This window comes from Panthera onca, chromosome D4 (assembly GCF_046562875.1).
Source record: "Panthera onca isolate mPanOnc1 chromosome D4, mPanOnc1 haplotype 2, whole genome shotgun sequence".
Taxonomy (NCBI): domain Eukaryota; kingdom Metazoa; phylum Chordata; class Mammalia; order Carnivora; family Felidae; genus Panthera; species Panthera onca.
In genome coordinates, this window is record NC_138351.1 from 32923567 (window position 1) to 33067745 (window position 144179).

The 144179-nt window shown below is 40.4% G+C and overlaps 1 protein-coding gene across 1 annotated transcript; it reads right to left on the reverse strand.

The window, feature by feature from the left end:
- Positions 1 to 8940: 8940 nt before the first annotated feature.
- Positions 8941 to 107564, reverse strand: GLDC (glycine decarboxylase). Its single transcript, XM_060609799.3, has 25 exons — positions 107065 to 107564; positions 106443 to 106521; positions 86345 to 86480; positions 75744 to 75908; positions 70394 to 70471; positions 68564 to 68711; positions 68044 to 68240; positions 65882 to 65978; positions 57361 to 57466; positions 56025 to 56164; positions 55344 to 55424; positions 53625 to 53722; positions 53035 to 53119; positions 52831 to 52872; positions 51563 to 51705; positions 36679 to 36754; positions 30778 to 30903; positions 29201 to 29350; positions 27859 to 27971; positions 26459 to 26600; positions 23911 to 24022; positions 16814 to 16909; positions 12135 to 12307; positions 10549 to 10629; positions 8941 to 9398 (listed from the first exon to the last, which is right to left on the reverse strand). The coding sequence occupies exons 1-25, from the start codon at positions 107314 to 107316 to the stop codon at positions 9255 to 9257; spliced, it is 3060 nt and encodes a 1019-aa protein (XP_060465782.2). The 5' UTR covers positions 107317 to 107564; the 3' UTR covers positions 8941 to 9254.
- Positions 107565 to 144179: the final 36615 nt, after the last annotated feature.

The window sequence follows — 144179 nt, forward strand, 5'->3', positions numbered from 1 at the left end:
CAGCCTCCTTCATGTCCACATGGTTTCAGGTCCTGTGGGTTCCCTTTTCATTTCTGCCATCTGGAGGTCTCCTTTTCTTCCTTAATAACCAGTTTTTGTTTTCCTGTTTGTTTTTAATGGGGGGGACAAAAAGCATTTTACCAGCCTTTCCATTTGGAACAGGGATGGCAACAGTTCCCACATCTCTTGAGTCTGTGTCCAAAAAGAAAAGTGCTGTTAGCATTTTTCATACATTATTATTTCACTTCTCATACACACTTTGTGAGGTAAATGGTATCGTCTACATTTTATAGATAAGTTACTGATTTCAAGAGAGTTACCGTAAGTTAGATAGCAGCCTTAAACTCAAGGCTCTGTGTTACTTTCTACTACTTTTTCTGCTTCACTATGTGTTTATTTACTGCAGTATTTACTTTCAATTTATACTATATCCTTTTGCTCTTTGAAAACCAAGTCTGGACACTATTTTAAAGAGAACAAATGTGCAACCTAACTGAATTTCATCTAAAAATTCTGAATGATTATTGTTGCGTGGTGCATATTTCTTTTAGAGCTTCTTTTCATTTTCATAAGAACTGTATGTTAACTAAAATTTAAATTAAACAAAATAAAACATGGTGGCCCCATGGGGGTTCAGTCACTTAAGTGTCTGACTTCGGCTCAGGTCATGATCTCACCGCTTGTGGGTTCCAGCCCTGTGTGGGGCTCTGTGCTGGCAGCTCAGAGCCTGGAACAGCCTGCTTTGAGTTCTGTGTTTCCTTCTCTCTCTGCCCCTACCCCACTTGCACTCTGTCTGTCTCTGTCTCTCTCTCACATACACAAAAATAAACATTAAAAAAAATTTTTTTTTTTCAAAACATGGATATCATTCTTTTAATTTTTTTTTTTTTTTTTTTTTTTAATTTACTTTTGAGACAGAGAGAGACAGAGCATGAGCAGGGGAGGGGCAGAGAGAGAGGGAGATGCACAATCCTAACCCGGCTCCAGGCTCTGAGCTGTCAGCACAGAGCCCAACGAGGAGTTCAAACTCACGGACTGTGAGATCATGACCTGAGCTGAAGTCAGACACTTAAAGACTGAGCCACCCCGGCGCCCCAACATGGATTTCATTCTTAAAGGCAACTAGGAGCACCTGGGCGGCTCAGTTGGAAGCATCCGACTTGGGCTCAGGTTTTGATCTCATCGTTCATGGGTTAAGCCCCACATAGGACTCCATGCTGATGGTGTAGAGCCTGCTTGGGATTCTCTTTCTCCCTCTTTCTATCCCTCACTGCTCATACTTTCTGTCTCTCCAAAATAAATAAGGTTTAAAAAAAAAAAACTAAAGGCAACTAATTTCTGGGAAATAATGAATTATGTACTGAGCCTGTTTAACTGTAGCACCTTTTAGACTCTCCTCCCAGAACTTCCTCATGCTTAGGAGCATTAGACTTCAAATTAACAACAATTTTCTGAATGGCAGATACCATTCCAGGCTAAAGGCGGACTTTTTGACAAAATACAGAAATAGTGCTAATCCTCCACAGTCCATCCGCTCCCTCCCAACATGGCTGGCACCACATACTATACTCATTCCTTTGCTATTTGCAAGTTTATTTAACAGCCTACCCAACTGTCGCCTTCTGTGGAAAGTATTTTCCTCATTGTATTGTGGAATGCATTTGAAGCAACTTCTTTTAACCAATAAAAACATTTAGCTCTATTTTGGGGAACTTTAATATTCCTCTGTAGTTCATGTAGGATAGAATGTCTTGAACATAAGCAAGTTATTTTTTTCTTTCTGTTCTTTATGCCAGACTTTAAAGAAAGGATCTGTTAGCATCTAATTCTTTGGCTGCTCCTACTGCAGTGAGTAGCAGTTTGAGATCAAATTCCCAGTGACAGCACTGTTGGGAAAGTCTGCATATTTTTAGGATGACTGACATCACTCCTGGTGCTGTTGGATGACACCCTGTTTTCTGGAAAGTTATGACTTTGGCTGTTACTTAAAACACTTAAATCTTCACAGTCTCACCAAAGTTTGTGTTTTGTTTTTTCAAATGAACTTCAGAATTGTTATTGTACAAAATCAAAAATGCCACATCCTGAACTCTACAAACACTGGTAAGGTTGAAGTACAGCGCAACAAACAGATCAAAAGCACACAAAAATTTCTCTTGCATTGGTTCTGAAAACCCTAGGCCTCTGTAAGAGGTCCAAATACCCAGAGAATCATACAGATTAATTTAAAAGAGTTTGTAGTTGATTTTTTCAACCCCCCATCAATTTTTTTGACTTTTGAAGAAATTACAGATTTTATCTAACTTAATTTTAGAAGTTAATTTTTAAGATGATGATAATGATTTCTGACTTCATGTAGGTTGAAAATGCAATTATGTCATTTGTATGAATTTGTGCAAACATTTAGTATAGGAGCAGTGATACAGAGAAAAGGTGTAGGTTCCCAGGTTAGCATACAAAAGACTATTAAACCATAATTTAGTAACACTGCTTTTATGGAAAAGCTATCCAACAACCCTTGCCAGTTCCAGGCAGCAGAGACAGGCACTACCCCAAATTTACTACATTTTTCCCAACTTTGGGGGGGGTGATCCGAGGGTACAGATTGTTATCTTCTTTAATATCAAAGGCTCATCTCTATTCCTAGTGAGTTGCATGTATGAAAGGTAGCAGGGAGACATGGGAAAAGCTCCAGATGAAAGTAACAATGTATGCAAAACTGGGTGGTTAAAGCACCACTGGGAGGCACCCCTGAACTGGGAGGAATGGGGGGCATCAAAAGGGAGGAGTGGGTGGGACCCAGTACTCAGTGAAGTAAGCAGTGAGAAGGACTTGCTAATAGGAGAAGGAAGAAAAGGGCAGCAGTACGAGAACATCATACACATTACATGAATCCTGCGTATCAGGGGACTTGTCTGTGTACATAGTTATAGTTGGTAATCAACAAGTGGGTCCTCCAGCATCTGGGTTACTGCAGTGATTCTGGGAAGTGTCCACCAGTCCTATCCTCAGGGTTTTGCTGCACACTGGGCTGTTTTCAACTTTGCAGACACTCTAACCAGGGCATTCACTTCCCTGCCACAGGCCTCAGGTTTAGGTTCCTGTATGGTCCCATTAGCTCAACAGTCTTCCTGCCTAGTTGGTTTCCAAAAAAACTTCCCTTGTTCTTCCTCTTCTGAGGGTCCTCCCTTCTCACACACCTTTCCCTTCTAACCATGGACCCTCTAGCCCTCTACCCCTTTACTGAGAGGCCACCCTAAAATTCGCCCACACGCTGCCCAGACTTTTGCACTCTGTATACTTTTTAACCATGCCTCTTCTCCATTTTCTTCTTGCTCCTTGTCCTCTTCCTAATTTGAGGGAGTCTTCTTGCACCTCCTGACCCTGTGCCTTATTACTTATAACTCTTGACTCCCTTCTCTTCCCACCCTGGACAGCCTTCTCCCATGTCTCCTACCCCACCATTTCCTGACTTTCATCTGTCTGGTCAGTGAGCTGATAATGTTCTTTCTCCTTCCACTTCTTAATCCTTTCCTTCTCCCCATCCCCACTGGAAGCCTCTATCTACCTCCTCCCCCCATTTCCTTCCTGTCTGTAACCTGCATCTTTCTCCCACTTTCAATCCTACTCTCTGCTTTACAGTCCCCATTACAGATCCTTCCCTCTTCCTGACCCAAGGACCTCCACCCACCCCATTCCTTTTCTTTTTTCTCAAAGCCCTTCACCTGAGACAGAGTCCCCTTCTTCTCCTCTGTACCCTATTTTCGTTTTCTGTGATCTTGACTCTAGGCTAAAACCCCTCCTCACCATTCTTAACTCTTAGGAGTCCCACACCTCTTCCCAACCCTGACTTTCATTCCTCATCTTCTTTCTCCCATCCATATTTACCAGGGACTCTTTTTTTTTTTTTTTTTAATGTTTATTCAGTTTTTAAAGAGGTGGGGGTGGGGGGCAGGATCCGAAGTGGTCTCCATGCTGTAGCACAGAGCCCCACACGGGACTCGAACTCATGAACAACAAGATCATGACCTAAGCCAAAGTCAGACATTCAACCAACTGAGCCACCCAGGCCCCTTCCTAGGGATTCTTAAAACCGTTTACATATGAAAATAACCAAATGCTGTGATAGAGATCCTAAGGCCTTCAAGCATGCTTCTCTCTATTCCTGAACACTCCTTCTGCCCTTTCCCCACATCTAGTCATGCCTGGCTTCTTTCTGTTCAGATTTTAGGCTAAACGTCACCTCAGAGAATACCTCCCTGCCCACCCAATGTAAAAGTTTCCCAAATCCCCCCCCCCCCAACCTACCATTTTTGTTTTCTAAATAATATTTAACACTGAAGTCTTGATTGATGTGTTTTCTGTTCATCTAGCATTGGTGCTGCATGAAAGAGGTTGTCATTTAGAATGGTGTCTAATACAAAAGAGCTCAGTCAAAATTTGCAGAATAAGTCAGTGATTTCTGGGTGCCACTATGCTAAGTGATCACTTTGTGTTATTTCATTTAATCCTTACAATAGGCCTGATTTAGGTAAGTACTTTATTATTGCTATTTGACCTTAACTGAAGTGCAGAAAGGATAAGTGAATTTGCCTAATGTCTCAAAACAGTTGGCATATCTAGGAATTTACCCTACATCTTATCAAGTCACAGCCCATGTTCCTCGTATATTCTCTGGGAGCCATTTATAGGAAAGGGGCACTTAGGAATGTAGAGAAAAAGAAAGGATATGGATCTGAATGCAAGGTGGGTGCAGTTGGGGTTGGGGCTCCACTCCTAGAGCAGGGAGTGCAGGGATGTGCAGTACAGGACACAAGACCCTAAGTGAAGATGAAAATAAGAGCTAACACTTACAAGTACTTACTTGGTGTCAGGCAATGTTTCAATATATTGAAACCTCACCCAAGAGTGATAGATAATGTTTTCTACGTAAGGAGACTGGGCTGAGAGATGCCAGTTATCTTTTCCAGAGTCATACAGTCATACAGGAGAGCTGGGATATGATTCCAGGCCATATGACTCCAGAGCAAGTACTCTAATTGCCAGCAAGAAATTCAACAGATTTACAAGAGTAGTGTACTCTGTTGGGCACTAACTCCTGCTTCCTGGACTTTGTTTTCTTCATGGAATGACCTCAGGTAATGTTACACTTCTCCCTCCTGGCCTACTCCTCACTACTCTCCATGGAGAAGGTGATGGATGACATTCATTCATGCATGTCACTGCACTACCACTGGGGAAACCACCCTTTTTATCTTTTGTTCCCCTGTGATCCTCATGAGGCAACAATTCTGCACTGGTGCATCTGCTCTACAGACTCAAACTTCTTCCTTGAGTGGATGTCCCAGGCTTAGATTGGTGAAGCATGAGAGGGGCAGAAATGGAGAGGAAGCCCTCCTAATCTCAAGTAAAACACTATTTTTTCCAATCAGCTTTATTAGCAATAAAACTGACATTTTGATCTAAAAAAAATTTCCTTCATGCACTGCTGGTAGGAGGAAGCCTACCAGATCAGAAAGCATGGCCAAAGTGCTGATTGCTTCCACTCCTGGACAGCCTTCTCCAACCATAGGATTCTCAGTGAAAGCAAGGCAAAGAGGGATTTTTCTCAAAATGATAAGATTTGCATAAAAAATACAAAGCTAAGTCCAACCTCTCACCCACCTTCAGCCTCCCAAAACCCATCCTTTAAAGGCTGAAATGTGAACAAAGGAAGCTGAGAAGTAATACCTGAAACTCATTAGAAATGCAGATTCTCGGGGCTCCTGGGTGGCTCAGTGGGTTAAGCGGCCGACTTCAGCTCAGGTCATGATCTCGCGGTCCATGAGTTCGAGCCCCGCATCGGGCTCTGTGCTGACAGCTCAGAGCCTGGAGCCTGTTTCGGATTCTGTGTCTCCCTCTCTCTCTCTCTGACCCTCCCCTGTTCATGCTCTGTCTCTGTCTCAAAAATAAATAAACGTTAAGAAAAAAAAAAATTTTAAAAAGAAATGCAAATTCTCTGGCCCTGCCTAACACCTGTATCAAACTCTGAGGCCAGGGCCCAACAACCCCTCCTAGTGATCTATACACACAGTTTGAAAACCACTGCCCTAGCACACATCCCTGACCTTGGCCAATTAAGGACCCAAAACATTCTGTCCCATAGCCTTGTAAACCTCTAAAAGCACTAACATCTCAGCTTCCAAACTACTTGTCTCAGATGGCTTCTTGCACCCACAAGTAGTGCCTACGTCCTTTATTTGGATGATAGGCACCAGTTTGGTCATTGAAAAATTTGGCCCTGTATTTATCTAAAGATTTCATAGGGTTTCCAGACTGGGCCAGGGCCCTTGCTCTTTATCATACACAGCTTCAAGGCCACAGACTAAGGGCTGGGAGAAGGCAGAGGGAGTACCCCATTTATATGAAGTATGTGCATGTCTGCCTCAGATCCTGTCTTCAAAACTGCTCAAAAGGCACATTTTGCACATTAACTGTGTACTTAATGCTACTGAATTGAATAAATTTTATGTATACCATAGAAAAAAAGAGGCAGACATCCTATATATACAAAGCCTGTCCAAAGGCCTTGTCTTTAAGGCCTGGCATTTTGTACTTTACCATCTCCTAACAGCAGGCATTGGAAATACTGGTTTCCATGACAGTGTATCTCTTTAAGATAAAGGATCATTCCTTTCATCAGTTCATATTTCTTTCTGTTGAACATATACTATGTGGAAGACCCTGGGTCAGCAATGGAAATTCAATGATGAATGAGATATGGTCCCTGTTCTCAGGGAACTTAGTCTGGTGAGGCAGAAGAAAACCAAGTAAACAGAATAATTACTAATTGTGCTAAGGCTAAAGGAAAACAAGCTAGGTGCAGATACAAAATAGCACAGGGGCACCTGAGTGGCTCAGTCGGTTAAGCAACAGACTTGATTGCATCTCAGGTCTTAATCTCCTGGTTCATGAGTTCGAGCCCTGCGTCCAGCTCAGTATGGAGCCTGCTTGGGATTCTCTTTCCCTCTCTTTCTGCCCTACCCACCACTCACGTTCTCTTCCTCCCTCAGAAAAAAAAAAAAATTTTTTTTTTCAGAAAAAATACCAATAGCACATTTCACAGACATGAGTGGAAGACCTTCTTGAGGAGACGCTAAAACAAAATCCAGTAAAGCAAAGTTAGTAGGGAAGAGTGCTCCAGGTGGGTACCACCTGGGCAAAGACCCAGAGGTGGGAAAGATGGGCACAAGCATCAGGTAAACATGAGTGACTTAATAGTGAAGGACAATTTCAACTTTTTTTTTAGTTTGATTTATTTCCTTAGCACGGGCAGAGGAGGGGCAGAGCCAGAGGGAGAGAATCCTAAGCAGGCTCCAAGATCCCTAGCTGGCTTCATGCTGAGCCTGATGCAGGGCTCTCAGAGCAGTGAGATCATGACCCGGGTTGGGTGCTTAACCGACTGAGCCACCCAGGCACCTCAGAGCAGTTTCAACTTTTAATCACCTGTATTTGCTTCTGATATACTTTACAGTCTGATGAAGAGCTGCTGTTCACCTGTATGATTTGTTTTTATGTGCTTGTCTTTTCTTCAAAGAAGCTACTCCATAACCTGATGGATAGGCTGTGTTGAGACCCTGGTTTCCAACTCAGGAAGGGCAAAATCTCCAGGTATAAAGTGACCATGGTGGTGTGGTAGCCTGTTTTAACCAGCTGCCACTGGAGTCGTGCAGTCTGGGTTCAAATTCTGGCTTATCCCTCTCATTAACTATATGACTTTGGGCATCTCTCCATACCCACCCACTCACCCCACCCCCACCCCCCCACCCCACCCCCACCCCCGTGTGTAAAAGCGGACTGTTTTGAGGTTCCAATGAGATAATACATCTTAAAGACTTAGAATAGTACCTGACTCCAGAGAAGAACTCAGTATTAACCATTTAATTATAATGTAAAAAAGAAACAATGGATCCCATCACTTCTCTATTGCTTAGTTAGGCTAAAATAAATTGTTCTATAAACGTTTTAAGTGTGAGAATAAGTGGACCACCTCAGAGCATTGAAAAGAGCACTAAGACCTTTCTACAGATGACTATCATAATAGTTTGAATAATAGTTGTGTGATCAAGCTGCCATGCAAAGAACCAAGTGGTCAGGAATTGAACAGTGCTCACTAATAGGGAAGAACATCTGAAGCATTTGCTATTTCTAGGGAAAAGTTATTTTGTGCCAAGCATGCTAGTTGCCTATCTGAAACCCACTTGCCCCCTTTTATTTAGCTAATAAACTGATTTTCTTTGGGGCACTAACATACCCAGGGAAAAGACCTCCCCATACTCCTTTGCAGGTAGAAGTAGCAATATGAACCATTTCTGGCCAGTTAAATGCAAGCAAAAATTACTGGGTGAAATCTGCCTCTTGTTTTTGGTTTTTCTCCCCTTTTCCTATCAAAATGGGTATGTGATGTCAATATGCAGCAGCCATCTTCAAGACCATGAGGATGAAGACTACCTACAAAGGAAGGCTGAACAAAAGACTGAAGGGACACTACACCTGGACTTACTCTGTCTGGACTTATTGTTAAATGAGAAAAGTTGCTAGACAAAACTGCTAATGTAAAAAAAAAAAAAAAAAATGGCTATTGGGTTGGATCTTCTTGCCATTCAAATCCCTCTGAACTTAGTATAAATGGGAATAACATTGAAAAATGGACCAAGAAGACATTCTTCAAATTGAAATGCTTTTATTAGAATACTAATAATGGAAGATAGAAGAAAACCATACACATGGAAAAAGGAAAATACTCAAATGCTATTACAGATTAGGCAAATTAGAGAAAATTTCTTCAGTGTATGCAAAATGTAAACATTTGCCCTGGGATTCCTCACAGATGGCACAGTCCACAGAGACTTATTTGGAATAAGAATCTATCAAGTAGTCTACAGTATAGCCTCTAAAATGTTTCCAACATTAAACTTAAAGCTCCTAGCACACCCAAAATTTTCTATGCAAAAAACTAAATGGCTCCCAATCAAAGCAACTTGAACTATCAACTGCTACATGTGAAAGCAGGCACTGAAGCAAACCAGTCTTTCAACACTGAGCTTCCATACACTACTATGCTAATTGTATTTACATTTACCTTGACAGAGATTACAAAAATATACAGTGTATAACCCCATGGTGAGTCCAGTGTGGAAAATTATAGAGTTCTTGTTCATCAAATGCTTCAGAGAAAGACATCAAGTCAGTCACATGAACTTAGGGAAATAGGACTAAGAAGAGGCCCTTTTCTCCTCAGAAAATGGGGACTCATAAACTTCCATGGGTGGACAGGTACAAACCAGGTGCTGATCTCCATAGATGTCATCAATCCGGGCAATGGTTGGCCAGAATTTGCTCTCTGGTTTCACAAAGGGCTGCAAGGGACAAAAGATGGAAATGTTCTGGGTATTCTGAAACATTTCTCTTGCAGAAAGAGATTGCAATGATATCCCTACAGGCTAAGATGCCACTAAACCACAAATGCTCAAAAGCATAAGAAGGTAAAACCCACACTCCTATTTTTACTGCATCATTAGTTACAGTAGCCAAAATATGGAAGCAATCCAAGTGTCCATCAGTAGATGAAAGAAGATATGTATGTATGTGCGTGTGTGTGTGTATACACACATGTGTGCACATAGATACTCACATAGGAATATTGCCCAGCTATGAAAAAGAGTGAGATCTTGCCATTTACAACAACATAGATGGACCTAGAGGATATTGTGCTAAGTAGAAAGACAAATGCCATATGATTTCACTTACGTGTGGTATCAGAAAACAAAACAAAAGCAGAAACAGACCCATAAATACAGAAAACTGATGGTTGCCAGAGGGGGACAGGCAGAATGGGCAAAATGGGTGAAGAGGAGTGGGGGGGAACAGGCTTCCAGATATGGAATGAGTAAGTCAAGGGTATAAAAGGTACAGCATAGGGAATATAGTCAATACTATTGTAATAGCATTTTTCCAGTGACAGATGGTGGCTATGCTTGTGGTGAGCATAGCATAATGTATAGACTTTTCAGATCACTATGTGGTACACCTGAAACTAATACTACATTGTGTGCCAACTATACACCAGTCCAACAAAAAAGCTAAGTCACCCCTTCATTACTGTCCCCCCAAATCCAACTTTTGACCCTTGTCCCCACACTGCCAGAGAGACTGCAGAGCACCTTTCCGTGTAAGAATCAGAAAGGAAGAAAAATTGCATTTGGGGATATCTCCCTTTGGATGATAGTAGAAAATACCTTAACTCATTTGACAGCGACTCCTATTTGGTCTTTCTCCACTGTACTCCCTGTGGATTCTCAGGCCTGTGGCTGACACTCTAACCTCAGAGCTCTGAAAGCCAATTCCTGTGCTCTGCGTCACTTGTCATGACCCATTTAAGAAAGTGTCCCACATATGGTAACTGTAATGACACTGCAAAGGTAGGAGTCCCATCAGATAGGTGATGGCCCCTCATACGCACGTGGACGCTGTACCAGCTGGCACACTCGGCTTCAGAGGACAACTTACAAGTGGGAATGCCGCCACCTCTCTGGAATATGGCCGATCCCAGTGGGAGGATGTGACGCAGGTCAGGGAATGTGGAGACATCTGAGACACACAGATGGGAAAGGGATCAGAGCAGAACACTGCCTTCTGCTGTGCTTTGCTTCAACCAGTGAGCTGACAGAAGCCCAGGTATGGGGCTGCTGGTTGGTTTTATTTCAATTTGAGGGGGAAAAAAATTGATGGGAAATTTATTCTGAAATATTTCAAATGTCAGAAAGTCATGGTAATATATTAAGCACATCTACCACCCAATATAAGCCAACATTTTATCATATTTGCTTAACCCTTTAAAATAAACATCGGGGGCACCTGTGTGGCTCATTCACACAGGGGACACAAAAGTGTCCAACTCTTGATTTCGGCTCAGATCTCACAGTTCATGAGATTGAGCTCTGTGCTGACGGCACGGAACCTGCTTGGAATTCTCTCTGCCTCTCCCCCACTTGCATGTGTATGCATGCCCTCTCAAATATTTTTTTTTTAAATAAATAAAATAAACATTGAAGAGACAATTGAAACTGCCTTTATAACTCCTCCAGCTCATCTCTTACCCTATTCCCAGTGATAACCACTGTCCTGAATTTTGTATTCACCATGCTCATTGTGATTTTATACTATTACGGCATATATGTATAAACAGCATATTAGCATAGTTGGGCACATTTTAAAATCTTATCATTTTACGAGTATTATTCTCCACTTGCTTTTATAGCTCTGTATTATGTCCTTTAAATGTCTATTGCCATTTTTAAAATTAGCCTAAATCCTTATAATCTCTTTTCAGTATCCACAGAAAAGAGAAATAACAATGAGCAAGATGCCTTCTCCTGCCAGCCATTGGCCCCTGTGGTGCACCTTCAGGTGCGCACTTTTGGAACTTGCCTGAGCTTCCCCAGGCATCTCAGACTTGTTCTCTGGCTCAAGGCCATAGTAGCACAGCCACAGCCTTCACAATATTCCCAATTCATGATCTCCCCCTGGTCCCCCAACCCAGATTAATGTCTGGAGCTAACAAAAGACTTACAGCTCAGAAGCAAATATACAATAAACATGTTTCAGATTTTCTCCAAAATAGGCCACAAGCATTAAAAAACATTCAGGCCAAGTACCAATCAGTTGTTCTAAGCAATAATTGCTCTAGTAGAAGAACTTGTCTTTATCCAGAGTTTGTGAGGTAAATAATCTCACTAGAGTGCATTAAATAGAGACACAAGAATAAAACTACCCCAACTAGATAAGAGCTCTTCAGCCCCTGCTCCCTCCCTTGGTAACCAGTTGGACGCATGTGGGAGGTATACCTCTCACAGTGACAAAACAATTACACAAACAAAACATATCTCAAAACATCCACATTATACTTAACTGCTACTGTGTTGTTCAAGATTCAAACCTGCAAGTAATGAATTTATCATCCTTTCAGAAGAATGGTCTTATTCTAGGCAAGAATAAATATCTTCTGGTGGGAGTTCAGGAGTTGCTGGTACACTGTACATACGCACTCTTATACTCTATGGAACATTTTGGATCAAGTACCAATGCCTACGCACCTTCAGTGGATTGACCCTGGGGTCAATGCGGCCCTCCTCAATGTCAGCAATCTCCTGCCGAATGCTGATCATGGCATCACAGAATCTATCCAGCTCTTTCTTGTCTTCTGACTCAGTGGGCTCAACCATGAGAGTTCCTGCCACCGGCCAGGACATGGTAGGGGCATGAAATCCTGCAAAGGAGATAGGGGAACTTGTGTCACTAACTTTGACCTCCCTGATTTGTAATTTTTTAAAATGTCTATTATTGAGAGAGAGACACAGGGTGCGAGCAGGGAAGGGGCAGCGGAAGAGGGAGATACAGAATCTGAAGCAGGTTCGAGGCTCCAAGCTGTCAGCACAGAGCCCAATGCAGGGCTTGAACTCACAGACCATGAGATCATGACCTGAGCCAAAGTCAGACGTTTAACCTACTGAGCAACCCAGGCACCCCTGACCTCCCGGATTTGGAAGAAATTATATATATATATATATATATATATATATATATATTCATCTCAGCAAGAAGAACTTAGGAAATAAACTAACACCCAAGAAGAAACAATCAGTTAAGCAAGTTTTAGAGAGTATCCATAATAAATATGCAACCATACAAATGTATGTAAATTTTTATTTGTTAAATTGGGTAAGCAATAAAAAAATAAAAGGGCAAGTTACATAATGACATCCCATTTTTATGAAAATGATAGTGTTTACATATTTTTTAATATTTTACTTTTTTATTTAATGTTTATTTTTGAGATATAAAGCATGAGCAGGGGAGGGGGAGGGGACAGAGGATCCAAAGCAGGTTCCACACTGATAGTCCTAACACTAGTGAGCTCGATTCAGGGCTCAAACTCACAAACCATGAAATCATAACCTGAGCTGAATTCAGACGCTTAACCAACTCAGCCACCCAGGCACCGAAAGTGTTTATATTTTGAGGGAAGACACCTTGAAAAATAAGTACTAAAATATTAACAGGGCTTATTGCTAATATGAAGTTGAGATTCTTTGATTTTTTATTAGAATCATCCTATAATGCTTATTTATTACTTACAATAAGAGAAATTAAAATATTATAGCCTATCAAAAGTTAAAGTGATAGCAACCATAAAGAAGCCTACTAACCCCATTTTACAGATGAGGAAACTGAGGTTTGGCAGTACATGGAAACCCTTTGCCTTTATTCAGAACATAGGCTGAAGGTGTTTCTGTTTACAAAAGTTTTCATATGTAAGATGAATCACCAAGACATACTCAAGAGAGATTTCCTGGACAAAAGCCAAAAACCTTTTCCCATTTCTGGCTCTTTTTCTGTGAAACTGTAAAAGATGAAGACATTTAAATGGTTCCCCAATTCTGATTTGCATAATTACATGGAGTGCTTTAGGGTCATGCCTGCATGCTTTAAGGGATTATCTCCTCAACATGTTACAAACATTTTCAAATGGTAAGTTGAAAGGACTATAAAGTGAACACCCCTATATCTTTCACCTACATTCAACAATGATGTTCTCTTTGCTTAATCACATCTGTTCATTCATTCATCCATCTTATTTTTGATGCAATTCTAAGAATGCTTCAGTCATCAGTATACTTCTCCCTTAAATACTTCAGGATGCATATCATTAACTAGAATTCAGGATCTGTTTACATGTATTTGTGATAAAATTTACATACAGTAAAATGCACAAATCTTAAGTTTATCACTAAGTTTTGACAAATACATAGAATAGTGTCACTCAAATCAGAAAGGGATTTTAAAAGCTAATCTCTACCTACCAACCTCAATTTCATGGGTGAGCAAATTCAGCCCAACATACACTGTTGTAGTGGTTCTCATAACCAGAACCATCAGAGTTATCTTGGGAACACAGATTCTTTGGTCCTGACCCTGATTCAGGAAGCCCAAGGTAAGTCTCAAAAACATGAGTCTTAAAACTCTCCCAGGTGACTCATTACTCGCTAAGTCTGGATGCCTCTGCCCAAAGGCATTATGCCCCACATTTGGCTGTTTAAAGATACTGATTACTAGGCCCCTCCCCTGGAGATTTTAATTAAGTACATGTGATTAAGACCCAGAATCTGTTATTCTCGATTGCTGTTTTTTTGCTTAGCCATTCATTCATTCATCCATTCATTCTCTCACTTATTAGACACATACGTTTTGAGGTACTAAGTGCTAGCCACCTGTACAATTCTAGGCTTAGGGCAAGTGTGGCATTCACTCTATCAAACATCAAAATAACCTCCTAGCCAGTGCTCTCCCTCCCTGCAAATGCTGCTACTGCAGTCAGATATGTGATACAACACATCCCAGAAGTGAAGGTATATCCTGCCTGAATCTGCCATCAGCCAGGAGGCCTAGTTAGGTTACAGGAGCAACCAAGAGATTTTGGAGAGGTGATTGCTAATTTCATTAATGAAAACTTTCTCTGGCTTTCCCATTTATAATCAGTATAACTCTCCATAATAAGATCATGCATTCAAGAGAGGAATGAATCACACATGTGGGATTCCCAATATGATGCAGTAGTAAAACTATTAAATTACTGAAGCTTTCACTTTCCTTACTAAAAGAAGTTATTCCAGTTATTAAAATTCAGATAGGACTCCACATCCATTGAAAGGCAAACTTCTCACCATCTCTGCCTTTCTAAGAATTGAGGGGTCATTGATATTATTAATGTCACTAAAAATAGGTATTTCAATAAGGTCTGTGCTTAGTGAACATCCACTAATTCATTAAAGGCCTGTCTTTCAAGTCTTCCAAGAAAATACAGTCTTTATGGAACTAGCATGTGCCTATTCCTTCATCTATGGAAGCAGCTATAGAAGCTGTAGAAGCTGAAACAGCTATAAAGCTCAAATGCCATTCATCTCTAACACTTCAGCAGTTTACCTGCTGAACTTCCCTTCATCATCACACCAACTCACCTCTTCATGGACTCCTTTCTTTACCAGAAATGAGATAGGAATAAGAATTTAATAGAAACATAGGCAATACAACTCAACACCAAAAATCCCCAAATCCAATTAAAAATGAGCCGAAGACATGAAGAGACATTTCTCCAAAGAAGACATGCAAATGGCCAACAGACACATGAAAGGATGCTTAACATAACTCAGAGAAATACAAATCAAAACTACAAGAGGGGTGCCTGGGTGGCTCAGTTGTTTAAGTGTCCAGACTCTTGGTTTCAGCTCAGGTCATGATCCCACAGGTTCATGGAATTGATCCCCACTTCAGGCTCTGCACTGACAGCACAGAACTTGCTTGAGATTCTCTCCCTCTCTCTCTCTTTCCCTCTGCAGCTAATGCTCATGCACACACTCTCTCTCTCTCTCAAAATAGATATACTTAAAAAACAAAACAAAACTGCACAATATTAACAAACACCTGTCAGAATGACATAAATCAATGGCACAAGAAACAAGTGTTCGAGAGGATGTGGATAAAAAGGAATCCTCTTGCACTGATGGTAGCTGATGGTGGTAATGCAAAATAGGGCAGTCACTCTGATAACAGTATGGAGGTTCTTCAAAAAGTTAAAAATAGAGGGGCGCCTGGGTGGCTCAGTCGGTTAAGCGTCCGACTTCAGCTCAGGTCATGATCTCACGGTCCGTGAGTTCGAGCCCCGTGTCGAGCTCTGTGCTGACAGCTCAGAGCCTGGAGCCTGTTTCGGATTCTGTGTCTCCCTCTCTCTCTGACCCTCCCCCATTCATTCTCTCTGTCTCAAAAATAAACATTAAAAAATTTTTTTTTAAAAAAAAGTTAAAAATAGAACTACTCTATCCCTATGATCCAGCAATTGCACTACTAGGTATTTACCCAAAGAATACAAAAATACTGACGCAAAGAGATACATGCACCCCGATGTTTATAGCAGCAATATCAACAATGGCCAAATTATGGCAAGAGCCCAAAGGTCTACCAACTGATAAATGGATGAAGAAGATGGCATATATATTATATACACATATACATGCACAGTGGAATATCAGCCATAAAAATAGTGAAATCTTGCCATTTGCAATAACATGGATGAAACTAAAGAGTATAATGCTAAGCAAAATAAATTAGAGAAAGACAAATACCATATGATTTCACTCATAGGTGGAACTTGAGAAATGAACACAAATGAACAAAGGGGGGAAAAAAGAGAAAGGCAAAGAAACAGACTCTTAACTAGAGAGAACAAAGTAATGGATACCAGAAGGGAGATGGGTGGGGGGGATGAGTGAAATGGGTCATGGGGATTAAAGAGTACATTTATCATGATGGACATTGAGTATGTATGTAAGTGTTGAATCACTATATTGTACACCTGAAACAAATATAAATTAAAATTTAAAACTTAAAATGAAAAAAAAAGAAAGAAACTAGGGAACAAAAACCATTTTCTTTGGGATTTTAAATTCTTTTAACTATAAAGACTTTTCTTGAATGCCAGTGGATTCAAGATGCTGATTTAATATCTTTTGAAGGGTAGTACCAATGCAGTCATAGGGCATGTTTTTTCTCTATCACTTTGAAGTTTACCCAGAATCCTGTGCTCACCATTTATCCTACGGATCAGTTTATTGTGGTGCCTGCATGTTTGTTTTGTGCCTTGAGGAAGTCGCCCATAGCTAGCATGAATGTCAAAAACCTTAGATGCCCTATGAGGGTTTTTTCCCAGAGGATCACTCACCATAATCCTGAAGCCTCTTGGCCACATCCACAGCCTCAATATTTGCAGACTTTTTGAAAGGTCTTGTGTCCAAAATAAATTCATGAGCCACATAACCTGTGGGAAATTGTTTCAGTTCAAGATTACCATCAGCTTGTTTTGCCCAAGCAAATGTACAAATCAGCTTTGTAATGCGTATCAACAAGGCCCAAGATGCCATGGTAACTTGGAAGTTTATAGGTGGCAACAAAGACCTCATTTACTTTTATTAATAACTATAATTATAGGGGCACCAGGGTGGCTTAGTCTGTTCAGCGTCCAACCTCAGCTCAGGTCATGATCTCACCATTTGTGAGTTTGAGCCCCACATTGGGCACTGTGCTGCCTACTTGGGATTCTGTCTCCCTTTCTCTGCCCCTCCCCTGCACACACACACTCTCTCTCTCAACCTCTCTCTCAAAATAAATAAACTTAAAAAATTATTTAAAAAATAATTATAAAATATAAAAGTGATTATAAAAATAAAATTTTAACATGTCAAGCCAATGTGTTCAGTCCTTAGTGCACAACACACACAAGGCAAGAGGCTGATGGGAGGTGGAACTTTGGTGCCAGTGCATTGCTGGAACATTTGACTGAGATTCCTGGGGATGAGATTCTTTCAACTCTGATGATATAAAATCTATTTGCAATAGTTAAACATGTCATCACACAGGCCTGACCCTTTTATACAAAATATCTCTAGAGCCAAAGGTCCATTGATACCATTCTCCATAACTCTGCCCCAGCATCAAATAACTGTTTCATCTGTGTGAATGTAATTATATACGGAACATGTATCTCTAAGGCACATACATAATTGTATGAGATTCTTCAGAGGGGCTTTTGAGGGTTTGGTTTCAGGCTTCAGGCTGATTATTAGAAATCGGGGCTGTCAAACAGCACACCACAGGTGGCAAGAAGATGAAACCAAAGTCTGTGGGAGTCAGTTCACTTTGCTCTAGTTTGTAAGCTGGTTTCCTCTCTAGGCCCAGGTCACAATCTCCCCAGCACAACCTGTTTGACCCATCAGCAGGAATAAACCATCAATGAAGTCAGCATTTTCATTAATATAGAACAACAGTTCTGGGGGCTTCCCAAATTCTGTGGCCCCAAATCTGATGAATTTCCTTCTAGGAAAGTATCTGTAGATGAGACAATAATGTATTACTTCCTAACCTACTTTCCTCTCAGCAAACAAGGAATCTACTTACAGATACATGGAGCAGATAATTCCTCAAGCCTGAGAAGAGTTGCTCCAGTCACTAAACAGCTTCTGAAATCATCCATAACTGCTCTGCTTCTTATGTAATGAATAAATAAGAAAGGACTGATTTTGTGAGAAAATACAGTATGAGAGCCTCAAGCTTTAAATATACTGTCACTGAATATTATAAAATATTCTAACAATGATGGAAATTAAATTTGTGAGGAGTGTGATTCAAAAGTGGGAAGTTATATTCATAGCTAGGTAAAGTCAGGGGCAAAAAGTGCTTAAAAGGAATGCCCAGTTGGAATGTTCAGGGGTAAGGGTGGGGTGGGGGTGGGGAGGCAGTGGAGATCATTTAAGTGCAGGAATCCTAAATACCCAATTATCCCCACCCCATTTTGGGAGCCCAGCCTCAACCTTTGACCTTTCTTCTCTGAGCCTCTGGCACCCACCCGGCGCTGTGACAGTGACACAAGAAAGAAGGCTAATGAAGTTCACTGCTCTAAAGGGCACTCGGTGGGCAGGAGACGAAGAGGGGAGGGACACATCATGGAGGAAAAGGAAAGTCACTCTTGCTGGCAGGCAGAGGGCTGTCTTCCAAGAAGTTCAGTAACAGCTGAAAGGCCCCATCACGCGGAGCCCAGCCCAGCACTAACACAAAGACTACATCTGCAGTGTCCCCACCACAACCAGGCGGTTTGGGAAGAGCTCCATTTCTGAAATGAGGTTCAGATGTTATTTTCTAAGTCCATATTCTAATGTGTTCAAATGGAAACGGTAGAATTTTAGCATATCTCTCTGAGCTCTGAAAGGGATGAAATTGAAACCTGGTGGCTGTTGGAGGCTAAATCCCAAGATGTTCATCTGTGTTTGTAGTTTTTAAGGAGAAGAGGTACACAAACCTTCTGTGGTATGTGGTAAGGGCAATCTGAAGTAGAAATTGTATACACTGATCAGCACAAGGTTTAATTTTCACTGAGTAGGTATTTCTCCTGGGCCTAACCATGGCTATAGCTGAGAGTCTGAAAAGATACCAAGTCAAAGGAACAGGGAGAAGAGGGAGGGGGTGACAGAAAAACAAAATAAAAGTGGCGTGGCTCTAAATTTGGAACACCTTTCCTCCAACTCCTATCCTCAGAATGACTACCTATAGATATGTGGAACTCACTAGCTAATTACTCTTTAAGGCTTAGGTGAGCAATCAATGCTTAGTCAATCTTTTCAGTTGCAATCCAGAGACCATAACTAATAGAATCAAAACTGAATGTTTCCATGGGAATGAGGTCGGGTAGGCAGAGCCTCTGGCCTCAGGAGGGTCACTTCCTTGCCTGGGACATGAAAGACCATTCCATGAAGTCCATGTCTGCCCGTAAAGGCCACTGGGAAACCAACTCATAACAGAAATTTCCAGGCAGCATTAGGTTTGTCTGAGGTCATAAGGGGATAGGCACTGAAAAAATTAAAACATAAATGAAACATTGGGATAGTAACAAAGTTGCCGCCTCCACTAAAAGGAACTCCATTTTCATCAGTGAGTTTAGCCTCCCACATGAGTAGACAGCTGTGAATTTTTTAAATTCCTCCTTTAAAAATGTACTATCTTGGGGCGCCTGTGTGGCTCAGTCGTTTAAGCATCGGACTTTGGCTCAGGCCATGATCTCACAGTCTGTGAGTTCAAGCCCCACGTCAGGGTCTGTGCTAACAGCTCAGAGCCTGGAGGCTGCTTCGGGTTTTGTGTCTCCTCTCTCTCTGTCCCTCCCATGCTCATGCTCTTGTCTCTCAATAATAAATAAACATTAAAAAATGTTTTAAAAATAAACAAATAAATAAATAAATAAGTAAAAATATACTATCTTACCTGAGGTAATTCCTTTCTTTCCTCATCCTAAATACTACTGCTTTTCCCTTCCCAATTCTTGCCTGTCACTCCCTTGCTTCACAAAACCCTAAACCTCAACAGTTCAGCTGGGGTTTTCAAATCTCTCAAAGAAATGGTTCATAAAGGGAAGACTGGAGTTCATTAAAATTATTGCCTCATATTCATCTGTAATTACAATGTCTTATATAGAGCTAGTAAATATGATTAAGATGAATAATAGTCTTCTAATATTGCCATTAGACATTTTGGAATACAATGTGCTTATTAAGAACATTTCTATTTTGGGCCCTCAGGAGGTACAATGATAATTCTTCTTTAGGTCCAAGAATAAATGTGTTTACCAGACCAAATGTGAGACAATTTTTGATTTCATGAACTTTTGGATTAGGTGACAAGGTCTGTAATTACCAATACATCTCTGTGTGGGATGAGAAATACAATTCATTATTTGATTCTGGGATAAAATGTCAAAACAAACGGAAACTGGATATATCATTTTGTGCTGCAAATCCCCTAGGACTGAGACAGTCGCTGTTTTTAAAGCAGTCACTCAAACACTAAGCACGTGGTTAGGCACCTGAGAAACACTTGCTTTGTCCACTTTCCTCTCTCCTGGATTGCCACCAGTCCCCATGTAGTCCAGATCACATGGACTCTTTAAAAATGAAAGTTTGCATTTACACAAGTCTGTGAACATACTAAAAATCAGTGAGTTGTACATTTAAAGTGGGTGATTTGTGTGATATGTGAATTGTCTCAATGAAATTATCAAATTAAGTTAATCACAAGGAAGTTTCAACTACATTTAAAAAATAATAAACATGGGGCCCCTGGTGGCTCAGTCATTTAAGTGTCTGACTTCAGCTCAGGTCATGATCTCACAGTTCATGAGTCCAAGCCCCACATTGGGCTCTGTGCTGACAGCTCAGAGCCTGGAGCTGCTTCAGATTCTGTGTCTCCCTCTCTCTCTCTCTATGTCCCTCCTCCCCCCCTCAAAAATAAACATTAAAAATTTTTTCTTTAAAAAATAATAAACAAGGGGGGGGGAACCTATAAACCTTGTCAATTAAAACAAAAATACCGTTTTCCAGCCACCGGATTGGGAAAGATATTTTGGTTTCGGTTTGTGGGTTTTTTTCCAGCCTGGTACTTGGTGTTCACTGGTCCCCAGCATGATGGTCACTTCATATGCTATGAGAGTGAAATAAATTGGCACCTGTGGGGATAACCAGGTCACATGTACCAAGAGCTTAAATGCATTCACACTCTGAGATAATAATTTCTCTTCTGCAGCTCTAAGAAAATAATCAGAGATGTTTTTTTAAAAATCTAAGTAAAAGATATCCATTGCAGCATGTTACAGATGCAAATGACTAAGGGGAAAACATGACAGAATTCGTGGAATCCTGGTATATCCAAACAAATGAATCAATGTAGCCTCTTTCAAAGAACACTTAACAACATGGGGAAATGATCACAATATAAGATAAAATTAAAAAACAGGACACAAACTGTAATACTGTCTCAATGGTCTAAAAGTAAGATGAGAAGGAATACAGTGAAATATTAATAGTGGTTATGTCTGCTTACCAAAACCATGAATCATTTACATTTTCTTCCTCAGATTTTTAATTTTCCAAATTTTCCATGTTGAGCATATACATATTACTTATATAATCAGACAAAACAAATACTTAAACTTATCCTGAAGGCCAATACATAACAGAATGCATTTCACAGAGCAGGAGCTATATTTGAATTAATTAGTAGCTCTTGTAGGTTAATACCCACTTCAGAAGCATTTTATTGTGTTGCTTAGAGACATATTGCCCACAACTTTTTTTTTCCTAATCTCTAGGGAGCATTCTGGTTATTTAGAGCTTCTGGCTATTTAGTTCTTTCCTGTTTTCAAACTATAGAACCACGTCTTTGGATACATATTTTTAAGGCAAGACCAGCCTTTAAATTAAAGATGACAGATGTAGATGTATACTGTGCCTGAGCTGGAGAAATCAAGAGCCAAAGCGAGGTCTCATCCTGTGGCCCAGGTCTGGGCATGCTGCTGTCTGCTCCAAGCTCCAAGTCCCCATCTGTCCCTGATCTCCAATTCTGTGCTCACAGCCAATGTGCTGTGTGTCTTAGGGCCATCTCCTCCTATTACCTCCAGTATAACTTTGTTCCCCCATCTACTATTTCCTCTATTGTAGCTTCACTCTTCCCTCTTCAAAGCCATTTCTCTGGCAGTTTTAAATCCTCTACTGATTTCAAAACAAAACTGCATCTTACTGAAATAGCTTCCACATGTACCCCTGCTTTACCACCAAACTCCCCCAAACCATGACTGCTTCTCCTTTGTCCTCCCCACCCTCAATCCATTCTCAACTCATTGCGGTTTGGCATCTGCCTTACCATTTTTGTTCCAATTCTTTCAAAGGTGACCAAAGGGTTGCTAATTGTTACAGGCAAATATTCTGTTAAGACTCCTATCAGAACACCATTCTGTCTCTCCCTGTTGTGCAATACATTTGTACTGGGGCAGGCATGATGCCAGGGATTGGTGCTCGAGAATGGAAGCAGGCACAGTCTTTACCCTGAAGGAGTTCAAGGTCTGATGGACAGAGCCAGACAATAAACTGAGTGGGAGAAATCCTCAGTAGCAGAGAGAGCCAAGAGGAGGGAGAAGTTCTCTCCACCAGGAAAAAGAGGCTTCAGGGAGGAGGTGTGAGGCCAGAACAGAGGCAGGCAGGACAAGCAGGGGCTTCTCTAGGGAGAGGCATTGTGACAAATGCTGCAGGGTCCTACAGCTGCCTCAAGCAGGGAGTCTTTTCTCACTGGGGTCCCCTATGCTCATCTTGCCTTTTTTTTTTTTTTTTTAATTTATTTTGAGAGAGAGAGAGAGAGAGAGACTGCAGAAGGGGCAGAGAGAGAGGGAGAGAGAGAATCTCCAGCAGGATCCACACTGTCAGCATGGAGGCTGACACAGGGCTCAAACTCAGGAACTGTGAGATCATGACCTGAGCTGACATCAACAGTTGGCCGCTTAACCAATTGAGCCATCCAGGTGCCACATCCCTCTTAAGGTAGCCATCTGCTTGCAGGGCTTTGCTCTGGTTTCTCAAAACTCTTTCCTTGAGTTCCACCATTTCCAAGAGTCTGCTCTTAGATTCTGTGCCTAAGCCAAATTTCTGCAAAGCTATCTGGCTCCATCCTCTCCTATCACTTCCAGGATGACTTGGTTCCCCCACTATTATTCTCTCTGCTGTTCCTCTATTATAAGCATAAAAGGCTTACATAGAATTTCACTTCACATTTAATTAATCAGTAACTAAGCCCTATTGATCCTACTTCTAATAGGATCTTCTTCCCTTGCCATTTTTGAAATGAGTTTAACCTTCTCTTAGTCCTGTCACTCCGCTACTCAAAAAACCTTTCATGGCTGTCATCAAAGGTAAAGTCAAGAGACTTCCAAGACTTCAAGTTGGCCTCTCCAACTTCACCTTCATCTGCTCTCCTTCCTCCTATTCCATTCAACAACCCCCCAACAAGCTTCTCACCACGTACACAATTCTTTCTTGCTCCAGTATTTCTGTTTACTGGGGTCTGATACTCTCCTTTCCAGGCTCATCTCAAGTGTCTCCTCCCAGAAGGCTCTCCCAACTATTCTGCACTTCCTCTGCCCAGTCTGAATTACTCCACTCTTCTGGAGCCATTCCCATAGCACTTTGTGAGGTTAAGAGTGCATGGTATTTATATATACATCTCCCCATGCTGTGGGCTCCTTGTTGACCTGGGCTGTGTAGGCTACTGCATCACACAGCCTTGCAAATAGTGATACTCCTAACCTGTTCACTCAATTGAAGTTATTTCCAATAACTATGATTTATATATGCAAAGAAACGAAAATTTCCTACCCACCGCAGAAAACATTTACTAGGTCAAACCTGGTAAAGAAAAAAACCAAGGTGATAGTAGACTGTGGTTGATACTTGCCTCTTGCACCCCGGAAAAGGACCCTATAGTGTTTTTCTAATCGCTTGGCCATGTAGTTGGCATTTAATATAGCAATTTCTGTGGCCTGTTTAAGGCCTTTGCCTCCCATCATCTGCAACAGAGAGAAAGAGTCATCAGCCATGGAACAGGTTAAACCCAAGGGGCACTAATGAAAGACACACCCAAGTAAATCCCACCCTCAAAGGGAGTCAGCCCAGTGTCAATCCCAACAAAGATGTCTTCCAGTCTTCTCTGATGCTGAAATGATTTTTGGTTTTCTCCTTTGAACATAACTTTATATTTCTTATAAAAATAACAAAGTAATAACAAAGTAACAACACGGAACAAAGTAACAGAGGCAAAATTGATTGCTGACTATTAGGTTACCTAAAGAGGAAAAAGAAACTTAGACTACACGCATTTGGGAATGTTTTTGTTTGTTTATGCATTTGAGATTATCTTGATAATTGCCAGGAATCTAATGGGATATTGACCAAAATCCTCACTGAATCAATTTGGTATATGGTTTGTCTTCCAATTGACCATAGTCAGAGTTATTTATACATTTAACAACTGCCAGGCTTGATCTTACCCTGTTCTGGTGGTTCCTAGGTCCCTGTGATTATACCAGGTGAACATCATCACCAGCAAAGAGCTTAAAATCAAGACTGCATCAATTTTTATTGCCTACATTCTTCCCAGAATACCTCATATATGATGGGGATTAATATGTATTAAATACATAACTAATTAATATAAAGCAAATGAGAACGCATCAAATAAAAAATAGAGACACCAAAGTCCAAAGGAAGGAAAGGACACATCTTGCCTGGCTGGAAAAGAAGGGTTCCCAGAGTAAGAGTTAGTACTTAAGTGGAAATCTACTAATGGGTAGAATTTGGTGAAGCAAAAAGAATGGGGAAGACACTCCAGCTGAGAAGAATGGCCAAAACCAAGGTGTAGAGGTAAAGGCACATGGTTGCAGTCTGGAGGTTACTATAGAGGTTGGTGGGTTGTGACAACTTCTTGCAAGCCTGGAACCTTTGCCACAAAGAATTTGGATTTGGTTCAGCCAGCCATGTCTCTCCACTCATGCACCAGAATCACTTGGAAGCTTGATGGCCAAAGCCCTACCCAGTCATATGCTGAATTTGATTTTCTCTGGGATTGGGCCTAAGAATGTGTGTTTTGGGATAAATCCCCTAAGAATTCTGTGTAGGCTAGTAAGACCGAGAAGTAGAGGCAAAAGGAAACCATAAGATAATTCTGACTCTTCGGTAGAATCTTGCAGTCCTATAGGGAGTGTCCACAATGGGCTGCAGCAGGGAAAGAAGGTAGTTCTAATGCCCAGGTGGCAAGTAACAACAGCATGAAATAAAGAGAGGGGTCAAAGTCAGAGGGGTATTTTTAAATTTACTTTATTTACTTCATTGTTATCTGAGGTTCTGTCTGGTACTCCTGGCATATGGCCAAACCAGCCTGGGGGCATTTACTTTTTAAATGTGGGAAATCATCTCCAACCCAAACACATCCATAATAACCCAGGTTTACATGATCTAGGGACCAAAAGGAACCTGGGAATAAGATTCTGTTTGCAAAGAAGCAGAACTTTTTTATGATTGTTTTTGTTGTTACTGCCTGTAAAATAACTCAAGTATCATTTTTAAAAGCAGGTTTTAGTCTCCAGGGTACAGAATTGTTGTTTCTGCTTCCCAGAAAGTTTTCATTAAGAATCATAAATGCCACACTGTTAAAGAGTAACAGCCAGCCCCAGAGAGTCATCCAACATGATTTGCACAGCTGAGTTTTAGAGTCTTGTTTCACCCTCCTTTAAGGAGGGAAGACAGTTTGGGAAGGCTGTTCTAATTAGCCACTGAACAAGTGTTCCTGTCCAATGTACAGTCTTAGCCCAGGAGGTAGGCAGGCCAGTTTGAACAAGAGCTGTATAAATAAACTCTGGCCCTAGTGTTTTTTTTTGGAGAAACACAAAGGAAGGAAAGCTGTTCTCTAACAAAGTTTAATTACCCCAGAGAATTACAGTTCCACAGACTCTAAAGGGCAAAGAGCTTAGGGAAACCACCAGATAAGCAAATTTCTGCTACTTTTTCATCTTACCCTCCAGACTCATAAGAAATCTAAGCCAAAATGAGATTTCTAAAATTTATCCTAGGATTTCAACCTTCTGTAATAATTAGTATGTGCACTGTTTTTTACTTGCAAGGGGCTATACAAATCCTACAGGAAATCAAATGATGTAACCAGAATATCCATATGACTCATGGAACTTTGTCTGGAAAACATATCTGGCATGTCAGTTTCTCTGATGGTAAACTCACTATGAGAGCTCCAAGGAAGTAGCATAATGAAGAGATGAAATAAATTTTAGCTGATCTTTTTAAGAAGGTTTCTTCCACCCAAGTCAGCAATGTTCACTGAACTCCATCTCAGATCACGGACTTCATTTTTAAGTCAAGAAGAAAGTCTATAGACTTAGTTTCCCACCCACATATCACATCCCCCACCGGCCTAACACAGTCACAGGCCTCACCTTAATGTAAGCCCATGAAATGGGCAGGATGGAACTGGAGCCCCATGGGGCTGCGCTGACAGTACCCACAGGCTGGTTATCCTCACATGGCTTTACTGAAATGATCGGATGATTGGGCAGAAAAGGAGCAAGATGCTTCTTCCTGTATTTTTTCAAGCACAGATTCAGAAGATATCAAAAAGATCCAGACCAACCAAACACACAAGTGCTGGGCCCTCTTGGGAAGCTCTATTCCTAGTAGAGAAACTCAGAGCAGAAGGGATCTGACGCCTGCTAAGAGACAGATGTTCAGGAAGTGTTCCATTCTTCTTCCTCCTCACCAGCCATCAGTGTCCCAGCAGCTCACCGGAGAACTGTGGCAGAGGATTTGGCAGATTTCATGTAGGCAGCCATGAAACAGCTTGTGGATTCATGGACTCGCCAGGATGTGGAGACCTCCCTGCCCCACACTCTTTCCCAAGGCATCTAAGGGATAGAGGGTGCTTCTGAGGAGCCCCAGGGCCTACACATCAGAGGCCAGCCTATGAATGCTACTCAGCCACCTCCCGCATATCTAAGGCACTGAAGTGCCCCCACTTACTATAAATAATAATAATAATAGTAATAATAAAAGCAAGAGGGCCAGACTCCCAGCAATCTGAAGACTGGGACCTTTGGTCCATGTTTAGAAAACTTAAGAAACTCAGGAAATGGCTGATCAGCATCATCTTCACAAGATGATTCAATTTCAGTGTAAAAAGTTATCAACAGCTGCAAGATACTCCTTTAGTGCTATTATGATCTTATCCAATTATTCCAGTAACAAGGTTTGTTTCCTGCTTATCTCAGATGTAATCAGAGTTCAGGCTGCAAAGGGTTCAACACCTTATATCCAATTCACTGCTTCCTTTCCCTTCCTTTCTCCCTCTCTCCTTCCCTCTCTTTTCTTCCTTTCTTTCTTTCTTTCTTTTTTTCTTTCCTGAGAACACTTAAGTTCTACTCTCTTACAAATTTCAATTATACAATATAGTGTTACCAACTAAATCACCCGGTCAAACATCTATGGCTGAAAGTTTGTACCCTTTACCAACCTCTCCCTACCCATCCCCTGCTCCCCAGCCCCAGGCAAGCACTTTTCTACTATAAGTTCCTTTGGTTGTTGATAATTCACTTTCAATGTAACCAACAGCTGATTTCTTTTTTTAAAAGACAGAAAAAAAAAAAAAAAAAAAAAAAGAGAAAACATCTTGGAAGTCTAAGTTATCACCCCTCTCACTGCTTCTCTCCAGCCCCTAAAGGAGGACTAGATATGACAGTGTCTATGACACTTGAAGACCTCGATGAGAAGAACAGCAAACTTGGGGCCATTCTTTCATTCTCAGTCTCCAAAACCATCCTGAAATGAGCAGCCCGGAACTCACACGCCAATGGGCCCCATGCCAGGGCCACCTCCTCCGTGGGGAATGCAGAAGGTCTTGTGAAGATTTAGGTGTGAGACATCAGACCCAAAATCTCCAGGACGACAGATTCCCACCTACCACAAAGGGAAAAGAGCCAAAAGCAAAAGTCAAGAGCTTGCAAGGATATTCTGGAAAGGCAGCCATGCTATTTGCTGCAGCTTCTCCTCTCAGAGGAAAGGCAGGCAGAACTGTTCACAGAAATGTTCTTAGTACCGGAAGAGTTCCACATTCAAAACCTGACATCCCATAAGCAGCCTGGCTTATGGTTTCTGTGGAAACAGCAATTGACCATTTAGCCTAATTTAGATTTCAAAATACAGATTTGAGGAGAGGAAACACCATGAGCAAAAGGGAAGTACCTCCTTGCTGCAGAAACAGATGACATTCAGACCAGCAATGCTACTTCCCCCGCATGGTTGGCTTTGAGTATCATGCATTTTGGGTACCCCAGTGAAAGAGACTGGAAGGCTACCTGATAGGATAATGAACCAAGGGGAAGAAAGGAAGGAAGTTTTCCTGAGACCACCCTAATACCAGTCACAACAGGCCTTCCTGCCACTTAGGCATTAGGGCTAATTTTGAACATAAATTAAGTGCCAAACATAAAGAGTGCATTCCTGAACTCTTAGCAATAGATAATCTGTCAACTACACTTACAAAGGGAATCAGAAAGAAGCAAAGAAAAGCAGAAAGACTTTGAAATGGTAAAGCAAAACAAAACAACAACAAACAACAAACAAACAACAAACAACCCACAATCACAAAATAATGACAAAGAAGTTAAGAAAACTCTGAAAAATAACACCTTCTGCTCCAATGAACCCCTACAGCATTTGCAGAGAGGTGCACATTACACCCCACCCCCAACAAACACAGTTAGGATTGGCCCTTCAGGGACAGAACCATTCAGCTATTTTACACTGATGAAATTGAAGCCAGATTAAGGACTTGTCCATTGCCATGGGAGATCAATATCCACCAGTGGCTAGAACATGGGTGTGAATTTCCATAGGGAGTCAGGAGACCTTCATAGCTGTAGCACCCGAGAGAGATCAAACGCTCTGACATTCAGTTTATTCCATGCTTCCTGTCAACCTTTTTATCTCCCCCAACCTCCCCTATTGCCCCCTTCAAATCTGATCTCAGTGAAATTGTGTTACTTTCCTTGAAGTTGGCAATACAGAAAGTCAACCTCATTTCTGAATTCAGTATCATGTTTTAAGACAATTGTCAAGAAATCAGAGGAAAATAATATTTTTCTGTCTTAACCACTTTCTCAGGGAGTCCCTCTTCTGTTGCTCACCTGTGCATTCATATTTGCCCCATCTAGATAGACCTGTCCTCCATGTTGGTGGATCAGGTCACACACATCACCAATGTTTTCTTCAAACACCCCATTGGTGGATGGGTATGTAATCATGATTGCTGCCAGGTTCTCCTTGTGTTTATCCACCTATGGGATAGAAAAGGGCAGAGGGAGACAGAAGAGGAACTGTTTATTTGTTGCCCAAACCATTGCTTTTACCTTACAGGATTAGGAAAGGTGATTTTTTTGGTCTTTTCATTTCTAGAATTGTCTCAAACTATGATGACAATAAAATCCATTACTCCTTTCCTAAGTCATTCCAAAGAAACAACAAAATCCCTTCAAACTAAGTCTCCATGATCAAGACCAAAAAACTGTTTGGAAGTTGGGTATTTTGGGCTCAACTCTCCTAGGTTTTCCTTTGGTTTTAGTCATCTCAATAATTACTTCAGATCTTTTTCGTTATGGACATGTCTATTCTCACAGTTAATCTCTCTCTGCTCATCTTGCCATATCCACCCTTATTCCCTTTCCTTCTCATTCTGTTGAAATTAGAATTCCCACAAGGAGTGTTCTGCTCTGATTTAAAAAAAAAAAAAATCTCCCTCATGTTTCCTTTTCACAGAAAGCAAACATATAAAAGGCATATTCCTGGGGTTTTTTTTTTGGCCAGTGACTCAGAGCAAGCTCGTATGGAAATTAAAAAAAAAAAATTTAAAGGTCATATCCTATATTGGGGAAACTTAGTAATTACAAGCACTGCCCCAGAATATCTGCGGGTAAAAACTTTGTGGGGTGCTGAATAGGTGGGGATGGTTGGGAGAGACTAACAGTGCTATTTTCAGCTTCCTTTGAAGGCAGTTACATGAAGTTCTCTGTCTCCATGCCTAATAACCTTGACAAAATCACATTGCTATTCAACTGATTTCATTCCCTCTTAAGATGCAGCCTCCAGTCCACCAGTGGAAAGCAGATACAGTTGCTAGGCAACCTCTTCCTGGAGGTTGGGAGGTTGGGAGTGGGGGGTTGGTGTTGCAGAAAGGAGTGGAATGCCGCCCCAAATTCAGCAGGTAATGGCTGGGACAGTCACACACATTTATAAAATCTACATGTATGTTTTAATTCCCAACACAAAGATTGAGAACAACTGTGACTGCCTGTTTGGTTATTAATAGGGGAAGAAGGGGGAAGGTGGGCAGAAGGAGACAGGCAGGCCCTACAAGGAGTAGCCTTACTATGACCATGAATAATTCATTCAGTTTCTTACATATGCACGAATTAAGAGAATAGGATTTCAGTTTAAAGGACCTTGTCCCTGATTGGTGAAGGAAGAGGTAAAGTAGACTATGTTCGGTTTTATTCTGGACCAAAAATGTGACTGTTGCTTTTTATTTTTCTTACAGAGACAGGTTTTCTGATTTTATGCCATTTTCCCCAGACCCATTCAGGAGAAACTGCAGTCTTTTAATTAGAATGCAAAGAAAGACAATGTTGCTACAAACTATCCAGTCCCTTCTTCCCACCACCTCGTCTCAACCCAGACCTCTTCCATCTGTTTAGCGGAAGACTAGTACCATGGCCTTGAGGTGAGCTGTGTCGATATTCCCATATTTATCCACCTCCACAGGCTGAATCTTCATGCCTGCCATGTGGGCACTTGCAGGATTGGTCCCATGTGCTGATTTTGGAATGAGGCAAACCTTAGGAATGGAATGAAAGGAAGGAAGCAGAAAAAATCATCACCAGGCTATTCATGAGAGAAAAGTCCTACAACATGCTTGGAGCACAGATTAAATAGGTGCCACATGCTTTATTTAAACTGACCATAACATCTGAAATCTGCTATAATTTCATTATTACTATATTGTAAAACAATGTCCAAAAGGGCAGGTTCCGTTTGAATCCACAAATATCGCTCTTTAAATATTCCTGTAGGGACACCTGGGTGGCTGAGTCAGTTAAGCATCTTACTTCGGCTCAGGTCATGATCTCACAGTTTGTAGGCTGAAGCCCCACTTCAGGCTCTGTGCTGATAGCTCAGAGCCTGAAGCCTGCTTCAGATTGTGTTCCCCTCTCTCTCTGCCTCTCCACCATTTGCACTCTGTCTCTCAAAAATGAATAAACGTTGAATAAACAATTTTTAAAGATTCCTATAATATTAATCAGTATTGTCCTCCCTTATCTCAGCACACCAAAACACAGGTCAGTGCTTATTCTGACCTTGTCTCAGTTATATGTAGAAAGTATCTTATAAGAACATGAGATTAGAAGTTAAACTCTAGGACCCAACTGCCCACATCACAGCTTCAGTTCTCTGCTTCACTTTGCTGAGATCCAGGAGAGATGATAACAGTAGACATAATTCCAAGGTCTTCCTATGCTGACACACCAATTATGGCACCATTTACTGGATGCTTATTCTGTGCAATGAATTATTAGTTGCCATGAGAATCATACAGCAAGCATGAAAACCAATCAATACCTGTCCTGGGCACATTGACAATGCTGGTAAATGTATAAACAGGTGCCATAGAAACTCAGAATAAGGGGGGTATTGTTTCAAGTGGAAGAGGTCAAGGGAGGGTGATTCAAGAGCTAGAGCCTAAGCTAACATTTAGAGATAAGTTGAATTCTTACAGAAGGCGGAGGGTGGGTACAATTTTAGAATTCCCAGATTTAAATCATTTTCATTTCCTCCTACAAATCATGTGAACACAAGTGAACACACGTGCTCTGATAGATCTGATGATGCTGCACTGCAGGAAACTGCATCACAAGAGGTTTTACCAAAAGAAAGCAATAAGGAGAAATAATGATCACCCTGAAAATAATCCTCCTTTTTTTTTTTTTTTTTAAGTCCCAGAACTAATATTGCAACCCCTTGAAGAGAAATGGATGGGCATTACAGAAATGGCCTTATGGAGAGAAAACTTTGCTCTGCAGGTATTTCCTCAAAAACAGCAAAGGTGTCTACTTCAGAAAAGCACAGGAGCACACAAAGACAACTGTTTGCCAGAGGCAAAGTGTTACTCTTCTGTTGACAGAAGGTTTGTGCCTCTTTTGAACAGTTATTTGTCTCATGCTGGTTATACAGTGTTGTATTCAAATCCTTTTTCTTATTGAGTTTAATTTCTCAGAACCAAAGCTGGAGACACTTGTCCTTTCCCATAAGGTATTTTTATTTTACCAAAGGATCTTTGGATAAAAGGATCCCTTCTGGGCAGAACATTGATCACAAAGGAAAAGGCAAACATTAAAAGTGAATACGGTCAACCATACTTAAGCATAAAAGAAAGTTTTAAATTTTTTAAATGTTTACTTATTGTTGAGAGAGACAAAGTGCAAGCAGGGAAGAGCAGAAATAGAAGGAAACACAGAATCTGAAACAGGCTCCAGGCTCTGAGCTAGCTGTCAGCACAGAGCCTGATGTGGGGCTTGAATCCACAGACCACAAGATCATGACCTGAGCTGAAGTTGGACACTTAACCGACTGAGCCACCAGGCACCCCTCAAATAAAAAAATAAAAAAATAAAAAAATTAATGAATATAAAACATTGGCTAAAGGCCTAAATTAAGAATTCATACCAGGGAAGTTCTGCTGAAATAAATATATTCAAGGTAAAAACCATCCTATGGTACGCTGAGTACCCCTTCAAATGCCCATGTTCTAATTCTCAGAATCAATGGATGTATCCTTATGGCAAAAGGGACTTTGAAAATGCGATTAACTTCAGGCTCATGAGATGAGAAATTAAGGATTTTGAAATCTGTCTGGATTATCAGTGGACCCTAAACACATTCCCCAGTACTCTCAGCAGAGGGAGGCAGGTGGAGGTTTGACAACAAAGTAAGTAGAAAATATGATGAATGGGGGTGCCTGGGTGGCCAGTCAGTTAAGCATCAGACTTTAGCTCAGGTCATGATCTCGTGGTTCATGGATTTGAGCCCCACATCAGGCTTTCTGCTGGATCCTCTGTCTCCACCCTGCCTGCCCCTTCCCAACTTGAATGCACGTGCACACACACTCTCTTTCTCTCTCTCTCTCTCTCAAAAATAAACATTTAAAAAATAATTTTAAAAACGACAGGAAATTTGAAGGACGAACAAGAGGATGGAGTGATGGCAAGAAGGGGTCCCAAGCTAAGGAATGCAGGAGGCATCCAGAGAGGCAAAGAAACATTTTCTCTCATGGATCCTCCCAAAGGAGCCTGCCTTACCAATACCTTGACTTTAGCCAAGGGAAACCAATCTCAGACTTCTGGACTCCATAACCGAGAAGATAAATTTTTGTTTTTTCAAGCCATTAAGTTTGTAAGAATTTGTTACAGCAGCCACAGAAAACTAATACATATCCTGATATAAGGAGCAGCAGAAAAAGTCTCAGCGGTTTTGTCAGTGACTCATTTATATGTTGCTATTATACAGTTCTGTTTTTCTATGTAAAATTAGGAAACTTTAGTATTTTTTTTCTGTAATTTTATTTAATGTTGGTTTTGCCTCACTTTAAAATTGTGCGGTCACAAGGGAATGGATGTGATGCTTTAGTTTATATAAAACAAATCCTCTTTGGAGCATTTATGCCCATTTAGATGGATGCTGTTTTTCTAACTCCCCAATGTACCTGGCATAAACCCAACCCATAACTCATTCTCCAACACTTGCTGAATGAGTGAAGGATTAAGAAGGAGTGCTCATTTGTGAGGGAAAATCAAATTCTTACCACTAAGAAAATCTAAAAACCAAATGCCACTACTTTGTCTCAGGCAGTTAGGAAGAGAAAAATACTCCCATATACATTTTGGGGGATGTTTTTTGGTATTTTCTGTGGGGTCAATGTTTTCTGTTGTATAAAAACCACATCTCTGCTCGCAAATCTAAGTTAATATTGGACTAACAAATTGAGTTGTTAATTACAAAGGGTTTAAGACAATCCCTGGTGTTTGTTAAACAAATTTATAGTCCCCCAAATTAAACTGGTAAATCAAGAACTTGGTTGTTGCATTTTAGGAACCTCTGAAATTTAACCCAAGAGCAAATGTGAAAAATAATTGCCAAAAAACAGCTTGAAATAAGAGAACCATCAGGGACTCGGGTGGTTCTGTAGCATACAATTTCCCCACACTCCTTTTCAAAAAAGAAGGATGTATTTTACTGGATTCCATTAGGGTCTATTGTGCAGGAACAGCTGTCTGAGACTCTTCTGATATGGAAAAATCCTCCCTGATTATTTGAGTAATAAGTCATTTTCTTCTCTAACTGAAAATGTCAGCTTTAATTAAAATCTTTAATCTAGAAAGGATGCCAACATTTCCAAACTTAAGAGTTCTGTATTTCTACAAGCTCAGGGACTGGGTGGCCTTCCCTGTCTCTCCCACCCTCGGCCCTTCCCCAGCTTCAGTGGCTAGCTCCCTGCAGTCCTTCAGAATGAAAAAAATGACACTGTGGTTATAGCAGTGTGGACAATGGTCAGAGAAGAAACATCACATGCAGGGGGACAGACAGAGAAGAGAGGACTGGAAAACACAAAGAGAATGAAAAGGAACCATAAAGGATCTGTCAGTCACAGAAGAACTCTGCCCAGGCCCAATCAAAAGTTCTTTCATCCTTTCTGCTTGACCTTTCTGGTTTGGTCCCCCACTCCTGGACATTCACAGATACTTCCTGATGTCAGAGTGGAGACCTGGAAACAATAAGGGGTGGGGAGCATCACAGATTTGATGGAACCTGGATTTTAGCATGACCACTACAACGCAGATCTCAAAAATCTCTTTATAAAGCAGGGGCAGGAGGAGGATGAGGAAAAGGAGGCAACATGGAGGTGGTCACACAGAATGAATGGATCCCTTCCCGGGATCCCCAGACACCCAGTGGTTAGAAAGTATAACAAGGAGTTCCAGTGGCTACCTTAATACATGGAAGCCACAGAGGAAGAACAGAAGGGGGAACTTTTAATGTCAGTCACCTGCCATTCTTTCCCTGGACAACATGAGCTTCAATGTTTCCTTTCTGATGCTATGATAGTGCTGAGACTCTGAGGTCCAAAGAATGATTCTAGTTCTAAACTAACATTTCCTTAGAAACTTAAAGAATTCAAAACCACTAGGAAACCCAACTTGGAGTATCAGGGACTGTGTCTATCTGATTTATCACTTAATCTAACTCAGGACTGGCACACACCGTGCCTTGTATGTAACCAGGATTGAATAATTATTCAACTAATGATGTCCTCTTTTTCAAAGATTTTTGAAAATTAGTTCTACTCCCCAACTAGGACAAAGGCCTGAGAAAACATACCTGTGAAATCAGGATGGATAAACAGGAAGAGAAAGAAAATTCTTTTTTCCCTCCGTTTTTGAAAGTGAAGTATAACAGTTTTCAGATTCTCCATTGCAAAATACAGGCAACTAGCCACAAATAATCTTCTAGTTTTAATATACCCAGAAATGGACTGAGATAGGGCCACCAGCTTCTGCACTCCCACTAACTTGGGCAACCAGAACTAGCCTGGCACCCTTTTCTAAGTTTCCTGGGATGGGCAGTCACTTTTATCCTGCTCCCGACCCCTACCCACTGCTCCCTCTAAGAACTCCACCTCCACAACTCAGTGGAAGTTCTCGCTCAGTGTTGGTCAACACCAAAATGAAGACCTCAGAAACAGGCTCCTTCGCCACACTCTGAAGCCTATGTCAGATCAACTGCTAGAGGCACTGCTACCTGGAGATTAGTGGAGTCCAGTCAAGCCCATTAGCACCTGTGGGTCCCTAAACAGGCTCCACAAGCAGTTTGGACCCTGGAGACTAGACTCCCATACTGAGAGCAAAAACTGAAGCAGAACCATGAACTCTGCTCCACCATCTTCTTTTGCTGCTTAGAGATGACAATCCTCAATAGGGAATTTATTTATTCAATAAATATTTTATTAAAAAAAATTTTTTTTAAGTAATCTCTACAGCCAACGTGGGGCTCAAACTCATGATCCTGGGATAAAGAGTTGTGTGCTCTACTGACTGAGCCAGCCAGGTGCCCCTCAATAAACATTTTTTGAGCACACATATGATCAGAACTGTGTCTAGTCACAGTGGGGTTACAGGAGAATTAAAGGCAAGTCCCTACCCTTTGTCCAGGTGTAGGGCCAGGACTACACAAGGGAGAAGAGACCTGGAAGGGTAACATTCCTGCCCCTTCCATCCTTTGCAACCTGTGGAAAGCAGTTCCACGGCCAACTGGCTGACTTTTACAGACTGGGCTTGAGCAAAAACCTTTATTTTCAAATGTTTTCCCTCAAAATGGTCCGTGGAAGTGTCTCCGGGGCAAGGATCATAATGACCAGTTCAGGGAAATCTGTTTCTTGATTATATGTTCCCTAGCTGCTTCCAAGAAGGCTTAGAAGGAGTGCACCACAAAAGAAAAGGGACTCTGAGAGCTGGACCCACTGCCCCCTGATGGTGGGCAAGCACCACCTGCCCATACTTACTGTCCTGTGTCCCTCTCCTTTCCCCTCGAGGTAAGCTCGGATAGTGGCCAACCCAGCATATTCCCCCTGGGCTCCGCTGCAAAGACAAGAAGAGAAGGGTCAGGGCTTTGGGCCTCTTTGTTTTCATTGACTCATTCACTATTCACTGGGCAGGGACTGCATGTTCTCCATTTGACAAAAAGGCACTACCAGACACCATGGAAAGTTCACCTAGGATCTCTGCACAACCTAAAAGCTCTTGAATGACCACAGAATGGCACTCAGTCCATATACTAAAGCTCATCTACTCCTACTCAGAAATGGGCCTTTCAAACCTCGCTCAGTACCATGTATCTACGAATTCTATTACAGAAAATTTCAAAAATCACACATAAATAGTAGAATATAAGGAGCTGCCATATACGTATTATCCAGCTTTAACAATTCTTGGGTATGGTCAATCTTTTTCCAACCATATCCCACACTAACCCCCTCACTCTGAACTAGATTATTTTTATTAGGTGGGCTCCACACCCAACAGGGGGCTTAAACTCACAGCCCAGAGATCAAGAGTTGCATGCTCTACCTACTGAGCCAACTAGACACCTCCTGAACTAGATTGTTTTGAAGCAAAACTCAAGTATCATATCATTTTATCAATTAAAATGTCAGTGTGCATCTTTCAAGAGGAACAATTTTTAATAACATTAATTACAATTATTACACCTAAAACCAGAATTTGTCCATACTACATATATAATCAGTGATGATATTACCCCAAAGGAACTATGCCCTTTGAGTGTGGCAATAGTCCTTTATTCTTAGGTGAACTTTGCCATGCCCCCATGCATGTGGCAGCTAGAAGCTGCCCATACCCAACTAGGCAATCCTTGAAGACACCAATTTAAGAGCACACTTAATAACAGTCCAATGAGCAATACTGAGTCAATCATAAACTGTTACTTAATGTTCTCAGTAGTCTTTGCAGAAGGAAAGGGAAGTGAGTAATAGGTTTTTAAATCCCATTCAAAGTGGTTATTTCCTCTATTTTGCACAATTATACCATCCCTTAATCCTGTAGAAGACCCAGTGGTTTGGGTGTTCATCCATCCTAATCATCCCATAATACTGAGATAACACTCTAAAAGTACAAGTTGTAAGAATAAGATAAATTTCTAAATTTAAAAACTTCTAAAAGCTAGGGGTGATGGGTGGCTCATTGGGTTAAGCGTCCAACTTTGACTCAGGTCATGATCTTGCAGTTTGTGAGTTCGAGCCCCACGATGTGCTCTGTGCTGACAGCTCAGAGCCTGGAGCCTGCTTCATATTCTGTATCTCCCTCTCTCTCTGCCACTACCCCGCTCATGCTCTGTCTCTCAAAAATGAATGAACATTAAAAAAAAAATTTTTAACCAAAAGATAAAATTTGGAGCACTATTTTTGTTTTGTTTTGTTTTGTTTTGTTTCCTTGTTTGTTTTATTTTGAGAGAACACCAGGACAAAACCAGTTGGATTTGAAATGTTTTCAAACTACTGTGGGGACACTGATGGTCTGGTGTTAGGAAACAGCAGAATTGAGGACTTAGGTCAGGAGAGATAACAGGGAAGCATCTGGGGCTTATAGGCTGGCTGGAGAAAGAGAAAGTGGTGACTTGCAAAGCAATAGGATAGGGTAGATTAGCTAAGTAATAGTAATAATAAGTATAAATTGCTCCATTAATTAAACACTTCCTACTTAACAGGCACTCTGCACAGAGTACAGAGAAATGGTAGCCCTTGTTGTGGGGGTTGCCACTAAAGCATTTTACATCATCTTATTTGGTCCTTATTTAATCCTCCCAATACCCCCATATGATAGGTCCATCACCCCCATTATGTACATGAAGAAACTGAGGTTAAAGTGTTACATGCCCACATGGCCAACAGTGACAGAATTAGACTTCAGTACAAGTTGGCCTCTCAAGGAGCCTCATGTTTCCCCTGAGAGCAGTACTGTTTCTCCGAGCACATTGTGCTTCCCAAAGGATTCAGAGCTGTGATTTTCTTTCACATAACCCTTGTCGAACTAGGGAGGGTTGGCTAACACATATAATAAGTTTCTTGTCACTTACACTGAGTGAGGTCTGCCTCTTCCCTCTTCCAAAGAGGTAGGCAGACATGAGTCTTCCATTTTCCTGTCTTTGGAAAAACAAGTTGTTGCTCACTTGTTGTTTTTATTTTGGAAACAGAAAAATGAATATGCTTCAGCAAACCACCAATACCAAGTTACCTAGCCTCTGTTTCCTCATCTCTAAAATAGGGATAATTATTGTACCCATATGCACTCAGTATTTTGTTACTGTTATAACACAATCCTATAAGTGCACTGTACATTGAAAATTATTTTAGAACTCAAAGTACTTTGTGTGCCTGTCTTATCTCAATTAGAGTGTAAGCCTTGAGGGTAGGATATAGTTCTCAGCATATAGAGAACAGTACTCTGCATGGACTTTGTTCAAAATTTAGTTCCCATGGCCATATCATGGAAAGAGCCTAAATGTCCATCAACTGACGAATGGATTAAGAAGATGTGGTTTAAATATACAATGGGATACTACTTGGCAACGAGAAAAAATGAAATCTGGCCATTTGTAGCAACATGGATGGAACTGGAGAGTGTTATGCTAGGTGAAATAAGTCAGGCAGAGAAAGACAGATACCATATGTTTTCCCTCAAATGTGGATCCTGAGAAACTCAACAGAAGACCAGAGAGGAGGAGAAGGAGGGGAAAAAAGTTATAGAGAAGGAGGGAGGCAAACCATAAGAGACTCTTAAATACTGAGAACAAACTGAGGGTTGGTGTTGGGGGAGGGGGGAGGGGAAAGTGGGTGATAGGCATTGAGGAGGGCACCTGTTGTGATGAGCACTGGGTGTTGTATGGAAACCAATTTGACAATAAATTTCATATTAAAAAAATTAGAAAATAAAATAAAATAGCCAAAAAAGTTGGTAGAAAAAAACCAAAACAAACAAAAACAAAAAAAACCCAAAATTTAGTTCCCATCTCCAGCCGAAGCAGTCAACATTGATATCCTTTCTTCCATGGGAAGGGGACTCAACAAATGGATTCTATACTTACCTCTATTTTTTTCTCATGACTTCTACTCATCTTATTTTGTTGGAAACCAATCAAGGTGTTCAGAACAGGAATGAAAGAGAATGGAACTGTGAGCCAGTAATCCAAGAGAGAGGCATTATCCTACGGATGATCATAAGTGCTAGATGTGGCAACTTAAAACTAAATGCCACATAAGGAGCGCCTGAGTGGCTCACTCGGTTGTGTTGACTCTTGATTTTGGCTCAGGTCATGATCGCACCATTCATGAGATAGAGCCCTTAGATGGGCTGGCATTGACAGCACGGAACTTGCTTGGGATTCTTTCTCCCTCTCTCTGCCCTTATCCCACTTATGCTCTCTGTCAAAATTAATAATTTTTTTTTTTAAATCTTAATAAATAAATAAATAAATGCCACAAAAGCTTATTATTGGGATTCTATTAAAATAAGAGGAATTAGTGCCACATGTTGATGGAAATTATGAAAAATAACTGCTTATCTCCATAACCCAGATTGAGAGTCCATCAGAAAACCACTACATGTGGAGAAAAAACACAGCAAAAACAGTGGTTTTCTGACATCCATTTAAATTGAAGTGGTTGGTGGCTTGGATCTGCAGAGTTGGCCACAGAAAGGAGGACACTAGTGGGTGGGGAGCCTCAGACCCACAGAAGTGTCAAGTAAGCATAAGCTTAAATTGTCTTAGAAAAACAACATCCTCCAGTCATGGCATATATTCAGGCTGGTGAAAGAACTGCTACATATTGTACTGCTAAACACAAAATGAGCAAAGTCTAGCAGACAACATCCTCCAAAACACAGACTCACTGCACAAAAAAATCTATAAGAAGTCTTAGACTATAAGAAGCTAGAACAAGGACAATGTCCCACAAGGTGAAAATAAAATGCAGTTGATGGGATTCAACAGTTTTGTAATGATTAAACTAGACTATTAGTATCAGTGTAGAATTCTAAGTGCAATGCTAGTCAGTGTGAACTTAGCAAAAGGTTTGGGGGGGAGAAGAAGAGGGTAGAATTTGAAGATGGCATGACAGAAACAGGGTGACACTACAGCTCTTTTGCTAGAAAGAACTAGAACTAGAATTCAAGGACACAAATGTCAATGATTTTTATCACTTTACCTTCATCTTTGCTAAGAACCCTGGGATTTAGAAATACTGCAACTTAGTTCTACCTGGAAAGGTTTAGTTTTTAGACCTGTGGAACAAATTTTTATTGGACCTTCACACAAGATGAATCCCAAGGGAGACTTAAAGACTTCTGCTAGATGTTAGAAATATGACTGCAGATGATCTAACAATCAATGATGAAGAAGGAATAAGGCCTGCTCATACGGATGATTGTGGAGAACATTCATGGTGAGTAGACACAGGTAGAAAGCTTAGCACTCCTTAAGCATAAAACTAAAGATGGGTTAAGATAATGAATGAATTTTGGGGGCACCTGGGGGGCTCAGTTGGTTACTAGTCCAACTTCAGCTCAGGTCATGATCTCACTGTGAGTTCAAGCCCTGCATCAGACTCTGAGCCTGGAGCCTGCTATGGATTCTGGATCTCCCACTCTCTCTTACCCTTCCCTGCTCATGTTCTCTCTCTCTCAAAAATAAATGTAAAAAAAATTTTTTAAAGAAGGTTTTTATCTTAAAAATTGGGGGGGGTAGGCAGGGGCGCCTGGGTGGCTCAGTCAGTTAAGCATTTGACTTCAGTTCAGGTCATGGTCTCACAATTTGTGAGTTCGGGCCCCATGTCAGGCTTTGTGCTGACAGCTCAGAGCCTGGAGTCTGCTTCGGATTCTGTGTCTCCCCCTCTCCCAACCCCTCCCCCGTTCATGCTCTCTCTCAAAAAATAAATTAAAAAAAAAAAAAGAAGAAGAAGTAGGAAGGGAGCAAACATTCCCAATCACTATCCATTAACAAGTTATTGAACATGTGACCCAATCACAGCATAGAGGAAACTCCCACAGCCTGGGACTTCATAATCTGGAGGGAATGACCCAAGAAGTGGGACAGTCACAGATTTTCCAGTGATAGTGGTGACCCTTCACCTGGAGTAACCCTGATTTGTTCTCTGCTGCAAGCCTCCCTTGGGTATTGTCACCTAATTCATAGGTGGATTTGAAAGTTTTTTATTATAAAATAAAACATTCATGTGTTTAAAAAACTTGCATCTATATAAAAAAAAGCAACCTTCTCCCATTCTTCCCCATCTAATTCTCCAAAAGGAAACACTATTAATGATATGGTTTTTAAAATTTTATAATTTTTTTTTAATTAACGTTTATTTATTTGTTTTCAGAGAGAGAGAGAAAAGCACAAGCTGGGTAGAGTCAGAGAGGAGAGACAGAATCCCAACAGGCTCCGCACCATCAGTGCAAGAGCCCGATGCAGGGCTTGACCCCAGGAACCGTGAGATCATGACCTGAGATGAGATCAAGAGTCAGATGTTTAAACAATTGTGTCATCCAGGTGCCCCTGTGATATATGTTTTGATGTCAAACTCCCCTCAACCAAACACTTTAATAATACCACTATCAAGTGCTTGGGAAGTGACCAAGTGAAACATTAGCTAAGAAACTGACATGGTGGGATGCCTGGTGGGAAGAATCTGACTTTGGTTCAGGTCAAGATCTCACGGTTCATGTGCTGGAGCTCCACTTTGAGCTAGCTCAATTTCTCTCTCTCTCTCTCTCTCTCTCTCTGTCCCCTTGCTCACTTGCGATCTCAAAAGAAAAGAAAAGAGAAGAAAAAAAGAAACTGACATGGTAAAACTGATCCCAGTAAGAGGATCAAAACAGCCACTGCTTCAAAATGACCCACTTTAGTCCATGGCAACATCCTAAGACACCTCCAAGAAAATAAAGTAAAAAATGGCACTGATTCCTATCTTATGAATGGAATAAATAGGGTGACTGACAATTTTTCCAATAAACATACCTTGGAAGCAATAGGATATTAATCAGTCTAATTCTGTTGCTTACCTCAAGTACCCAAACACTGCCTGGGTCTCCATTCCAATGAGCTTATAATAAAAATCTCAATGTATCATTCTGGAATGTTCTTACCAATCTGTATCTGATTTAAAAAATTTTTAATGTTTATTATTTGAGGGAGAGAGAGAGAGAGACAGGGAACAAGCAGGGGAGGGGCAGAGAGAGAGGGAGATGCAGAATCGGAAGCAGGCTTCAGGCTGTGGACTGCCAGCAAAGAGCCCTACGTGGGGCTCGAACCAACAGACCATGAGATCATGACCTGAGATGAAGTCGGCCGCTTAGCCAACTGAGCCACCCAGGCACCCCAGTCTATATCTGATTTGACTTAAGCTGAATTCTATACTTAACCTTTAGATTCTGTCAAGAAACATCTGAATAGATCCAGCTGTTCTAACCATTCTGATATCCGAAGAGTATGTTAAAGCAATGGTTCTCAAACTTAAATCTCCAAAGCATCAGCATCACCTGGGAACTTGATAGAAATTCAAGTTCTGAAGTACTGAGTCAGAAATTCTGAGGGTGTGACCAAGTGCAAAAACCACTGCTCCAAGCCTTACAAACTGCAAAAATCAAAATATGCTTTTGAGACTTAAGGAAACTGGGGGAGGGGAGGTCCTTCTCACTATTTTCTGTGTCCCCAAAGATGGTTCTCTTCATCCTTCACCCTTCTTTCTCTTCCTCCTGGTGTTCTGAGTACTTCTTTAGGAAATCAGTCTCTGACCAGAGGTCTCTGATATCTGGCTTCCTGGAGTTCTCTGATAGGAGGGTTCTGAAGCTGCATCAGGCTCAGTAGGAAAGCATTATCAGAGATTATCAATGGTATCAGTCATGTTAGGGCTAATTAATCAATTATGAGCTCAAGAATGGGGGTGTGGGGGGTAACAACCATCAAGTGTTTTGATTCTCCTTACTGTAAACTGTCCTGATACACACATGGTGGTCATGACTTAGTCTTCAAAGGGCAGTTTCAAAGTTCAGTCCACTGGAAGATATTAATCATCTAACTAAACCTTCCTCTTTGGTGTTCTTTCAGGGCAACACACTTTCCACACCTCAGTGATGCACATTAGAATCACCCAGGAAGAGTTTTAAAAACCTTGATTCCTGAACTCCACCGTAAGGGGAAATTCTGATGCAACTAGTTTGTGGAGTGAGAAGAGCATCAGTATTCTTCAGAGTCTCCCCAAGTAATTCTAACATACAGCCAGGACTATGAATCTCTGTAACCCCAGTGGTTTTCCCAGGATGGTAGTTAAAACAGCACATTAGCATCATCCAGATACTTGTTAGAAATGCAAAATTCTCAGGCTCCAAACTAGACTTACTGAATCAAACTCTGGCTGTGAAGCTAGCAAGTTAATGAGCTCCCCCAGGTGATTCTCATGTGCAATAAAGTTTGAGATCCATAGATTATGCCCTGTTTATACACCTTTATTTAAGAACCTCCAGGGAAGGGGAGCCTGGGTGGCTCAGTTGGTTAAGTATTTCTGACACTTGGTTTCAGCTCAGATCATAATCTCAAGGCTCTTGAATTCAAGCCCCGAGTCAGGCTCCATACTGACAGTGTGAAGCCTGCTTGGAATTCTCTCTCTCCCTTTCTCTGCCCTCCGCTACTTGTGCTTGCTCTCTCTCAAAATAAATGAATAAACTTAAAAAAAGAAGAAGAACCTTCCTGGAGATTCTGGAAAAGCAACTGCCAGCCTCAATCTACATTCAAGATCATAGTTTGCTGCTTTTAAAGACAAAAGCAACTTATTCACTCTTATAAGCCAAAGGAGCTAATAGTAATTCCAGATTGTATTTCACATTAGATATCTGTGGAAGGTGTTAATTACTGTTGCTGTGTGCCTCAAACATTACATTACTCAGCATTACATTACCCAGCAATTTCTGGAGTGTATTTGTGAGCTGCTGAATGATTTTAAGAGTGTCACAGTGTAATGGGGAACAAGTCAAAGCAAGCCACACTGGGCACAATGGAAAATGGAAAGGTAATTAAATATTTTATGGCGATTTTCTTCACCAAACTGGAAATGCTCTCCAGGTTTGTAGATTGAGCAAATAAATAGGAGAAAGGGGGACAAGTTTCTTGACATTTTTGTTTCAAGTCTTTTAAACACCTTGGGGATCTTAGGAATCCCAGAAAATAGACCTAATAAAGGTTTAGTCACATGGACAAAAGATTTTATGCCACAATTTATCATAATAAAATCCTTTATCAACTATAATCACTGGCCATTCCTCAATTAAACCTCACTCAGGGGGCGCCTGGGTGGCGCAGTCGGTTAAGCGTCCGACTTCAGCCAGGTCACGATCTCGCGGTCCGTGAGTTCGAGCCCCGCGTCAGGCTCTGGGCTGATGGCTCGGAGCCTGGAGCCTGTTTCCGATTCTGTGTCTCCCTCTCTCTCTGCCCCTCCCCCGTTCATGCTCTGTCTCTCTCTGTCCCAAAAATAAATACAAAAAAAAACGTTGAAAAAAAAAAAATTTAAAAAAAAAAAAAAAAACCTCACTCAGATCAATAACATAGCATTTGCTTTCTTGCTGTATAGGACAGATGCCTACATCATCACTAAGGAGGAAGCCATATAACAGAGGTTTGGAGGCCTCCACACATTGTGGGTGCTATCCTTACAACTTTGAACTGCTGAATTTCCTTTCAGAGAAAAATCCTCTGACAAGAAAGCAAGTCTATATCCAGGCATAAACTATTAGAGAAGGAACAAAAGCCTCCTGTAAGCATAATGTAGATAGAAGTGTACTGGATCTGGACACTATTGAAGGGCCTAGCAGCAAAGATGAGGTATAGAAGTCAGGGCCATATATGCAGAAACACTCAGGTTTGTCCCTGAAAATATAGTTCTCTTACACAGGCCTATTAGAACCAGAGTTGTATTTCAAGTTCAATATTATTCTCTTCTGCAGAGCTTGGTTCCTTTCCCTTTGTTATGAGCCTTTCACACTTTGAGTACTGAGTTGCTCCTAAAACTGAGGTAGTATATGATTTGGCTCCAACCCGAGGGCAAGCTTCGAAGCTGGCTTCATCATGCCATCAGCTGACGGAGAAATCCTCTGAGATCAGGAGACCCAGGCTAGAAATGAATCTGCAAGCGTCTTACATTGCATTTAATTATTTCATAATACACATGTCCCCCAAATAAAATTAACTTCTTTTCATTTTTTTGAATTAACTTCTTTTTAGATTATATATTAAACATATATCATGGTTTAAAAAGGTTTTTCGTAATCTAAAAAAGGATAAGGACAAAAAGTATTGAAATTCTACCACCTTGAGATACCTATTCTTTTCTTTACCTCTTTTGAACTATAACTCTGCATAGATATATAAAACAGTATGGCCATTCCTCAAAAAATTAAACCGAGTCACCATATATCCAATGTCACACTTGAGCATATACCCCAAGAATTAAAACCAGGGACTCAGGGATGTATGTACCAATTTTCATAGTAACAATATTCACAATAGCCAAAGGGTGGGAATAACACAAATGTCCATCAATAAATGAAAAGATAAACAAGATGTGATATATACATACAGTGGAATATTGATCAGCCTTAAAAAGGATATGTTGAGGGGTGCCTGAGTGGCTCAGTTAGTTGAGCATCCAGCTTGGGCTCAGGTCAAGATCTCGCAGTTAGTGAGGTCAAGGCCCGCGTTGGGCTCTATGCTGACAGCTCAGAGCCTGGAGCCTGCTTCAGATTCTGCGTCTCCCTCTCTCTCTGCCCCTCACCCATTCATGCTCTGTCTCTCTCTCTCTCTCTCTCTCTCTCTCTCTCTCTCTCTCAAAAATAAACAAACATTTAAAAATATTTAAAAAAAAAAGGATATGCTGACACATGCTACAAGATAAAGACATGGATATAAAGACATTATGCTAAGTAAAATAAGCCAGATATAGAAGGACAAACATGATGTGTTTCCTCCTACATGACAAACTTAGAGTAGTAAAGTTAAAAGCGGCAGAAAATAAAAGCACCAGCCAGTGGCTGGTGTAACACAGAAATGGGGAGTTGTTGTTTAATGGGTAAAGAACTTTAAGAAGACAAAGTCCTGGAGTTGGATGGTGTTGATGGTTGCAAAACAATATAAATGTACTTCATGACATTGAATTGTACTCTTAAAAATGTAATTTTTAATTGGTAAATTTTCATGTTATGTTTATTTTACCACAAAAAAAACTTTTAGAGTTGCAAAACATTACTAATGCTACTTCCTAAAATTCTTGCCATATTTAACTTTTAAGTATACAATAGCAGCGCCTGGGTGGTTCAGTTGGATAAGTGTCCAAATGCGGCTCAGGTCATGATCTCATGGTTTGTGAGTTCAAGCCATGCATTAGGATCCCTGCTGTCAGCACAGAGCCTGCTTTGAATCCTCTGCCCCCTCTCTCTCCGCCCCTCCCCCGCTTGCGCTCTCACAAAATAAATAAACTTGAAATAAATAAATAAATATTATACAGTAACAAAAAAGGAAAGGAACCATTCACTCTTTATTTATTTATTTATTTATTTATTTTTTGTCTTTATTTATTTTTGAGAGAGACAGAGACAGAGTGTGAGCAGGGAAGGGGCAGAGAGAGGGGGAGACACAGAAAGCAGGCTCCAGGCTCTGAGCTGTCAGCACAGAGCCCAATGAGGGAATCAAACTCCCCAACTGTGAGATCATGACCTGAGCGGAAGCCAGACGCTTAACCTTAACCGACTGAACCACACAGGTGCCAGGGAAAGGAAACATTTAGATATATTTTGGTGTCCAGACTCTAGTCTACAGACATACTGACCAACTCCAATTAGGTATAAGTGAAAACACCAAGAAGTGGTCTTGAGAAGGAAAACAAGATAAAAGGGGCCAGCCAGATAACCCCAGATGAGGCTGGATACTCCCCTTGCATACTTTTGGCTTCTGTAATCTTGTTTGCCTCCTGCCTCCACCAACTACCTGTGTAGCACCACTGATAAAGGACCCCTCCCCTTTTTCTTTTGTCTCTCAACCCCCTACCATCCCCAGCCATAAAAGGAGACTGACCCAAAGTTGGGGCTCAGCCTTTGGAGGTGACTCTGCTAGGCCAGCACTGGTGTGCAATAAACAGTTTTTTGTGATTCCCTGAGTGCATGTGGCTTGTCTCTTCCTAGGTGCCGAGGAGTTGCTGTAACAGCCTCTTGATAATTGCTACCGCACCCTTTATTTTATGAGCATAATTTCAGTGGCTGACACGATACATCAAATTCTTCCTCTGTACAGAACACTCAAGAAAACTTCTTACAATAAATATGAAGCCTACATCAGCATCTTGGATTGGTCACTAGCCAGCAATAAATCATGATAAATAACAGTTAACCCTATGGTAGACTAATTATAATACTTCAAACATAGGTTATAAGACCTGAAAATATAATTCACTTGTGGAGAGAAGCTTAGCACAAGTAAACCAAGATAGTGTCATAGCAAGATAAAAATAAAATCTCTTGCATATAGAATATATGGTGCATCCCTTCCTCTTTTCCTCAAATTAAGACATCAAATCACTTTCATCTCTGGAAGCATGGCCCTTGATAGAAGGGCCAACAAAAGAGCAGGGCATTTCCTCACCTGTCAGAGCAGCCTCTGCTAAGAACCAGAAATATCCCTCATCTTAAGCCTCAACTTTGGGTACAGCTACTGTCACTTTCAAATCAGCTCCTAGAAATAAGTGTTACACCTGGGAATCTCTGTAGTGTAAGAAGGCATCACTGACAGGAAAGGCATCTTGATAATGATCTCTTTATTTTCTGCACAACTTAAATGGGGTAATGAAACTCACTGCCAATCATATGAGGAGAGCAGGACAGAGAAACTTCTAAGAGAGTAGTTCTTAACCTTGCCTGGTCTTTCTCTCTTTCTCAAAATAAATAACTTAAAAAAAAAAAAAAAAAAAACTACTCATGCCTGTGTCCCTTCCCTTACCCCTCTTTTGCTATTAAGATTATGATTCAATTTGTGATTGTGATCTGATCATCAGGATCTTTTTATAAACGCACCACATGAGTAATTTTTATGCAGGGTTGGGAACCATTTTATTAAGGGAAGGCAAACTTCCTCATTTGTAGGTCAGACTTCTGGGAATCCTGTTTTGGCCCTCAATTAGCTGCAAAAGCTAATGATTTAAGAGTTAAAATAATCCTGAAAAATTACTAATCCACAGAAGATGTAATCATATTCCATCACTAGAGGGCAAAATTTCTTCACTTTCAATATTTATTTAACGTATTATTTCTTCAGGCTAATCATTCAGTTTCCTTTCCTCCTTTGAAAAGGAAGAGGGGCCGGATGATGATGTTTTAAAAAAGGCATGAAGCCTGACTTTCATGAATATCATTCCTTCCTATTTATAAAATCAGGGTTCCAGAGGCTATTATTAAAAGATCTCTGTGTCCTTTCATTTGCATATGCCCCCTTCCTAAAAGGTTTGTATTTTATAGGATATACTGTTTTTACAGAGTGCATGGCTTTGCTGTATACCCTATCTTACCAAACAGGAGGTGGGGCTTGGCTGTATCTAAGATCTGATTATTTTCTGTTGCACAGAGTCAGAAAATAAATGTCTCAGTTTTAAAATCATTTGATTTTTGTATCTTGAAATACAAAGTCTGCATTTCTAACAAGCTCCTAGGTGTTGCCAGTGTTGAGGCTGCTGGTGGAAAATTAACACTTGAGTAGTGGAAGGTGGAAAAGCCAGCGGCAGAAACACAACTCTTCTGAAGATACTTAAAATGTGGACTCCTGCTGGTAGTGTTTGTCTGCCTATCCATCTATGATGTATCTATTCCCATGAAGACAGTTCACAAACCTAGTGGATTCCAAATTGGAAATCAGAAGGGATCAGAATCACTTGTTTGCTTCTTAAAAATAAAGATCCTTAGTCCCAACTGCTGGAGATTATGATTAGTAGGTCTGGAGAGGGACACAGACATTTGTATCTTTAACAAGTACCCAGGAGATTTTGCTAGAGCCCTCTGCTTTTAAAAATCACTGTTATTCTTTATCCACGGGATACAAGTATGCTGTTTCAAAGGGACACATGCACCCCCATGTTTATAGCAGCATTATCAACAATAGCCAATGTATGGAAAGAGCCCAATGTCCATCGATGGATGAATGGATAAAGAAAATATGGTGTATATATACATACACACACAATGGAGGATTACTAGGCAATCAAAAAAGAACAAAATCTTGCCATTTACAACTACATGGATGGAACTGGAGGGTATTAAGCTAAGTGAAACTAGAGAAAGACAAAAATCATATGACTTCACTCATATGAGGACTTTAAGAGACAAAAGAGATGAACATAAGGGAAGGGAAACAAAAATAATATAAAAACAGGGAGGCGGACAAAACAGAAGAGACTCATAAATATGGAGAACAAACTGAGGGTTACGGGAGGGGTTGTGAGAGGGGGGATGGGCTAAATGGGTAAGGGGCACTAAGGAATCTACTCCTGAAATCATTGTTGCACTATATGCTAACTAGTTTGGATGTAAATTTAAAAAAAATAATAAAAAATAAAATTAGAGGGGCGCCTGGGTGGCGCAGTCGGTTAAGCGTCCGACTTCAGCCAGGTCACGATCTCGCGGTCCGTGAGTTCAAGCCCCGCGTCAGGCTCTGGGCTGATGGCTCGGAGCCTGGAGCCTGTTTCCGATTCTGTGTCTCCCTCTCTCTCTGCCCCTCCCCCGTTCATGCTCTGTCTCTCTCTGTCCCAAAAATAAATAAAAAATGTTGAAAAAAAAATTAAAAAAAAAAAAAATAAAATAAAATTAGAGTGCTAAAAATAAATAAATAAATAAATACATAAATATCACTCTTCAAAAACATATCCTTTACATATAAGGAGACAGAGGCCAGAGGCGGGCAGGGGACTTTCTTTTTTTTTTTTTTTTTTTTTAATGTTTTATTCATTTTTGAGACAGAGAGAGACAGAGCATGAACAGGGGAGGGGCAGAGAAAGAGAGGGAGACACAGAATCCTAAATAGGCTCCAGGCTCTGAGCTGTCAGCACAGAGCCTGATGCGGGGCTTGAGCTCACAGACCACAAGATCATGACCTGAGCCGAAGTCAGATGCTCAACTGACTGAGGCACCCAGGCACCCCTGGCAGGGAACTTTCAAAGTTAGTGACAGAAGGAACCAGGATCTAGGGTCTCCTGACCCTACTGGATTGAGACGTGGCTTCCAGTTAGGAGTTAATGTATACTTGATTCTAATTATTATGCTATGTCATTGATGGATGTAGTAACTAGTTTCCAAAGACGGCCCACAATGAACCTCAATTCTGGACATTCACACCCATGTATCATCCACTCTTGCATTCAAACTGAGCTGACTCTGTCACTTGCTGAATAAATAGCATAGCATCTGGAAATGACGCTGTGAAACTTCAGAGGCTAAGCCTTAAGGAGTTTGCAGCTTCCACATTCTTCCATTATGGAACACTCCATTTTGAACCCAGACAACATTCCAGGAGGAATGACACTCGAGCAACCACATGGAGAAGTCTACATGGGCAAGAACCAAGACCCAGGTCAGCATACTCAGCTGCGTTCCCAGCCAGCTGCCTATCACTAATTTTCTGGCTATGTGAATGTGACTACAATGGACCTTCTAGCCATCCGCCCCAGTGGATTTCAACTGTCTACTCAACTCTCAGAGTAAGAAATAATAAATTGTTTTTTCAAGCTTCCAAGTTTTGGAGTGGGTGTTATACCACATGAGATAGATGAAATGACAGAAGAAATCTCTTACCTGTTAGGCTGGAAAGAGATTCGGTCATAGCCCGTGAGTTCACACAAGTCCTTCTCAAGCTCTCGGAAAAGTTGCTGATATCCTTGAGCTTGGTCCAGAGGCACAAACGGGTGGATATTTGCAAACTCCTTCCATGTAATAGGCTGAAGAGCAATGGGGTAGAAGACACATGCATATGTACATATTGTAATAGTAATTACCAATACTAACTTTAATGATGATGATGAGTATAGTAATAGCTAACACAAAGAGTGCTTACTATGTGCTAGGCACTGTTTTAAGCACTTTAAATATATTCATTTAAACCTCACCACAATCTTAACAGATAAATACTGTTACTGCCATCATTTTACAAGTGGGTCACAAAAGCCCAGAAAGGGAACTTACACAAAAATATAAACTTTTTCTATCTTTTCAGGAACAAAATATATTTATATCCATGAAATCCAATGAGTTGTTGCAGGTAAGGTTTACTCAAACTCTTATACAGCACCTATATTATTCTGTCTTCATTGAGCAGAACAAGATATAAACCAAAGTAAATGGGGAAAACCTTTCTAATAACAATATAACATGATTTCCTTTGCCTGATGTCATTTGTCGTATGGAAAAAAAGGAAGATAGTTTTGCTAAAATGGATCCTAGCCTAGTAGAGATACTTACCAACTACATGATCAGGTTACACAAATCTTCTGTTGATATAAGAAATAAATGAAAACCTCCAGTCCATACCCTTCTGGTATTTCTAGAAAGAAGGCTTAAGGTTCTGAATTCTACTGAGCATAATAAACTCCAAGTTGATAAAAGCTTTTTACAATGCAGATTTAAAAGGGGGAATAGGAGGGGCACCTGGCTGGCTCACTCAGTAGACATATGACTCTTAGTCTCGGAGTTGTGATTTGATTTCCACATTGGATGAGGAGATAACTTAAAATAAAATCTTAAAAAAGTACACAAATAAATAAATAACAGGGGTAGGAAAGCATAAATACTTTAATATTAGTTAATTATTAATTACATATATTAATTTAATTAATAATGTTTATTTTAATTAAAAAAATAATTTTACTCATAAATTTAAATGACCAAGTCGCAATAAAACTAGGGTTTGTCCTGAGATTGTTGAATACCAGGTAAAGAATTATTTAGACAGTTACTAAATCACAGTCCCAGTAGCTTTCTCTAGTTATCCACTTATGTACAAGCTAGAACACTGCTCCTATTAAATTCCTTCCTAAGAAAAGTTTTTAAGAAAACCTCCTACTTACTGCGAGTTCAGATGAGCTGTTGAGCTTCATGGTGCAGGACCCCTTTAAGAAGCACATCCAAAATATATCACATTAATGATTTCCTCTTATCCCTCTGATCTCCCAACATGGCCACCCCTTCATTCCTCTTGCAGCATATCAGCTGCAACCCAAAGAGGTGGAACCAGGCGTGAGATAGAAGCAGGAATAAAAGGCAACAATTACCAGTGGAATCATGCTGTGAACAAGGGAAATATCTTTGTTTTCCAATTTCTTCATATATCGGACAATGTTTGTTTCTGAGTGATAGCTATGAACACAAAACACATGATTTGGGCCATTATAATGAGCTAAGAGTCCATGCACATCCTCCTGAAAGATAAGACACACTGAGATCTACCTTCAAACTACAGATCAAATTGAGCCATAGCCAACATGCTAACAAAGTGCCAGAAGGAAGGACATAGAACCCCCACAAACCTCAGGGATGCACCAGGACAAGAAGCTTCCTGTGGTCAGGTTAGGAAGAAGAGGATGTTGAGTTCCTGGGTATGAACATCAGCCTGGCAACTATGCATCCAAACTCCCCTCTTCCTGACAAGTAAGTGGGTTAGGGGTTACAGTTCCAATGGAGCAGAGCCAGCAACAGGTGGCTTTGCCACAATCAGGAATGGAATCCTTATGGCAATGGTTTCTTAGTGAGCCATGGCTGAGCTACAAAAACCAGATCCATCTCACAGGTGGATTCAGAAGCCACTCTCTATTGTACTCCTGAGCCACAGTACACAATGCAGAAGTCTCACACCCAAGCAAACCTGTTAAACACTTGATGTGTGAGGAATGAGCTAGTTCTCTTGAAGGCAGTCCCTGGAATACCTCTCCGCTCCTCACCCATGCTTTCGGCAACCAGCTCCTGCATGGAGAGACCACAGAGTAAAGGAAGGGAAGCAAGCCTTGAATTGCTCAGCATGCATTCTGACAAAGCACTGCAGATCTACTACCACTGCCCACCTCCCTGGCATCTGTCATGGTTAGGTAAAAGGTATCAGGAGTCATGAATTGTGGCCATTGTCCAGAGCACTATTTTCAAAGTCTGTTGACCTCTGCCTCAGATAAAAAAGAAATATGACAATTTTTATGCCCCCCACTGCACCAAAAAACTTCTCCTGCATGTTCCTTGAGTAATGAAGCAAGTTCCAGGAAGTTATTTTAAAGTGCTATCCAAAAAAGTTATGATGATACCACTCAAGTAAGGATTCTCACTTGACACTGCTTTTATATTTGACAACAAGTTTAATAAAATACACGCACTAAAATGGGCGAAAGGGCAATCTCTTCAAATAAGGCTGAGAAAACTGGTATCCACATGCAAAAGAATCAAGTTGGATCCTTATCTTACAACATATAGGAAAACTCAAACTGAACTAAGAACCTAAATTTAAAAGCTAAAATTATAAAACTTTAAGAGAAAAACATAGGCACAAATCTGCATTACCTTGGATTTAGATTTTGGTTTCTTAAATACGACACCAAAAGCATGAGTAACATGCTTTTGAGTAACAAAAGAAAAAATAGAGTGGACTTTAATTAAAATAAACTTCTGCATATCAAAGGCACTATCAAGAGAGTTAAGAACTCACAGAATGGGAGGAAATGTTTCCATATCATATCTGATAAGGGTTAATATCCAGAATATATAAATACATGTCTTGTTCTTCATTCTGCCTCAGGCTGATAGTATAGCCATCTAGAGCCCTCAGTGGATACTTCATAAATATTCCTTAAATGCATGGAACAAATACCTGTGGTTAAATTTAATGCAGAATTCTAGACAGAATATGGGTTATTCAGTCTTATTTATTACTTAAGGCTTAAAAAAGAACAGTGTGATATCTCTTTGATGATTTATATTTGTTACCTAATACTCTAGATAAGTCCCTTGTTAAAGAGTGCATAGGCAACCAGGACAGAACCTATTACTACTGACCACTTTCTTTTTTATCCCTGCAAGTGTAACCTTTCTCCTCACATGGCCCTGCAATTTCATTGTTTCAGAAATCAACTCAGTCACACTGTACTGTGTCTAGTTCTCACTATAATCCTTGGCCTCTAAGCCTTTATAGTTTCCAAGTGTCTGGAACCTCTCCAGCCTCAGCCTCCTGGTCATTAACGGTGCCATCTTAGATTCACAGATCCTCAGAGCCTAACATACTACCTGCCATATATTAGGTGTTCAATAAATATGTTACATGAATGAGTATTTTCCCAGAATTGACATAACCAGGACACCAATGTCATGATTCCCCATTTGGGACAGTTTGAATTAAACACCATTAACCATCCTTCAAATTAGCTTGACTTCCAGTTCCTAGCTAGGGCCCACAGCAGTGACCACTAGCTATAGGGGATGGTCAGTGGCATAATTTTTAACAGCAGTCCACCCAGTTTCACACTTGGAATCACAAGAGGCACAGCTATCTTGGACAACACCTCAAATACTCATTGAGAGAAATGTATCTTCTTATTTTACTTACAGCAGATGACTCACAGCCAAAGATCCACAATAAGTCATCCAGATCTTTTTCACTGACTGTTTCATCAAGAGAAATACCAAGCTGCAGAAATGAAAATTAAAGGGAAAACATCAGTCCTAAACTCCAAGACCAGTGGAGAAACCCCAAGAGAGGTCAAAGGGAAGAAGGTGCTAGATAAAACTCTCAGTTGTTTCAAACTATCAGGGTGCCATTATACCCAAGTTGGCCCGTAGGTGAAGTTGACTAGACGAGTTTAGTTTAGTTTAGTTTAGTTTAGGTTTTATGAACCATTTCTGGACCCCAGCAGTCTCATGCCTGCAGGTCACCCCTACTGATGCTAGATAGACTTATCCTTTTCTTCCTTTAACTTACTTCATTAAGGTGCTTATCACACCATACTGGGTATGACACCATACTTCAACAGTCATACTAGGAAGAGTATTATGAGCAAAATATGTGCCTAGGAGTATCATACATGAAAACATAAAGTCTTAAGGAAAGCTAAGAATGAATTATCCTTTGAAGGTCACAATGTTCAAAGTTGGAAAACAAAATTGTTTGTAAGACGTAGATTGTGCCTAAAATTTAAATATTGGGTTTTTAAATAAAGAAGAAAATTTTTAGTGAGTAAAGTTATGAAATCTTAGAGAATATATAAAGAAATGGAAAAGTTTTACTTACCATGCCATCCTCAAAGAGCCGAAAATTGATTTGCCGCTGAGTGGCCCTGTCCAAAACCTCCTTCACTGAGCAGCCACACTGAATCTTCAAAGTGTCAAAGAACAATTCATGCTGGAGTTGATGTCCAGCTCGCTTGAGACCTAAATAAGATAGGAGAGCCACCAGTCCCCAACAAAGAGATCTGCTCCTCTGCTCTTGGCATTCCACAGAGAAATAAAGAGGTAAATTCTAACCATTGTCTATTTCTGGTCTTAGCCAGTGTTTTGGTAACTGCTTTTTTTTTTTTGTAAATAAATTAAATGCTTATTACTATAGTAGAGAGTATTATGAAATAAATACATATAAAAAGAAAAATCACCATAATCACCATCTAGGAATAACCGTGGGTTACATTTTGGTGTGTATTCCTCTAGAACTGTAATGTATGTGTGTATGTGTGCGTGTGTGATATATCATACATCTCTTTATACTTTAAAAAAATTTAATATATCATGAATATTTTTATTTTCTACAGATCAATAACTATATCATTATTTTTAATGGCAGTGTAATATTCAAATGTATGCATGTGCCAGAGTGAATCAATTATTTTTGGACATTTAGGCTGTTTTCAAGATTGTGGTATTATAAATAATGTTTCAATGGACACCTGATTATTTCCTTTAGATACATTTCTAAGAGTAGAATTTTTGGTCCCAAATGTAGGCATATTTTAAAAGGCCTCATAAAAGTTATACCAACATCAGCATTCTTCTTAATCTTTGCCAAAGTAATGGGAGAAACACTATTGTTTCAATTTACATTTCCTTAATAGTGAGGCTGAAATGTCATATGTTTATTGGCCATTGATTTGTACATGTATTTCTTCTAAAATTTGGGGCATCTGTGTGGCTCAGATGGCTCAGGTCATGATCTCACAGTTAACAAATTCGAGCCCTGTGTCAGGCTCTGTGCTGACAGCTCGGAGCCTGGAGCCTGCTTCAGACTCTTTGTCTCCCTCTCTCTCTCTCTGCCCCTCCTCTGATCACTCACTGTGTATCTCTCTCTCTCAAAAAATAAAAATATTAAAATAAATAAATAAATAAAATAATTTATGCTTCATGATCTTTGGTCATTTTTCTCTGAGTGATCATCCCTCTCGTTTATGGGGTTGAGGGATAAGAAAAATCCATATTAAAATTTTTAACACTCAGTATATCATAGATGTTGAAGTAATTTCTTATTTGACTTTTAATTTTGAATACAGTATTGGACATACAGTGAGTTTTCTATTTTACTTACTCAGGTTTATCAGTCTTGTTATGTTCGAAAGTTTTTAAACAGATAAATGACTCACCTTCAGACAGAATCAAAGTGGCATTATGTACCCTCCTAGCAATATGCTTCAGCCCATGAGAACCATGGTAGATTGCAAACATGGCAGCCATATTCGCCAAAAGAGCCTAAAACAACAAACAGCATTTAAGGAACCATGTTCAATAACATGATGGAAGACAATTAGTGGGAAGGAGTATTCTCTTGACTTGAAATGCCAAAATTAAAAACAGGGACAAAACAAAATGATCTGCATTAATTATGAGAGGGGGAGACTATTCTTAACCTACCTGACTGAGGGGCAAACACAACATCCAATATACCCAGATCAAATTTGACGACTATAAAGGAGAAGGTTCATTGATGCAATATAAACATGTCACTCATAAGGGGAAGATCAAGCTGTCATTAAATATTGATGGGCAATATTTAATGTTGCAAGATATGGAGCACTAAAGTCATCCGGGAAAAAAAGTGATATCCAAGGATTTTATACTCAATCAGTTATTCAAGGATAAAACCAACAAGGAATTTTCAAATATATAAGAACTCAAGGGGGCCCCTGGGGAGTGTCCGACTTCAACCCAGGTCATGATCCTGTGCTTTGTGGGTTCAAGCCCCGTGTTGGGCTCTGTGCTGACAGCTTGGAGCCTGGAGCCTGCTTCAGATTCTGTGTCTCCCTCTCTCTCTGCCTCTCCCCTGCTTGCACTCTGCCTGTGTCCCCAAAATAAATAAATATTAAATAAATAAAAAAAAAAGGGAACATATCTTCTGAGAACTTAAAGCACTAGACACTGAATTTCAGCAAACCAAGAGATGAATAGGGATTATGTGGCAAGGTTCTACCAAATATGAAAATGAAGGATGCAGTGGAATAAAACCAAAATAAATTTGCAGGACATGTATTAGGAAGAGAAAATCAGAATCTACTGGCTATTTCCTCTCTGCTCATAGCAAGGTCACTTTCTAAAGTAAAGATATCTCCCCTTGACCATTGGCCTGAAGTTTCACAAAAATATTTACAGGGAAGTATATGTTTTTGTGTGACAGAAAATAGGAAAGAATGGCATTGAAATTTCTCAGAAATAAGGGACACAGACAACTCCAATGACGCTTCAGTGAGGAAGTCCTGCATGGGGAGCAAGGAAAGGCCCCACTGTGATGGCATGTAGGTCAGGAAGGAGGATAAAAAGAGAATGGTTAGGATGAGAGACCAAAATAAGTGACAACGAGGGGGAAAATGATGGAGGCCCACCTCCTGCTTCTCTTCCTCTTGGTCTTATCCTTATTGGCTTTATCATCCTAGATCCTGCCAATAAGCAATCTTCTAACCATGCAATATCATCCTTGCCCCCCAGGTAATTGGTCCAAAACCAAGTCTCAGACTCCTTCCCTACCCAGTCCACTCCATTCTCCCACAGCCCCTCCTATTTTACTGGTCTAGCACCTAGACTCTGATATTTCCAGTCCCACTAGTGACTTTTCTACTAATGTACAAGGTTAGCAGTTCAAGGTCAACTTCACAGTCAATCATCCTAGAGTGGGAAGAACACCTGAAAAACACAGTGCTTTAAAGTTGGAAGGTGTTCATTATTGGATCTAGTGTCAGGTGCATATTTTCTTTGCTAGGCTACTAGAAGGAAACCATGGGACCACTGGAAAACAAGAAACAGTTCACAAAAAATACTAGAAACTGAAACCAACAGTCAATAAAGAAAATGGGAAGGAAAAGAAAACATCTGAAAACAGAGAAATGGACTTCATTGGGCCAAAATTCCCCAAGAGAGTTTAGACTATTGTGTGGGACTCTATACAACAACTAGTTGTTGGGGCACCAGGGTAGCTCAGTTGGTTTAGTGTCTGACTTTGGCTCAGGTCATGATCTCATGATCTCACAGTGAGTTCGAGCCCCACTTTGGGCTCTGTGCTGACAACTCAGAGCCTGGAGCCTGCTTCAGATTCTGTGTCTCCCTGTTTCTGTCCATCCTCTGCTTGCACTCTGTCTCTGTCTCTCTCTCTCAAAAATAAACATTAAAAAAAATTAAGATAAAAAAAAGAAAGAAATGTAGAAGTACTACAATACATTCCAGCTATGAAGAGGGCAAGTCAAACAATCCATGACTCTGTGTATCTAAATGCTTATGACTACTACAGGAGAATTAAAACTCAGGCCTCATAATCACAAAATCCTCTGGAAGCCTCTCATTGTAACAGCTTTGTAGATGGTGGTTCATGTCCCTTTTTAATCCAGAGGTGATTCTTGAGTAGCCAACAAATTGATGACTAGTAAAATCATTTTTAGGGGCTCCTGGGTGGCTCAGCTAGTTGGGTGACTGACTCTTGATTTTAGCTCAGATCATGTCTCATGTTTTATGAGCTAGAGCCCCACATCAGGCTCTGCACTGACAGTACAAAGCCTGCTTGAGATTCGTCCTCTCTCTCTGCTCTTCCCCCACTTGCACTCTAGTGGTCTCTCTAAAAATAAACTTAAAATTTTTAAATCATTTTTAGAAATCTTAGAAAGGCATTAGAACTCCAAAGGAAGTTCAGACAAATAAAGACCGAGAAAATTTGAATTTTCTGGATAATCTGGATAAAGTTAATTAGTATACTTAAAGAAAGTAATTTTTTAAAAAAGGAGTAAACAAAAGCTCGTGATTAAAATTTGCTCAAGACTTTGGGAGGGAGGGGCCAAGATGGCGGGGCAGCGGGCTTCTCTCATCTCTGAAATGCAGCTAACCCTTTTGCACACCTAGAAAATTGATCTGAGGAATAAAACAACAATCTGCATAACTTAAGCTAAAGGTAAGTGGCAGGGAGAGATGAACTGGGGGAGAGAGAAGGCATGGAGGGTAGGGAGCTGTTTATGAGAAGAGAGAAGAGACAAAGGGGGGAGAGTACAGGAAAAGCACTCCCCCCAGAAGTAACTGGAGAGAAAAGAGAGAGTGGAAGAACCCTCAAGTGACTGAACAAGAAGAGGAGAAAAGACAGGGTTGATACCATAAGGACTCTATAAACAGAGGAGAGCAGACTGGAAAATTCCTCAGCTCAATACCTGGTGGTGCTCAGCAGGAGGGGCAAATCCCCAGGAGCAGGCAGTGAGGTCCAAAGAGGCAAAAGGCCACACAGGGAGAAGCGGTTCCCCTGCTAGGAGAGCATTTGGTAGAGGCCTTATGGTCTCCCCACAGGCAAAGATCCCAATGGACCCCGAAGAATAGTCACGTTTGCTGGCATTGGAGGAAAGATGCCAGGGGGTGGTGAAATCTGGTGCTGGCTAGATGTTCCGATTTACCATAATCCTTGAACCTTTACTGCCATGAAATTGCACGGACTTTTTCTGGGGCAAGACAGCACCCAGCCAGAATTTTTCAACCTCTGCAATACTGCAATTGTACAAACATTCCCGGGAGCAAACTGGCACACAGGCATTGCTTGTTGAGACCCTCCCCCAAAGGGTTGGAGTGGGCTCAAGCCACAGGGCCCTCAGAAATGAGGGGTATGGAAAGACAGTCCCAGCTGAGATAAAATTTGGGAGGGAGGTGCCACCTGGCAGGCTGATGGCTTGGACATCAATATGTATTACAAACCTGTAATCATTAAGACCATATGGTACTGGCACTTGAACAGACACACAGATCAATGGAACAGAATAGAGAACTCAGAAATGGCCCCACACATGCATAGCCACCTAATCTTTGACAAAGCAGGAAAGAATATCCAATGGAATAATGACAGTCTCTTCAGCAAATGGTTTGGGGAAAACTTGACAGCAACATGCAGAAGAATGAACCTGGACCACAATCTTACACCATACACAAAAATAAACTCAAAATGTGGTGCCTGAGTGGCTCAGTCAGTTAAACATCCGTCATGGTCTCAGGTCATTATCTCGCAATTCATATGTTGGAACCCCGCATCAGGCTCTGTGCTAACAACTAAGAGCCTGGAGCCTGCTTCAGATTCTGTGTTGCCCTCTCTCTCTGCCCCTCCCCCACTCAAGCTGTCTCTTTCTCACTGTCTCTCTCTCTCTCCCTCTAAGAAAATAAATATTAAAAAAAAATTGTTAAATAAATAAAATAAACTCAAACTTCTTTATCCAAAGAAGACATCCAGATGGCAAACAGACACATGAAAAATTATTCAATATCACTCAGCATCAGGGAAATACAAATCAAAACCACAATGAGATACCACCTTACACCAGTCAGAGTGGCTAAAATGAACAACTCAGGCAACAACAGATGTTGGTGAGGGTGCAGAGAAAGAAGAACCCTTTTGCACTGCTGATGGAAATGCAAACTGGTACAGCCACTCTGGAAAACAGATGGAGGTTCCTCAAAAAATTAAAAATAGAACTACCCTATGACCCAGAAATTACACTACTAGGTATTCATCCAAAGGATACAGGTGTGCTGTTATGAAGGGGCACATGCACACCAATGTTTATAACAGTACTATCGACAAAAGCCAAAGTGTGGAAAGAGCCCAAATGTCCATCAAAGATGTGGTGTGTGTGTGTGTGTGTGTGTGTGTGTGTGTGTGTGTGTGTATTATTACTTGGCAATCAGAAAGAATGAAATCTTGCCATTTGGAACTACATGGATGGAATTAGAGTGTATTATGCTAAGTGAAATTAGTCAGAGAAAGACAAATATCATATGCTTTCACTCATATGTGTAATTTAAGGTGCAAAACAGTTGAACATAAGAGAAGGGAAGCAAAACTATTAAAACAGTGGGACAAAACGTAAGAGACTCTTAAATATAGAAAACAGAGGGTTGCTGGAGGGGTTATAGGTGGGGGAATTGGCTGAATGGGCAAGGGGCATAAAGATGACACTTGTTGGGATGAGCACTGGCTATTATACATAGGGGATTAATCACTGGAAACTATTCCTGAAATCATTATTGCACTATATGCTAACTTACTTGGATGCAAATTTAATAAATAAATAAATAAATAATAGAGATGCTCAAAATCATTAGTTATAAGGGAAATTCATATGAAATCCACGTGAGATATCACTTCACAGTCACTAAGATGGCTATAACCAGAAAGGCAGTAACAAGCATTGGTGAAAACACGAAGAAATTAGAACCCGTATACACTAGTGAAAGTGATGTAAAATGATGCAGCCACTTTGGAAAAGTTCAGTGTATATTTATAATATGACCCAGTAATTCTACTCCTCAGTATGTGCCTAAGAGAACTGAAAACATGACCCCACAAAATCTTGTACATCAATGTGCATAACCACTTTAGTCAAAATAGAAAAAAGTGAAAACAACCCAAATATCCATCAGTTGATGAATGGATAAACAAAATGTGGTATGTCCATACAATGAGATATTATTCAGCCATAAAAAAATGAAGTACTGATTCATACTAGAATATATATGAAACTTGAAATCATTATGCTAAGTGAAAGAAGCTAGGCACAAATGGCCACTTATTGTATAATCCCACTTATATGAAATGTCCAGGATGCAAAGACAGAAAGTAGATTAGTGGTTCTCAAGGGCTGCAGGGAAGATAAAAGGATGGGGAACAATCACTTCATGGGAACATGTTTCATTTTGGGATGATGAAATGTTTAGAAATGAATGCCAGTGATGGTTGCACAACTTTATAAAAATACTAAAAATCATTGAACTGTATACTTTATTTTTTGAAAAAATTTTAATGTTTATTTATTTCAAGAGAGAGAAAGACAGAGCATGAGCAAGGGAGGGGCAGAGAGAAAGGGAGACACAGAATCTGAAGGAGGCTCCAGGCTCTGAGCTGTCAGACCAGAGCCTGACACGGGGCTCAAACCCATGGACTGTGTGATTATGACTCGAGCTGAAGTCAGACGCTTAACCCATTGAGTCACCCAGGTGCCCCAGAACTGTATACTTTAAAAGAGAAAATTTTGGGGCACCTGGATGGCTCAGTCGATTGAGTATCTGACTTCGGCTCAGGTCATGATCTCACGGTCTGTACTGGCAGCTCAGAGCCTGGAGCCTGCTTCTGATTCTATGTAGCCCTTTCACTCAGTTCCTCCCCGCTTGCACTCTGTCTCTCTCTCAAAACTAAATAAACATTAAAAAAAATTTTTTTAAGGGCAAATTTTATGGAAAGGTATACCTCAGTGAAAGAGCTGATGAAATGTAAATTATATCTGAACACACCTGACTAGATAAAAGTTAATGAAAAAATGGCTTGTGGTGGTAAAACCTAAGATGTAAGAAAACACAAAGAACATGATGCAAATTCAGAGATCTGTGAAATATCACAAGTATACAGAAGAATTTTTAAAAACAATTTAGTAACACACTTTCAGAGATTAAAGGAAAAAAAAAATCTCTGTACCACCAACATTGCAAAGCAAGGACAAGTACAGTGTGGAGCCTGTCATACTCAAGAGGAAAAGGGGCAGCCTGAGAACACGATGCAGTTGCTTTAAGAAGCAGAGGCTGGGGCACCTAGATGACTCAGTTAAGTGTCTGTCTCATGATTTCGGCTCAGGTCATGACATGATCTCACGGTTTGTGGAATCAAGTCCTGCATGGGGTTCCATACTGTCAGTTTGGAACTTGCTTGGGATTCTCTCTCTCCCTTTTTCTCTGCCCCTCCCCTGTTCTCTCTCTCTCTCTCTCTCTCTCTCTCTCTCTCAAAATAAATAAGTAAACATTAAAAAAAAATCAGAAGGCTGGAGAAAATCAGAAGACAGAGAGCTCAAGGAGCATTTCCAAAGATACATCATCTCCTAACAAAATAGAATAATTGCATCTTTATAGAGAATGACACTGGAGTTATGGGCAACTGCTTCATACAACCAATTATGAAAAGAAACTCATGAAATGGAATAGACAATGCATAGCTGGAAGTTCTCCAGAATGAGAAAATTAAAATCAGAGAAGACAGAGTTGGGCTATCTCCAGGGCAAATATGACTTTAATAATTGCTAAAAAAGATAGAGACCTTTGTTCAGCCCAAGTTCACCTGTAAAATTAATTCCAAACATTGAAGCAGAAAACCCCTTGGGGTGCCTGGGTGGCTCAGTCGGTTGAGCATCCGACTTTGGCTCAAGTCATGATCTCACAGTATGTGGGTTCGAGCCCCTCATAAGGCTGTGATGACAGCTTGTTCAGAGCATACAGCCTGCTTCAGATTCTGTGTCTCCTTCTCTCTGTCTCCCCCTCCCCTGCTCATGCTCTGTCTCTCTCTGTCCCTCAAAAATAAATAAATGTAAAAAAAAATTTTTTTTCCTAAAGAAAACCCCTTAATTCACTTATAATCAGACCGGCATTTTTTTGGAAGAACATGGGCAGAAAGGGCAAGACAGGAGCAGTCAGCTGCAGAGGACAGAGAAATATTTAAGCAGATAATTCAACAAATGACGGGTAAGCTACAGAAAGTAACAGCATCGTATAAAGTTCAACTTGCTATCAACAGAGGAAAAGTTTGTGACAGCTAGCTCCATCCTAAGATAATAGAAGAGCTCTTACCTGAAAAGAAATAGCCACCTTTTTTTTTTTTTTTTTTTATGTATTTAGTTAGAGAGACAGAGAGAGAAAGAGACAGAGAGCAAGCAAGGGAGGGGAAGGAGGTGCATGGAGAATCCTAAGCTGGCTCTATATTGTCAATGCAGAGCTTGATGCAGAGCTCAAACTCATGAACAGTGAGATCATGACCTAAGCTGAAATCAAGAGTCAGATGCTTAACCAACTGAACCACCCAGGTGCCCTGAAGCAGCCACCTTCTTGAGGCAACAAATACAGGAAAACCTACTGAGTTTGGAAAGTATTCCAAAGACCAATAGCTATAGAACCAACTTTAATAATACCTTATCATCTACTGACCCTGGAAAGGGTTTCTAAAACCTGGTGGTGGTGTTTTGAGCCAATGCCCTGAGAGAAAAAACTACTTTACTGCCCAATGAGGTATGGGTGAGATCTCTTTCTCTGACCCTGAATGGAGAAGATGGACCTAGAATGGATTGGATGCTCAGGAACCATCTTCTACCTAAGTCTAGAAATTGGCTGGGTCTCAAACACTGCTCCCTCTGACCTGAGTCCTGGGCAATTTCCAGGCTCATCAGGAACTTGCGAAGCTCCTCCTCTTTTATTCCATCCATTTCAAGAATGATTTTCATGAGCCCACAGTAAGAATACCCCAAGACCACCACCAACTGGTCAGTCTGTACCATCCCCTCAAGCACAGTCACCTCAAACACTCTCACTTTGCTTCCTCACCACATTCCTGGAGGGCTTCCATTTTAGCCCTAAGAGAAGGTGCCCAATAGCCACCCATAATGGACCTGCCTATGGCCAAGATTACTAGAGACACTGAAGTATAAAGTATTACATGGACAGAGCTCCAGGTAAATACATCGTATTTTGGTTCTGACAAGATCACAAGGCTTCTCTACCAATAAGATCTCTCCATTTCTGGTGTGCACACTGGTCAGTAGGTGGTGAAGGGAAATTAAGTGAATGAATGAGCAGCTCATGTCTACAGATTATAAGGCATTCAGTGGGAAGGACAGTCATGTGATCTACCTGAGCTGTACAAATGTTGCTAGTAGCTTTGTCTCTTCGGATGTGTTGTTCCCTGGTTTGAAGAGCAAGACGATACACTTCTTTCCCAGTGGCATCTCTGGGCAGAGAATAAAACATCTAGTTAGCAAAGATAATCACTACACCAAGGGTAGTCACAAATAGACCTGCTTCTTTCCTTCCCAGCTTGAAGGGAACCCAGCGAATTTATTCGGCTGCAAGGCCATAAGGAAATAATTACCAAGCCATCCACTTATAAATAGGGCTACTAATTTTAGTATGTACTTTGAGGGAGGGACCAAGGTATACACAATAAAGCTAGGAACCTTGAATGGAAACTTCCCAGGAATTACCCAGGCTAATATAATGATGGTGAATGTGGACTGAATTTAAAATTAAATTTAATGAAAAAAAATTAAATTTAATGAGAATTAAAGTTGACTATGAGCTTCTTGGCACACACAGGAAAAAGGGAAATATCTCACAAAGGAATTAATTTCTTCACTGAAAATCTAAAGTAACTATACAGCTATTAAGAAAAAGAATGTGCTGAATCACTAAATTGTACACCTGAAATTAATATTACACTGTATGTTAACTAAATGGAATTTAAATAAAAACTTAAAAAAAAAGAATGTTAATAATCTTACCACCTATCTCTAAGAAAAATTTTCCTTCTTTCTGAATACAGTTAATAATTTGGATAACATGGAGCACCTGGGTGGCTTAGTCGGTTAAGGGACCTACTCATGATTTCGGCTTGGGTTGTGACCTCTTAGTCGGGAGATGAAGCCCCACAAGTAGGATTCCATGCTGAGTGAAGAGTCTGCTTGGGATTGTCTGTCCCTCCCCTGCTCTCTCTCTCTCTCTCTCTCTCTCTCTCTCTCTCTCAAAATAAATACACATTAAAAGAAAAGTATTTGGATAAACACAAAGATTCAGCAGTCTTATCCTATATTTCATCAAGCTCTGGGGTCCATTTTTCAGAAAGGTTAAGTTCAATATAAAAATCAGCAAACAGGGGCGCCTGGGTGGCTCAGTCGGTTAAGCGTCCGACTTCAGCTCAGGTCACGATCTCGCGGTCTGTGGGTTCGAGCCCCGCATCAGGCTCTGGGCTGATGGCTCAGAGCCTGGAGCCTGCTTCCGATTCTGTGTCTCCCTCTCTCTCTGCCCCTCCCCCGTTCATTCTCTGTCTCTCTCTGTCTCAAAAATAAATAAACGTTAAAAAAAAAATTAAAAAAAAAAATCAGCAGACAATAATTAATATATTAAACTTTTATTAATTAGAATAGTCTCTACCTCATCTCATCTGGTCAAGACACATCATTGAAAGAAACTAATGTAAGAATATTTGAAGACATTTATTTTTACACTGAAAAGCAAGGTGCCTCTTGCTATTATGTGATAATCCATGAGTATTTCAAAAATTCACATCATTCACTAATATAGACTATTCACTTAGGTTAGTAAGTCCAACCTCTATGAAAGGTCTAGTCTAAAAGATCATGCTAAATTTCCCCAGTAATGATCATGTCATTCATCTAAATTCTTAATCTGAGCTTTATCAATGAATAGCACTTGGGAAGATACATTTGGAAATTACTAGCCGGGTGCCTGGGTGGCTCACTCAGTTGAGCGTCCAACTTCAGCTCAGGTCATGCATGATCTCACAGTTTGTGGGTTCAAGTCCCCAAGTCAGGCTCTGTGCTGACAGCTTGGAGCCTGGAGCCTGCTTCGGGATTCTGTGTCTCCCCCTCTCTCTCTGTCCCCCTCACCCCACCCCTGCTGGTGCTCTCTCTCTCTCTCTCAAAAATGAACAAATAAACATTTTTTAAAAATTACTGGAATAAACAAGTGGCAGGCCTCTAGGATCACATTATGTTCATGATAATCTCTCACTATACTTGTATTTTACATAACTGTGTAGCATGATAATGCTTTTGAGAATGAAACTGGTCAGATAAAAAACACACCTAGAATATCAAGTCTTTCAATGCTTTCAACAACCTAATTTAATTCACTTATATGCCTTCAATACAAATATGTTATAAATTATTATATACATGGCCCAGGTATATTTAGAGAGAAATCAACAACTTTTGTGATAATAAGGAACAAAGAAACTAATAGTAACAATAAAAGGGTAGAAACATGAGCTGCTTTACCTTGTTACCCCCACCATTCTCCCAGGCATCATCCTCACCAAACTTTCTCTGACAGCGAAAAAGGCTGCATGTGGTCCGCCATAGCCCAGTGGCACTCCAAATCTCTGTGAGCTACCTAGGGCAATGTCTACACCAAATTCTCCAGGTGGCCTCAAGATACATAGAGCTAAAAGGTCAGTAGCACAGCAGGCCAGACTCTAAAGAGGAAACAAGAGAAAATGGACATGGTTGTTCCCTTCCCCTGAAAGAAGTGGGAGAGTAGCAAATTATCCCCAATATAAGCAGACAGACAGAGGGTTGTTTCATGCCATTTACTCATTGATTCACTAAAAAATATTTACGGAGTTTTTACTATGTACCAGGAATTAGTTGGTGAACAAAACAAATTTTAAGGCAGGCAGGAAGGAGACAGTTTTACCATTCCAGGTGATACAAATATGGAAATTAAGACACATCCAAAAATCATAATACAAGGTTGGGACAGATCTACGTGGACCCCCGCAAGGAGACAGCTGCCTACCCCCGTCTGATGGGCCCTCTCCACGAGCTCTGTGAAATCTTCCACCTTCCCCTCAGTGTCTGGGTACTGGAACAGCACTCCACTAACATCTTTTCCACTGAAGTCCATTTCATGGGGTAATTTCAGCTCAATGAGAACTCCATTGTATCTGGAAAGACAGAAGACAAAGAACAATCATGCTTTTGGTTTTCAAAAGGAAATGAAACTCCGTAAAATTTGTTTTCAGTGATAGAGAATTCATATTCTGTGTCCTTCCTCGTTGCCACCACCCCCCCCTCCAACTTCATCCAATACACACACACCCCCATCTCACACCTGACTGGTAACAATGCTTCACACCATCTCACATGCTGCCAACAGTCTGACTTCTGTTTCTCTCTTGTACCTTCCCTTACCATTCCCATTACCCCTTTCCTGCCAGAACCTTCTGAGAGGATCAGGAACATGGCTTCCTAGGACTAAAGAATCAATTCCTGCAATTACAGAGCTGTCTCACCAGGTCACCACCTTCACCCAGGATCAGTTTTAGATGAATGGAAAACCATCAATTAAACAAAGAGAAAGACCTTCCCTAACCATCCAGTTCCAATCATATGTGAGAATACACCTTCTAAAGGGATGGTGGTATGGGGTTGGGGGAGATTGCCCAGCTCTTACAAGAAGAAAACAGGCGGCTCAGTAGTTTAAGTGTTCAGCTTCGGCTCAGGTCATGATCTCACAGTTTGTGAGTTCAATCCCCACATCAGGCTCTTGCTGACAGCTCAGATTCTAAAGCCTGCTTTGGATTCTGTGTCTCCCTCTCTGTCTGCCCCACCCCACTCACACTGTCTCTCTCTCTCTCAAAAATAAACAAGCATTTAAAAAACACAAAAGGGGCACCTGGGTGGCTCAGTCGGTTAAGCGTCTGACTTCGGCTCAGATCATGACCTCATGGTTTGTGAGTTTGAGCCCCACATTGGGGTCTGTGCTGACAGCTCAGAGCCTGGAGCCTGCTTCAGATTCTTTGTCTCCCTCTCTCTCTGCCCCTCCCATGTTAATGCTCTGTCTCTCTCTCTCAATAATAAATGTTAAAAAAAAATTTTTTTAGACCCAAAAAGCAAGAAGAAAGCAAATAAACACACTGGCAAGTGATAGTTGTGCTGTTTATCTGATTGCAGCACTAAACAAATACAGTACACTTGCTTTAATCTATATCATACCACATCTAGGTTTAAGTGGATTCTGTATAAACTATGTTTGCAAGAATACACACAAAACCCTAATTGTGGGAGAGTTCCATTTTCTCCCTCTGCTTTGCAAACTCTGAAACATTGCTGAAATTATTTTAATATTTTAATTTTATTTTTACAAAAAGGAAACAAATAACATGGTTACTCAATATAGAGCAGAGGTGGGGCACCTGGGTGGCTCAGTTGGTAAGCGTCCAACTTCAGCTCAGGTCATGATCTCACAGTTCATGAGTTCGAGCCCCGCTCAGGCTTTGTGCTGACAGCTCAGAGCCTGGAGCCTTCTTTGGATTCTGTGTCTCCCTCTATCTCTCTGCCCCTCCCTTACTTGTACTCTGCCTCTCTCTCAAAAATAAATAAAACATTAAAAATTTTTAAAAATAAATAAATAAAGCAGAGCCAACTAAAGTCACTCGTGTTCTCTCAGTTCTGACACATTTTTCTTACCAGCAAGATCTCAGGAAGAAAGTGGGAAAGAAAGTAAAATTCAACAACCGCAATTTAAACCAGGTTCACTTCCAATCAGTTTGGAAGTAAGAAAAGAAACAACAGAGATGAGCATGATACTATCCCTGAGTTCAAAAAAATGAGTGAAATTAATTACTTAGCTCGAGTCTGAACCACAGCTATTGTCTGTGGGTGGCAACGGGGGTCAACCAAAAATTTCTTCCTCTTATTGTGTCTGTTGGAAAGAAAAATCACATTAAAAAATGCACATTAAAGAAATCAAAGTATCTTCTAAGAATGCAAAGCAAAATTGGTACTTAGGGAATCTCTGAGCATGGTATAAAATATGAGGCATTAATTACAGTGGTTAGAATTCTACTGAAATCCAATTTGTGTTGTTAAAAAAAAAAAAACAAAAAAAAAACAGTTACCAAATGGGAGTCACTTGTGCTAGGCCCATGTCACCAAACTGAGGCTTAATACATACCTGATTACAACCTTCCCGAGTAATATAATCTTAACTAGTCAGTCTAGAATTTCCTGGTAAGCACCAAAGAGGTAATTCACCTAATAAAACACTTCTTGTCTCCCAAAGGAAAGTGACCTTGCTCTAAATAATCCCTTTTTTGTTTCTTTAGGACTTCCTTCACCTACCTTTAAAAACCTTTCCCTTTCAAACTGGACAGAAACATGTAAAAGAATGAAACTGGACCACTTTCTTATACCATACATAAAAATCTATTCGAAATGGAGGAAAGGCCTAAATGTGAGACAGGAAACCATCAAAATCCTAGACGAGAGTACGGGCAGTAACCTCTTTGACATCAGCCATAGCAACTTCTTACTAGATGGATTTCCTGAGGTAAGGAAAACAAAAACAAAAATGAACTATTGGGACCTCATCAAGATAGAAAGCTCTACACAGCAAAGGACAAAATCAACAAAACTAAAAGGCAACCGATGGAATGGGAGAAGATATTTGCAAATGACGTATCTGATAAAGCGTTAGTATTCAAAATCTATAAAGAACTTACCAAACTCAACACCCACAAGACAAATAATCCAGTGAAGAAATGGGCAGAAGATATGAACAGACAATTTTCCAAAGAAGACATCCAGATGGCTAACAGACACATGAAAAGATGCTCAACATCACTCATCGTCAGACAAATACAAAATAAAACCACAATGAGATACCACCTCCCACCTATCAGAATGGCTAAAATTAACAACACAGGAAAGAACAGGTGTTGGTGTGGACACAGAGAAAGGGGGACCCTCTTACACCATTGGTGGGAATGCAAATTGATGCAGCCACTCTGGAAAACACTATGAGTTTCCTCAAAATGTTAAAAATAGAACTACCCTATGATCCAGCAACTGCACTGCTAGGTATTTACCCAAAGGATACAAAAATACAGATTCAAGAGGATACATGCACCCCAATGTTTATAGCAGCATTATCAACAATAGCCAAATTGTGGAAAAGAGACCAAATGTCCATTGACTGATGAATGGATAGTGATACACACATGCACACATGGGCAGGCACACACACACACACACACACACACACACACACACACGAGCATGCACAATGGAATATTACTTGGCCATCAAAAAGAATGAAATGTTGTCATTTGCAACAATGTGGATAGAGCTAGAGAGTATTATGCTAAGTGAAATAAGTCACTAGGAGAAAGATAAATACCATATAATATTACTCATATGTGGAATTTAAGAAACAAAATAGATGAACATAGAGGGGGGAAAAGGAGGAAAATCAGGAAACAGACTCCTAACTATAGAAAACAAACTGAGGGCTGCTGGAAGGGAGGTGGGCAGGGGGATGGGTTAAATAGGTGATTGATACTTAAGAGGGCACTTGTTGTGATGGGCCCTGGGTGTTGTATAACTGTTGAATCACTAAATCCTACACCTTAAACAAATATTACACTGTACATAAACTAACTAGAATTTAAATAAAAACCTGAAAAAAGAAAATTAAATCATTGAGGTGGGGGGTGGGGGAGAAACCTTTCCCTTTCTGTAGGCCTTTGGTGCTCCGTTCTACTTTATTTATCTTTATTGAATAAAAATCTTTAAATTTACTCAGTTGAATTGGGTTTTTTTTAACACCAATCTGATCCATTTAGCAAAATCAATCTTAAGTTGGTTTAAATTTTGAAAAATATGCTAGGAGTTAAGAGAAATACAAACAGGGTAGCAATTGGGTACAAGTTGAAATAAAAAACTGTTTTCTTTTTTCTTTTTTTTCTTAATTTTTTTTTTTAATTTTCACTTATGTTTGAGAGAGAGACGCACACAAAGCATGAGAAGGGAGGAGTAAAGAGAGGGAGACACAGAATCTGAAGCAAGCTCCAGTCTCTATGATATGGGGCTCGAACCCATGAGGCATGAAATCATGACCTGAGCCAAAGTTGGGACGCTTAACCAACTCAGCCACCCAGGTGCCCCAAAACTAACTCTTGAAATAAAAACATCTGAGCATTTTACTGCCAAAGAAGCATTTAGAGATTATCTAAACCAAATGTCCTCATTTAGCAGAGATGAAAAGGACTGAGTTAAGTTGTGACATGTACAGCACCACACAGCTCCTAAAGGACCCAAATCCTGGGAGTTTTCTAACAATTCATGATTTCAGGAAAGCAGACTGATAGGGATTGTTAAAAAGAAAACCATAGGCCCAAAATGGTATTTCTTGGGCCAAGCCTAGTCACCAAACCAAGGCTTAATTACTAACCTAATTGCAGTTTCAACCTCCTCCAGAAATTTAGTCTTAACCTGTGAATCAGGAATTTTCAGATAAGTGCAACGGTGATCTGTCATAGGGGTGTTCTCCATCCACCAGAGGCTAGATGAGGTCATCTGGATAATAAGACCCCCTTAGCTCCTCCCTAAAGGGAAGCTGATCTTGCCTGGATTCTTTACTTTTACTTATCATTTTCTTGCCCTACCCTGCTTTCCATAAAAAACAAAAACCTTCTTGTACAACTCCTCAGGGAGCCTTTCTATCCTTTAGATGGAACATTGCCCCATTTATGAATTGTTTAATAAAGGCAATTAGATCTTCAAATATGCCCAGTTGAATTTGGTTTTTAAAACAGGATACATAACAGTTCATGTATCATGAGCACATCTGGGTGAAAAAGGTGGGAAGCGCATGTATATTGTGCTTTTCATTTAATTTCCCAGAAAGGTACACAATGACCAGTTAACAACAGTTTCCTCAATGGAACAGGACTGCAGGTTTCACTTCATTATATTTTCTACTGTTTGCATATTATTTCCACTCTTAACAGGTATTTTTATAATAAGCATAAGTTAATAGAAGAATAAGTAGAGTTGGGGAAATACAAAAGTGATTAATTACCCAAAGCACAATGCTCTTCACAGTGTGAATCTAAGTAAATAGAGAGAAGAGCCATCTGAGCCTAAATGACCTAAGATGGAAACAAAAAAAAACTGCTATTTTAAAGAACATTTTCCTGAAGACAAAAAGCACAAGGCTGCTTTTCAAGGATATAATTAAATGCAGGCCTGAAGGTATGAGACTGAAGAGAGAGGAAGCAAACCAAGCATTTACAGAGTAGTAGGTCATTAACTCAAATCAGTTCAGGACAGAACCCCTGAACCAACAAGAAAGACCTCAGCTTCTCCAAGTGTGAAATCGAAGCCCTTACCTAGAAAGAGAGTCAGGGAGGAAAATGAAAAGGCAGCACAAAGGTGGATGAGGAAGACAAAAATATGAAAAGCTGAGAATAGAGAGATATTCCTTTTTGGCTGTCCACCCAGGATAAGGAGGAAGAGCCTGAGCCCACCCCTAGGGCTGCTTGGGAAGCAGAACAGCCTGCGGCGGGATATTTAGACATTTCCATACCTGGTAAGCGAGTTTGGAGTTCACTACTGCAATGTTATGATGTATAAGAAATACATATTTGGTCATTCAGAATTGAGTTGAATTCTTGGACACCTGCCTCTGTCCAAGAATCGTTTGTTGGTATGGGGGAAACTTCCATGCACACAGAACCAATTTAACCATCCCTTAAGTCTGTGGAAGCCAAGAAAGAGACTTACATGAGCATTCAGGGCCAGAGGGACAAAACCTCACAGACACACCAGTGAATGTGGGCAGATTTCCCCACCAGATGACATCTACATGAGAATTCTACTAGTAAGGTAAGCTCAAATGTACTCACAAGGCAAGAAGCAAAGGAAGGTGGAAACTGGAGAGCAATTGTTAAGTATATACCATGACCCGGCAATTCTACTTCTAGAAATGTGTCCTCAGGAAATAATCGGAATCTTTGACAAAATTGATTCTAAAGATGTAAAAAATAACAAGAACATTAGTAACTGTAAAAGATAGGATTAAAGTACGTGTGAAAAAATAGAGGTGAGGTTACATAAATGATGGTATTTCCATGCAAGTGAGTACTATCATGTAGTCAATAAAAGCCATATCCTAAAAAGCTGACTAAAGAAATGGGGGGAACGTTCACCATATATTGTTAAATAGAAAAAGAAAGCAGGCTATAAAAATTATATACAACCTAAAACAATATGCTTCATGAAAGAAGGTAATATTTAGTATTACAATACAGACTGCCAGTTCCTTCGTAATATCCATTCTGTCCTGAACCAATAACAGTAACAGAATCCCAATATGTAAGGGGGCAGCAATGTGCCCATCTAGTGAAAACCACATTTCTCCAGGCCACTTGTAGATAGATGTGCTCAATGAAGAGTAAAGTTGCTGAGTTGGGGCTTCCAAAAGTTGGGGCTTCTTTAAAGTGCAGCGTTGGTGGTATAGTGGTGAGCAGAGCTGCCTTCCAAGACTCTTTAAAGAGGGCTTATTTAGCTAGCAGCACCCTTTACACTGCCCCTTTTCTTCTTTCTGGGTACAGAGGTCATGATGAAAGCCCCAGCAGTCATTTTGTGACCATGAGGACCAAGACTTCACGCTGAAGATGGTACAGAGCAAGGAGCTTGATACTATATCAGAATTGCTGTAACATCCCTGAACTTAACACTATGTAAGAGGACAAATGTTTTTCTTCTGTAATGTAAAACAGTGAACAATAGTGGCTTTAAAAAGTTGCTTTTTTAGGGGCACCTGGTTGGCTCAGTTGGTTAAGCAGCCTACTCTTGGTTTCGGCTCAAGTCATGATCGCACAAGTCATGAGTTTGAGCCCCACATTAGGCTCTGAACTGAGAACACGGAGCCTTCTTGGGATTCTCTCTCCCACTCTCTGCCCTCTTCCTGCTCATGCTCTTTCTCAAAATACAAACTTTAATAAGGTAACAAGTGGCTTAAAAAGCTTTAAAAAGCCACAGTTTTATTTCAGATTTTGTTATGTCAGGTGACTAGTATAATGCTATGTGTGTCTGTGTGAGAGGGATGAGTCACTGGACACTGACAGGGCCAGCTTCACCAGCACAGCAGGTGAGACTGGAGGATGTCCCTTGCCCTGTGGGCCTCTCACCTGTGGCACAGCTGCATCGCCTCAGCAGCTGCTGTAGCCTCATCCAGCAGGGATGCGTTGGCCGTGTCCATGCCTGTGATGTCACACACCATGGTCTGGTAGTTTAGTAAACTCTCCAGTCTCCCCTGAGACACCTCTGGCTGGTATGGAGTATATTGGCTGATCCTGTGAGAGACATAAGAGGCCATGTCCAAACTCTGACTCCACTATTGGGAAAAGCTCACAGAATGTCTTCATTTTGGAATTTAGTAACTGAAAATTAATTTTGCCCTCTTGAGAATTGTGTATCAGTAAGCTTCCCTTTGACCTTTGTTGTGTTTTTTTCTTTTTCTTTTTTCAATTTTTTTTATTTTTTAAAATTTATATCCAAATTAGTTAGCATATAGTGAAACGATTTCAGGAGTAGATTCCTTAATGCCCCTTACCCATTTAGCCCATCCCACCTCCCACAGCCCCTGCAGTCACCTTCAGTTTGCTCTCCATATTTATGAGTCTCTTCTGTTTTGTCCCACTCCCTGTTTTTATATTACTTTTGTTTCCCTTCCCTTATGTTCCTCTGTTTTGTCTCTTAAAGTTGTCATGAGTGAAGTCATGATTTTTGTCTTTCTCTAATTTCACTTAGCATAATACCCTCCAGTTCCATCCATGTAGTTGCAAATGACAAGACTTCATTCTTTTTGATTTCTGAGTAATACTCCACTGTATACCACAAGATGTATACCACATCTTCTTTATCCATTCATCCATCGATGGACATTTGGGCTCTTTCCATACTTTGGCTATTGTTGATAGTGCTGCTATAAACATGGGGGTGCATGTGTCCCTTGGAAACAGCACACTTGTATCCCATGGATAAATGCCTAGTAGTGCAAGTGCTGGGTCGTAGGGTAGTTCTATTTTTAGTTTTTTGAGGAACCTCCCTACGGTTTTCCAGAGTGGCTGCACCAGCTTTCATTCCCATTCCCTTTGACCTTTGTAAGGAAGCTCAGAGATAAGTCATAGTAACAATATTATCTTTTGCTTGGGTACATTCAGTATTTACATTTCTATCTCTTTAAGTTATTTTTTAATCTTACATTTCTTTTTTTATTAATCTTACCTTTCTATTTTAATAACCTTTTCATATCTATGTCCAGTAAAACCTTGAATTGAGAGTAACTTGAGCAAACATTTCTAATAAATTTTAACTTGACAAACGAGCTATGTCATGATCACAACTGAGACAATGGTTCTTGAAATTCACTGATATGCAAGTGCTTTGGATTACAACCATGTTTCTGGAACCAAGGTTTTACTGTATTTTATTATAAGCTGGCTCTTAAAATCTACTTGAAGCTACCTATAGTAACATAAACAAGTTTTACTCCCTGTTATCTTTCTTCTAGCTAAAAGACTACCTCAATCACAGTTCACAATAGGAAAGCATCCAAGAATCTACTATTTAATACTCAAAACTTTTTGTTTAGGGGCACTTGCGTGGCTCAGTTGGTTAAGCACCTGGGTCTTGGTTTTGGCTTAGTTCTTGATCTCACAGTTTGTGAGTTTTAGCCCAGTGTCAGGCGGGCTTCTCATGAGGATTTTCTCTCCTCACTGTCTGCCTTTACCCCCCACCTTAAGTGCACGTACACACACATGCATGGACTTTCTAAAATAAATGCTAAAAAAAAAAAAAAAAAAATTCAAGGATATAAATGGTTAGAAAGCAGCATAGATGTGAGTTCCACCCTTATATCCTCCAGTTATTAGCCAAAAATGGTTTATTAGGTATTTGAGTTAACCCACTTAGTGCCTTCATCCTTTTTTTTCTTCATTCCTTCATTCACTCATTCATCCATGTTATTACATGCCTAAGCGTCAAGAACTATATAATAAGTTCTGGTAATAAGCAAATAGATCCCTGATATCAAGGAGAACATATTGTAATGGGGAAAAAGTGATAATAAATGAAATTATTTCACCATGATAATATTTTAAAAACTAAAATAAGCTGATAAGATAGAGGGTAACTGAGAACGTGTGGTAGAGCTATCTTTTCACCAAGAATCTGTTCACTCTGACAACCACCAAAGTGGGATAGATCGGGGCCCACGCTCCCACATATGGTTGACATAACTCTATTTTTGTTCTTCCCAGCCAGGAAAGCATTAGGAAAAAAATTTAGGCTTTTTGTTTTGTTTTCACTTTTTCAAGCCTTATGCCTTTCTCTCCTCCTCTGGTAATCATGTACAGGATATTTCCATCCTTTTTCTTTTTTCTTTTTTGAAGGCTTTGAAAACAATACTTCTTATGTTAAGCAGAAGTGGGTGGGGGAACTTGCTTTACCAAGCAGTACAATGTCAAGACTTTGAAATAATTTTCCCAAAACTTTTATTGGTATAGCTGTGTATGTGTGTGTGTGTGTGTACACGCACATGTGTGCGTGCGTGTGCGCACAGCAGAGTACATTTTTGTTTCAGTTAACTCCTTGAACAGGCTGCCTTAGCAACTCGGTTTGCCAAATTCTAACTGGGTGGTGAACTGGAATGAATGAGGCACACAATACATTTTGTAGACAAGTAGAAAAGGAATTTGAGTAGAAATGGGGTCACACAAAAGGCATAGACAAGGAGCAATTGTGACCTCACATCAGATAAGACTTTCACACACAGCATTGCCTGCCACCACAAAGACACGCTTAGTATGCCTGGCTAACATGAAACTTTATTCAGAGTCATTATTTTACATATAGACAGACACACAAACTTGCATACACGCACACACGAGCGTACACACAGATTAGCTAGTCCATCTAATGAATGGGAGAGACCCGGTATATCCAATGACATATAATATACAATAGGAATACAGAGAGCAATGCTCCAAAGAACTCATCAGAGCACTGAAAGTTGAAAAATGAGGAACAAAATGAAGTGTCCACCGAAAAAGAATGATTGGACACTATACACACATAATACTATGCATTTACTAAAAATGATGGATAAAAGAATATTTCCTGACATGGAGATGTTCCCAATATATTAATTTTAAAAGTGCAATGTAAAATTCCTTGATCCCATTTTTATAAATTCATAAAAACAAGTAAACCAAAGTGTAAACTATAGTTTTCTCTGGGTGGTTTTTACTTCCTTTTTATTTTGTATTCTGAATATTAAAGACCTCTGCTACCATTTATTAATCACTTTATATATCAAGAATTTACAACCTTACACCTTTTCATTGTACAAAGTGAAAAACTCAGTCAACTGTCAAAAAAATAAAATCACTCATTATCCCAAAACTCCATTGTTATAATAGTTAAGATTTACATACATTTCTTTTCTGTGTTTTTTCTTTTTCTCTTTTGTGACAAGCACACTCAACTATTATGCTGTCCATTTTTCTGTTGTGTTGTCTGTCCCTTGTTGATTTGTGACTTTTCTTTATAATTCTTTTTTCTCCAGCTTTATTGAGGTAATCAAAGCTGTATATATTTAAAGTATGCAATGTAATCATTTGATATATATGTATACATTGTGAGATTACCAGTCAGTTAATTTACTCTTTTCTACATCATATATATGAGAGTAAATTAACTCATATATATATATGATATATATATATATATCATATATATATATGTTTATTTTCAGGGGCACCTGGGTGGCTCAGTTGGTTAAGTGACCAACTTTGGCTCAGGTCATGATCTCACAGTTTGTGAGTTTGAGCCCCGCATCATCACACTCTGTGCTGACAGCCCAGACCCTAGAGCCTGCCTTGGACTCTGTGTCTCCCTCTCTCTCTCTCTGCTCCTCCACTCACGCTGCCTCTCTCTCTCTCTCTCTCTCTCTCTCTCAGAAATGAATAAACATTTAAAAAAATAATAGCAAATTTTTATTTTCAAAGAGAGAGAGTACAAGCAACCAGGGAGGGACAGAGTCCCAAGCAGACTCTACACTGTCAGGGCAGAGCCTGACATGGGGCTCAACCCCACAAAACCGTGAGATCATGACCTGAGCTAAAATAAAGAGTTGGATGCTTAACCTATTGAGCCACGCCAAGTGCCCCCATATTTATATTTAAAGTAAGACTATGCCCTATGTACATTTTTCTTTTTATTTTTTTTTAATTTTACTTTTTTGTTTTTATTATGTACTACATTGATACACTGCATTACCTTCTAGAAAGGGCAGATGAGCATAACTGAATTATTCTTCATCAGTCAGGAAAAGGCTTCTTCAATCAATATTCTCCAAACACTTTGACACATAGTAACGATTAACTCCAGAGATGTGCCTATCTCTTTGCATCAGACTCCACTGATACGGATAATAGGCAACCCTTTTTTCCTTGCCCTCGTTACAGAACCTGTGGATGTACGCAGTGGCTCATGCCAGGGATGACCAAGCACACTACCATGATGCCGATCCCGGGAAGAATCTCGAACCACCTCGTGCCGCGGCTGCCAGGACCAAGCCCTTCCTTCCTGACCCCTAAAGGTGACCCTATCTCGGACCCTTCCCGGTAGGCTCCTGTAAATTTTTCTATACTGATTTGAGAAAATACTGATTTTCTATACTGATTTTTTCTATACTGATTTTCATTAACATTATTCCATGGACAATTTCTAATAACTTCATTATTCTACAACATAATTTTAATTGTTATGTGGTATTAAATCATTTTATTTACCATAAATTCCCTTCAAATTAAATATTGCTTTGTGTTTTAAATATTAGAAATAGCATAACAGTGGGGCACCTGGGTGGCTCAGTCGGTTAAGTGTCCGACTTCGGCTCAGGTCACGATCTCGCGGTCCGTGAGTTCGAGCCCCGCATCAGGCTCTGGGCTGATGGCTCAGAACCTGGAGCCTGCTTCCGATTCTGTGTCTCCCTCTCTCTCTGCCCCTCCCCCGTTCATGCTCTGTCTCTCTCTGTCTCAAAAATAAATAAACTTAAAAAAAAAAATTAAAAAAAAAAAAAAAGAAATAGCATAACAGTGAACAGCCTTCTCTTTGTCTTATTTCCTTTGGATAATTTCTTAAAAGTGGAATTTTGAATTGTATATGAAAACTAGTTTTAAGGTTCTCAGTATATATTGCCATGTCCCTCTCCAGAAAGAACATATCTGTATGTCTCTTAAGTAGTATAATGATTCACAGATTTCTCTGCATTATCATGACACTAAATATTAATATGCCCTGGGTTTCAACCTTAATTCTTTAACTTACTACCTGTGAACTGGGACAAGTAACTAAATCTCTCTGCCAATTTCTCTTGGTGATAACATCATCTATATCATGTTTTCTTTGCACTCAAAGGAGATTAATATATATATAAAGCATTTGGAAATGGTAAAATCCTACCTAAATTTTAGTTGTTTTGAAAAGTTGTGTTTTTCCCCTATTTTGATCTTTAAGAGGATTTACATATAGTTCTACTCAGATATTATTAGATATTTCTACTTGGAAAGTTTTTTTTTTCCCCCCCTGGAAATTTATCACATCTTGTGTCAGCCTCACATTGCCTATTCTTCCTCCAACTAGATCCCCCAAACAAACTAGTTTCTCTTCCGGAATATTCTTATTCCTTCAAAGGCACTCTGCCAATTCTCAAGGTAGAAAATACAGTTTTTTTGAGAGCAAATAATGATTAATTCCCATAGTCTTCCTTCCAATGCCTTCTATCCACCGCTTGTTTTTTATCGCCTTACTGCCCTGATGCTGTCCTTAGAACAGGAAACTATTGAATATCTGTGGTGCAGACGTGTGCTGTATTTGACTTCCTTGCTTAAATGGGGATGTCTCCCCATTACCTGCAGGAAAAAACCCCATACCTCCCAAGCACAGTCCTTCATACCAGAGACTGTGCTGTTCCTTTCATAATAGACTTTGAGATTTAATATTCTCTTCCCTTGCTCATCCTTTCTCACTGTGCTCATCACTTCATAAGCCCAAACTTGGGCTGATGCTAATTAGCACTGCTAAAGGTAGAGAGATATAATTTTTTCTTGCAAAAAAATAACATATGATCCCACTTCTTTTACTGGTGAACTTCCTTTATAGTCTACACATTTTCTACAGTACTGAAATAACTGGCATTAAAGGTCTTAACAAGCATCTATTTTAAAAATTCAGTTCAGTGAGTCTGAGGCCCAAGGATACTAGAAAACCCTCATTTCAGGGGAGAAATGTTAACACGGGGCCTGCTGTAATACATGCTTCAATTAGACAAAATACACTGATTAAGAAAGTGTGTCTGTAATCTACATTTTTCTTTATTTCTTTTCTTTTTTAAAGGTTTTATTTTTAAGTAATCTTTACACCCAATGTGGGGCTCAAACTCACAACTCCAAGATCAAGAGTTGCATGCTCCACCAACTGAGCCAACCGGGTGCTTCTACATTTTCTATATTTCAACTGACTATTTAACTGAATTCACTTCTGTTTCTTGTTGTATTTTAATTTTTTTTTTTTTAAAGCATCTGCACATCCAAGAAGGCATTTTGTCTGGCTCAAACAGGATGTTTGATATATTCAACTTGGCATTAACATTTATTCAAAATAATCAGTATTTTCATGATTTGGGGCTGTGACTTCCTCGTAGAATTGAGAAAGAAGATGATGGTGGGTTTTGAGGTAGGACAAACATTCATTAGATTCTGTCATTTTAATCCCAGTGCCAAAGTTACACAAAACAGAAATAGGTACAAAAAATATATAAGTTTTTTTATATTAGTTACTGATGTTATCAGCAGTAAAAGATTTGTAGCAGTGGACCCCAGAAAATAAAATTCTGGACCTGATGTAAATTTTCTTGTAAGAGCCCCAATGTTTGTATTCTTTTGAAGCTATGTTGTCCATTTATTTTCACCTCACGTTACCGGAATTTGTTGGCTCCGTCTCTATGGAAACCATTCAGAAGGATGATAATGTGAAATCTCATGTGCACAGCCCTCTCTATCAGTGCTGGTGAGGTACAATATTACTCTGTGATTCAAATCCGCTTTCATTAAATGGAAAAGAATAATATGTAAAATGCGCCCAAAAACCAGGACTGAAAAGCAAAAACAACATTGGCTCCCTCTCAAAATCCTGGCTGCTCCTAAAGTAAATTAACACATCCACTCACAGCCAGGAAGCAATATGGTGAATATTCTCTATGGCCACCAAGAGTGAAGGACCCTGGCCACTATTCAGAAATGCTGAAGCTCATTCATGTACTTTTGAGGCTTATTTTGTAAGGGGAAAGAGAGACAGACCATTTGCATTTGGAGTTTATCATTCAAACTTTTATCAAAACCATAGTGGAAAACATGCCTCAGCAATGCAAATACATTCTCTCACACATACCAAAAGCAAAGCAACAACAACAAAACACAAACAACTCTACCTCTTTGATAGTTCTTTCCTGTTCTCTTACTAATGAAGGAATGGAGCATGTTCAAACTAAAAGCTGTGGCCAGGGATCTGGCGCCTATAATGATGGGACACAAGTAACAGCATCTAGGACAAAGCACTCTGAGCAACCAGGTCTGCTTTGCATTCATGCAAAAGCAGAAAATGATGCAAAGGTGCTGTGCTCCCATACATCCAGGATAACTTCTGTGCTGGCCCGCACAAATGCCTTTTTCCTCAGAACTACAGGTCTGGACTTGAGGCAGCAGATAACTGTCATCTGTACTGATAGCGAAACACACGTCCAGCCCCTCACAGACTCCAGAAACCAGTTATGCTTGTGGGTGGTATGCAGGCAAGTATAAGTTCCCATGTCATAAACAGTAGCCACACCAGGTTTATTCCTGGTGCTAAGAACACTTTGTGCAAAGTTTAAGTAGGACATTTTCAAAATGCCAAAATTGTCAAAAAATGTGTATTCTTAGATGGGTCTGCATCTTTGTATGTGTGTGTGCATATGTGCGTGTATATGGTGTGGTATGTGTACAAGAGGTAGCTTGATGTTTTAAGGAGAGAATGAGGGGGTAGGGAGGGAGTGAGCAGGATCTCAGTGGAATCAGGGAAATGAAAAATTACAAAAATCAGAAAGGAGTGTGAACTCATCTGGTTTTGCTAACTGGTGCTCAGAAGTTAGCTCTTTCCCTCCCACAGAGGGCCCTATCTTCATGTGCTGACTACAACAAAACAGTACATTTTTTGGCAGCTCCTGAGTTTTTTTGGGGTATGAGGGTTACATATTTGTTTTTAAGGTAAAAAAAATGGATTAATCAATGTCTCAATAGTCTGTCCTAGGGTGGCGGGTAAAGAGCCACTTATATAAAGCCATTATATAGAAATGAGAATTCTGATCACTGAGAATTCAAATTAAATTTAAAATTTATTGCTGTGGAGCATGTCCTTTGGTATTGCAAAAGCTCACATTGGGGCAACTTATGATTTCCCACAGAGAAGCCTACCTTCCCTTTACTAAAGTTGATTTTTTTACATATGCTAACCTAAAAGACAATCTTTACATCTTGCTATAATTACCTTTGAATTGCAGAGGCAATTGCTTAATCTATCCTCACATGATAATTGGTAGTACTAGAAATTAAACTTACCTCTTATATCATCAGGTGCCAAGCATTGAAACTTGTTTTTAAAAATTTTTTTACTGTTTTTTTTTTTTTTTTGAGAGAGAGAGAGTGTGTGAGCTAGGGAGGGGCAGAGAGAGAGGGAGACACAGAATCTGAAGCAGGCTCCAGGCTCTGAGCTGTCAGCACAGAGCCTGACATGGGACTTGAACTCAGAACTGTGAAATCATGACCTGAGCTGAAGTCAGAGGCTTAAAGGACTGAGCCACCTAGGCGCCCTAGGAAATTGAATTTTATCTGCCATTTCCTCTTTTTCTTTGTTCTCCATATCACTATGGAGGGGAGGGTGAAATTGGGGCTCCAGGAAACTGAGTAAATAAGTTTCTAGAGATTAGGCTTTGATAAGATTGCCTTTTTCTTATAATTTACTAAGATATTGAGCAGTGTAGTAGCAGAAAGAGGGAGACAGAGGATCCAAAACAGTCTTCATGCTGTGAGTGCAAAGCCCAATACAGAGCTTGAACTCACAACCCTGAGATCGTGACTGAACTGAAATCAAGAGTCGACCCTTAACCAACTGAGCCACCCAGGTGCCCCTTGAAACTTATTTTTAAATATTAACTGGCACTATATATATTAATGTAAAACCATGTTAATTTACTCAATTTTTCAGCTTGTACTTCCTGTATGTCTGTGTAAGAAGCCAATTGTGTATTATTACAGTTTCAGGTTATTTATATTTGATGTTTTATAAAACTCAAGTACAGCTATACTTATGGACCAAAGAAATGGCATCTGCATACTTGTTATACGTGCCTACATAATTAAAAAAAAAAAAAAGTTATTTCTTACAGCAACAACTCAAAAAAAAAGTCATCTGGGAATTATCATTGCCTCCACACTTCTGTTTCTACACCAGAAATAAGTGCATACATTCCTTTTGAGACATCAATTGAAATACAATTTCATATTCAAACATTCACACTTCAAATAAAGTGTATGTAATGATAGTGATCCAAAACCAAGAGAAAGAAAGGCCCAGGCATCCCCATCTTTCCTCCTCTATAGTCAGATAATATTTCCCACTGGGCAGAAGCAGCAGATGGCCTGGTCTGCTCTCAGGCTCCTTTGGAGCCATGACCTCTGCCTATCAAGAAATATCCAAGTTGTTTTCTTATTTAGTATTGAGATGTGAACCTCTGTTTTGTTCTTCCTATCATACAGCCAACTGCAACGGAAAATAGCAAAATAGCATGGATGTGGACTTGGGTGTTTTCCTTAAGTGTTGGGGAAACACTTTCAGAGTTGTGCAAACAGTAGCAGCAAGAGTGGGCAGAACAAGGGAGAACACACACACACACACACACACACTAGCAGGCACACCCCTAGAATAGGAATGAGTTTCCTAATTGGTGAGATAAGAACAGAGCAAGCAACTGAGTATGTGCAGCTCCATCCCTTCTTTTACTGTTTCTAGAAGAGCCTGTTCACAGAATACATGTGTTCTCTTTCGCTACAAAGTGTTAAATAATGAAGCTGATATTTTAATCTCCATTTACCTAATACTATGTCTGCTTTTGCCATTGATTATGAACACAGAATATTGGGGGAAGGAGGTAAAGGACACTCCTAAAATCCTGAGAAGGCAATGGACTAAGATTCAGACTCACAGAGTAAGCTCAGACATAGGCTTAAAAAAAAAAAAAAAAAAAAGACATAACCTTAAAATCCCAGTGTCTCTGAAGAATAAAGCCCTGAATCTGTCCACCTACAAGTTGACATCTTGCTCAATGTGCTTACAAAGACAGAATGAACATTATATTGGAACAGATTAACACCATCGACATTTTAGAGCTCTAGAATGTTTTAAGGGAATAAAAGTGGGAAGAACCTCAACATTTTCTTTACATTTAAGTAAGGAAATTTCCCAAACCAGAGAAAGCCAGGTAGGTTCCTGGAGGTTAGAGAAAACACAGGAGTGTAGGTGTTAGTGTATAAGTTCTGATGCTCCAAGGGGGAGGAGGGCATGGGAAAATGGAGGGAAATAATGCAAATCAAAACACAGTATTCCTGTATTCAATCAACTAATACATTACCATCCTGCATTCTCCAGTAAGTTCCGCAAAATCGTCTGTGGCACAGAGCAGTTATAATAGCCCATGCCCATATACGATCTCCAGATCTGGTTTTTGCTGGAAATGGCATGCAGAGTTGTAAGGATTTCATTTTCACCTGATTGTAAGAAAGAGAGAAATATTATAGGCAAAAAATATCGCAAAAGAGAGCTTTAATTATAGTTGAAGACCTTTATTTCATTTGAATATACCCTATATATGAAAACAGCTATCTGGAAAATATAAGAATCAACCCCTTAACAGCACTAAGGACTAAATGTAGAAATTTCAAAAATCCACAAAATAGTACTCAATTACTCCTCAAAGTTGGTTCCTCACAATTTTTTTTTTTGGCTCCCTTTTTTGGCTTTGTTAGAATTACCCAATTTTAATACTTGCCTCATTCCAACTTTCCTCTGGTTCCTTTACATTTCTGTGGTATTTACACCAAATAAAAATTCAGTTTTCTCTTAGTAAAGTACTGTTTTCCCTTTTAAATTGCCTTATACCAATATTGGCATAAGTCTTAAAAATACATGACCTATATATATTTTTCTCTAAAACTCCTCTACTAACTCGGATGCTTTTCCCTTTGTATCACTGACAGGGCTACTTATTTATTTTTTTAAGGTTATTTATTTATTTTGAGAGAGAGAGAGACAGCATGTGCGAGCAGGGTAGAGGCAGAGGGTGGGGGGGAGGGAGAATCCCAAGCAGGCTCTGGGCTGTCAGCGCAGAGTCTGACATGGCGCACGAACTCACGAACCATGAGATCATGACCTGAGCCAAAACCAAGAGTCAGACACTTAACCGACTGAGCCATCCAGGCACCCTTGAAAGGGCTACTTATAAAAAGCTCTTCACCCAACAGTGTAAAATATTAGTTGTCATAAAAGATGCAGTTAAAAAAATGTTTTTAGTGTTTATGCATTTTTGAGAGACAGAGCGCGAGCAGGGGAGGGACAGAGAGAGAGAGAGAGAGACCTAGTCCGAAGTAGGCTCCAGGCTCCCAGCTGTCAGCACAGAGCCCCATATGGGGCTTGAACTCAGGAACTGTGAGATCATGAACTGAGTGATAGTAGAATGTTTAACCAACTGAGCTGCCCAGGCACCCCATAAAAGATGCAGTTTTAACCAGAATTCCCATTAGAGCATTTAGATAATTGAAAAGGAAGTACAAAGTTTTTGGTACAGGTGCGACCCTATTTGGGGTCATTCATATCATAATAACAAAATAATAATAGCATCTGACATTTGAGCATTACTCTTTGCCAAGAATTGCACCAAATGCTTTTCATGCAGCTAAGGAATCTAAGGAATGAACAAGATCACTGACCCAAGGCTACATGGCTTTTAAATTGAATGGTTACAACCCAGTTTATCTAACTACAGATTCTACACTTTCCCTACTGGACCAGGTACAGACCTGCTACAGGTACAGCACTTATACTAATAGTTTCCAGATACAAATGACCTTACATGGTTCTTTCTCTGCCCTTCTGCATATAGATGCATCATGCTGCTAAAAATTTAACTACTTGGGCAAATGTCTGGCTCTTTTAAGATCTTCTCAGGGACTCAGTCACTTACATCTTAGAATTATCTGATTTTATTGTTACTATATCAGAGAAAAATATAAGCCGTCTCTAAAATGGCCAACTGGCTAGAAGGATGCTTCACTTTCTTTTAACCTTTCTGAACTCTATGTGAATATTACTCTCATTACTCCTTTATCCTCAAAGAAAGCACTTTTACCCTCCAATCTACCTTCCCACTCCACATGCTTTCACAAGAAATATATTTACAAGAAATGTATCATTTTGCCAGACTAAGTTAAAGAAAGAGAAGACAGGGTTTTTTTCTTAATTTGTTTATTTTTGAGAGAGAGAGAGAGAAAGAGCACGAGCAGGGGAGGGGCAGAGAAAAAGGAAGACACAAAATCTGAAACAGGCTCCAGGCTCCAAGCTGTCAGCAGAGTCTGACGCGGGGTTTGAACCCACAAACCATGAGATCATGACCTGAGCTGAAGTCGGGCGCTTAACTAACTGAGCCACCCAGGTGCACCAAGAGAAGACAGTTTTGTTACATGAGTAAATATCATTCAACTGACTTATGATAGACAACCTTGCCTTATTCCATTGAAAGTCTAGGAATATGTGAAGTTCAATAAACCAATATCTGAGGAGATATAGCATCCTTAGCAATTATGCAAGAAATCCAATCACTTACCAAAGTCTTAGGATAGAGTGATTGAGAAGTCCATTAGGAGATGGGATAGACTAGCAGTGCCTGGCGGGCACACTATTCAGCAAGGCCAACTTCAATTAAGATCCTATAAAAGAGGGACGGGTCCCTTTTCCATATTATGTCATGAGGACAAAAGGTCTAGCATCCAAATGAGAACAGTCTGTGAAGGACTTTATCTGTCAAATCAAGAGTTTAACGTTTAGGAGTGACAGAGTACTAAATAATATGATCTTTTCTACATTATAGAAAGAAAATTGTAATGATACTGTGCCTAGGTCAGAGAGGAGACCCTGGAAACAGGGAGGTATGGTAAGAAGCCTGTACATTAGTCCAGGAGGGAGATGGGCAAAGAAGTCCTGTGAACTGTGTCCTAAGATGTTGAAGTCCTAACCCCCGATTCCTGTAAATGTGATCTTATTTGGAAATAGGGTTTCAATAATGTAATCAAGTTAAGATGAACTCAGGATATATTAGGGTCAGCCCTAATTCAATGACTGGTGTCCTTGTAAGAAAAGGGAAATGTGGACATAGAGCAACACATCACCATGTAATGACAGAAGCACTATAGGATCAACAAGCCTTGTTTCTCAAGCTTGACTTTTTTTCTTATTTTAGTGATTAAAGTTTTTCCCCCCCTTAAAAAATTGGACTGAGGATCAAGTGAATTAATGGGAATTGCAGGAAGAGGAACCCCAGAGACATAATAACATGGCTGCAGTCAACTGAGTACTACCCCTCTCTGCTCCCGTAATTTTTCATCTGGAGCTCTCTTGGCTAGTAACCTCTATGCTTCTGGGTCTTCTCTATAATTAATTATTTTGCTCTTCACTTATGCCAGTGGGCCTTTAAATTTCTTCAAGTGTTTCATTCAAGTGTGTAAGGCATAATGGCAGCTATAAGGGATATAGATATCTATCTGAAGACCTTGAACTGATGTAGAATGTGGCAGTGGGTACCTGGCTAGTCTGGGTTCATGTCTTCTTTTCCTAACTGTTTAAGGCATATGGCCAGGACAGGACCAGGGCTTGGGTGGCAGAGGCTGCTGGAAAGAGGGGAGCTGGGCTCTAGTTGAGGCACCCACTGGGCTCTACCCTGGACAGTTCTGCTAAGAGGTATGAGAGAATGGGTTTTCCTGCAGAAGGAAAAATCAGATCCCTCCACCATTCTAGCTGAGATTTTGGGGTCTCCAGATACATTATCAGCATCCCTCATAACTGCCACTATCTCTTACACACTACACACACACACAAACACACACACACACACACAGACACACACACACACACACACTACCCAGAGCATGAAAATGATCAAACTTGAGACAATGAAGTTTCTAATCCTATAACAGATTTATTCTAGTCCTCACTGGACCAAACTGCCAAAGCACTCATGGGCTCTACCACTATTCAGCTTGGGGCTAACACAAATGTTCCCCATTTGGCTCTCATCATAGCTGGTCTTTACAACCAATTTTACCTTCTCTTGGGAAGAAAGTGAGTTAATAGAATGAGCAGTCCTCTGTACACCAAGCTAATTGACACTGCTGAGACATCAAGAGTAGGGTAGTTACTTGGCCACACTTTTCAAAGTGAGAATGGTGTGGAAGCCTTTTTCATTCTCTCATCCATTGTTCATCCTGAAGACACTTCCCACCTGGAGACCAAGGCAGTTTGTGACTTGAAGAACAAAGCTGCTCCTTTATTGTGATAAAATCAAGACCTCAGGCTGCATCAGTCACATATCATAAAAAACATTCCCAGACACACAGCTTAGTGGGTAAGTGCCTGAATTGTTTCAAATGTCTGTTCACTGCTCACCATTTCTCATACCCACTAATGAAATCTCACTTTGGCCCAATTAGCAAAAGAGCCAACCCCATGTATTTAGGAGTCCAGAGTTTGAATTACTATGTTAAATGATGCCAACCAATGGACATTGAGAAAAGGAGGAAAGAGGAAAGGTCCACAATTAGAGATCTACCTACTGAACCTATCTCAAATGGAACCTAGCAGAATCAGTCTCTAAGGGCAAGTTTTGGGGCATGATTGGTCTAAATAAAAGCCAAAATCCTAAGCATGCAAATCTACCACTGCACTTCACACTAGATTTAGATTCCTTTCTCTTGGAACAGAATTCCTTTCTAGGGAAAATAGTGTAGGATCTATAACTGTAAAGTGGCAGTCTTTTCCCCCTACCTAGTAAGAGAAGCATTATAAAGAGGCAGTTGTGCCATCCAAACCTTGGGCAGCATAGCCCAAGGAGAGCTCTGTGGACAAGACAGAGAAGAAAAAGATTCCATCTCCCCCAGAGCAAACCCCACAACAGTGCACATTCCTCACTCTTCCTTCCAATGTGACAAAAACAGCTTCCTTCTATAACCAGACCCAATTCCAGTAACTGTTTTCCTTAATGAGAATGGCAGTGAAACTAACTAGGGGGGAAATGAGACAGAAAGAGAAAGGGAGTGTCCATTAAGAAACACTTGGAGACAAGTGTCATTCTTCAAATGCTTGCCTATAGCCTCCCAGGGGAGCAGCTAGTCTCACTATTGTGCCCCTCCCCACCCCCAGCCATTAAAGTCCCCAGGCAATCCTTCAGGAATTCAAGCAGTAAGTTCTTTTCTTATGGAACAAACCCTGCTTCTGACCTTGTTTACTACTCTGCCTCTGAGCATTGCATAATGCCCTGGTCCTAATGTACCAAGAACAGAGTTCAGTGGCCTGAGCCCTGAGTCCCTAAGAATCTACAGGTGGGTCTCACACTGCTCCTCTTGCTGTTCCTCTTTGCAGAATTCAGAATGAACACTTTCTTGTTACATAATTCCATGTAAGAGACTTTCCAATAGTGACTCCCTTCTGTCACCAGCACATAAAATATCAAGGAGGGCTTTGTACTAACCACTACACTAAATAAATACTTTCTAACAGGAATAAACTAATTTAGCTATTAAATACTCAATGCACTCTAGGCCCAGATTATAATTTTTCATGTATGTGAATTTTGACAAAAATTGGAAAAATATCATTAGAATAGACAGGCAGGCTGTATGGGTTAATATTCTTGTGGCTTCAAAACACATGCATACACACAGTTCCCTCTTATGCTTTAACCTATCACCCCTAACACATAACCCCATGATTACTTTTTGTGTCAGTTATATGAAAAAAATGTATCCATGCTTTGCTTCTGGTTTTTGACAATCTAAAAATATTAGGCATAAGTTTCCATCGAGAGTATATATGATTCTGCCATTTATATTAAAAAGAGAATACATATGTATATGCAATCTATTAACAATATCTCTTGAATGATTCTCAAGAAACTAATAAGAGGAGACTGAAGGGGTCTTGCTTTTTCTTATTTATCTTTGTTTTAAAATTTTGGACAATATTTCTATAATACTCAAAAACTAAAAATTAAATTAAAATGTTATGTGCAGAACAAAATCCTTCTTGGTGAAATCTATGAGCGCAGACACCTATCAGTTCCCATAGTGGCCAAAAGTCCACAGAGCATTTTCCGAGAAATTCAGCAGCACCCAACGCAGAACAGTCACTCAACCAGTGTCAGAGCCTCCCTCCCACTCCCTGCCCTTCGTGTACTTGGCAAGATACTCAGAAAAGGTCTCCAAGGAAATCATCAGGACTGAAAACCAACACAGTCATATTTGAATTTGCCCAGAAAGACCTTTTTCTGCCAGAGACTGAAGGGGAAAGCTGGGGCCAGCATGTTAAGACACAGAATGCCTTAGCATATTTTTCTTGCCAACCTGCAGATCCTTGGCTTCAAAGCTGCTCAGAAAACAATTGGGTAGGGTCGAAGGTCTCAATCAAGATAAACAGACCATGAATATTCAGATAGCATTTGTCAGGACATTTTTGGATTTTCTGAATGGAAGCTGGAGTTTGTATACAAATTCCATGCTAATCTGTAGCCTTTCGGTAGCATCACCTAATCATTTGCAGCACCCCTCTCCCTCCCCCATAACACCCTGGCTTCAACCCACTTACCCAGCCCATAAACCCTACTCCCTCTTGTCAAGTTTCCTCCCCACCAATGAAAGATAGTTTCACAACCAGTCTGTGAATTACAGAATCTCTTTATTCCAGGAAGGTAAACCAATTCATAAGCTCTGTGTAGTGTAGAAAAATGCATGGAAACTCTTTGAATTGGAAACTCTTTGAGACTGGCAGAGGGACACCCACCCTACATGACAAGATGTGGTTGGGACAGCACCATGCAGGCCTGACTTGGGGCTCTGATCCACTTGGCCCTAATCCTGCCAGGTTCTTCCCCATCTTCTTTCTAAATTAACTAACACACCATCACACCCAGACCCTCATTACCCTCAGGGGTTAGAGCCATCCAGCAGGTACCTCCAAAGTCAAAAGGAGCTGAGGCAAGTTCAATCTTTGTTTGCAATGGCTCCTTGGTCCCTTGTCTCCACAGGAGACAGCTCTTCCCCTACAGCTCTTCTTATTCACTCAAAACATATATAAGATTCAAGATCTTACTACTAGCTGTAAGAAAACCAGAACAACATCCCACAGTGGGGAGGTGAAGAGAAGGGGCACCACGTCTCTTATTTTCTCCTCGGCCTTGGGTCACACTACATTCTGTGAGAGGCCTCCTCCACCACATCTTTTCGTTTAATCTATGAACATTTTTTAAAGAAATATACAGAGAAACATTACAATTCATATTTATCTGGAATACCAGTTTACCTATGTAATCAAGCCAAATGGTAAATTTGAAATCAGAATCAGAGTGCAAGTCCTGGATTATTTGTTTTTCCTCATTGCTGCCTTGCGGGGACATTGTTATAGCCAGCAGAACAAAACCAAGGGAAGAATATGTTCTAGGAGTCCAATTCAAACAATTTAACATGCTTGCAGGAAAGAGATCATTTTTTATAGATAGAAGGAATAGGCATAGGGAGAAATTTATAGTCCAACCCAGAACCTTACCCACTAAATTATAATCTCTTTATGAGCAGGGGCATAGCGGGTTGCTAGGCACATAGTAAGTGCTCAGAAAATATGGGTGGATCAAGGTGTTGCAATGAAAACTCACCTAAACTCCCACATATAGCTAGCTCAATATTCACAATAAATAATCACCCATCACAGAATCCCATGATGACAAATCAATGCACAAACTGTTCTCACATTTAGTTCAACTGCATCCTTAAAAGTTTGGGCCTCAGAGAAACGTTTATAAATGGAAATTCAGCTATTAAGCAAGTTCTGTGAAATAATGCACTACATTAACTCATTAATGCAATAATTTCAGAATCTCAGAAATTGTATTTCTTCATTGTTTAATCAGTATGTTGATGCTCTAGATATTGAGAATCCTTACTAAAATTGTTTACATTTTTGTAAAAATACTGTTTATGTGTGTGTAAAATTATGAGGTTTCTTCCTACACAGATGTTCACAATAGCTATTCTGGACCTTCCCACTTTTCTTTAATGTTCAGTCTCCCACTTCCTGTCTCTTACTCAGATCAGACAGGCAACCTCTCAACACTTACTTCAGAATGTCCTTACACCCTCAGGTGGACTTTACTCCCTTTTATGCCTAAGAAAGGTCCAGAATATGACAATAGGGCACAGAACACCCTACCTCCAGCCTTTGGAATTATTTCTCCTCAGACTGTTCTGCCTCCCTTTTACATGCTCTATTTCCCAACATCCTGGCTTCCACATTTCTTCCCATATTCCATCTCTAAGAAATCTCACTCCCATGAATTCATTTAGAAGACTCACGAAATCTGGAACTCCATCTCTCGACTCATGTTTCTGACTATTGCTTCAACGTTTCCAAATGCATGTTCCATGAACACCTCAAACACAATTCTGCTCAAACAAGAGCATAATCTCTACTTCCTCCAGTACCCTCTTCTTCTCCTGTTCCTTTTGTTAATAAGATTACATCACCTCAAGACATTCAGCCTAGAAATTGACTGACAGTCCGCCTGCTGTGTCTCTGGATCAACCACCATGTTTATACTGAAACCATAATCCCCATAGGCTACTCCCAGTCAATTACTAACAACAGCAAGAGAACTAATGCAGGCCCATTCTTGCAAGCTGTGGGACCCCCTCCCATGGGCAACTTTGACTCAAGGACTCTCATTTGGACTGACCAAAAGTTTCTTAGATCTGTACTGCAGTCTAAGAGTTTCCTAGCCATTTCTCCTTCCATCCCTCTCCCTTTCCACCAGGGTCAGATCTGCATCACAGTCTAAAGGTTCCCCTGCCTTCTCTTGTTCCCACTCCCAGTAAATTTCTTGCATATCTAATATTGTCCTGGTGAGTATTTCTTGGTGGACCTGAATGAATGCACATTTAAAATCTCACCTCTAAACTCTCCAACAATCTCCCAGCTGGTCTCCTTGCCTCTGATATCAGAGGCACTCTGCAAAACACAGTCATGTCACTTCCCTCTGTAATAACTGTTATTATCTTCTCATTACAGAGAAAAAATAAATCCTTTATCATGGCTCTGAGCCCCCCCATACCTTGTTTTCTATGCCTTTTGGCAGCCTGATATTCTACATACATGGTCATTCACCATATCAAAATAACCATGTTATCTCTATACCTCCATGTCTCTGCTCATGTCTTAACTTCAGCCAAAGCATTCTTCCTAATTTACAGATCTCACTGCTACTCAATATCTATCTCCCTATTATTTATAACCTATAGTCAGGGTCATATCTTTATCATCCTTTACCCCTTGATTCTTACCCTCAGTGCCTAAAACGGTAACTTATCTTCAATAGAAGCTTCCCAGTAAATGAGAAAGGGAAGCAGACGGAGGAAGCTGTAAAATTAGCTTTGATGATAGCTTATAACCCATTGGTGACAAAAGTGAGTAGATGGGGACATTTAGTGTATGGGCAAATGGACCTGTGTACCATAATAGTCCTTAGGAGTAACACTATATTTACAATATAGTGATACAATATGACTGATTTCATTTTGATAACATTGAATAATTGTAACAGATAAAATTATTTATAATTTATGATAGAAATATGTGTTAATTTGGATGAATGTGGTAGTTTAAAAATGTCTGCAGGGAGGGGCGCCTGGGTGTCTCAGTCAGTTAAGCTTCTGACCTTGGCTCAGGTCATCAAGCCCCATGTCGGGCTCTGTTCTCTGACAGCTCAGAGCCTGGAGCCTGCTTCAGATTCTATGTCTCCCTCTCTCTCTGCCCCACCCCTGCTTGCATTCTGTCTCTCTGTCTCTCAAAATTGAATAAACATTTAAAAAAAATTTTTTTTTCAATGTCTGGAGGGGAAAAAAATGTCTTCAGGATATTTTTAGGGCAGTGAAACTATTCTGTATGATACTATAGAGGTAGACACATCATTATACATTTCTCCAAATCCATAGAATGTACAACACCAAGAGTGAACCTTAATGTAAACTATGAACCTTGGGTGTTGATGTGTCAATGGAGGTTCATCAGTTGTGACAACTGTATCACTTTGGGGGGCGGGGTATATTGATAATGGGGGAGGCTATCTCGAGGCAGGAGGTATGTGGGAACTCTGTGCCTTACACTTAATTTTGCTCTGAACCTAAAAGTGATCTAAAAATTAAGTCTAGGGGCGCCTGGGTGGCTCAGTCGGTTGGGCGGCCAAGTACGGCTCAGGTCATGATCTCGCGGTCTGTGAGTTCAAGCCCCACATCGGGCTCTGTGCTGACAGCTCAGAGCCTGGAACCTGCTTCCTATTCTGTGTCTCCCTCTCTCTCTGCCCCTTCCCTGCTTGGTCTCTGTCTCTGTCTCTCTCTCTCAAAAATAACATTAAAAAAATTTTTTTCAAGATAAATAATTAAGTCTAGTAAAAAAATACATCTGTACATTCTTTTTAAGTCCTCCTTTCAAAGGGTGGAGACATAGCATATCCCCTAGGTCCTCCTTTGTTGTAAATGGCACGATCCCATCCATTTTGTGTGTATGTGTGTGTATACACATATATACCATGTCTTCCCTGTTCATTTTTTTTATTCCACTGTGTGTATGTGTATGTATACACATATATACCACATCTTCCCTATTCATTTTATCAGTGGACACAGGTTACTTCCATATCTTAGCTATTGTAAATAATGCTGTGCTAAACATAGGGGTGCATGTCTTTTCAAATTAGTGTTTTCATTTCCTTTGAGTAAATACCCACTAGTGGAATTATTGAATCATATGACATTTCTATTTTGAAGTTTCTTTGGAAAGTTCATACTGTTTTCCAGAGTAGCTGCACCAATTTACATTCCTGCCAACAGTGTAAAAGTGTTCCTTTTTCTTTCTCCACATCTTTGCCAACACTTGTCATTTGTTGTCTTTTTTATTTTAGCCATTCTGACAGGTATAAGGTGATACCTCATTGTGGTTTTGATTTGCAGTTCCCTGATTATTAGTGATGTTGAACATCTTTTCATATGCCTGTTGGATATTTGTATTTCTTCTCTGGAAAAATGTCTACTCAGGTCCTCTTCCCCAGATTAATTTAATCTGATTGTTTTTTAGTATTGAGTTGTATAACTTCTTTATGTTTTGGATATATTATGCTAAGTAAAATAAATCAGACTGAGAAAGACAAATACCATATGACTCCACTCTTTAGCAGAATCTAAAAAAATAAAACGAATGAGTAAACAAAAAATAGAATCAGACCTATAAATACAGAGAACAAATTTGACTGATGGTTGTCAGAGGGGATGGAGGGGAAGGGAGTGGGCAAAATGGGTGAAGGGGAGCAGAAGATACAGGCTCTCAGTTATGGAATGAGTATGGCATGAGAATAAAAGTCACAGCATAAAGAATATAGTCAATGATATAAGGAATAGCACTGCATGGTGACAGATGGTAACTGCACTTGTGGCAAGCACAGCAGAATGTATAGAGTTGTCCAATCACTATGATGTACACCTGAAACTAATGTAACATTATGTGCCAACTATATTCAAATTAAAAAAAAAAAAAGCACACGTTTTTAAGTGAACATTAATTCCCCTTCCCTTGAATTCAGGCCAGACTTAATAACTCATTCTAATCAATAGAAAGTGGTGTTAAGTGATGCTATAGGAATTCCAAGATTATGTCATAAAAAGGATAGCTTCTGCCTGCCTTTCTTTCTCTCTTGAATCACTGGCTCCGGGGGAATTCACCTGTCATGTGAAGACACTTAAGCAGCCCTTGGGAGAGACTCATGTGGGGATGAACTAAGATCTCCCACACACAGACAGCACCAACTTGGCAGCAGTTGTGAGTGAGCCACCTTGCAAGTGGCTCCTCCAGGCCTAGATGAGCATCCACCAACATGTGGCAGCAATATCATAAAAGACTCTGAGCCAGGACCATCCAGCTTGGCTGCTCCTGGATTCTTGACCCACAGAAACAGTGAGGATAATAAATGTCCAATAAATATTTAAGCCATGGAGTTTTACAGTAACTTCTTATACAGCAAGAGATAAAGGATATAGTAGCTTCCTCCCCCGCCCCCCCAGCCCCCACCACCAAAAAGTCAGTTTTTAAAATATTTTAAAGAAGTAATTTCAGGGGCACCTGGGTGGCTCAGTCAGTTAAATATCCCATGCAGCAGCGGTTGTGAGATCAAGTCCCTGAGATAGAGCCCCAAGGCCAGCTCTGCACTGGGCATGGAGCCTCCTTAAGATTCTCTCCCTCCCTTTGCCCTTCCGGGGTGATGGTGGGGTGATGGTGGGGTTCGTGGGGTTTGGAGCTGAAGGCCAAGAATTCTTGAAGACATCTGGTGCAAAAAGGTGATTTTATTGAAGCACAGGGACAGGACCCGTGGGCAGGAAGAACTGCACTGGGGTTGTGGAGTGTAACTGGTTACAAACCATGGATTTGGGGAAGGTAAAGTCCACAGGCAAGTTTCCGCTGAGACTTCCACATGCTAAAGACTCACAGATTACTGGAGGCCTAGCTATTGTCAAGCTAAATTTGTTTCTCCCCCTAGCAAAGCATTAACATGAACACAGTAGGGAGTTCCTGGAGAAATGTTATACTCTTATATTTGCCACAAGTATTTGTCAATGGGCTGCAGGTTATAAGGAAATTTAGTTTTATCTGCCATTTCCTTCTCCTTTGTTCCCCATATCACGATGGAGGGGTGATGTTGGGGCTCCAGGAAACTCAGTCTACAGGTTACTGGAGATTAGGCTATTGATGGGATTGCCTTTTTCTGGTAAACTGGTGTACTCTATCAGTTTAACCATTTGTTTTGTCCTTTCCTTTGTCCTTGTGATGAGGGAGGATGGGGCAAGCTGAAGGCAAAGTGCAGGCTAACAGCACCCTCCCCACCCCAGGTGGGTTGTGTATGATAATCCTTGGACACTCTAGGCTCCCAAAACAGGAAAGGACAAAAAAACCCAAATGGTAAACTGATAAGAATCTCCACCAGTTTACCAGAAAGAGGCAATCCCATCATTTCCTAAAGTCCAGGAATCCCTACTGTCTTAATGTTAATGCTTTGCTAGAGGGAAAAACAACCTTAGCTGGACAAAGCTAGGCCTCCAGAAAGTCTTCAGCATGTTAAAGTCTCTTTGGAAACTGCCCCTGACCCCATAAAATGGTCACCCTCCACCCCCGCACTTATAGTGCAGCTCTTCCTCTTCAAGAATTCTTTCTTGGTCTTCAGCTCCAGAGCTCACGAACCCCCCATTACCCCAAAACTTTATCACTTGGGCAGCCAGAAGTGCCTGAGGAGTATCACCCATAATCCCACTTGGGGGAGGGGGGGTGCTAGCTTGTATTTTGCCCTCAACCTGCCCCACACTCCATCAATATCATTTAAACTTTACTGTTTTTAAGTTTATTTTTATTATTTATTTTGAAAGAGAGAGAGAGTAGGGGAGACAGAAAGGGAGAGAGAGATAATGCCAAGCAGGCTCCTCACTGTCAGTGCTGAGTTGGAGGCGGGCTTGATCCCACAAAGCATGACCTGAGCCTAAATCAAGAGACACTCAACCAACTGAGCCAACAGGCGCCCCAATAAGCAGTTTCATTTATATAAAATGTTTGATGATGCTGGATGAATTCCATTATCCATTAGCAAGATGAAAAGGAAAAGTTGTTTTTACATGTTATGTTCTTTGTCCCAGTCACAGGACCTATTTTATTTGGGCTCTCATCAGCATGTTTACATGTTTGTATCCTTTATATGTCAATAAATAAGTCCCAAACATTTTAATGCTAAAAATGGTCAATTTATAAAGACTGATATTTCAACTTTGTATTCTAATTTTAAAAAGGGAAAAAACTGGGGTGGCTGGGTGGCTCAGTCAGTTAAGTAAGTATATGACTTCAGCCTTAATTCCTGATCTCACAGTTCTTGAGTTTGAGCCCCACATTGGGTTATCTGCTGTCAGCACAGAGCCAGTTTCGGATCCTCTGTCCCCTTCTCTCTGCCCCTTCCTCACTAGTTCTATCTCAAAATAAATAAATAAACTTTAAAAAATAAATATAAAAAGTGAAAAAACTGATTATAATTTATTTCAGGACACATCCCTTTTAAAATATTTTCATTTCTCAACTTCTATTGGGATACACCTCCACATATTTAACTGAAATATCCCTGTGGTAATAATAAAAACTATATATGGTCTTTGTCTTTGGAATTTCTTGAGTAATGGGATTCCTTTGTTATTCATAAGAAGCCCTTGTAAAAAGTCATTTATGCTAATGAGTGTTTTAGGGTGGTGTCCCTAAAAAGCCTCAGGATGGGGCTGGTTAGAAAGACCTAAAAAGACCAAGTGATAAGAGGGTGGGAATTTTCTTAGCCTCACCCACATACCTCTGAGGAGAGGAAGGGGTGGGGGTGGGAGGCTACAGATTAATCTCGGACAAAATTTGATGAGCTTCTAGGATGGCTAATGCATCCACATGCTGAGAGGGTGGTGAACCCCAAGTTCCACAAGGGAAGAAGCTCCTGTGCTCAAAACCCTTATGGACCTCACCCTATGTACCTCTTCATCTGGTGACTCATCTGTATCTTTTATAATATCCTTTAAAATAAACCAGTAAACATATGAAATGTTTCTGAGTTCTGTGAGCTGCTCTAGCAAATTAATCAAACCCACGAAGGGGATTGTGGGAACCTCCAATTTATAGCTTGTTGGTCAGAAGCACAGGTGGACTTGGGATTGGCATCTGAAGAAGAGGCAGTTTTGTTATTGAGTCCTTAATCTGTAGCATATTATGCTACCTCCAGGTGGATAGTGTCAGAATTGAGTTAAATTTGTAGAACACCTAAAGAATTGCTTTTGTCATGTTGGAACATACACTAGAATCCCTGAGTGATTTACATAATTATTCTGATTAAGATTCCATGAACAGAACTACAACAACATTAAAATACTTCCCTAATTATGCTTTTCATGCTGCATTTGCCATTTTCTGTTCTCAGTGAAGATACTGCCTTTATTCCTTTGCATTTTTCCCTTCTTATATGAAGTATATTTACACACCAAAAGAACATAGTCAATGTAAAGGTATTGTCTTTGCTTCTAACTGGAGAAGATATATTTCAACTCTTTATGTTGTTCCAGAAATCCCATTTCTCCATCCAACTGCTGAATACTCGCAGCATTTTATCCAAACTTCTCAGGGCACCTGGGACTTTTTAACTGTGTTTAACTTTTTAACTGACATATTTATATTAAGAAGGTAAGATATAAGCTTGAGGAAAGTGATTATGTTTACTCATATATTTTTCCTCACAGTGCTTTGCACATACTAGATGGCCGATGAACATTTAGCAATTTAGGCAATAGACTGACTTTCCAAGGTATCAGATCCACAGCCATCTGCCTAATAAGAATTCATGACAAAAATAAAAGGACAAGATAGATTCTATTGTAAGAGACTGAATACACAAATAGACAATGGCAGACCATATATTACCACAGAACTTTCACCCACAACCTGCAGCAACCTGCTCAAGAAACCAACACCTTTTCTATAACAAACTCCAAAAGCCAGCCTGCTGTAAGTTAGACTTGCAGAAAGTCAACTTGTTATCTTCAGTGACTATGCAGCAAACTGCACAATAACTTACATAATAATTGACCAAAAATTATTGGCCAGGACTTGATTAATAACTGACAGCTACCTTAATTTTGGTGCTGGCTTCTGATGTACGACCAACCATAAAAGCCAAATACACACCCTTAACCAATCACAGAGGATCCCTGCTTCTACTTGCCTCCCCTACATCTTCCGCATGCCAATAGCCCCCAACACTGGCATACCTGAAGCCTTTCCTTTATTTCACTATAAGGTTTTCCCATTCCTCTGCCAAAACAAAAGGCTGACTCCCCCTATAACACGTACAGAATAAATAGTCTTTGCTTTTCTCATTTGACTGGTCTTCATTTATTTCCACAGCTGCATAATGAAAATCCACTAGTATTAAAAAGACAAATTAATTCATATAAACTGGGAACTTGGCCAGGTAAAGGCCAAGGGTGAGCCTTGTCACAAACTGAGGAGTCTACAGACAGAACCCAATGATGGATATCATCCAGCTGAAAGACACCTGACATCTATCACCTGGGGAACTGTTATCCTGTTTAGGTGTCCTTGAGGTCAGTGCAGGAAAATGCCCAACCCCACTTGGGTGACATAGTTACCACCTGCAGCTGCATTACACAACACTCCTTCCATTAACCATTTATTAAATAACACTCTAAAAGATGTGGCTTAGAACATTAAGCTCCCACAAGTCTGTCAAAAGTCTCATTGTGACAGCTCAGCTGCTTAGTTCTGCTTGAACACTTTGAACATTAGAGGGGTTAATGTCTCCTTTCTTCCTCAGCATGCTCACAATAAGCAATGTGCAATTTTGTGTAAACTTTAAACCCTGCAGCTTCTGTGCAGTTCTGGACTAGTTCAGTCTGGTTAGCTTGAGATTATTTTACTGAGAATACTACACAGAGAGGCATACCATAGCTAAAAGTGATTAGTTGGTTCATACACAAAGTACTTTGAAATTTGGTATTATAAAATAGTTACTGTAGAAAATGTAGAAAAAACAAGGTAATAAAAAGAAAGCTAAAATCATCCCTCATGGCCCATCCAGGGAAATGAATGCTGCCATTGATATATATCCTTCCTATTTTTTTCTCTTTATGTGTATGTGGGTGAGGGAGAGTGGATTCACTTGAACAGGATAATAGGATTTTGAATTGAGTAGCTTTGCTTCTTTGAAGCATGATTTACTGAGAATTCAACTGATAATCAAGGTATTCTTTCAAAGCACTTAAGTGTCCAAGGGGAGGGGAGCATCCCTCAGGACAGATGAATCATCTGATTCTGTCAGGCCACTCTATCCAGTACATGATGGTCCCTCTGTGGCAGCCTCCCCCAGCCTTGTCCAGCAAAGCCATCACGACTCATCCCTCAATACTCAACCTTGGTGCTGCACCCATCACCCCTCCCCTCTCCCTGGTAGTGGGCTGAGTGTTTCCACATCTGTGCTCTCAGTATGCCACTGCATTTCCACCAGAGCAGTTGGCAAATGGCAAAGGGATTCTGGCATGATTGGATTTGTGCATATCAATAAACTGGATACTTCAGAGTCAGGAGTTTTCTACTTTGCAGAAGGCACAGTGAAAACAGTGGTGTAGACTTTGGAGGGTGGACAGTGGATCTGGGCTGCCTGGGTCAACTTCTGCCTCCACTGTAAGTTACGACATATCCCCTGTAAAACAGATGATACTGGTACTTACCTGATAGGATTGTGCTAAGGACTAAATTAACACATGAAAAGCACTTTTAAAAGTACCTACTATATGGTAAGCACTAAACAAATGTTCGAGATTATTAAATTATGTGTAAGAACTAACTCAAGGATCTCCATGGTGCTTACAGCTCTCTTTTTACTCAGCAATGAGGGCATTTAAGACTCATGTAACCAACTAGCTCTTGTTAGTTTCCTGTGTATACAGTGAACAAATATTGGGTCCAGAATTCCTCTCTGAATACAACAGAAAACAAGCATTCAACATGAAACTGTTTGGGTAATGCTACTCTACTATTAAATGGAAATGCTACTACTGGAGGTTACCCGGACCAGTTTGTTCTCCTCATGTGAAGGACATTCATTAACCATGACATGTGCACACCTCAGAATAAAACATTGATGCCTTGCTGACACATTCTCTGCCTGCCCCAACCAGAGCTCATTCTTCCAAGAAGCAAGCTTTGTTGGAAAGCCAATTCACTTCAAGGTGAGGGAGAAGGGGGTGGAATCCTGACTGTGCAATATTTTCTCTGAGTCATCTCAGAATAACCAGATGGAACCAGCCCCAAATCTCACAGAAGCCACTGGGTTTAAAGTTTACAGTTAAGTTGCAAATTACTTATCAGGAGTTCACTTTCAATGAAAGAGGAGAAATGGAATCCCCCAGTGTTCACATTATTCAGCTGGGAAGAAACAGCTGAACTTTTTTTAGAGAGGCGGCTTTGACATGTTCCCTAGGCTCTAATGCTCTTAAAGAACATCTTGTTTTAGAGTATATTGTAAGAATGGGTGACCCAAACATTTTCTGACTTTGAAAATCTCAGAAATGCATTACCTAAGGCTTGCTTTAAAAATATACAGCTCTTGGGGCGCCTGGGTGGCGCAGTCGGTTAAGAGTCCGACTTCAGCCAGGTCACGATCTCGCGGTCCGTGAGTTCGAGCCCCGCGTCAGGCTCTGGGCTGATGGCTCGGAGCCTGGAGCCTGTTTCCGATTCTGTGTCTCCCTCTCTCTCTGCCCCTCCCCCATTCATGCTCTGTCTCTCTCTGTCCCAAAAATAAATAAAAAACATTGAAAAAAAAAATTAAAAAAAAAATATACAGCTCTTAGGGGCACCTGGGCGGCTTAGTCAGTTAAGCCTCTGACTTCGGCTCAGGTCCTGATTTCACTACCCGTGAGTTCCAGCCCCATGTCAGGCTCTGTGCTGATAGCTCAGAGCCTGGAGCCTGTTTCAGGCTCTAGATTCTCTATCTCCCTCTCTCTCTGCCCCTCCCCTGCTCATGCTTTATCTCTCTCTCTCAAAAATAAGTAAAGATTTTAAATTTTAAAATATACAACTCTTAAAAATATATACAACTCTTGGGGTGCCTGGGTGGCTCAACTGGTTAAGCATCCAACTCTTGATTTCGGCTCTGGTTATGATCTCACAGTTCGTGAGTTCGAACCCTGCTGTGGAGCTCTGCACTGACTGCACAAAGTCTGCTTAGGATTCTGTTTCCCTCTCTCTCTCTCTGTCCCTCACCTGCTCGCTCTCTCAAAAATGAATAAATAAATTTAAAAAAAAAATATATATATATATATACAACTCTTCACTCTTTAAACATCCAATAAATCAGGATTCTGGTTTCCTAAAACTGAAATAGATAAGACTATCCCAGGACTGAATCAGTTCAATTGAACAAAATGTGCAGATTTTCCTCTAAGGGCAAGGTCTTTGCCATCAAAAGAAATGGTTCAGATCTGAAACCAACAAGGGGAGCAATTCTTATCATAACCTGAGTTACATTAGCCAGCTGGAGCTGGACTGGCTTCATACTTCAAGTTGTCTACTTTAAAACAAAATAAATTTTATCACTTCTTGGCCTTTTGGCTAAGATCAAGTATAAAACAAAATAAAGTTTGCCATCCACATATCTTTTGTGTCCTAAAAAAAAAAAAAAAACAAAGTTCCTTTTCTTCTCCTGACTCCAAAAGTCTAAGAGACAGCATCTCTGTGATTCAAAAACCAGATAACCCAAGAAAATTCTTTCCTGTTTAAAAGAGAGAAAGAGATGGGCGCCTGGGTGGCTCAGTCAATTAATTAAGCGTTAAGCATCCCACTTCAGCTCAGGTCAATGATCTCATGGTTTGAGTTCAAGCCCCATGTCAGGCTCTGTGCTGACAGCTCAGAGCCTGGATCCTGCTTAGGATTCTGTGTCTCCTGCTCTCTCTGCCTCTCTCCCACTGGTGCTCTGTCTCTCTCTCAAAAATAAATAAACATTAAAATTTAAAAAAAAATTTTTAAAAAGAGAAAGAGAGAGCGAGAGCTCTTCAGCTCTGCCTGACCCTTTGACATGCGGATTCTTGTCTCACTCCATTAAGTCAAGTACTCATAAAAATACCTCTGAAAGTCAGTCTTCAGGACTATTAAAAATATTTAAGTATGAAACTAAATTCTAAGTAATCCTATGAGTAAACTAAACTTTTTTAACCAGGCACAAATCTTTTTTGCATATTTCTTCATAAAAATTATTTGAACTTGAAGAGTACTGCTGCCTTACAGTAGATATAAGTAAATGAAATTGGACATAAGAGAACAATTTGAAGCTGTTGTGATATAAAGAAGCTTGGGCTAGGAGGCCTTATGTCTGCATCTCCTCCCATTTTTGTCACTTCCTTAGTTGTATATGATTATAAGCATGTCCTTTCTCCTTTCAGTATCCTGACCTGCAGAGGTGATGACATCTCAACCCAAAGGATGTGAGAACCATGGCCTGGGACATGGGGAGTCTTCCACAGCCTTGTGCACTGCCTTCCTTCCACCGGCAGTTTGCTGGCGCCTAGATAAAGAGCTAGAAAGGCGAGGCATGGACTCCAACCTAGGGTACAGAACTGATTGCTCCAGGAACTAAATATTCCACCCTCTCCCGCCCTTTGAGGTACTCGCACTGTTTTGTTTTAATAAACATATTCCCAGTACTGGGCAATCCTAACCCAGAGCTGGATTTTCAGAAACTGTAGAAGACAAATAGGCCAAAGCAAGCAGAGTCAAAGGGAGCTCTCCCGGCAACTTACAAACAGGGTCTTCCATTTTCAAGGGTCTTTTCAAGCGGATGCTGGCAGGCACCGTCTTCTCAATCAGTTCATCAATACTCTAAAATGAAAAAACATAAATCCGTGAACACTAAAGGGAGAGGAAAGTGCTTCTGAGTTAAAGGAGTCACCTCTGTTTTGCATCTACAAAGGCTTGTGGGAACTTCATTTAAATCTCCTAATTAGTGTTTCTTTAAAAAAAAAACAAAAAACAACTTTGAGCAAATCAGAAATCACTTGGAGGAAAGCAAATGAACTGGGGTAGCGATTCGACCACTCTAGGCTGGATTTCAGTCAGCAACCAGAGATAATTGGATAAACCAGGAGGTCCTCCTTTTGCAAAGTTAGGGTTCATCAGGAGGGCGAGTTGGGTTGAAAAACATAAGGTTCTGAGGCGCGAAAAGCGGGTGGAGAAAGTAAACGGGTGAGAGAAGCCTGGGGCACAGGAACGGAACTCGCAGGCTCGCTTCCACGCCAGGGCCCAAGATCCGGGGTGCGGGTCCCACGCGGAGCCAAGCAGAGCTTCAGGCGGGGCCGGGAGGCCGAGCCGGCAGAACCTGGGTAAGGCGGGGTGAGGCCCTGGAGGGCCGGGTGGGGTCCTTACCGCTAGCCCCAGGGCCTGTAGCATCTCCCTCTGGTCTTTGTCCCCCGGGCCGATGTGCCTCCGAGCGAAGTCGTCGTGTCTGGGCAGGAGGCGCTCGAGGAGGCGCGAGTCCCCAGCTCTGCTGCTGTCCCCGCCGCTGCTGCTGTCACGGCCCCGCGGCACCCAAAGCGGTCCCTTGCCCCCAGCCAGGCGGCGGCTGCCCCCGATTCCGCAGCCCAGACGCAGCCCCCAGGCCCTGGCGCACGTCTGCATGGTCGCGACCACAGTCCCCTGTCCTGGCCCACGAGGGTCAGCCGCACTCTCGGCCCCTTTGGGTCACAGTTCTCCAGGTGGCGGTTGCCTTCGTCCTGGAGCCTCTTCTCTCTGGACGACCGGTAGGACAGACGGATGGGTGCTCGTGGGCAATGAATGGGCGCCGCGCTCAGCCTAAACACGCGCGCAAAGTTGTTGCTCCACGGGAGGCACCTGCTCTGCACACTTTAAGTGTCGCCCGGCGGGAGGGCCGTGGGATGGGGCCTGGAAACCCTCAGCCAATGGGAGTAGATGGAGGGGCGGGGGCGGGGCGTGTCCCGCCCCGCCCCCTCTCCCTACTCTCTTCTCGGCCCTCAACCGAGTCCTGCGCCTGGCCCAGAACGTGCTGTCCTCAGTCACTCGTACTCCATCTCTGGCTGATGGGGAGATCTGGGCGCTCCATGCGGTCGGGGCCAAGGTCTGGGACCGCACTGGCGCGGGATCCGGCTGCACAACGGCGGGCGGAGTGCCTGGGGAACTAAGCTGAGGTGACAGATGATTCTGACAGGGAGGCCAGACTAATAATTAGGCTTCATTCATTAATTTTAGGCTCATATTTCATGGAAACCACTATGGACAGATGAACTTTTTTTTTTTTTTTTTTTTTTTTTTTTTTTTTTTTTTTTAGCGGTTGTCGTCTTTGGGGGCGCCTGGGTGGCTCAGTCGGTTACGCATCCGACTCTTGGTTTCTGCTCAGGTCATGATCTCAGGGTTGGTGGGTTCCAGCTCCGTCTGTACTGACTGCCAGAACCTGCTTGGGATTCTGTCTCCCACTCTCTGTCCCTCCCCTGCTCGCGTGCGCTCTCTCTCTGAAAAATAAGTAAATAAACATTAAAAAAAGTTTTTTAAATAAAAAAATAGTTGTGGTCATTTATAGTTGTATTGTGGGCAAATTACGCAACCTCTCGGCTTCATTCAGTGTCCTCATCTCACATAGCTTGGTGGGATTTAAAAAGAGATTATAGTGTTGAAAGAATTGCCCTAATAGTAGACTTGAACTACTTCTCTCTCCCTCCCCCACACCTTTTCTCCATATGTGTGTGGGGAGGGGGTAAATACAAAAGATATTGAGGTATACATTATGCACTATCATCTTACTTGGAAAATTTTGTAACTCTAAGCTCTCCAGCTGTCTCTTAAGATTTTTATCAAAAATAAACTTTTGGGGCACCTGGCTGGATAGAACATGTGACGCTTGATCTCGGGGTTCTGAGTTCGAGCCCCACATTGGGTAAAAAGATGACTTAAAAATAAAACCTTTGGGGCACCTGGGTGGCTCAGTTAGTTGAGCCTCCGACTTTGGCTCAGGTCATGATCTCACAGTTTGTGAGTTCAGCCCTGCGACAGGCTCTGTGCTGACAACTCAGAGCTTGGAGCCTCCTTGGAGTTCTGTGCCTCCCTCTCTCTGCCCCTCCCGCCCCTGTTCACACTCTGCTTTCTCTGTCTCTCAAAAATAAATAAACAATTAAAAAATTTTTTTTCTAATAAAAAAATAAAATAAAACCTTTGGGGCGCCTGGGTGGCTGAGTCAGTTGAGCATCTGACACTTGGTTTCAGCTCAGGTCATGATCTTGCCATTGGTGAGAATGACTTGTGCTGACAGCATGGGTCCTGCTTGGGATTCTCTCTCTCCCTCTCTCTTCCCCTCCCCTGCTCACACTCTCTCTCAAAATAATAAACTTTAAAAAAATTAAAAAATAAAATCTTGTAAAAAATTAACTTTCAAAATTATTATTGTCCTAATATGAGGAAGAGAGGACAGATGCCATCAGAACATTACTTAGACTACAGGTAAGTAAAACCTGGTTTTTTTTTTTTTCCTCCTCTTAACTTCCTCCTTCAACTATCCTATACGCATTCTGGTTTCTGTAGCTGATAGGCACATAGACTAGGCAGAGAGGCAGGAAAGTATAAGACAAAAACAGTAAGCAAACAGTAAGCAAAATGTGTGTGTATGGCAGGCAGGGGCAGCAAGTGAGCTAGAAGGGCTGGTTGAGTGTCTTTAAATAGTCTTTCATCCATTTGGAATTGAAATTATAGCCTGCATAAAAGTTGGGAGATACCCTCAGTGTAAGATGTGATGAGGCAGAGAGGCATTTATCCCTATTCCTGTTTATGCACTGTATCACAGGGACTGGAAGCCAGAGAACTGTATCTCCCAGATTCCTTCAGCTCTAGGGTTCTGGATGTTATTAATCTTCTGTCAACAAGATACACTTGTGTGAGAATTGGAAACTAGAATAAAAGACATCATTTTCTTATTTCTCTGACAGCAGCAGAAAAATGCATGAGTGGCAGCAAACACAAGTGCTTCCCTACCAGCCACCCACAGCACAGCTGTGTCCCTCAATAAAAATGTCCTTTGGTTTTCCAACATCGGAGGCTTCAGGAATTTCTCACTGTCCTGGACTAGAGTTTCAGTGGTTTACCTGAAGATAAGGATGGTCTACTCTATTTTTTCCTCTTCCAGTCCTTCCAGTGGTTCTATATGCACCTATTCCTGGCATTTTAATCCTCCTCTGCTTGAGTACTCCAGGTTTTCTAAATAAACCTTAACAGACTGTAACTGAGGCCAAAAGTAGCTTTAGGAAACTGACCCCCCAAAATAGGAATCTGGGATTAGCTATCCAACCTGGTTCTGTTTGAAGTAAACACTAGTGGAAGTTCGACGTTATCACTAGTGGAAAATGAGATCATTATAGTCTTAGGCATGAAATAGAAACAGTTGCTTAAGTTATCAATGGGGGATTAAGTGCCTATTGAAGACAAGTCTTTGCAAGATCAACTAGTTGCTGGGTTGGACCGCTGTGGTGGGAATGATGCCTACAAGGACTATTGGGAGGGCTGGTGGCTTCCGGATGCACTGGAGAATTTATGGGATAAAATGACAGTTCAGAGAACTAGAGGGCTTCACCACTCTAAAAGAGTCTCTTAACTTCTTTAGCTGCAAGGTATTTATAAATAGACCCAATGTTTGATCCTGTGAATTGCCCAATAATCATACAAGTTGAATTCACACCTTATTAGGTCTCACATGTGAAAGTTTTGGTTTAATTAAACATTAAGTGTTAACTTTGAGCAGGGAGATTTTGGTAGTTTGGATTGAATTTGACTATCTTGAACCCCCCAACCTTCACTGAGTCCCCCTGCCAGCTGAAGCTATTCCTCATACCCTCTCTGACATGCTGATCATCTCCCTTGCTTGAACATTCTGTAATGGTTTCACAAAAGCATTAACCTTGCAAAGGTATGTCAATAATTCTTTACCTCTAGATTCACAACAAGACTCTGATCTCAGCATACCCTGGGAAGATGAATAAGACATCCGACACCAGAGGAGAAGCTTACACAGGGGAAAAATTACAAGATATTGCTAATGTATATCAGTACTGGAAGACTTCTATGTAGGAGTGGGTTCTAGACCAAGGAAAAAGGAAAATAATACTGAAATTATTGATATGCTAGTAGCACCAAAGATTCCAAATTCAGTGGCTCTAAGAGTTTGCTGAGCTGGTTGACTGAAACCAGACTCAACAATGGCCTTCATTAAATTAAGTTAAGATACTAGAACTTTCTTGGTATAACAGAAAAAAAGTGATCTCTCTCTTTGTCTCTCTCTCTCTCTCTCTGTCTCTCTCTGTCTCTGTCTCTGTCTCTCTCTCTCTCTCTCTCTCTCTATATATATATATATATATCACTATATATATCTATATCTATATCTATCTACCTATCTATCTGTCTATATCACTTCTGTCCTTAGAACAAGGAAAGTCTGGATAAACTAAAAATCAACTTTGGACACATCTGAAGAGTAAAATTGCAGGACAAAATGCCACTCTGAAATCTAATGAGACAGGCTCATCCAAAGAGACACAGCCAAGATCTGTTTGCCAGGAACAGAAGCTGCTAGAGCTATAAACTGGTAGGAACGTGTAATGGCAATTATGATGGATTGTTGGATGCTGACTGTGGACTAACTTGAGAGGGAGAAGCTCCTGGGGACTACAGTCTTAGTAGGGCTCCTACACTTGCATGATTTCATGGGCTTTACCTCTAGAAGCTCCACCACAGTTAGGCTGAAAACCCAAGAAATGTCCCTGCACAGCACTGGTAGGAAAAGGAAAAGAGTAATCACTGTGAAATATACCCAGAGCCTTCTTCATAACAAAGACCTACTCTCCAAAGAAAAGGACTTTCGGAGTTTATCCAAGCTAGGGAAGGGAATTTCTCCCACTGAAGCCCTCTGCAGCCTTCTTGTCTCATATAATGTGGAAAAAGGTCAACAGGGTTTAGTGCTTCCAGGAAATAGATTGGGAATCCTGCAGCCAAGGAAAGGAGTATGGGGTGGGGTGGGAGTGAACAGTTATATCACTGGAGAAACATTTGGAAGTTCACAGTCTGAGACATAGAATATACTTAACTAGAACATTAGAAAACACTTTTCCTCTTCCATAACACATCACCACATTAATAGGGCTCCAGAAAAACAACCAAAATTGCTGTACAACACAGGTTTTCTCTAAGGAAGAGTACTAGGGAATCCTACAAGCAACAAGGGAAAGAAAAACAAGGACACTAGAGGAATTTAAAGTCTCTGGCACTTTTAGCTACAGCAAACATTAAACACAATACAACCCTAGTCAAATTACCATAAATCCTCACACTAAAGCCCTATTTACCTCAGTTCCTATTACCCAGCATATCATGTTCAGCTTTCAACAAAAAATGCAAGGCATGCAAAAAGTCAAGAAAGACAAACAGTCTGAAGAGACAAATAAATCATCAGAACCAAATTCATACATGATACAGATGTTGGAATCATCAGACAAGGAATTTAAAATAATTATGATTAAAATGTTAAAAGCTCTAGGGGCGCCTGTGTGGCTCTGTCGGTTGAGCGTCTGACTTGGGCTTGGGTCATGATCTCATGAGTTCAAGGCCCACATCGGGCTCTGTGCTGACAACTCAGAGCTAGGAGCCTGCTTCAGATTCTATGTCCCTCTCTTGCTCTGCCCCTCCTCTTCTCATGCTCTCTCTTCTCTCTGTCAAGAATAAACATTAGAAAATTTTTTTAAAAAATAATAAAGTGTTAAAACTCTAATAGAAAAAGCAGACAATTTGAAAGAATAGATGGCCAATGTAAGCAGAGAGATGGAAACTCTAAGAAATTATCAAAAGGAAATGATAGAAATCAAAACCCTATAGAGACATGAAGAATGCCTTCTGAGTGATCATGAGTAGACTTGACATAGCTGAGGAAAGAATTAGTGACTTTGAACATAAGTCAGTAGAACTTTCCCAAATTGAAATGCAAAAGAAGAAAATAGAATGAAAAAGAAAACAGATCAGAACATCCAAGAACTGTGGGACAATTTCAAAAGGTACATAATTGGAATATCAGAAGAAGGAAAAAGTGAGAAAGCAGAGGAAACTTTTGAAGTAATAGTAACTGAAAACTTTCAAAAATTAAAATAAGCATCAAACCACAGATGCAGGAAGATCAGAGAACACTAAGCAAGAGAAATACAGCAACACTTAGGCATATCATATTCAGACTACAGAAAACCAAGGAAAAGATAAAAATTTTCTTTTTTAAAGATTTTATTTTTAAGTAATCTTCACACCCAACATGGGGCTCGAACTTATAACTCCGAAATTAAGAGTCACATGCTTCACTGACTGAACCAGCCAGGTGCCTCAAAAGATAACATCTTTTTTTTTTTTTTTCTTTTTTTGAGCAGCAGGCAAAAATGTATTAGAGTTGAAGATCAGAAAGTAATAATAGTAGAAAAGCTCTCTTTACAGAGAGGGGACATTCGAAAGTGAATGCCCCAAAAGATAAAATATTTTTAAAAGCCAGAGGAAAAAACACCTTACCTATCATAGAGGAACAAGAATAAGAATTACAGCAGATTTCTTTCTTTCTTTCTTTCTTTCTTTCTTTCTTTCTTTCTTTCTTTCTTCTTCTTTCTATAGCAGATTTCTTAAAAATACGCAAAAAAGAAGCAGAGTGAGATATTTAACTATTAAAAAACCACCACCCTGAAATCCAATGCAGTGAAATTATCCTTCAAAAGTGAACAAGATCGGGGTGTCTGGGTGGCTTAGTCTGTTAAGCGTCTGATTCTTGATTTTGGCTCATGATCTCACAGTTCGTGAAACTAAGCCCTGTGTCAGACTCTGTGTTGACAGTGTAGAGCCTGTCTGGGATTCTCCACAACCACCCACCACCACCACCCCCCCCTTACCCCCGCCCCTTCCCTACTTCATGCTCTCTCTCCCTCTCTCAAAATGAATAAACCCTAAAAAAAAAAAAAAAAAAAAAAAAAAAAAGTGAACATGATAGAGCTAGAGTGGATTATGCTAGGCAAAATAAGTCAGTCAGAGAAAGATATACCATATGATTGCTTTCATCCATGGAATTCAAGAAACAAAACAAATGAACATAGCCGGGAAGAAAGGGGAAGAGAGGGGCAAACCATAAAACAGGCTCTTAACTATAGAGAATAAACTGAAGGTTGCTGGAGGGGAAATGGGAGAGGGGATGGACTAAACAGGTGATGGGTATTAAAAGGGCTTGTTGGGATGAGCACTGGGTGTTATATATAAGTGATGAATCACTAAATTCTACTCCTGAAACCAATATTACACTATATGTTAACTAACTGGAATTAAATAAAAACTTGAAACTACAAACAAACAAAAAAACAACAAAACTGAACAAGAAATGAAAACTTCCTCAGAAAAAAATTAATAGAATTCATAACTAGCAGACATTACCTATATTTTTGCTCTTTCCTTGCTCCTTCTTTTTCTTGACATTCCAAGAATATGTGTGGTTTTTGTTTGTTTGTTTTTTAATCATTTTCTTTTGTTTACAGAACTTCCTTCAGGTATTTTTTAATTCTAATTCTTAGTTTTGCTTTATGTGGGAATGACTTGATTTCCCTTTCATTCATGAAAGATCTTTCATAAGACAAAAGATTATGGGTCAACACTTACTTTCTTTCAACACTTGAAAAACATGTGCCACGTCTTTCTGTCCTCCATGGTTTCTAAAGTTTTTCTTTTCCTTTTTTTTTTCACCTTTATTTATTCATTTTGAGAGAGACAGAGATAGCTTGAGTGGGGAAGGGGCAGAAGAGAGAGAGAGAGAGAGAGAGAGAGAGAGAGAGAATCCCAAGCTGGCTCCATGCTGTCACCACAGAGCCAGAAGTGGGGCTCAGTCTCATGAATGGTGAGATCATAACCTGAGCAGAAACCAAGAGTCAGTCGCTTAACTGACTGAGCCACCTGGCACCCCTGTCTTCCATGGTTTCTGTAAGAAAATTATCATTCAAGTAGTTTTTTTCCTATATATTAGATGTCCTTCCTCTTTTGGTTTTTCCAGCATTTATCTTTGTCTTTAATATTTAGCAATCTGACTATGATATGTCTTGGCATGAACTTCTTTGGGTTTATCTTTTTTGGGGGGGCGGAGAGGGGAGAGGTATCTTATTTGAGGTTTTCTTAGTGTCTCAGTCAACTTGTGTTATCATAATGAAATACCACAGAGTGGGTAGAAAAAACAGAAATTTATGTCTCACTGTTCTGGAGGCTAGAAGGTCCAAGATCAAGGTGCCAGCCAATTCAGTTCCTAGTGAGTACTCTTCCTGCCTTGCAGATGGATGCCTTCCTGCTAGGTCCTCACATGACCTTTCCTTGGTGTGCACACAAGAAAAAAGAGGTGGTAGGCAGGGGAGAGGTGGGTAGAAAGGAAGAAATCTTCCTCTTCCTATAAGGTCACCAATCCTATTGGATTAGTTCCTCCACCCTTATAACCTCATTTAATTAATTAAATTGCCTCCTAAAGGCCCTATCCCCAAATACAATCACATTGTGTTTAGGGCCTCAATACATGAATTTGGGGTGAGGAGTACAATTCAGTCCATAGCACTCAGCTTCGTAAAAATGTAGGTTTGTATTTTTTACCAAACTTGAGAAATTTTCAGACATTTTTTTCTTGAGCTCTTCTCTCTTTTTCTCCTCTCCTACTGGGACTTCAATAACATGAATGTTAGATCTTTTTTATTTTATATATACATAAATTCATATGTTTCTGAAGCTCTGTTCATTTTTTTCCTCCTATTTGCTCTCTGTTGTTCAGATTGGGGAACTGTTACTGCTGTACCTTCTGTCCTCTGTCCTTCCATCCTGTGTAAAGCACAGACACTGATTTAACTTTAATAGTATTTACTCATTGTATTTTTCAGCTCTAAAATTTCTATGTAATTCCTTTTTGTATCTCTCATCAAGTTGAGGACTTTCCTCATTCTTCATATGATGAGTAATTTTGCATTTTATCCAGGACATTTCAAATATTATGAGACTATGGGTCCTATTTAAACCCTCCATTTTATAAGGCAGTCAAACTGTTTAGGTTTAGAATGCATGTCCTGGCCCAGTTTGTGGGCCATATTTCAAATGTCAATTAGTTTTCAAAGCCTTTGCTGCGCTATTCTGGTCTGCCCCACTTGGGTGCTTCCCACAACAATCTAAAACCTGGGCAGTAGTCCACACATAGTTCAGTTTGCTGTGTTGATTATGATCAGTTTCATGCATGGTCCACTCCAAGGTCTGCCCAGGACTTCATACACAGATTTAAAGAATCCCACTTTCTTTTTTTTGAATTTTATTTTATTTTATTTTATTTTATTTCATTTTATTTTATTGTTATTTTATTTTTTTAATTTACATCCAAATTAGTTAGCATATCGGGGCGTCTGGGTGGCTCAGTCGGTTGAGCGTCCGACTTCAGCTCAGGTCATGATCTCGCGGTCTGTGAGTTCGAGCCCTGCGTTGGGCTCTGTGCTGACAGCTGGGAGCCTGGATTCCGTGCTCCCGCTCTCTCTAACCCCTGTTTCAGATTCTGTGTCTCCCGCTCTCTCTAACCCCTCCCCCATTCATGCTCTGTCTCTCTCTCTGTCAAAAATAAATAAACAAAAAATTTAAAAAAACAAAACAACAAATTAGTTAGCATATAGTGCAACAATGATTTCAGGAGTAGGAGTAGATTCTTTAATTCCCCTTACCCATTTAGCCCATCCCCCCTCCCACAACCCCTCCGGTAACCCTCTTTTTGTTCTCCATATTTAAGAGTCTCTTATGTTTTGTCCCCCTCCCTGTTTTTATATTATTTTTGCTTCCCTTCCCTTATGTTCATCTGTTTTGTATCTTAAAGTCCTCATATGAGTGAAGTTATGATATTTGTCTTTCTCTGACTAATTTTGCTTAGCATAATACCCTGTAGTTCCATCCAAGAATCTCACTTTCTACTTCCCTTTTCTAAATCTCACTCACTCTCTACTTGAGATGAAATGGCATTTTTTTTGAAAGATGTTTTTAAATTTTTAATGTTTTTATTTATTTTTGACGGAGAGAGAGACAGAGCATGAGTGGCGGAGAGGCAGAGAAAGAGACACACACAGAATCCAAAGCAGGCTCCAGGCTCTGAGCTGTCAGCACAGAGCCCGACGTGGGGCTCAAACTCACAGACTGAGAGATCATGACCTGAGCCGAAGTTGGATGCTCAACTGACTGAGCCACCCAGATGCCCCTGTTTTGTTTTGTTTTGTTTTTAATTTAATTTAATGTTTTTAATTTACATCCAAGTTAGTTAGCATATAGTGAAACAATGATTTCAGGAGTAGATTCCTTAATGCCCCCTACCTATTTAGCCCATCCCCCCTCCCACAACCTCTCCTGTAACCCTCTGTTTGTTCTCCATTTTTAAGAGTCTCTTATGTTTTGTCCCCCTCCCTGTTTTTGTATAATTTTTGCTTCCCTTCCCTTGTGTTCATCTGTTCTGCGTCTTAAAGTCCTCATATGAGTGAAGTCATATGATATTTGTCTTTATCTGACTGATTACTTTCACTTAGCATAGTACCCTCTAGTTCCATCCACGTAGTTGCAAATGGCAAGATTTCATTCTTTTTGATTGCCGAGTAATATTCCATTATATATATGTACCACATCTTCTTTATCCATTTATCCATCGATGGACATTTGGGCTCTTTCCATACTTTGGCTATTGTTGATAGCGCTGCTATAAACATAGGGGTGCATGTGCCCCTTTAAAACAGCACACCTCTATCCCTTGGATACATACCTAGCAGTGCTATTGCTGGGTCGTAGGTTAGTTCTATTTTTAATTTTTCTGAGGAACCTCCATACTGTTTTCCTGAGTGGCTGCACCAGTTTGCATTCCCACCATCCGTGCAAAAGAGATCCTCTTTATCTGCATCCTCATCAACATCTGTTGTTGCCTGAATTGTTAACGTTAACCATTCTGACAGGTGTGAGGTGGTATCTCATTGTGGTTTTAAAGCATTATTTTTTTTATGTTTATTTATTAGTTTTTCTGAACTTTTATTTTTATTTATTTTGAGAGAGAAAGAGGGAGAGAGAGAGAGTGTGCACGAGTGGGGGAGGGGTAGAGAAAGAGGGGGACAGAGGATCCCAAGCAGGCTCTGTGCTGACAGCAGCCAGCCCAATGTGGGGCTCGAACTCACGAACCGGGAGATCATGATCTGAGCCAAAGTCGGACGCTCAACTGACTGAGCCACCCAGGCGCCCCTCAAATGGCATTCTTAATGCAATGATGGTCAAAAGTGTACCACCTCATAGTTTCTGCAGCGCTTGGTTAGAGGAGTGCTGCCTCTGTTACTGCAGGGCAGGCATGACCCACAGGGCTTGGTCCCACAGTCTTGTCCAGACCCAGCAATCAGGGGGATGGGTGTGGCTTTTTTCATGGTGTCTACCTGGAGTAGGACAGGAACAGTCAGACAGGTTTTGTCCTGCAGGGTCTCCCTTTTCTCATTCTTTTGGCTACTGAAAGCAGGTTTCTCTTGCACTGAAGCCTGAATACACAAAAGGCACAATAAAAACCTCAGGAAATGGGTGCCTGGGTGGCTCAGTCCACTCAGTGAGAGTCTGACTCTTGATTTTGGCTCAGGTCACGATCCCAGGGTTGTGGGATGGAGCCCTGTGCTCTGCACTGAGTATGGAGCCTGCTTGGGATTCTCAGTCTCTTTCTTCCTCTGCCCCTCTCCCCTACTCAAACTCTTTGTCTCTAAAATAAAAACAAAACAAAAAAAAAACCCATTAAAAAAAAACCCCAAACCAACACAAAAACCTCAGGAAACTCACTGCTAGGTCATTTTTCAGTCCTAAAGTGCCTAGGCCACTTTCTTTTCTCCACCTTTCAGAGTCTTCTGATAGGTGCCTTACATATTTCAACCAGGAATTTTAGTTCTAAATAGTGGGAGGAATAGGGTAAAGTACATTTACTCCAGAAGCAGAAGTTTGGTTCATATCTCTTTTAACCTTCCTGTTTAATCTGTGCAGAAGACATAATTTTAGAAATTGATAATGGATTATGAAAATTTATGCAGGTAGTAATTCCAATTGGAGCTGCTCCTACTGATTACTAGAACAAATTAACATAGCTCCTTGCAACTGATATGTGGCTGTTAATCTGTATTTTTCCTCTATACAATTGGTACAGACCACCAGAAAGACTTAATTTCACCTGTCAACAGAAGCAGTACACCTGCCCATCTTACCACAGGGCTGTGTCAGCTTTTCAACTCTCTGCCATGCTCTAATCTGCCAGGACCTTGGACTGTCTTGCCTTCCCATAGGAAAAGACACTTGAAGAACCTGGTGAACTGAATGCAGCAAATTTGCTTGATGCCTGGTAAGACACATATCAGAGTGGGAGATAAACCTCACGAAGATTCAGGAATCCACTACCTCAGTTAAGTTCCTAATGTTCTAGTGGTCTTAGTCATGTTGAGCTATACACTTTGAAGTAAAAGACAATTTGTACCCCTTAAACTTCATACCATTCAAAAAGATGTACAATGTTTGGTGGTCCTATTTTTATTTTGGAGGTTATATATGTCCCATTTACGTATACTACTCCAACTTATTTACCTATAAAGTTGCCAGTTTTCAGTAGAGCCAAAGAAAGAGGAAATACAAGCTGGTTTCAACCCTTGGGATTCACAACCTAGTAAATCCAATACTGGTCTGTCTTTGGCACATAGGGATACTATATGGAGCCTCTGGTAAGCACTAATGGGAGAATCACAGAGTTGAGACATAGGCTTTAAAGCAAAGCCATGCCCTTTTCTGCAATGATATGATCTTTTTGAGAAACAGCTTTTGGACTGATATTGGGTCATGAAACTGAACATCTCACAATGAGTTACTTAAGAGATCTTGTGATTTATAATGCCCATTAAGAACTGGATGTTAACTAACCTACCAGTCTTTAAAGTGGAGCATGCCCAGTAGCATTCTGTCAAGTAGAAGTGGTATCCATTCCATCATCCAGTGGAAGACAGGTTCAAGCAGTTTCTGAAGGTTCCAGTAATTTCATGAACAAGTACTCAGACTCCTTGGTGCTTACTTGTGCTGCATTGACTCCTCCCCTTCAACCCACATGTATGGTCTCATGAAAGAAAGAATTTAGGCTTGACGTATAGTTGGTTCTTCATGATATTTGGCAAAAACTAGAAGAAACTGCTATAAAACTATAGCCCACTCCAGAATTGCCTTGAAGGACAGCAGGAAAGAGAAATCCTCCAAATGGGCAGAACTTGAAATAGTTCATTTGCAAAGACAGATGTCCAGAGATATAAATCTCACTGACTCTGTGATAGTGGCTAATGGTTTGTGGATAATACATTGTTCCAAAACAAGACTGGAAGATCAGTGATAAGGAGAGAGGTTGCTTGGACCTCTTAGAATGGCACAAAATGAAAAAATATGAGTTTTCCATGTGAACATTCGCCAAAGAGCACCGACTGCAGATGAGGGTCCCAATAATCAAGTGGACAAGACTACAACCAGAATCAGTCCCCAAACACCTCAGTACTTACTCAGTGAGCTCATGTTTAAAATGGACAAGGAGTTAAATACAGGCTTAACAGTGTGAGACTATCCTCATTCTAGTTTTTGGCTCTGTTGATTCAGAGAACTTAATTCCAAAGAAAGGAATGCTTCTTTCAGGAAATAAAATGATCCCAGCTAGGGCTGTCACCTGGACATATGAGGCTCTTCATGCCATTAAACCAACAAGCAAAAAAGAGGGTTACTTTACCAGCTGAGGCAATTGATGCTAATTATAAACAGAAAATAGGTTTACAGCTTCACATTGTCCACATTACTTCCATGTCCAGTGGCTAAAATGTAATGGAAAACTATAGTAATCCTATACAGACAGGGCCAGTAAGAGCTCAGACCCTTCAGAACTGGAGGTTTGGGTCATCCCACTACTGGTAGAGAATCATGACCAGCTAAGGTTCTGGCTGAGGAAAAAGAGAACAAGATATAGGTAGTAGATTAGGGAGATTATAAATACAAGTTATAGGGCAATGACGAGTTGCAGAAACATACATGAGGTTCCTATGTATGCTTTTCCATGTTTTGTTGTGTGTATACTTTATCAACCTATTTTCCCTTTCCCCTTTCTGTATTACTTTAAGGTATGTTGGGGATAGTTACCATTATAAATTAATGCACTGTGTACAGAATATCAAAGGGGGATTATAACTGAACTAGAAATGTCATTCATAAATATAAGAATTGATGAGAATTTGATTGTCCCATTCCAGGGGAAACGGTGGGTTATGCTTCTTTTGTATATGCAATTTTTACATTACATTAGAAGGAAGCAGGTTATTTTTATTGTTGTTATTTGTAAACTTGAATATAGATAGAAAACTCTATATGGTTGCTGAGAAGCCAGAGAAATAGACTGCTTTTTTTTCTTTATCGAAAATGCATTTCCACCCCCTTCTTTCTCTTCTCTACATGACAAATGCTGGCGAGTCTTGGAACTGTATTTCTCAGACCCCATTTCCTCCAGGAACCTGAATGCAATTTACAGCCAGCCACATATACATTCATACAATATTTGTTAGGCAAAAGAGAGGCAAAAGCCATTTCTTTCTTCCCCTGACAGCAGTGGGCAGATGTGTGGGATGAGGCAGATGGGAAGCATTGTAACAACAGGTGTTCCACTGTTAGTCACTCGCGTCCATGCAACAAAACAGCAATGACAATTGGTAGCTAGTTCCTGTAATTTCCTGACCTGTGTGATAATCACAACTTACTTCTTTTCAGAACCATAGCAACAACACAAATCTGGCAGCCAGTGGCAGCTTCCTTTGACTTCTTCACAAAGAATCTACTGAATCTTTGCTCACAAAGAATTAAATGAAAGTAATTTGAACTAATAAGAGTTTCAATAGCTTATTCCTTTGCAATAAGCAATGATCACTTAGAATGAGAAAAATTTTATTCATAATAGTAACATAACACTTGGGAATAATATTGGCACTAAATATTCAAAATTTATAGTATAAAAAACAAGGCTTATTAAAAAACCTAAATATAGTAAAAAATGATCACTTCTGCACAATATAATGTATAGGTTTAATTGAAGTCTAATAAAAATCCAACAGTAATTAGAACTTTAAAAAATATGTCTGTTTTATTTACTTATTTATTTATTGAGAAAGCAAGCCCAAACGAGGGAGAGGGGCTGAAAGAGAGGGAGAGAGAATCTTAAGCAGGAGCCTGATGCAGGGCTCTATCCCATGACCCTGGGATCACGAGGTTAAAGTATGTCTAAGTTTTAGTTGGAAATAATAAACAAGAATCGTTAGGACTGTTTTAAACATAAAGAGTGATGACAGTAGAACTTTAAAACTTACAATGCTGGGGAGCCTGAGTGGCTCCGTCAGTTAAGCACTCGATTTGGCTCAGGTCATGATCTCACGGTTCATGAGTTCAAGCCCCACATCATACTCTGCGCTGGCACTGTGGAGCCTGCTTGGGATTCTCTCTCGCGTGTCTCTCTCTCTCTCTCTCTCTCTGTCTCTACTCCACTTGCTTGCTCTTTCAAAATAAAGAAGCTTAAAAAAATTTTTTTTAATAAAATATTACAACAATGCAAGGGGTGCCTGGGTGGCTCAGTTGTTTGAGTGTCCAACTTTTGATTTCTGGTCAGGTGTTGTTCCAAGATCATGGGATCGTGCCCTGCATCAGTCTCTGTGCTGAGTATGGAGCTTGCTTCAGATACTATCTTTCCCTCTGCCCCTTTCCCTTACTCACTTTCTCTCTCTCTCTCTCAAAAAAACAAAAACAAAAACAAAAACAAAAACGTGAGGCACCTGGCTGGCTCAGTCAGTAGATCATGTGCTTTCAATCTTGGGGTCTTGAGCTCAGGGCCTACTTGGGCATAGGGCCTACTTGAAAAATAAAGAAATAAAAATTACAACAATGTGATACACACAAGAATCCTGATTCAGTTCTGGCTCAAAACACTAGCTATACAAGATAAAACTGAGTATTACATGGCATGAAGGAATTTTTGTTAACTACCTTAGACGTGATAATGATTATGTAGGACAATGTTCTTATACTTAGGAGATATATGTAAAGTATTCAGGGAGGGGGTTATGATGTCTGGGTCTTATTTTGAAGTGGTACAGAAATTTAAAAGACAGTCATTTTGTTAGAAGATGGAGGAGGGACAATGAAGTATCCTCCATTTTATGGAGTTTATTCACAATAACTTACAGATAGGATGGGGGAGGAGGAAGGTGGGAAAGAAGAGGAGATTTGGCAGGCAATGGTCCAGGCACTAAAAAGCTATTCTCCACCCAGTTTGGACTTTAACCTACAGCTTTTATAGAGCAAGGGGCATGTGGTGGGGTGAAAGGGTAGTTATCTAAAGTGGATACTTTCTGGACACCACCCACCTACAAGTTATCTAAAGTGGAGCCTTCTGTGTGCCACTTTAGGGAATATCAGAACAAGCCTTCCTATATTCTGATCAGGGCATACATTAAGCTCCATAGGGCCTGGAACATACAGCCCTGAGGAAGATCATTGCACAGGCATGAACAACATGGAGGGCCAAAGATGGAGTCAGTGTTGTCAGCACTCCTAGACTCCACCCTCAACATCCCTATGGCTGGTACAATCTTTATACGCCATTCTTCCGTGATGACCCTATAGCCAGATATCGGGAGGTGACATATGCTGTGGCATATGTCCCTATGCCACAGCAGCAATATTAATATACCTATCACACCAAAGAAAATACTTAGAATTATGGTTCCCCAGAGGGTAAAGAAGCCCATTCCATAGACCCAACAGTTGGAGTGATCGTGAACTTCAGTGTAAGTGGAGGCCCATGACAGAAAGATGTTTCCTGATGTGACAGAAAGAAACATCAGCAATAGGAGGCCAGGGGCAAGAAGACAAATGTTTTATAGGCAATGGATATGGTAAATCTTCATTTAGTAACAACATAGTTGTTTGGTCCCCAAGAGTCAATACTAACTCTGGCTTCGGTATTTTCCCTGGAGGATGATACCATATATTTTGTCCCTTAGTATCATCAGCGGGTGTGTCTATATTGTACATAGGCAACTCAGTTGGTCCCCATACCAACAACTTTACCTCAGTACCAAGCGTCAGAGGTTCAGAAGCAGTTATTTGCATGTGTGTCGGGCCTTGACCAATGTAGAACAAGAGGTTAAGAATAATACTGGGGGCACCTGGGTGGCTCAGTAGGTTAAGCATCTGACTTCAGCTCAGGTCATGATCTTGCAGTTTGTGGGTTCGAACCCCATCCCGGGCTCTCTGCTGACAGCTTGGAGCCTGGAGACAGCTTCGGATTCTGTTTCTCTCTCTCTCTCTCTCTCTCTCTCTCTGTCCCTTCCCCACTCATGCTCTCGCTCTCTCTCTCTCTCAATAATAAATAAAACATTAAAAATTAAAAAAAAAAAGACTAATACTGGATGTGAACCTTTGGCCCCAAGAAATTAGGACACCAAGCCATCTATGGGCATACCAAGCCCATCTGTGGGCACTCCAAGCCAATTCCCAATGAGCTAAAGTCTTACCAGGTGGGAAGTCTTGTGGCAGTCACGAAATGAGTCCCTCTTCCCAGATAGTCCTCAGACCTCCTGACAGTACCTGCACCCAGAGGTCCAAGAAAGTTGTGGTTAGGCATTGATATGCTGATATCTATCCTGCTGTAGTCTTGGCATTGAGTTGAATTGCCTCTATTAGTATCAGAGACTATCTTTTGTAGGAAGCTTCTTTAGCGCATTTTTTTATTAGCCCAGTCACCCTTTCAATTAGGCCATACAGCAGTGCATGGCAGGTGGAATGTTCATAATATATCCTAGGCCTCTGCCCATTCTTCGACCTCATGACTGGTAAAATATGTCCCTTGATCACTACCTATCTGAGTCAGAGCTCATACATGCCCTCTAGTTTTATTAATCCCTTTATAGTTGCAGCTTGATTAGCTCTTTTATGGACAAAAGCTCATACAAGTCCTGAATATGTGTCCACACAGGTTAGTGCATGTTTTCTTCTGATACTGGCAAAAGGCCTATATTGTCTATGTCCCAGTGAGAAACCGGACAGCAGTCCACTCAATATGTCCCAGGATGTGGCACAACAGTGGTCACCTGAGGTTGCACTGGGAGCAGTCCTTGTCAGCAGCTTGTCAATTGGAATGTTTTTTAAAATGTTTATTTATTTATTTTGTGGGCAAGAATGGATGAGCAGGGGAGGGGCAGACAGAGGGAGAGAGAGAATCCCAGGCAGGCTCTGCACTGTCAGCACAGAGCCCATCATAGGGCTTGAACTTATGAACCCTGCGATCATGACCTGAAGTGGAGTCAAGAGTTGGGTGCTTAACTGACAGTCACCCAGGCACTCCTCAACTGGAATATTTTAAAGATAAATGTAATCTTTTTACTATTTCCTGAGTAGTTTGGAACTTCAGTGTCCTGACTTATAGTTGACCCATTCTGCTACAACAGACAGGGTCAAGATTTCTTCTGGCAGAACGGCTCATGCCCAGGCTAGAGTGTCTGCTTCATGATTGCCTGGATGGGGAATGAGCAGACATGAGCCATACTTGGATGAGTGCATCAGGCTTAGTGCATATTTCACAAATAACTTTCCTTAGTTCTGCTCCCCACAGGGGTGTATTTGATAAAGCCCAGCCTTCTTTTTCTACTGCAACTTCTATGTTGTTAATACTTACCACACTGCCTAGCTGTCAGTGGCCAAATGGATGGGTAAGGGCTCATGCATCAACACAATCCATACTGCTTTCAATTCTGCCCACTCACTACTTTGTTTAGTTCCTTCTTTGAACAAAAGTACATCAGAATGCAGTCAAATGCCAGAGGAATGCCAAATAGGCTAGTTTCTCTGGCAACTGCCACCAGTGTACTATGTGTCCACTGGAGGCAAGCCTACCCTTTCCTTTACTTGGGGAATGGGAGGCATAATGTCCTCAAATTCTGGAAATTGGACAGGTGGATGTGAGTGACTGGCAGTAGTAACCAGTGTAGTTCATGAGATAGCATGCCATTTCTGTAAGGTGCTTACCTGGGCACAAGCACTCTTAGGTTTGCTTAACATATCCTTAATCTATCCTCCTGCTGGCAGAGAAGTTCATATCAACATGGGAAGGTTGGCAGCCAGGCCCATCTGCTGCAGTTGAGATATACAGCTGATAGTTATTTCTCAATGGGACTACATACCTGGTTCCTGCTGTCTTCCATAATTAAGACCAGAATGTGTCTCCCATTTTGTCATTGCTGCAAGCCCCAGCCAAACCCTTGTGGATGTGAATTTGCTGCTAATCCACAACTCATATCTGGCATTAATACTTCCAGAGCCTGTACTTGTTTTACTACCATTTTTGCCTTTAAGAAAGCCTCTTGTTGGTTAGCATCCCATTCCCATTGGCTCCTCCTCTTAATCCAGGTATCTGTACTAGATGGATCATAAAAGGTCTCCAGCAAACCAATAAACCAACAAAAGCCTGTAATCCCATTACTGTTTTAGGAATCAGGAAGGCTTCTATTTTATCGGTGCCTGACTCTGGCATCACTTTTGTCTTACCCAACCAGATGACTATGGTCAAGGACTATGCTGATTGATCTGGCCCTGGGATCTTGTTGGTATTTACCTCCTATCCTCAAAGTGAACCTGAGTACTCCTCTAATGATGAACCTACTTGAGACAAGGAGGCTGAATCACCACAAATTAACATAACATCATCTAGGTAATGAGAAGGTACCATCTCCTCTGGCAATATCCATATTTCCAAATCTCTGGCTACCATCCTGTGGCAAATTGTGGGACTATGGAGATACTCTTGGGCAATGCCTGGAAGGTCCACTGTCACCCCCTTCATGTGAAGGTGTATTGGTCTTGGGTTTCAAGTCCTAATGGAATGCTAAGAAAAGCATTAGACAAATCCAGTACATAATGATATGTCTTAAAGTGTGCCGTAATTTTTTTCTAACAATAGGCCGTATTAGGATGGGCAGAGTAATTTTATTGAGTTCCATATAATCTCATCATTCCCCAGGTCCCAATTAGATTTCTTTATAAGCCAACCCGGACTATTGTACGGGCTTTGAGCAGGCCTGATTATCCCCACCTTTTCTAATTCTCTAATTGTGGCCATAATCTTGCTATGCCCCCTTAAGTGGCTTACGGTGTTTAATGTTTATTACTCTCCGGGAATGGTAGCTGTATAGATAAATTCCCATTTTGCTTGACCCATAACTATGGGTTTCACTACTCAAATATGCTGCTATAAACATTGGGGTGCAAGTACCCCTTCAAATCAGCATTTTTGTATCTTTTGGATAAATACCTAGTAGTGCAGTTGCTGGGTTGCAGGGTAGTCAGAGTGGCTGTACCAATTTGCATTCCCACCAGCAGTGCAAAAGGGTTCCCCTTTCTCTGCATCCTTGCCAACATCTGTTGTTTCCTGAGTTATTAATTTTAGCCTTTCTGACAGGTGGGAGGTGGTATCTCATTGTGGTTTGGGTTTGTATTTCCCTGGTTAGGAGTTATGTTGAGCATCTTTTCTTGTGTCTGTTAGCTATCTGGATGTCTTCTTTGTAAAAGTGTCTATTCATGTCTTCTACCCATTTCTTCACTGGATTATTTGTTTAGGGGGTGTTGAGTTTGGAAAATAACCTTATTTTTATAGATTTTGGATAATAACCCTATTTTGTGTATGGTGTAAGAAAATCGTCCAGTTTCATTCTTTTGCATATAGCTGTCCAGTTTTCCCAACACCATTTGTTGAGAAGACTGTCTTTTTCTCATTGAATATTCTTTTTTTTTTAAATTTTTTAACATTTATTTATTTTTGAGAGACAGAGAGAGACAGAGTATGAGCAGGGGAGGGGCCAAGAGAGAGAGAGAGAGGGAGACACAGAATTCGAAGCAGGCTCCAGGCTCCGAGCTGTCAACATAGAGCCAGAAGTGGGGCGACCCACAAACCGCGAGATCATGACCCGAGCTGAAGTTGGATGCTTAACCAACGGAGCCACCCAGGTACCCAAATATTCTTTTTAAAAAAAATATTTATTTATTTTGGGGAGTGACAGAGCGAGGAAGAGGCAAAGAGAGAGGGAGGGACAGATTATCCAAAGCAGGGTCTGTGCTGACAGCAGCAAGCCCGATGTAGGGATCAAACTCACATACTGTGAAATCATGACCTGAGCTGAAATCAGGAGTCAGATGCTTAAGCAACTGAGCCACCCAGGTGCTCTGCATTGAATATTTCCTTCTTTGTCAAAAATTAATTGACCATATAATTGTGGATTTATTTTTCAGTTTTCTATTATATTCTATTGATCTATGTGTCTATTTTTGTACTAGTACCATATTGTTTTGATTACTACAACTTTGTAATATAACTAAGTATAGAGTTGTGATCATGCAGTTTTCTTTTCTTTTTTAAAGAAAAAGCTATTTGGGGTCTTTTGTGGTTGCATATAAATTTTAGGATTTTTTTGTTGTAGTTCTATGAAAAATTCTGGTGGTATTTTGATAGGGATTGCATTAAATGTGTAGATTGCTTTGGATAATACAGACGTTTTAACAATATATGTTCTTGCAATCCATGAGCATGGAATGTCTTTCCATTTCTTTCTGTCATCTTCAATTTCTTTCCTCAGTGTTTTATTAAATATTTTTTAGTGTTTATTATTTTTGAGAGAGAGAGAGACAAAGAGAGAGTGTGAGTGTGGGAGGGACAGAGAGAGAAGGAGAAGGACAGAGGACCAGAAGCAGTATCCAGGCTCTGAGCTGTCATAACAGCACCTGATGCAGGGCTTGAACCCATGAACTGTGAGATCATGACCTGAGCCAAAGTCAGATGCTTAACCAACTGAGACACCCAGGTACTCCAGTCTTTCATTGGTGTTTTATAGTTTATAGAGTACAAGTCTTTCACTTCTTTGGTTAGGTTTATTGCTAGGTATCTTATTATTTTTGGTGCAATTATGAATAGGATTGTTTTCTTAATTTCTCTTTCTGCTACTTCATTATTAGCGTATAGAAATACAACAGATTTCTGTACATTGATTTTTTTATCCTATGACCTTACTAAATTCATTTATCAGTTCTACTAGATTTTTGGTGGAGTCTTTAGGGTTTTCTATATATACTATCATGACATCTGTAAATAGTGAAAGTGTTACTTCTTTCTTAACAATTTGGATACCTTTTATTTATTCTTGTTGTCTAATTGCTGTGGCTATGACTTCTAGTACTATGTTGAATAAAAGTGGTAAGAGTGGACATCCTTGTCTTGTTCCTGACCTTAGGGGGAAAGCTCTCAGTTTTGCCCTATTGACTCTGATATTCACTATGGGTTTTTCATACATGGCCTTTATTATGTTGAGGTATGTTCCCTCTAAGCCTACCATCTTTAGGTCATTTATCATGAATGGATTTTGTACTTTGTCAAATGCTTTTTCTGCATCTACTGAAATGATCATATGGTTTTTATCTTTTCTCTTATGGCTGTGATGAATCATGTTGATTGATTTATGAACATTGAACCACCTTTGCATCTCAGGAATAAATCCCACTTGATCGTGCTGAATGATTTTTTAACTTATTGTTGGATTCTGTTTACTTAGTATTTTCTTAAGGATTTTTGCATCATTTTCTTAAGGATTATATCTGCATCAGATATATTGGCCTGTGGTTCTCTTTATTTGTGGTGTCTTTATGGGTGATACTGGCTTCATAAAATAAATTTGGAAGCTTTCCTTTTTCTTCTATTTTTTGGAATAGTTTGAATAGAATAATTATTCACTCATCTTTGTATGCTTGTAGAATTTGCCTGTGAAGCCATCTGGTCCTGGACTTTTGTTTGTTAGGAGTTTTTTTTATTCTGATTCCGTCTCCTTGCTGGTAATCAGTCTGTTCAAATTTTCTATTTCTTCCTGCTTCAGTTTTTGTCGGTTATATATTTCTAGGAATTTACCCATTTCTTCTAGTTTGTTGAATTTGTTGGCATATTGTGTTTCATAATATTCTCTTATGATTGTTTGTATTTCTGTGGTGTTTGTTGTTATTTCTCTTCTTTCATTGGTGATTTTATTTATTTGAGTTCTTTCTCTTCTATTGTTTTTTTTTTTTTTTGTCTTTCTCTTCTTTTTTTGATGAGTCTGGGTAGAGCTTTGTCAATTTTGTTGATCTTTTCAGAGTCAGCTCCAGGTTTTTGTTCATCTGTTCTATTGTTTTGTTTTGTTTTGTTTTGTTTTGTTTTGTTTTAGTTTCTATATCACTTGTTTCTGCTCTGATCTTTATTATTTCCTTCCTTCTGCTAGTTTTGTGTTTTATTTTATAGGTCCTTTACATGTAAGGTTAGGTTGTTTGAGATTTTTCTTTTTTTCTTTTTTTAATAATTTTTTTAAGTTTATTTGTATTGAGAGAGAGTATGCACAGGAACAGCAGAGATTGGATGAGAGAGGCAGACAGGGAGGGAGAGAGAGAGAATCCCAAGCAGGTTCTGGACTGTCAGTGCAAGGAGCCTGAAACTGGTGAGTTCATGACCTGAGCAGAAATCAAGAGTCAGATACCCAAATGACTGAGCTACCCAGGCGCCCCTGTTTGAGATTTTTCTTGCTTCTTGAGTAGGCCTGTATTGCTATAAACATCTCTCCTAAAACTCCTTTTGCTGCATCCCAGAGGTTTTGGACTTTTGTGTTTTCATTTTCATTTGTTTCCATGTACTTTCCAGTTTCTTCTTTGATTTCTTGGTTGACCCATTCACTGTTTAGTAGCATGTTATTTAAAATTTTTTAAATATTTATTTGTTTAAAAAATGTTTTTAATGTTTATTTATTTTTGAGAGAGAGAGAGAGAAAGACAGAGCATGAGAGGGGGAGAGACAGAGAGAGAGGGAGACACAGAATCTGAAGCAGGGTCCAGGCTCCAAACTGTCAGCACCGAGCCTGACACAGGGCTCAAACTCATGAACTGTGAGATCATGACCTGAGTCAATGTCGGATGCTCAACCAACTGAACCACTCAGGAGCCCTAGTAGCACGTTTTTTAATCTCCATGTATTTGTGGTCTTTCCAGATTTTTATTGTGGTTGATTTCTGGTTTCATAGTGTTGTGGTCAGAAAAGATCCATGGTACGATTTCACTCTTTTTGTGTTTTTGAGGCCTGTTCTGTGGACTAATATGTGATCTATTCTGGAGAATGTTCCGTGTGCACTTGAAAAGAATGTGTATTCTGCTGCTCTGGCATGGAATGTTCTGAATATATTTGTTAAATCCATTTGGTCCGGTGTGTCATTCATAGCTACTGTTTCCTTATTGATTTTCTGTTTTGGTCATCTGTCCATTAATGTAAGTGGGGTGTTAAAGTCCCCTACTATTATTGTATTAGTATCACTTAGTTCCTTTGTTTTTTATTAATTGTTTGATATATCTGGATACTTCCATGTTGGGTGCATAAATATTTATAATTGTTACATCTTCTTGTTGATATATATGAGTATTATATATGTGTGTGTGTATATATATATATATATATAGCGAGAGACACACACAAGTATATATATATACATATATATACACACACACACAAATGTATGTATATATATATACAAGTATTATATATAAGTATATGTGTGTATATATATACAAGTATATATATATGTGTGTGTGTATATATATATATATACACACACACATACAAGTATTATATGTAAGTATTGCCACTTGAGGTTTCTTTTGACATCCATTTGCATGACAAATATTTCTTCACCCCCTCACTTTCAATCTGCAGGTGTCCTTATGTTTGAAATGAGTCTCTTGTAGGCAGCATATAGATGGGTGTTGTTTTTTTTATATACTTTGTCATCCTACATCTTTTGATTGGAACATTTAATCCATTTACATTCAGAGTAATTATTATATGCATTTATTGCCATGTTTTGTGGTTGCTTTTGTAGTTTTCCTCTGATCCTTTATTCTCTTTCTCTCTTTTGTGGTTTACTGGTTTTCTTTAGTAATATACTTATGTTTCTTACTCTTTAGTTTTTGCATATATATTACTGTTTTTTGATTTGTGATTACCATTCAATTCATATATTAACATCTTCTGCATATAGCAGTGTATATTAAGCTGATGGCTGCTGAATTTTGAACTCATTCTTACTTCTCTCCACTCCACATTTTAGATATTTAGTATCATATTTTGTGTTCTTTTATTTTGTATTTCTCTTGAATGATTTTTACAAATATAGTTAATTTTTGTTTGCTTTTGTGCTTCCTATTTTTCTTACATTTACCTATGGTTTTTGTTTTCCACTCACAGAGTCCTCCTTAATATTTCTTGTAGGGCTGGTTTTGTGGCCATGAATTTCTTTTATCTTTTGCTGGTCTGGGTAACTATTTATCTCTTCTTCTAGTCTGAATGATAGCCTTGCCAGATAGAGTATTCTTGGCTGCAGATTTTTCCCTTTCAGCACTTTGAATACATCTGCCACTCCCTTCTGTCCTATAAAGTTTCGGCTGAAAAATCATCTGATAGCCGTATGGGGTTTCCTGTATGTACCTGTCTACTTTTCTCTTGCAATCTTTAAAATTATTTATCACTATTTTGTGCCATTTTAATTACAATGTGCCTCACTGTGGACCTCCTTCAGTTGAATTTTTTGAGAAACCTCTGTGCCTCCTGAATCTGGGATTTCTGTTTCCCTCCCCAGATTTGGGAACGTTTCAGCTATTATTTCTTCAAATACATTTTTTGCCCTCCTTTCTCTCTCTTCTCCTTCTGGAATCCATATAATGTGAATGTTATTATGCTTCATGGTGTCACTGAGTTCTGTAAGATTCTCATTATGAAGTATTTGTTTTTCTCTCACCTGTTCAGCTTGATTGCTTTCTATTACTCTATCCTCCAGGTCACTGATATGTTTCTCTGCTTCCTGTAGCCTACTATTTATTCTACCTATTGTATTTTTTGTTTCACTTATTGAGTTCTCTGTCTCTGATGAGTTACTTTTTATCTTTTTATGAAGGGTTTCACTGATGTCCTACACCCTTTATGAAGCCCATTGAGTATTTTTATGATCATTGTTTTTTAAATGTTTTTTTGTATTTAAGAAAGACAGTTCATGAGGAGTTGACTGAGCCACCCAGGTGTCCCATATAATCATTACTTTAAATTCTCTATAAGGCATATTACATATTTCTATTTTGCTTAGATCTTCTGCTGTGATTTTCTCCTCTTCTTTCATTTGAGACATATTTCCCTGTTGCCTCATTTTGACTACATCTCTGTGTCTGTTTCTGTGTGTTAGGAAAGTCAGCCCTATCTTTTACTTTTTTTTTTTTTTTTTTTTTTTTTTTTTTTACTTTTGAAAGTAGTGAGTGGCTTTATGAGGAAGAAGTTCTGGGGATGCCTGGGTGGCTTGGTCATTTAAGCAGCTGACTTCAGCTCAGGTCATGATCTCGCGGTTCATGGGTTCAAGCCCCACATCGGGTTATGTGTTGACAGCTCAGAACCTGGAGCCTACTTCAGATTCTGTGTCTCCCTCTTTCTCTGCCCCTCCCCCCCCCTCAAAAATAAATAAATATTTTTTAAAAAATTTTAAGAGGTTCTGTAGTGCCATACAGTGTTGTGTCCCCTGTTCACCAGAACATGGTGCTTCAGGGGAGTCTCCTATGTGTGTTGCTTGAATCCTCTATTGTGTCTGAGTCGCTTTTTCTTTCAGTCCAGATGTCTGCACTGCCTCTCTCTCTATTGTGGGCTGTGCTTACTGTCTGTGATTGTTAGTGAGACCCAGGCAGGCCAGCTTTGAGGGGACATGACACAGAAGGGCTTGGGGACAGGGCAGCAGTGTTAGCAAAATTTGCACTGAGCTGCTACTCCTACACTTGCCTGGTGGCTGCTGGGGCATGGCTCCTACACTTGCCTGGTGGCTGCTGGGGCATGGCTCACAGGAATGGCAGTGGTCAGGGTCTCATGGCTTCTGTGCATGCTGTAGCTGGGCAGGGTACTCACGTGGTGTTAGCAAAATTTGCACTGAGCTACTAGTTGTAGCTTGGATCTCCTGAAGTCCAGTGGTGGCTTAAAATTTGCTCAGGGTGGAGGCCAGCAGACTTGGAGTGGGTGAATTCTCAGGAGAACATGTTCCCCAGGGAGAACTGCTAACAGGTTAGGCAGTGCTGCCTCCTGCTATGGGGCTGGGGAGAAAAATGGAGAGTGCCAGCTCCTTTGTTCTTAGAGAAGTCCCCCAACACACTCCAAAATCAGTATAAACATATCTCCCTTCTATTGCGCAAACTGTCAGTTCTACGTTGCCTCTCCTGGGGCTGTTGTCTCTTTAAGGGCGGGGACCCAGCCATCACCAGCCCTCCTGGCTCACTCAGTGCTGAGTCAGCTGACTTTAAAGCTCCAAGCTCCAAGTCTTGCTGGTTGTACAAATTCATGGAATTCAGCCCCTCAGGTCTGCAAGGCCAGACCCTATGGGAATTAATTTTCCCTGTGTGGGCTCTCTGGTGCTTTCCTCTCTCGGCCCCTTCTTTCTGCAGGCAGCTCTGACCGTGGTTTCTTCCCTTCCTAACCTCTCCGATGCAGCTTTTTCTCTACATTTAGTTGTGAAGTTTGTTCTGCCAGTCTTTGGATCACTCTCCAGTTTATTTACTTGGATATGAATGATATCTAGTTGTAAACATGGAATGAGGTGAGCTTAGGGTCCTCTTCTACCATCTTCCCAAACCTCCTTGTTTTTCCCCATTTTTCAACCCATCTATTTCCCTATGACAGATTTTTTTTTTAAGTAGGCTCCATGCCGAACATGGGGATTGAACTCATAACTCTGAGATCAAGAGCTGCACATTGCACTGACTGGGCCAGCCAAGACACCCCAACAGATTTTTTTTTACTTTCACTTAAGTCAGCAACCATAGCAGCTACTGTAGCAAGGGGCTGATTAACCATAGGGGCAAGGACAGATGCTAAAGTCTTGTAACATATCCCTGGGGCTGACTCTAAGATACAGCCTTTTATACCAGAGGAAAATAATTCATTATCTGGGCCTCTAAAATGCTGAGCATCAGGGCGCCTGGGTGGTGCAGTCGATTAAGCAAGTATCTAACTCTTCATCTCCGCTCAGGTCATGATCTCACAGTTTGTGAATTTGAGCCCTGTATTGGGCTCTGTGCTGATAGTGCAGAGCCTGCTTGGGATCTTTTCTCTCCTTCTCTGTCCTTCCCCCGCTTATGCTCTCTCTCTCAAAATAAATAAACTAAAAAAATAAATTAATTAAAAAATAAAATAAAATGCTGGGTATAAATGCCATGTTTCATTGCCAGTTCCTGTATAATTTCCTGTAGTTCTTCATTAGAGGTCCAGTGTAATGGAGGTCCAGTGTACTTTGTTAGGCCAGGCTATGTTTTTTGTTTTTTTTTTTTTTAATGTTTACTTATTTTTGAGAGAGAGAGAGAGTGAGCAGGGGAGGGGCCTAGGGAGAGAGGGACAGAGAATCCGAAGCAAGCTCTGTGCTGACAGCAGCAAGCCTGATGCAGGGCTCGAACTCATGAACTAGGAGAGCATGATCTGAGCCAAAATTAGATGCTCAACTGACTTTGGCACCCAGGTGCCCCAGGCCAGACTATTTTAATGCCAGCATTTATCCAGTTAGTCATGGCAATTTTCACCCAATGTCTGTGGCATATAATCTTTGTCACAAGGCAGGCTGGGTAAGTAACTGAGGCCATTTTTGACTCATGACTGGCCTGGGTCTTTGTTTGAATCAAACAGCATGCCTATAAATCATTTTTGTCCCCTATAATAATGTCCTCCTCATCAGAAGAGTCATTATCCCAGGGATCCCATGCTTAAGGGCCCCAATTCTCTTGAGTTATAATAATTCTCCTTTTAGGGCATTATAGTCTGCACCCATGCATCTTTGTCATCTTACATGCTTTTTATTTTTAAGTTTATTTACTTTTTTAGTAGTCTTATACCCAATTTGGGGCTCAAACTCATGATGCTGAGCTCAAGAGTTGTATGTTCTTCCTACTGAGCCAACCAGACACCCCACATGCCATAATTTCTAAGGATTCCTCCTGCTGTTGGATTCTTTTGGACAAAATGTCCATATTAGAAAAACATGCACCTCGTACATCTTTTTCCAAAGTCAACACTTCTCTAGTCCATTCCAATACTCTCCTTACCTATAATTCCCTGTCGATAACATCTCTTAATGAACAGATCAATGGCCAAGCTACTGTTGCAAAAGCTTGTTCACTTTCCCTTCTCCATTTCCTTTTCCCCACCATTTCAGATAAGATATCTAACAATCCCTGGGGCATTTTGGGACATCCCTGTACCCATGCACCGGTCCAAAATATTCAAAAACATGACCAAATCTTCCCAGATGGAGATGGCTGGCCACCCTGGGTTTTCCCCCTCAGACAACAGGCTTTCTCTTGGCATGGCCCCATTACCGATGGTTGTTTTATTTTTAGCATCCTGGTTTGCTTGCCAATAGTTAGAAGGTGGTAGAAGAACAGTAAAGTATCCTCCAGACTGAGAAAACACTTTGAGACTGAAAAATGAAGGAAGCCACTCCATACTGTTTATACAGAGTTTTATTCAAGAAAATTTGCTGATGTGGGGGATCAGGTAGGCAACAGTCCAGGTGCTGGTCAGCTATTTTCTGCCCAGTTCAGACTTTATCCACAGCTTTTATATAGCAAGGGGCATTGTGATGAGGTCAAATGGTGGTTATCTAAAGTGGCCTTCTGTGCACCAGAACAAGCCTTCCCATATTCTAGTCAAGGCATACTTTAATTTCCATGGGGCCTCGAACATGTAGCCCTGAGGAAGGTCATTGTACGGGCATGAAGAAGACAGAGGGTCAAAAATGGAGTCAATGTTTTCAGCATTCCTACACCATCTAAAGCAAATATGGCAAATGGTATATAATTGTTGAATCAAGGCAATGTAGAGGTGTTCATGATATATATGTTATTCTTTTATTTTTCCTTTGTTTGGAAACGTATAATAATAATAATAAAGCAGTGGGACATTGGCCTAAGACACAACAGTCAGGTGAATAGAACCAAGATCCCAAGGCATATCTTAGTACACATAAAAACTTAATATATAAAAAAAGAGAAAGAATTTGTAAAAACATTCAATGTAGTTTCACATAAGACTAAATTCCAGGGCACCTGGCCGGCTCATTCAGTAACGTATGCAACTCTTGATCTCAGGGTTGTGAATTCAAGTCCATGTTGGGTGTAGAGATTACTTACAAATAAAATCTTAAAACAAAAAAAAAAAAACCCAAATTCCAGATAAGTAAATATAAAAATATAGCTACACATATGAAAGGAATACAGAGATGAATACCTAATCTCTGGTAGGGGAAAGGTTCTGTATATACTAAAATAATGAACAAAAGTAAATAGTTATGTTATATTAATAATGGATATATAATTTTTTAACATATAACATAATCAATGTAGCCATTTCCCTAACTGTAGATATGCATCTCTACCCCAGATCCTTTGCCTCCAGCTTTCTTGCTTTGCACATGCAGTTCCCTCTGCCTGAATTGCTCTTCCCCTGATATTGCTGTGGCTTGCTCCCTCAGTTCATTCAGCTTAGGTGTCACATCACTGAAGAGACCTGTTCTTGTCACTCATCTAAAATGATATTAAAGCAAGTCACACTATATCCCCTTCTTTGTTTTATTGTTCATAACACTTACATATTTGTCATGATCTTATGTTTGTTTTCCAACTGTCTCCCTTACTAGATTGTAAGCTCCATGAGGTAAACAAACAAACAAAAACCCTGCCTTCTCACTGTTATATCCCAGAGTCTGGAACATTGCCTGGTGCCTAGTATGTGCTCAAAATAATACATTAAATTGCATTGTGTTGCATTACATTACATCAATCAGTACAAATTTTGATAATGAATCTAAAAAGAAACAGGTGCTATGAGAGATAATAACAAAGTCTATCTAATTTGGAGAATGCAAGGAAGGTTTTGCTGAGGAAGTGATATTAGCTGAAATCTGAATGTCAAATCAGATGTTAAGTAGGGAAAGAGGCATTTTCCAGGTAAAGGGAACAATGTAGACAAAGGTTCAAAAAATAGAACAGCCATATATGAGCAGGTAAAACTGCTATGCCTGGAGCATAGTGAGGGAGGAAGGGGAGAGAAAGAGTAGGGAGAGTTGCTTAAAATGGTATAGAACTTAGGGGCACCTGGGTGACTCAGTCAGTTAAGCATTCAACTTCAGCTCAGGTCATGATCTCACAGTTTATGGGTTCAAGCCCTGCATTGGGCTCTGTGCTGACAGCTCAGAGCCTGGAGCCTACTTCAGATACTGTGTTTCCCTCTTTGCCCCTCCACTGTTCATGCTCTGTCTCTCTCAAAAATAAACATAAAAAAAAATTAAAATGGTATGGAGCTTAAAAAGTTGAGTGGGACTGGGATGCTTGGATGGCTCAGTTGGTTAAGCACCTGACTTTGGCTCAGGTCATGATCTCAGAGTTTGTGAGTTCGAGCCCCTGTACTGCCCCTGTACAGTGTCAGACTCTGTACTGACAGCTTAGAGCCTGAAGCCTGCTTTGGAATCTGTGACTCCCCCTCCCTCTCTGCCCCTCACCTGCTCACTCTCTGTCTCTCAATAAATAAATGTTAAAAAAAACTTTTTTTGAAAGTTGAGTGGGACCCTTAGAAATGATTTATTCAATCAAGTCCCTTGGTTTATAGAAGGAGTTACTGAGGGCAAAGAGTTGACTGTTTTATTTGTATTGTCAGAAGCAATGTTAGAACACCGGCCTGCTGATCTTAACTCCAAGATCCTCTCTATTGGAAAGGTTACTTGATCATTAAACTAGCATTTCAAGTCCTATAAATAAAGATGATCCCTTAATTATTGCTGTGAATATCTCAAGTTCCTGCCTATTCTGAAGCATTCTCCCTGCTTCTGTTAAGAGGACAATCATTTCTGGGCACCTGGGTGGCTCAGTCAGTTAAGCATCTGACTTTGGCTCAGGTCATGATCTCGTGGTTTGTGAGTTAGAGCCCCACATCAGCCTCTGGGCTGACAGCTCAGAGCCTGGAGCCTGCTTTGGATTCAGTGTCTCCCTCTCTCTCTGCCCCTCCCCAGCTTATGCTCTGTGTCTCTCTCTCCTTCAAAAAAAAAAAAAAACATTAAAAAAAAATTTAAGAGCACAATCATTTCCTTTGGGAAAGCATCTCTCCCACATTATCAGGCCATGTATCTGAATGAGGTGATGCCACACCAGGCCACAGGCCTGCCCAAGACTTTCACTTTAAGTCCTGAGAGTTGGGGTTGCATATCAGATTGAATTAGATTCAATACATGTAACAACCCCTGCCCAAGTGGCTTAATCACACACAAATGGATAAAGAGGGGCTCGTGCATGCTCTCTCTCTCAAAAAAAAAATTAAAAAAAAAAAGGAGAGAGAGAGAAATATGGACAAAGAAATATCCCATTCCTATGACATTAGATGAGAACCTGGACCTAGCACCCCTTAAAAGCAAGATACCTTTAAACTGTGAGCTAAAAATTTCTCTCTCTTGATCTCTCACCAAAAATGTTTTGTACCCCAAATCTCATGTATTTCATGAGTGTCTAGAATCTTCCAAACTAAATTATATGGTAATGCTTAGACATGAGGGTATATTAACAGGAATTCAGCATTAGGAAGATAACATAGCTTAGTCAAACACACAAACTTTGGAGTCATGTCGCCTGAATCCAAATCCTGCCTCCACTACTCATTAACGTGGTGACTTCAGATGAATTTAAATTCCAGACTCTTTAACTATAAAGCAGAAATGAAAATAATACCTAGCTCATATAGTTACTGTGAGAAGTAAATGATATATTGTAGGTAGAACAGCTGATGAAAATAAATTCTTTAATGAGTGAGATATTCTGAGAAATGCAGAACTGATTTTATTTAGCAGTGCTTTCTATGACTGAGCTAGGAAGGGCTAGAAAGCCAAGAGCAAAGAGCAACTTTTCTCTTGAGCATTTCTGTGCCCACAGCCCCTTTGTGATTGGGAGAAGAAACCTTGAAAGAAGTGTGATCCCTACAAAATAAAGGCCCTTGTCAGTCTGAGCAGGGAGAAGCAGGAGCAGGAGCCCAGATCATGGTCACCTGGTAGCATCTGTGTAGAAAAAGAAAAGGAGTACACTGCTTGGGTTTGAGCGACTTAGAGGGAAGCACCTGGGAAAATGTTTTGACATATTTCTACCCCACCGGAGTCCCCGTCCTCCACTGCATTATGCTTTTGCTCTCAAGGCCACAGAAATCACAAAGCAGAGTAAATGCAAAATAGTATCTTTGATATGCCCAGCACAGAGTCTGGCATGCAATCAATATTCAGTAAACATCCTTCAAGTCCCAAAGATACTTAGACCTATAAACATTATATGCTTGGATCCATGTTGAGTATTTGTTCTGCAACCAGAACTAAATAACACCCCAAGTTAGCATTTGATATCTTGTTTCAAAGGAAACTGGCAGTGATTAGTTTTATTACTTTAAAGAACTGCCACCCCAAAATCCCTGCCCTTTGGAATATACAGGTCTTATTATTTAGATTAGGTTAGCTAGGTCACCAGTGAAAAGAAACCTGAAATAATAGTGGCTTATTTCTTTTCATCTAAATGAGATCTAGAGATTTGACAGTCTAAGGTTGGTATGATGGGGCCACAGTCAATTTTCTAGGTTTTTCTCTCTCCCATCCTCATTACATGCCTTCCACCTCATGGTTCAAGCTAGCTATACAAGTTTCAGCTATCACATCCACACTCAATCTAGCAGGAAGTAGGGATGGGAGAAATAGGGCGTGCCTTTTCATTTAGGGACATTTCTGGGTTGTTGTATACACAACTTTCATTGCATCTTGATGGCCAGAAATAAGTCATGTGGCTATACTCAGTTGCAAGGGGCAAAAGCTAGAAAATGTAAATGATATTGGGATAGCTATATGCTCAGGCAAAAATTAGCATTCCATTATAAATGGAGAGGTAGGTAATAGATACTAAAATTGATCTCTCCCATACAGAAACATTCTGGCCAGTAAACATTTGCATCAACAATGGAAAGATGGGGATAGGGGCGTGAGGGGAATGGTAGAACATGGAACACTTAACAGGGAAAGATTCATCAAATCTTCCTTCCCTGAATTGAGCATGCATTTCCTGGAAGACCTCAATTAAGTCAGAAAGTAACATTTATAGAGGGCCTACTATGTGCCCAGTACTTTAAAAGCAATTACTGCCATGCCCAGTCTCATGTGAATTCCTGATCTAACAACTCTGTGAATTCCTTTAAACAGACAATCCACTCAGCTCTTAGCTGAGTCCTTGTAAATGTCCAGCTAGAGTCCCTGGATTTACCAAACAGCAAATTTATGAAGTAAATACATGTATCTCTCTATTAAAATTAAAGGAGAGAGAAGCAGATTCAGAAAGATGACTGTGGCAATGGGTGATACAGAAAATGTACTGGAAGAGGATCATGTTTCTTTCATTGACCAGCATGTGCAGTGTGAAAAGACAAGAAAGCAAAAGCCTGATTCAAAGCCCAGAAGACCACTAATTCACTGTTAAGGGCAGGCAATGTGCTGAAGAATTTGCTTCCAGACCTGGGCTGTTACCACATGCATAAACAGGATTCTGATGCAAAACTGGCCACCGGCTCAACACAACTGCTAAACTCTGATGGCCTTGCTCAGATTGTAAATTTCATTGCATAAATAATAAGTACTGTTCTTTCTAAGGATCCAATAGAAATAGACATATTTTTATTTTATCTCTTCTTTTTGAAGTGATTTTTTTTTTTTTTTTGAGAGAGAGAGACAGAGAGAACAGACAGAGTGAGGAAGAGAGAGAGTCCCAAGCAGGCTCCAGGCTGTCAGTGCAGAGCCCAACATACACAGGGCTAGAACCCACAAACCATGAGATCATGACCTGAGCAGGTCTTGAATCCACAAACCATGAGATCATGACCTGAGCCGAAACTAAGAGTCAGACACTTAACCAACTGAGCCACCCAGGCACTCAAGTTAATTTCAAAAAAAAAAAAAAACAACTTATTTTTTAAAAAATACTATGTGTTTTGTAATGGAAAAAATATCACACAGAAGACAGTGCTGTAGGTAAGCAAGGGAGTTACCTCAAGCAAAGGAGCATTTGCTGTGAGAGGAGGAGTAGAAACTCAGCTCTCTGACTGCAAGAATTGCAGCTAAGTCCTGGCTCTGCCACTTATTGAAGTGTGTGTTTTAGCAGATCTTAACCCACTATTCTTCATTAGTAAAATCCAGTTATTGTGGGTTATAAATAAATGAAATGTTCCTTTCCCTTCCTTTCCTTTTCTTATACTTCCAAAGTATTCATGTTCACAGCCCCAAATATTTATAGAGATTGCTATTTTTTATTTGCTTGCATTACAGTCTCCTAACGTCAGTAAGTCAACATGATGCAAGAGGATCAAGACCTTTTTAGTCATTTACTGGGCTGAAATCTTGTCATACATGCCTACAGGATCCAAATTGGCAAAAGCCATATCGTTCAAAAGACCTGAGAATATGAGAAGTTCAGAGTAATGTCAGGTACAGGATAACAAATGTCAGGGAGACATTGGTAGGATTATTTGGGTAGTTTAGTCACCACTCCAAGCCATAACGCATATCTTCATTATTAAATATCACAGACAGGCAACCTCAGAGCTAATCTGATGCCACGTCACTTAAACACTGAACAAGATGTAAAGTCTTCCCAAACTTCTTACGCAAGATCCAGATCAGGGCAATCCACTCCAACCCTACCCTGAGCACCAGTCTTAGAGGAATAAACTATCAGGAATGAGCCAGCACCAGGGCACCCTTTCACAAAGCTTTCCATAAGAAGCCACTTACATGCCTGCCCAAACCCAGTGATTCCAACCCCTTGACAGAAAATTAAAAGAACAACAAACATGGCATAAAAGCACCAGTGTAGCTCCCATGAAATAAATGTTGAAAATATATCAAAAGGAACTCCAAATTATTAGCTTAAGTGGGGTGTCACCACATCTCAGGCAAGCCCTGCCACCTGCCCAAAGTTTGAAATTGTCCTAGAGCCTGATAACCCAGGCTGAGCCTACAGGTATAGCGTGGCTGATCCAGGCTGTAGGGAGAAGAGGCTCAAAAGTTTTAGGTCAGTCAGGACTTTTCTTGAAGCATGGAGAGACATTTTACAGTCTCTTGGTTAAAGGAAATTATCTGGGGGGCTGGGGAAACAGTTGAGAGTCTTTACAGTGATTCAAGGTGAGGGCTTCAGAGAGTGGTTTCAATGGTGTGAATACAAAGAAGGCAATCACAGTGGTGATTTTTCTGGGTGAATCGCTGAATCCCTGTTTCTCAGAATTATACAAGCCAGAACATTATTTGGGAAATTTATTTTTAATAATAATTTTAAAGCTAGAATAAGTCACAGGGATAAGTGTCCAGCATAGGAAACATAGTCAATCGTGTTGTAATAGTGTTGTATACTGACAGATGGTGGCTACACTTGTGGTGAGCATAGCAGAATATATACACTTGCTGAATCACTATGTTGTACACCTGAAACTAATGTAATATCGTATGTCAACTATACTTCAATAATTTTTTAAAAAAACCTATATACCAATGAATTTTTATGTTTATATCTAATAACTATTTTATTTATTTATTTATTTATTTATTTATTTATTTATTTATTTATTTTAGAGAGCAATTGAACATAAGCAGCAGAGGGAGAGAAAAAGAATCTTACGCAGGCTCCATGCCCAGCATGAAGCCCTATGCGGGGCTTGATTTCAACACCTTGAGATCATGACCTGAGCAGAAATCAAAAGTCAGATGCTTAACTGACAGAGTCACCCAGATGCCCTACTAACTCTCTATTCATATGTATTTTGTCTGTTTTCATAATAATAAAAAAATTTTTATGACACACTTTTCTTAAGTTACTACAGATTTCTTTCCTTTTCTCTAGGGTCTGACATGAGGACAGTCCATTCCACAATCAATACTGCTATGTAAAACATGGGAGTGCAGAAGAAAAGAGGGTGGAGAATTCTTGGTCTTCATCAGTTTGTGATTCTTGCATATACATGCCCTTGCTACCATACCATTCTCTATCCCTCTTCTTCCTGGAAAGAACAAGTAGGGCAGTATGATGTTTCTGCTGGTGGGACTTTTTTTTAAATTGAGGTGATGTTAAAAAAAAAAAAAAAAGTTAAAATAAATAAATAAATAAATTGAGGCGATGTTCAGATAACATAAAATTAACCATTTAAAAGTGAACAATTCAGTAGCATTTAGTAAATTCACAATGTGTGCAAACCTTACCAC

Excerpts from the sequence above, each read along its gene's own strand:
- GLDC (XM_060609799.3), bottom strand. The coding sequence starts at position 107,316 with ATGCAGACGTGCGCCAGGGCCTGGGGGCTGCGTCTGGGCTGCGGAATC. Across the intron at positions 57,467-65,881 it reads GCAACATTTGTACAGCTCAG|GCTCTTTTGGCGAATATGGC; the intron begins GTAGATCACATG and ends TTGTTGTTTTAG. Across the intron at positions 16,910-23,910 it reads CCTTTTCCGGGGTGCAAGAG|GTTATGTGGCTCATGAATTT; the intron begins GCAAGTATCAAC and ends AATTTCCCACAG.